This window comes from Chiloscyllium punctatum, chromosome X, assembly GCF_047496795.1.
Source record: "Chiloscyllium punctatum isolate Juve2018m chromosome X, sChiPun1.3, whole genome shotgun sequence".
Lineage (NCBI taxonomy): Eukaryota > Metazoa > Chordata > Chondrichthyes > Orectolobiformes > Hemiscylliidae > Chiloscyllium > Chiloscyllium punctatum.
The window spans coordinates 26,879,191-27,023,369 of NC_092791.1; the positions used below are offsets into that span (position 1 = coordinate 26,879,191).

Below are 144,179 nucleotides of genomic sequence, written 5' to 3' on the forward strand. Positions count from 1 at the left end.
CAATCACGACATCCCCTCCCCCTCCAAGTCCAGGGATGTAGGCCTGTTCTTTGTCTTGTAGCCTCTCCTGATGTGTTTTTACACTGGGTCTGGTTGTTCTGACTCGGCCTTGGATATAGGCAGCATGTACCAGACCAGAGCCCACCTCTTGTGCTCAGAGCATCTCGGAAGGAATTCATCCTCTTCTTCAGGTAGTAAAGGCATCGAGGCTGTGCCATCACTCTTTCTTTGATGCTGGGCAGAGGGGGAGAACCCATGGTTTTCAACAGCTTTCCAGGTGTTCTGAGGGGCCGGGTATGTTTTGCCCCTGTCCTGTTTGCAAATGTGCAGCTTTCAGGCGGTCTATATGCTTGTTCAGGATTGCCTTACTTACTTTGTACGTTACGGGGCCTTACCTCATGTCGGCCATGCCCCTTACCCAGTCAGGCTATTTCCATGGTTTTGCCACCAGAGTTTGTCCCATGAAGTAAACTGTCTCTCTCACTTAGCAGAGTCTTATATCTGGCATTGGTATTCCTGATGCTGTTTCACCCTCACCTCCTTCCCCCTCCCCCCAGCTCCAGGAAGATCAGACTTAACCTGGTGTGGAGTCTTCTCCCCATTAGCAACTCTGCTGGAGGTATCCTTGTAGCTGCATGGGGGATGGTCCAATAATCAAATAGGAACTGGGACAGTTTGGTATCAAGTGAAGCTGTAGGCTGTTTCTTTAAGCCTGCCTTCAAAGTTTGTACTGCTCTTTCCGCCAGACCATTGGACAATAAGAACTAGGAGCAGGAGAAGGCTGCCTGGCCCTTCAAGCCTGCTCTGCCATTCAATAAGAGCATGGCTGATCTGTTTGTGGACTCAGATCCACTTACCCGCGCTCTCACCATATCCATTCATTCCTTTATTGTTCAAAAAAAATCTATCTTAGCTTTAAAAATGTTTACTGAAGTAGCATCAACTACTTCACTGGGCAAGGAATTCCACAGATTCACAACCCTCTGGGTGAAGGAGTTCCTTCTCAATTCAGTCCGAAATCTGCTCCCTCTAATCTTGAGGCAGGGGTTACCCAGCCATTCCTACAAATGTTGGAGATCTGCTGGTGGTAATTCGTGTCCTTGTTGGCACTTTAGGTACTGCCCCACCAAAGCAGCTATGTCTGCATCCAATCCTGGCCACCAGACATCACCTGAGCCATCCAGGAGGGTCCAAACAGAAGATGTTGGCAAGAGATTGGGTTCAGCCAGTATCTGGCAGTGAGCTTTACTCAGGACAATCACTCTTGTTCCCCATAATAATATGCTGTCCTCTATGGTGATTTGGTCTCTCTGGGTCCAGAAAAGCTTCAGTTCTGGTTGTTTTGGCCCTTCTGTTTCCCCCATCAGCACCAGCTGTTTTAGTTTTGCCAGGACTGGATCTTTTTGTGTCCACAGTCTGATATTGTCAGTGGTGACCAGAAGGGTGTCCCGAAAGTTTAAAACCAGAATGGCTCTTACAGTGGCAGTGACACCGGTGGAGTATCTGCCAATGGGAGGCCGCTCAATGCATTCCCATTTGCTACTTGTCCTCCCGGACGGTGTTTTAATGTGTAATTGTATGCACAGAGAATGAGAGCCCACTGCTGAATTCAACCTGAAGCTATGGGCATCACGGCCTTGTCCTTTTTGAGTCACTCTCGCGGGTTTGTGGACTGTTACTGTTACAAATTTATATCTGTAAGGGTATTGGTGGAACTTTCTCACATCAAGGATGAACATCAAACCTTCCTTTTCTATTTGGTTGTATTTGTGTTCTACATCAGCCAAAGTCCAGGAAGCATACAGTATTGGGCGTTCTTCTTCAGTGGGTCATCTGTGAGCCAGCACTATCCTGATACCGTATGGGGAGGCATCGCATGTCATAGTATGCTAACACCTTAAAGAATGACAGCTGCTTTTGCACTTCCCTGAAGGCTACATCTTGGCTACGAGACCATTTCCAAGGCTGAACTGTCTCAATAGCAGATGTAAGGGTTCCAGGGTGGAGGGAATGTTACATATGAACTTTCTGTAATAATTCATCAGCCCAAGGAGACTTAAGCTCTGGTACAGACATGGGAACTGGGGCACCTTTGATAATCTTTACTTTATCTTCCAATGGGTGTAACCTGGTCTTGATGACTCTTGAGCCCAAGAACGTCATTTGGGGTGCCTGGAACACACATTTTCCACTTCTAAGGCAAACATCCGCCTGGGAGAAACGTCTAAGGATTATGTCTAAGTTCTCCAAGTGCTCTTTGTTTTCTGTTATTAGCATGCCATCCAGATAAATTATGACATAGGGTACACCTTGTAAAGTGCTCTCCATCATCTGCTGAAAAATGGCACAGGCTGATGATACCACAAGTGGCAATCTCTTATATTGCTACAAACCCTTACAGGTACTTTGGGAATCTAACTGCAATTGCAGATACGCATAGCTCATTTTCAGCTTTGTGAAGGACAGCCCCCCCCCCCCCCCCCCCCTCGCCAGTTTTACGTAAAGGTCATCTATGCAGTTACCGTTTTTAAAAATTCCCACAAACTGACCCATTAGGCTTCACAATCAGTAGGTCACTTGGTGTGTCCGGAACCTGCAAGTTTCCCTTCTTAGGTGTGCGCCCACCTGGGAGAGACATCTGAAGACTATGTCCAAGTTCTCTAAGTGCTCCTTATTGGTCTTCCCTGTCATTCGCACGTCATCTAGATAAGTGGTAACCTGAGGTAGACCTTGTAAAATGCTCTCCATCGTCTGCTGAAAAATTGCACAGGCTGATGTTACCCTAAATGGCAGTCTCGTATATTGGCACAAGCCCTTATGGGTATTTAGTTGTAGCATACCTCTGGGAATCCTCATCTAACTGCAATTGCAGGTACACATGGCTCATGTCCAGCTCTGTGAAGGACAGCTGCCCCTGCCCCCACTCCACCGGTTTTGTGTACAAACCCTCTATGTGAGGGATTGGTGTTTATCCAGTTGTGATAAGTGGTTTCCTGTTTGTATAAAATCCTCACAAAGGTAAACCAACCCATCGGGCTTCACCATCAGTACGCCCGGTGCTGCCCATTCCAGAACCTGGACTGGTTTGATGATTCCTTCCCTTTCCAGTCTCCCTGATTTCTGCCTCAGTTTTCGCCCATAAGGCAAATGGCACTGGGTGGGCCTTAGAGAATCATGGAACTGTGTCCTGGTCAACATGCAAGGTAGCCTTGGCTCCTTTAACAATCCCGAGACCTTCCTGAAAATCTTCTGGGTATTTAATTAGGAGCTGACTCAGGCAGCCATATTCTAATTGAAAAATGTTGAGCCAATCACTGTGAAACAGTTTCACCCCCTCAAGCTTGGGCCCTGGTGGACTTTCCAGGGTGTGCACTCTCCTGGATTCTGGCCTATGTGTTCTTTTACTCCATTTAGATCTGGTAGGACTCTTTAGTTGTCATGAATCTGCATACCAGCAGTAAATACAATGACTTGCTGGCCAGGATCTTGGAGATAATTTTAACCGTTTGGCCGAGGCTTGGCTTTGTTTTGGGATTTTGCTGTGGGCTGGCCTCGAGTTCCTCTGTTCAGGATCTATCCTCAGTGAGGTTGTGCAATTTCCTTCACTCAAATGGTATTCTCCAAGCTCAGTTGGCCTGGTGTCAGTGTCCACGTCTATCGAAATACCCTATAACTCGTGCTCCATTTGCCACATTTTTAGATTAGTTAGTTACAGTGTGGAAACAGGCCCTTCGGCCCAACAAGTCCACACCGATCCTCTGAAGAGCAACCCACTTAAACCCATTCCCCTACACCTAGCACTACGGGCAATTTTAGCATGGCCAATTCACCTAACCTGCACATCTTTGGACTATGGGAGGAAACCGGAGCACCCAGAGGAAACCCACGCAGACACGGGGAGATTGTATAAACTCCACACAGACGGTTGCCAGAGGTGAGAATTGAACCCAGGTCTCTGGCGCTGTGAGGCAGCAGTGCTAACTGCTGTGCCACTGTGCCGCCCAAATTTTCTAATGACAAAGCCAGTTATAGTGCCTGTTTGAAGTCCAGATGGGCTTCAGCTAGTAGGTGCTTTAGCATGGTTACATCATTAATCCCACATTCCAAATGGGCTCTCAGCATCTCCTTAAGGTTGAAACCAAAGTCACATGTCTCTGCCAGGCATCTTAACCTTATCAAAAATCCAGAGATTCCCCTGTTTTCTTGAACTGCCAAGTAAAATTGATAACGTCTCAAAATTCGAGGCGGCTTGGGATCATAATATTCCTTAACTAAATACGTCAACTTTTGAAAGGTTTTCTCTCTTGTGCCTTAAGAAATGTTAGGCTCCTAATAATTGAAAAGGTTGTGGGTCCACAAGCTGTCAGGAGAATTACTCATGCTTTTCATCTATCCCAGTGTTATTTGTCCAGAAAAAAAAATGCATTCTTTCCAATACTGGGTCCAGTCTTCATCGGCAGGATCAAATGAATCAAGCTTCCTAAATACCAACTTGATGTCAGAAATGCTTAATCCATCTCAAAGACGACTGTTCCGAGCAATTTTCTTCATGAGTGTTTTTTTTCTCCTCTTGCCGCCACTGAAATAACTCCAGAGACTGGTATTCCGTCACTAAGTCACCCTTTACTTGACACTGGTCTGGCTTCCTCAGAGCCAGCTCTCAGAGTAAACAGAATCTTTGAACTCTTGTTTATATCTGTCAGCCAGGGCTCCCTGATTGGACCAGATTGACTGCTCCAATTATGGGACTCAGCAGGTGGTCGAAGGGACACTGGAACCTACGAATCATGGCATCATTCCTCAAACTGGATTTAAAAAATTTTTGAATATAATTTTGGGACTGTGGGCATCACCGGCATTACATTTATTGCCCAACCCCAATTGCCCTTTTGCAAGTGGATAGTGAGTAAACTTCTTGAGTATGACTCCGTGGCTTGCTTGGCCATTGCAGGGGGCAATTAAGAGCCAACCACATTGCTGTGAGCTTGGAATCACGTATTGGCTAGACTGGGTAAGGATAGCAGATTTCCTTCCCTAAAAGACATTCGTGAATCAGGTGTGTTTTACCAAACCCAATTGTTTTGTGTTCACTATTCCTGATACTAGTATTTTTTAAAATTTCCAATTATTCATCTGAATTTATATTCCCAAACTATCACTGTGAGGTTTGATCTTATTTCTCAAGACCTTTAGACTAAGTCTAAATTACTGATCCAGTAGTATAACCACTATGCTACTTTTCCATTTATTTTACTAAATTCTTTATCTTTAATCTTAGTCCAGGTTTAGAATATGCAGCTCAAAACTTTTTAAACTGAATCTTACAGGTTACAGTACAGAGGGAAAGAAAGAATTTGCATTTATATTGTACAGTTTACATGCTCCCCCATGCTTAAAATCTTTACTTTTCAAGTCATGTAGGCAAATGCAGCTAATTTGCGCACAGCAAGCTTCCACACAGAGGAAATTAAATAAATAATCTGACAATTCACTATTAAAATTGTGTTTGAGAGTTCACCTTTGGAACAGTACCATGGGAACATTTAACATCTGCTGTCTTTGGTCTTGGTTTTCCAGTCTCAACCAAAAGGAAACCTGTCTAAGACAGCCAGTATTACCTCAATCCAGGTCCAGGAGTATCATCCTAGAGTTTAGAATCAAATCTTGGTCTTGAACCTACAACCTCCTGAATCAGGAGCAAGAGTGCTGCCCAGTGAGCCACTAATACTGATGCTTAAAAGTGTGCAAAAATAAGATTAAGAGCAACTTTCCCCTTAACCCAAGTTGTGGAAAACCCCCAGATTCCACGCACATCTCAAAGGCTAGTTACAAAGCAGCCTCAGTCTCAAGAGAATTCTCAAAATGGGTAGCCAATGAATATTTGAAAATCCTTTGCAAGACATTTATAGATATTGTTTCTTCTTCAACTTTCTGCCTGGCGTCAGGTCTTTACTGATTATTTGCTGAACTACAGCAAAGTGCTGTGATTTTCCACCATGGGTAGGGCAAGGAAGCAGGCCAGAATCTACTTCAACTTAAAAGTGGAAATCAAACACCATGCTGTTGCTAATCCACATGCCCGGGAGCCTAGCCAACTGAGCTACTGGCTTCCCAGATAGCACTATATGTTTGTCAAAAATTGATACAAATTTGACAAAAGGACAGGAAGCTAAGCTTAGATCACTGGTAACTGACTTTAATACAAGGAAGCTCATAATTCGAGTGGAGGAAGTATGCACAGAGAAAGCTCAAAATGTGCAAGTATATGTATTGTGGTTATGCTTCTACTTATAAGCTTGTGCAGTTCCACCTTATACTAGATTGACAGTATGTTAACACAAAAGAATTCTAATATCAATGAGTTACTGGACAAGATGGAGTGAATGAATTCTCTCAGCAACTCTACTTGCTGTAACTTTAGGTGCTCCTGTGGCTGATATTCTTGCAGCTGGTGGTCTATGTTGAACAGAGACCATTCATTCTGACTGACTTATTCTCTGTTGGAGCCAAAAATCTGCAGCATGAAGGTGAAGATGTAAATGATGTCCAGGTAGATATTCAGTGCCCCGAAGATGTACTCCTCAGGGCTGATTGCGTACCGGCGATTCCCTATTAGCAGCTGTGTGTCAAAGGCCAGGAACTGGAGGAGAATAAGCACAATGCACGTGGTATTTGAATGGGCTTTCTCCATGGAGTTAAAGTTATTACAGGTTTGCATGCAGATTATATTGAAGAAACTGGATGATTTGCGTTCACAACTATAGGCTGTCTCAAAGCACTTTATGGCCAATGATGTAATTTTAGAATGTGTGTAGTCACTGCTCTAATGAAGGAAATGCAGCTGCCAATTTGCGCACAGCAAGATCCCACAAACAGCAATTGATGACAATTGGGTCATCTTGATGCATGAATATTTGCCTGCTCTCATTGGAGGAGTGTCAGGAGATATTTTACTCAGAGGGGCTTTAATGTCATATCCAAAAGACAGCACAGTCAGTACTGCACTGGTAGCATCAGCCTCCATTTTGGGCACCAATCTTTAGAGTAGATGGTGAACCCACAACCTTCCAACTCAGAGGCAAGAATGCTATCCACTGAACCACAGCTGACACTTAACAGGTCAGTCCAGCACTTCCAGTCAGTAGTCTACCTGACCTTAAAACTGATGGTGTACTCTTGGAGAAGATGCCCAGGATAACGTTTTAAAAACTGCAGCCATTCCATGATCATCAGCTGCACTGGAAGCTGAAAACACTAAACTTACCTTGTAGCAGCAGTAAGGGAGACCCACTTTTCTTAAACCCTGGGAAACATGTCAAATTTCCCAATGGAAACAGCACCAAATGGGAATTTTGCAGTGACAGAAGAGTGATAGGACAGTCAGTGAGCGAGAATGGGCTTGCATCCAAAATCTTAATTGCAAACTAAAAATGCTCCGTGAACCACTCACCATTGTAAAAATGATTGCGCCAAGCACTGCATACACAGCATGAAGCCAAGGAACCTGAAACACAAGACAAGGACAGTATCAACCATGACCTCTTGCTTTCTAAAATAGGTGCATTTTGTGGCAGTGACAGCGGCTACTGCCATTTGCCCACATTATCAACAATGGTAACACCTATTGGCCCATATTGTCGATAATAGTTGCACCCATTGGCCAACACTTCAATAATAGTGGCAGCTATTGGTCCATATAGTCAAATCATCCCAATCATTTCCGTGTTGTCAGTATTTTTTTTTGCCATTGGCAAATGAGTGTTGTAGTGGCACCTACAAAGTTGAAAGCTCAGATCTCACGCAATTAATTAATAATACTCATATTTCTGAAACCCTAACCCCTTCCAACAGCAATTCCTAATCTTTACACATTAGCTCAACTCTCAGGTCTGTAATAGAGGACAACTGCGATGTCAGCTCCACTCTGTTTTGAAATATCTCATTTCTGCGAGGCTTAGACAGAGTTGATTGTGGATTACGTCATGGGCCCTCAGTTAAAAGGTGTGTTTGAAAGAATGGATGGAAATGGTGGAGAAGTTTACGTACATACTGAAATGGTAACACAATCGCCAGGACCAAGCCACTGATGCAAAGGACTATCAGCAGCACAAACAGAACCCCATGGCACGAAGTAAAGTCAAACTGAAAAAAAAGAGAAAAGTTGGTCATCAGATCTGTGGTTAGATTCAGAGCAAAGTAAAATTAACTTGAAGAAGCAACATAAAAAAGAACTTAAGTTTATTTCTCTTCCACCCCCACTATGTAATATTTGTCCACCATGCAACATTTCTGGGCAATATCTAAACTCGTCTCAAGCCTCTGCTGTTCACTGAGTTAACACTGAGTGGCACCCTAGAATGGCATGGTGACTCAGTGGTCAGCACTGTTGCCTCACAGCGCCAGCCACCTGGATTCAATTGCAGCCTCGAGTGACTATCTGTGTGCCTCCCACAGTCCAAAGAGGTTAGGTAGATGGGTAATTTAGCATGGCTATAGTGTCCAGGGATGTGCAGGCTGGGTGGATTAGCCATGGAAAATGCAGGGTTACAAGGATAGATTAGGGGGCGTGGGTCTAGATGGGATGTACTTTGGAGGATCGGTTTAATGCCCTGCTTCCTCACTGTAGGGATTCTATTATTCTCTCCAATTTTCATTTCCCCTGTATGGATATGCCTGGCTTCCATAATGACAAAGTTCAGCACCTGAGGAATGAGGTATACAATCCCGTTGTAGCAAAAGTGAAGTATTTTGGGTGATACATTATTTATTATAGGTTTCACTTTTCTAACCTTTACAAGATTAAACAACACTAACTTCCATTTGTAAACGCTTTCATGAAAAACAATCAGTCAATCAGTTTGATGCCAAACTGTCAATCAGTTTGATATCAGGCCAAATGGTCTAACATTTGTCAACAAGAATTGCAGGAATACAGAGACCTTGCACGGTCTTGGAACTGGGGGTCGTCGCAGGGACAGGTAGACACAGGAGCATAAATGGCATTGAAAACAAGGCTGAAAATTTTAACTGCAAGATTCAATTCAAATAATGGCTCAGTCTGGTTGATAGGGAAGAACAGAGATGATAGTGACTGTTGGTATAGTTTTGATATGTAAACATTCATTACTACTTTTGGAGGTTTAGATGAGGTTACACCTGATAATTCATCCAAAAGGTTATGCCCAGGAAGAGACTTTGCTGTTCAGCTTAAACACAAGCAGCTTTTACATTGATTGAGAGACACAGTTCTTATCTCATTTGTTTCAGTCAAAGAATTTTCAAAGTAGATCTCAAGGAATCTCAGGCTTCTTTATCGTTTTTTTTGAAGTTGTCAGGTCAGAGAGAAAAGGAGATCCTTCTAAGGCTTGGCAGTGAACTTCCAGGTGGGGCTACAGGTAGGAAGCACAGTTCAACTCCAGTTCTACACGGACGTTTAGACAGCTCTTTGCTATTTTCTATATTCAAATGAATGATGTTTGTATGTTATTGTAAATATGCTGTCCACCTTTGCTGAAGTTTATTGATCTATTCAGTGTTATCAAACTCTTTGGTAATAAATAGATGAAGTCACTGTCTCCTAAAGCCAAGGAAATCATGTGTGGTCTGTAATATATCCAATGTCAAGAGTTCAGTTTCAAGGAGCAGATCAAAAAAGAGTCAACACAGACAGGAAGGGTCATGCTGTCCTGTGTCGCAAAAAGTCCAAAAACCATAGCTCACACTCTCAACCAGTCTGTAATCCAGCATCTCAAACTCAGATACGATTTGCAACAAGTGTCATTTTATAGCAGGCACATTGTATTATACCCTTCCCCACACAGAAAAGGTGAAACAATGTAAGCTGAGCTTACATTAGCCACAGTACATGTAGTGTCAAGATGCAATTCCATTCCACATTTAGCAATGGTTTATTAATGGTGAGATATGGAAAGATTGGTCTTCAAAAAACCAGAAGAGGTGCAGAAGGCTAGGAGTTGACAGATCTCACCAAATGGACCATCAATGAAAATCTGCCATGTTGCATTCAATGTGGTGGTGGTGGGGTGTGCACATGTGTGTGTGCGCATGTGCATGTGAGATTGCGACTAGATGGGACAGGTAAGTACTTTTGCAGCACTGCTTGTGTCCAGGTGGAACTTTCTGCTGGCTCCCCAAGCAAACCAGTTTCCCATTTTGTATGATTGAATATGTCTCTCCTTACTTTAGGACACCCACAATTGCCAACACCAACTTTGCCTATTTCTCCATCTCACCCCAACACCCCCTGTGATTCAACCCAGTTCTCCAAACCACACTGGTAACAATGCATAATCTTTAAACAGAGCAGAACCATCTTGCTTGTTCCTGTCCTTCGGTCTCTTCTGTAGTATTCCTTGCTTGACAGGGAGTTAAGCAGGGAACCCATTAAAAAAAAACAATAATGTATGCCATGAAGTTAGCACTCAACTAGAACTCTATCCCTCTCCCAGTTTGGAAACTCCAGCTCAGTAAGTATCAGAGCCAATGTCTTGCTAGCTCATTCACATTCAGGATACTGGAGAAACTGACCTACCTGGATTACACCTCTTCCCATCCTGCCTCCTGCAAAAATGCCATCCCGTATTCCCAATTCCACCGCCTCCGCCGTATCTGCTCCCAGGAGGACCAGTCCCACCACAGAACACACCAGATGACCTCCTTCTTTAGAGACCGCAATTTCCCTTCCCACATGGTTAAAGATGCCCTCCAATGCATCTCATCCACATCCCGCACCTCCGCCCTCAGACCCCACCCCTCCAACCGTAACAAGGATAGAACACCCTGGTGCTCACCTTCCACCCTTCCAACCTTCGCATAAACCAAATCACCTGCTGACATTTCTGCCACCTCCAAACGGACCCCACCACCAGGGATATATTTCCCTTCCCACCCCTTTCTGCCTTTCGCAAAGACTGTTCCCTCCATGACTACCTGGTCAGGTCCACGTCCAGTTCCAGCACCACTCTACTCCAGAATCTGGTTTCCAGCATCTGCAGTCATTGTTTTTACCTACCATGGTCCAATGAGCCCAGCTTACCTTGGTTTGAAAGCTGAATATTGTAACTGCCAAACACACAAGTGCCGTAATGGTGAAGCAAAGCAGAACCGATTTCGTATTGTAGAAGCTGGAGATTTGAAGATAAAAAAATAATCAGGACTGGTTTTTTTTATTGTGGCCAATGACTCTCGTTTTACACTTCTTTCAAAAAAACATCCATTTGAAGTGGTAGTTTTGCATTTTGACCATTGCTTGAGCGAATAGCCTTAGAAATAATCTTCATAGCCCTTCCCTACCATTCATTCAGAAACTCAAATTGAAAGATCAAGGAGCCACATATGAAACAGGAAATGAGGAAGCAGAAGTAAGGTGTGGATTTTAAAAGCCTGAGCATTGTTGAAGGGACAAAGGCCAAGGGAGGACAGGATTCCACAGCACATAAGCTGCAGGATGGTGTGAAGGAGGGGGGGCAGGACCCACAGAGGAAGAAAAGAAAACTGGTCAAATAGCAGACAGACAATCTGGAGGGATTGAAGAACAATATGGAACAGAAAGATGCAATTTCCAAAATGGTGATCGTAAAATACAAGATAGTAGAAGTTAGTACTGAGAACAGGATGACCACTGCTGGTACCTTGTGCTATTTGCCATTTTTATCAGTGTGAAGTACTAGGTAAGGACTGTTTGGTGTAGGTCACTGTCACCAATCCTTCTTTGTCTTTCCTTCATCTCAGGCCTATCTAGTGATTAGTGCTACTAAGGTGGACATTTCTAACATCAGACCCAGCTCAGTAGGAAGTGCACTATCCGGCTGAGTTTCCACTATTGTGTGGGCCAGTGTGGGGCAGAATCGGGCCTGCCACCCCAGGAGAAGTTTGGAGGAGGACACAGGATGGCCAAGTGCTGAGGCAAGCTGTTTAAAAGACCCGCATTACTTCTCTGGACATTTGTCCCAGTTGCTTGCTTATATATTAAGTTCTATAGCACTCATTCACACTCCCACCTACTGCCCATGCCACCTCCCTGTCAATTCAAGCAAAATTCTGTCCCCACAAATACTTCATACCTAGTCATATTCCATGCCTGCTCATGGTACTTCCATTGCCATTCATTCATATATACTTTGCACAGAGGGGTCTGTAGCGGTGCAGTGATAGTGATAGTGTCCCTGTACTTGACCTAGGAGATCCAGGATTTAAGGCCCACCTGCTCCAGATGTGTGTAATAACATCCGTGAAGAGGGTTATTAAAAATATCTGGCACTCTGTACTGAACCAATGAATGCAATAGTAATAATGGCATGTACAGAACTGCTTAAAAACACCCAATAATAATTTTCTTTTTAAAAGCTTCACCTGGTACACCCCTAAAAAAGTGTCAATCAATCAGACCTTTAAAGTATCAATAAGAAAAGCTATAAACATCTCTTTAACTTCTATAAAATTGCTTTTTATAACACTATTAACCTGTCAATTGGGCAGAGTTTTCCCTTCTCCTCAAATGTGTCAGAGAGATATTCTTTTTATGGAAGTCTGGGCTCTCAGTCAAGTCTCACTCCGTATATGTTTTGGCAACAATAACTGCATTTCTGAAGGCAGTTTTAACACAAAAGAAAACCTGACCCAAGGTCCTTCACCTTGGAAATAGATTGAATTGGGCCCCAAATCACAGAGACAGAGATTAAAGCTTACTGTAAAAGATGCGCCTTTACTTCTGAAAAATAGAGAAAGGAAAGATTGATGAGATTTAGAGAGAGAGTCCCAGAGCGTGAAGCTCAGACAGCTGAAGATTCTGTCATCAATGATTATGGCAAAGGGTTAAGTGGGAGTAGTGACAAAGGCCTGAGGAGAGAAATGGTATACTGAGAATAGGCGGCTGGGTAGGAGTTCTAGAATTGGAATTGAGCAAAACCTTGGAGCAATTGGTAGACTAGGATCAGGATTTTAAATTCAATGGGGTTACTAGGCAATTAATGTAGATTAAGCATCCTGCATCCCAACAATTAAGTGGCACGGTAGCTCCGTGGTTTGTGTGTGTGTGTGTGTGTGTGTGTGTGTGTGTGTGTGTGTGTAGTTTGCACATTCTCCCCATGTCTGAGTGGGTTTCCTCCAGGTGCTTCGGTTTCCTCCCACAATCCTAAGATGCACAGGTCAGGTGAATTGGTCATGCTAAATTGCCCCATAGTATTAGGCACATTAGTCAGAGGTAAATATGGGGTAGGGAAATGAGTCTGGGTGGGTTACTCTTCGGAGGGTCAGTGTGGACTTGTTGGGCCAAAGGGAATGTTTCCATATTGTAAGGAATCTAATCTAATCTAAAGTCTCCTAATCATTTGCTGTTGATTTTATATCAATCCCCTCTAATTCTCAATTCAAAGATTAGTGGGAATAGCAGATCACCTCTATTTATTCTCACTATGAGGCGTATTCAAAAATGCTTGATCAGAACTGTGTGCTTTGTGCTTTTAGGACTACCTCCTCCTGCATAGAATCAAGTGAATATTCGCTGTATTATCCAAAGCATTATCTGATTTTGAAAACTTGGTCCCTTTAAGAAAGAGCTCTTAATTCTGCTATGAATTGTTCAGCTAGCTTCTATCCAAATTTCTGAGAACTGCCTGCTCTTTACGGAAATGGAAAAAGCACCAGAATTCTCAATGCTGACTGCTATTAATTTTAGATTTCATAGTGAGTTAAGCCAAGGCAGGATGGAAAGTAAAATAGAGTAAAAGATATCCTGATCAATGAGCATTCACTTCAAAGCACAAATCATTTTAAAAAAAACAATACCTTGAAAGAAATCCAAGCATGCATGCAAAACTGCCAGTCTTTGGAAAGGTTAAACACAAACAAAGGAAAGCAGTTAATGACAAGCCACAGAGAGTGGAATGTGTGGCATGGCTAATTATTGCAATACCTTGACATCATTCCTGTCATGTAAGACATGGCCAGAGTCTGCAGAGAGTGATTAGAAACATTATTGGTTAATGCTATACAGGCACCACATGAACTTTCCCAAAGAGGTCTGCTTTGATCAGTCATGACACCACACAAGGTTAGTCCTAAAATATTGACACAAAATAGCAAAGACTGTGACAACTGTAGTGTAGTGGTAACGTTAGTAGACCAAGTAATCTAAACCTGAATGATTGCTGTGGGGATGTGGGTTCAAATCCCCCCAATCTACAGTATCATGTTTGTCTCATTAATAATGCTGGTGAATGTACTGCATTGTTGACATGTTTTTAAGACAGACACCTGGTGCCTTTGAAAGGTCTGACCAGTATGTAACTGTAATCGTGCACCCACTTTAAAGTGGCCAAGCAACCCACTCAGTTGCATCAAACCACAGCAGCAGAATAATTAAGAATTGATTCAAAGAGGCAGCCTAGACCCCCTCTCTCAACAGCACCTTGGGATGGTGCCCTGCAAACCCATTGGAATGGAAGAATTTGAAGAGTGAGTCTCAAGCAAAGGTCAATGAAGGGGTAATAGTTACCCATTTGACCAGCACCTTTGACAAATGTAGGTCTCCAATGCAAGTGGTTTCAATACTTCTCCCTTTTTATATGCTTTCTTGTGGACTATTGATACATTTCATAATACAAAACAAGTTATTAGTAATACAGATGTGATTAACTGTAAAGGAAAGAAAGCACACAAACAAGGTTTCTTCTCTCCTTCTCCTACTTACAAAAATGCCGAGCAGGATCAGATTCCATGGAAAATACCTCCTGCAACACACAATAGCATAAGTTAAGGTTAACCATTACGGAATGTCAGTTGTTTCCTGGGAATTCATAAAGGTCCGCTATAAGTTGGCAAACTTTATTCTACTGTCAAAAAGTGTGGTACCGGAAAAGCACAGCCGGTCAGGCAGCATCTGAGCAGCAGGAGAGTCAACGTTTTGAGCATAAGCTCTGCACCTAGGTGTGTTTAACACTCTTTTTTTATATCTAAGTTTCCTTATGAAGAGCTTATGCTCGAAACTTTGACTCTCCTGCTCCATGGATGCTGTCTGACCAGCTGTGCTTTTCCGGCACCACACTTTTTGACTCTGATCTCCAGCATCTGCCGTCCTCACTTTCTCCTAACTTTATTCCATTGGTCTGCAAATTTGTAAAGCAACAAATCTTCCACTCAGTGTGCATAACATAAAACATAATGGGCTCAGGGTGCTGGTGTGGGTGGGTAACAGGGGCCTTTTAAGTTCATGATCCTGGAACAATCCCCTTTAAGAACAATAGAAGTTTGGCTTGTTAGAATTACTGCCCAGGGACCAGGATATTTTACTAGCGTACTGAAGAACACACTTGTGGCACAGTGGTAGTGTTCGTACCTCTGGGCTAGGTGCTCCAGGTTCAAGTCCTACCTACCCCAGAGCAGAGTAACAGCATTCCTGTTCAGGTTGTTTTGAGAGTATATAAAAAAAGGTTGATCTCATGACATAGTGCTTAGTGTTCCTGCCTCTAAGCAATAGGCTCTCAGCTCAAGTCTGAATATCTGGAACCCTCTCCCTGCAAAGCTATCGAGGCCAAGGGTCAAAGCTTTGAAAACCGAGATCAATTGACTTTTGTTCATCAAGTCTCAAGGGATATATGGAACCAAGGTGGGTAGATGGAGTTAAAATACAGACCATCCATTGGTTTAGTGACCTGACCCAATATTTATCCCTTAACCACCAACTGAAAACAGATTATCTGCTTGTAATCAATTTGCTATTTGTGGGAGCTTCCTGTGCACAAAATTAGCTTCTGTGTTTCCTATAATACAACAATGGTGACACTTCAAAAAACTTTGTTGCTTGTAAACTGACCCCCTAAGGTTCTGATAGGTTCTATATTAACGCAAATCTTTCTTTCATGGAAAATAATTAACTACTGAGGCAAGAGGTAGCATGGGCAATTTTCCTAAATCAGGTCCCAGGCACGTTGGAATACCTGAGCCAAAGGAATATCAGAAAATTGGGGATGTTTCTTTGCTCCGGTGGCTTTACTACTTTCCACACTAAACGTCTGCACACTAAACCTGTCCCACAAAAAAGGAACAAGTTCACCAATCCTCCACTCTCAATGGACAGCAATCTCTTGACTCAAATGGAACAAATAACATGTGCTGGAGGTGGGCGGAATTAATGAAGAAGTCTCTATTTAGGAATCGGCTCTCAACTCCGAAGTCTGCTACACAGGCAAACTTCTCCCAAGCTTCATGATGCTTACAAATTATCTAGTCCTGAAGTGAGATAGAACCTGTAATGTGTAGTTCGGTTGGAGTGGGGCTATACCTACTACACCATAAAGCCACCCATCACTACTTTACCAATTTTAATAGCTAAATAAGTAGAATAAGCCATCAAATAGTGCACAGTTTCACTTATGCCTAAATATAATTACCTTGGTCCAGGGCAGCAGGCCAGGGTCATATAGGTAACAAAGAACACAGCACTGTGAATAGAAAAAGAGATATTAAAGAGACTGCAGTGAGTGCTGGTACTGGTTTCTGTGGTATTTCCAGCACCAAAAAACACACCCTTCAACCCAACTGGTCTACATTGATATTTACACTCCACACAGTTCTCCTTCTATCTTATACTGTCAGTACTATCCATCTATTTCTTTCTCCATGTAAGTTCTAGATCTCTCTTAAACAGAGTTCGGCAATAACACCTATCCCTTTGGCTCATACAAGGATGTGACCATTTAGACTACCTCACACACGGACGGACACACTCTAGCACTTGGGACACTATTAATTCACACTTACTATGAAGCCCAGTACCAGCCAGGACGTGCCTGAATGTAAATCTTGACAGGGTCACTGTACAGAAACAGAGAGGGAAAAAGAACATGATTGAATACAATTTCAGAATGAACAAACTGAAATGAAAACACAGGAGAAAATCACGCTTTGATGACTTGACTCACATTCCAAAAGGAGAGCTGTCCCTCACTGACAGAAGAGTTGAAATGAGAAGGTCTCTTCCACTGATACTACTTATCCAGTCATCAGGCCAGAACATCAATTATCTGTCAGTTCATGACATCATTAAGCCAGAGGCAAACTGGAGGCAGCAAACTACCTGGCATCTAACCCAACAGTGTAGGTGCCACACAGACCTTACCCAGCAAGGGTACTGATGTTCAGTGCAGGGTGGCTTGTTGAGTCTTAATTTTAAGAAGAAATTGTCCATTTATTTATCTCTTTTTACCCAGACATAAATGCCACTTCCATGACTGATCCATTTCCTCCCCTTTCCCCAATTTTTTTTCCCTGTGGCAAAGAGTGAAGAGCGAGAACAGCAGGCCATAGACTTGAATTTTAATGATTATTTGATAAAGGGCACTGGTATCCTCAAATGCCCAAGGGAAGAATTCAAAATCTCGGCACTTAGTGTTCAAATAGGAAGGCAGTGCAAGTGCAGATTAGAACCTTCTCAAGAAGGAAACAGTAAGTGAGACAGGCTGTTTGCATACTGCTGCTGAAACATAGTTGGATGAGCTGTAGGAGCAAATATTTGATAGAAGGCTCCTGCTGAACCACCTGAGACGGCATTTGAATGTACTGTGGGGGCAGGAGTGGAGAATAAAGCACAGAAGTTGAAGACTTTGCCAAAAATAACACAATGAATATATAGAGTCATAGCACAGAAACAGACCCTTTGGTCCAACTCATTCATGCCAACCAGATATCCTAAATTATTCTAGTCCCATTTGCCAGCACTTGGCCCTTTTCTAAACATATACCCATCTAGATGCCTTTTAAATGCCGTAATTGTAACAGCTTCCACCACTTCCTCTGGCAGCTTATTCCATACACTCACCACCCTCTGCGTGAAAAGTTACCCCTCATTCTAAACCTATGCCTTCGCCTACCCCAGGGAAAAGACCTTATCTATTTACCCTATCCATGCCTCTCATGATTTTATAAACCTCTAAAATGTCACCCCTCAGCCTCTGACACTCCAGAGAAAACAGCCCCAACTTTTTCAGCCTCTCCCGATAGCTCAAACCCTCCAACCCTGGCAACATCCTTGTAAATCTTTTCTGAATCCTTTCAGGTTTCACAATATCCTTCTGATAGGAGGGAGACCAGAATTGCACACAGTATTCCAAAAGTGGCCTAACCAATGTTCTGTACAGCAGCAACATAACCTCCCAATTCCTATACCCAATACTCTGAGCAATAAAGGAAAGCATACCAAATGCCTTCTTCACTATCCTATCTAACTGCAACTCCAATTTCAAGGAACTATGAACCTGCACTGCAAGGTCTCTTTGTTCAGCAACACTCCCTAGGACCTTACCATTAAGTGTGTAAGTCCTGCCCTGATTTGCTTTCCAAAATGCAGCACCTCACATTTATTTAAATCAAACTCCATCTGCCACTCCTCAGCCCATTGGCCCATCTGATCAAGATCCTGTTGTAATCTGAGATAACCTTCTTCGCTGTTCACTACACCTTCAATTTTGGTGTCATCTGCAAACTTACTAACTATACCTTTTATGCTCACATCCAAATCATTTATATAAATGACAAAAAGTAGTGGACCCAGCACCGATCCTTGTGGCACTCCACTGATCACAGGCCTCCAGTCTGAAAAACTACCTTCCACCACCACCTTTGAGCCAGTTCTATATCCAAATGGCTAGTTGTCCCTGTATTCAATGAGACCTAAGCTTGCCAACCAGTCTACCATAAGGAACCTTGTTGAACGCCTGACTGAACGCTATACAGATCGCATCCACCACTCTGCCCTCATCAATCCTCTTTGTTACTTCTTCAAAAAACTCAACCAAGTTTGTGAGACATGATTTCCCACGCACAAAGCCATGTTGACTCTCCCTCATCAGTCCTTGCCTTTCCAAATCCTGTCCCTGAGGATTCTCTCCAACAACTTATCCACCACCAATGTCAGGCTCACTGATCTATAGTTCCCTGGCTTGTCCTTACCTCCTTTCTAATATAGTGACACCACGTTTGCCAACCTCCAGTCTTCCAGCACCTCACCTGTGACTATCGATGATACAAATATCTCAGCAAGGGGCCCAGCAATCACTTCCCTAGTTTCCCACAGAGTTCTCAGCAATTCCCAACTAAAGAGTTGGTGAGGGCCACTTAAATCCTGCCCTAAGGGAGGGATGAACTGATCTCATCAAACAGTTGGAAGGCAGTTCACCAAAATGAGACCAGCATGGTGGCTCAGTAGTTAGCACTGTTGCCTCACAGCTCCTCAAGTGACTGTCTATGTGGAGTTTGCACATTCTCCCAGTGTCTGCATGGGCTTCCTCTGGGGTGTCCAGTTTCCTTCTACAGTCCAAAGATGTGCAGGTTAGGTGAATTGGCCGTGCTAAATTACCCACAGTGTTCAGGGGTATGTTGGTTAGGTGAGTTCACCATAGAAAATACAGGGAAAGGATAGAGGATTGGTTTGGGTAGGATGCTCTTTGGAGGGTTGGTGTGGACTTGATGGGTCAAATGGCCTGTTTACGCACTATAGGGATTCTATAGAAAAGCAGTTCAACACTTTCTGTTTCATTTGGAGGCTAGATGAATTCAGAGTTGTAGCCTTTGAAAGCGAAAGCTGCTCAAAAGATAACTGGTCACACGTACAAAAGATGGCAAAGGCCAAAGAATTGTTGGATGGCAAAGTGATACTCTTGTTTGCATGCTGCTGGAGTGCCAGCTGAGAGGATCATGGCAACAGCTCAGGAGCTATTAGCCAGACATGATCATGTCCACAGATGGCATATGTTTAGGAACCAGGCAAGGTGAAGCTATGCAATGATACCATGCACCAAGCAGTCCATCCAAGACTATAAATAACACAAAATGTTGCCTATCACACAGTCTAATGTCTTATGCTGCTCAAAATTAGACAGATCAGTCATTGATTGTGTGACATATTGTGTCACATGAAAATCCATATTTAAATAGAGTTAACATCTCAGCTTCAACCCACAGTTTAAAACCCGTATAAAAGCTCACAATTCCGAAGAGATTCACATTGAAGCACACTGTTCCTTACTGACACCAAGGGTTGGATGCAAGTTGAGAATGAGCTGGCTGCTGGTGATCCCTATTATTTGGGAATTGTGGCAATTATGCAGTGAGAAACTGAAGGAAAGTTCTGCCCATATGGTTCGATGTATTGGTTTTGTCTAGGTGCTGGCAGACTGTCAAGATGTATTGCAGTGTTGATCATTGATAATGCCACAGGAATAATGGTTTGGAAAAGTTGCAGCCCCATCCCAATATTGACAATTGGCTTGTTCCCTTTCTACAGGTGGCAAAGCTCTGCCCTACTGACTCAAAGCAAATTGCCATAATTTGCACTGTTGCCACTTGCCAGATGCACAGACATGGTTCGTAAATAGAATAACTGAACTTCATGAAATGTCTTCATTTATTTCACACCACCTAAATTGTAAAATACTGACCTGATATGCTATAATAACAAGCCTTGCATTTAGAAAGTGCATAAAAATTTCATAAATACAGAAATTGTTAAAAAAACCACTGAAAAAGGTGAGAATTACATTCAGAAACAGAAGTGTCAAATATACAGCCATATTTGTCCCGGCACCTTCCTTATTCCCATTTGAAAGGGATGCACAAGGGGAAGGAAAGGGAAAAATAAACTTTGGATAAGTAAATGCTTTCTACAGTTCCACAGTTTTGCAATAGGGCTGAGGCCTGAGCAAGGTGTGTGCACAAAATGGGAGCACAAAAAGCAAGACAGCAAAATGCAGAGCAGGGCTGAAATGCAAGCCCGACAGTCATTGGCTCAGGTTGTGTTCTCCTGCTCCCATGCTCCCTTGGCACCAGTTTCTCACTTGCTCACTCAGCCCATGGACAGGACGAGTGCTTGATGTCTGAATATTGTTAAGCTAAAAGTGGAAAGAATATTGGCCTGAACATTCTGAGCGAAGCACCGTTCAGTAAGCTAACTATCACAGTAGGGTGGGTGCGGCTGTGTAAGGTTTGGCAGCAGACAGTTGGAGGCCTGGTTTGTGACAGGCTGAGCCAGTTCAGTGAAGTAACTTCTAGCAACCAACTCCAGACCCATTGAGAGAGGATTGGGAGCAAGCCAAGTCTGTGCCATCTTCACAAGGTGTCAAGAAATCCAAAAGAAAGGGACGGGAGAACAAACATGTACAAAAACATGGTCAATAAATGCTTTCCTTTTCAAAGATGCACTTAGAATAGAACCCTTACAGTGCAGAAAGAGGTCTTTTGGCCCATTGAGTCTACACTGACTCTTCAAAGTGCATCCCACCCAGGTGCACCCCTCTACTCTATGCCTGTAACCCTGCATTTCTCATAGTTAATCCTCCTAGCCTGCACATCCCTGACACTGTGGAAAATTTCCCATGGCTAATCCATCTAACCTACACATCCCTGGACACTATTGATGATTTAGTATGGTCAACCCACCTACCCTACACATCTTTGGACTGTGGGAGGAAACTGGAGCACCCGGAGGATACCCACACAGGCACAAGGAGAACATGCAAACTCTACACAGACAGTTGTCTGAGGCTAGAATCAGACTTGGGTCCCTGGCTCTGTGAGGCAGCAATGCTAACCAATGAGTCACCATGCCACCCAGAACTTAAGTATTGCTGAAAGAAAGTCACCTGCTGTTAATTTCTTTTCGTCTTGCACTCATCAGGATAGATGCAAAAATGCCAAATTTCAAAGGAAGCAACATGCACAGAACTTGGAGGTAAAAACAAATGTGTCCAGACAATGTGCTTTTTCCAAATGAAAGAAAAGCCTTGGGGCCAATACCTCCCCTGCGCAATCTCGATGTCAATGCCTTTCCCCCACACCATAAAAATCATTGCCTTCTTTTGAAATTTGGAATTTATTGTTGGTCTTGATGAGTGCAAAACAAAAACCATTGATAGCATCTTATTTTGTAGCAAAAATCTCATTTTCCCTCTGGAGCTTGAGGTTGAATCAGATTGGACAAAGCAAATGAAGTTCCTCTCACTATTTGCCCAATGCCAAGTGAGCATGGGATTATTCCAAGCCCAGTTCCCAGCGGGTTCAGACTCAAAACCCACGTCGCTTCAGATTTTGCACTTGACTCAAGGACTGCCACAAGGACACATTGGCTTAAATTGAGAGGCATTACATGACAGTACTGTTGTGCCACTTTGTTGGAGAGGGCACTGGCACCCTGCTACTTAAAATAGAAAATATTTGCTGGGCCTTAATGGATTGAAGAGCACAAAATTTAAGAAAAAATATTCAATATGGGAGGAAATAATTCTATCATTGAAAAGCTCCAATTCAAACCAGAAGCAATTCACCTTCTGATCCCCTATTGACTCCCAGAAGATCATTCAATATTCAACAGTTACATTGATGGATTCCCCCCCAAGTTAGTGCAATCAGACTGGTTTAACCTGTAAAGTGACATTGTTAAAACAGAACCAATAGTCTCTTACCAGAAGGTGAACAGAGCAATAACACCAGCCGTGAAGGAGAGTTGAATCATCAGGATGATGTAGACCTTCAGAAAAAAAGAACAAGCCATCAACCACTGACACAGGGTACTGAAACAGCAAAGAAACATGGCTTTTAAAATGATTCTCAGCCAACAAATGTGAAATGTAACTGACAAAATAACAAGAGACAACAAGTTACACAGCAAGTTATGATGATTTAGAATCTATTACCTGAAAGGGGAGTGAATTTGATTTGATTGATTTAGTGTCACATGTACAAAGGTACAGTGAAAACCTTTGTTTACGAGCAACAGAGGTAGATCATAGTAAGCAAGAATGTACAGATCAAAAAGACTTAGACAGAGGGATGGAAGCAGAATACATTACAAAAGGGCATTGCATAAATTCTTTAAGGAAAAAGATTTAAAAGCTCTGGGGAAAGAGCAGAGGTGTAGGAGTGCTCTTTAAAAAATACAATACTGTACTTTGTATCATTCCATGTTACCTCAAATGATTCCTTTACTTCATAATATCATAGAATCCCTACAGTATGGAAGCAGGCTATTCAGCCCATCAAGTCCACACCATCCCTCCAAAGAGCATCCCCCAGACCGACCCCCCTACCTTATCCCTGTAAACCTGCATTTCCCATGGCTCACCTACCTAGCCTGCACATTCCTGGATACTATAGCATGGCCAATCCACCCTAACTTGCACATCTTTGGACTGTGGAGGAAACTAGAGCACCTGGAGGAAATCCATGCAGACACGGGGAGAACGTGGAAACTCCACACAGACAGTTACTCGAGGCTGGAATTAAACCCGGGACCCTGGCACTGTGAGGCAGCAGTGCTAACTTCTAAGCCACCGTGCCACCCACTTACTGTGGAATGACAGTTTTAACTAACTTAAACCATCCTTCATGCACACTCATGTTTAATAGCAAATAATCAAGAAAACTTTGTAGTGTTTGATATGCCAGGAAATTGCATTCAAAGGAAACAAAAAAAAGGAAAATACAAAGCCGAGTTTCATAAGGACAGATTTGCTAAAAGTAAACACATAAGAAATTCCAACACAAGATCAGCAAAGCTATCCTCTTGCACCCAGACATTTAGGCACAATTTTCAGAGAGCAATAGCACAGAAAACAGGCTATTCAACCCCTCTAGTCTGTGCGCTACTGAAGCCCCCTCCCAACTGCAAAAATGAACACAAGAAAACAGGAGGGTATTGTAAAAGGGAGAGTAAGAGAGAAACTGAGAATGTTTTAAAAATATGACAATAATGGAAGGGGAATCCCAACAAGCAAAGGCAAGTTCAACATGCGTCACTTAGTAATGAGGGCAACTGTGAAAATTCAGGCTCAACTATTTACCTTCCTAATGAAAACCCGCCGAACATTCTTATCATCCCAGCTGAATGAGGAAAACAGCTCACTCTCACCAGAGAAACTTGCACTTCCATAACTTGGGCTGCGGCCTGAACAAAGTGAGAGATGGAAAACATTTGTCAATCCAGCACCAGGACAAACACCTTTAAAAACAAAACTGAAATCCTGGTGCCCAGTTGTCACTCAGTGAAAGCCACACTTACCTCCGACCCTGGGGTTTGTGGATTTATGTCTCACTCCAAAATCTTTAGTGCAAAATTCTAGGCCTCCACACACCCATCTGATTCAATGTCACTTTGCCACAGGTTGCACTTTGCCCATTGGAGATGTCCTAACAATCTTCACAAGACAGCCCAACTGAACTGGCTAACCATCTGCAGTCTGTTGTCTATTCCCATCCTTAGACAATACAGGCAGTGACTTTGTTTCCATGCTATTGCAAATCAGTGACATTTGAAAGTGAAAAACAAACTGGTATTTCTTTGGCATCATTCAGGACATTACAAAGTGATTTACAGCAAATGAAATACTTACTTTGAAGGATATTGTTATGTCTTATTAGGGTAGCACACTGGAAATCAAGCACTGATATTCCCAGGGTTGTCACAAAACAAAAAGACTTTATAAAAGTACATAAAATTCCCAATTTACATGTCTTTTAGACCCAGGTTGACAGAGACCATGGACCAGATTTCTGTACTTAACAAGAATGACTATTTATTTGTAATAAATAGTCTAGCTGTAACTAAACAAATGAACTGTCAACATATAACTCTACTAGATAAAACTCTAACTTGCTTATAAAACGTCCTCTCCACAAACACTCAACATCCATGACTTTATCTTTTTGAGTGCAAGGAAATACTAGGAAGGCAGTTCAATGGTCACTGTCCACAAGGTTCTCTGTGATGATCCTTTTGTCTCATCAGGACTTGCTGCACCTCAATCTTCCTTTCCCAGGTCCTTTCGCTTGCTTGTAGGTGGCACTGAGTGACTGGTTCCCATTTAAAGTCTTTGACTTATTGATTAAGAGCCACGGCTTACAGCAACTTATGAGGTGAAATGAACTGACTTCTGTCAGGCTTGAGACTTTTTTTTCTCTGTAGAGAAAAGGACCACCAGCTTTTTTAGATGTCCAATTAGCTTCTGATCAAGCAGTCACAGCCACAAGCTATTCATCTACCTGGTAACAAATCATATTGTTGGCAGCCAAATGATCTTTGTCATTGACAACTTGTCACCACCCATGTTTTCTGTTCAGTGGGCACTCGCTCTTCTTTCTTTTGCATCTTCCTGCGACAGTGCATCTGCTATTGAATCGTCCTGTTGGCTGTCTCTGGTGTTATGGACCAGACCAAACCCCTTCAAAATATATTAAGGAGATAGCCGAGATCCTAAATTTTACTTATTTAAAAGACAAGTGGTGCTAGCACCTGAAGAAGAAGCGAGGCTCTGAAAGTTTGTGTTTTCAAATAAACCTTTTCGACTATAACCTAGTGTTGTGTGATTTTTGACTTTGTCCAACCCAGTCCAACATCGGCTCTTCCACATCATTTGAACATGGACTGCTTCAGTATCTGAGGATTGGCTGGGTTGGATTTGTCCTGCTTTTTATGTACAGGACATACCTGGGCAATTTCCTACATTGTTGGATAAATGCCAGTATTGTAACTGATAATGCATTGGTTAGAGTCATAGCCATACAGATGTACAGCATGGAAACAGACCCTTCGGGCCAGCACTTTACTGACTATTCCTAATTGCTATTGAGAAGTGGTAATGAATTGCCTTCTTGAATTCAACTGAGGTTAAGAATGGGCCTGGAGTCACATGTAGGCTGGACCAACTAAAGATAGCAGATTACCTTCCATAACGGGCACGAGTGAAGCAGTGGTTTTTTTTTACAGCAATCTATTTCTTTCATTGTCATAAGTACTGAGATTGGTATTTTTAACTCTAGATTTATTTAACCAGTTAAACTTGAATTTCCCCGCTGCTGTGGGATTTATTTGAACTTAAGTCACCAGTGCACCAGCTTAGAGCATCATTTAGCTGATCACTGTGCTCTCGCTACCCTGTAACCAGTTCATCACCGTTTCGCAGTGTTAACTTCCATAGACACGCGTTATAGAGCCACACTGTGGTGAAACAGATTTACTGCAGCTATCGCAAAGCAATAAAAGACTGGCACACAGCGCCGCTGGTGGCCGATAATCGCTACTTCAACAAGCTGCATTTGTTTCAGAACTGGTTACACGGCCACCTTGTGGCGAACTGTACGTCATGAATGTAATGCACAGTATTTGTAAAGATCTGGGAGCGTATGAGAACTCGATGTGGACTTGTAAAGTGTCTCTTCATATGCCATGATTGGCAATCGATCTGTAGTTGCTTATTCCTCAACAATTTTCGAAAGCCAAATCAAGGTAGGAGTTTCATGGTGAATAATAGGTCCTTAAGGAGTGTAGTGGAACAGAGTTCAGGTGCATTGTTCCCTGAAAGTGGAGCCACAGGTAGAAAGGGCAGCAAAGAAGGCTTTTGGCACACTGGCCTTCATCAGTCAGAGTATGGAAGGTGGGAAATTATGTTGCACTTATACAGCACATTGGTGAGGCTGCGCTTGGAGTATTGTGTTCAGTTTTAGTCACCTTGCTATGGGAAGGATGTAATTAAACTGGAAAGAGTGCAGAAGAAATTTACAAGGATGTTGCCAGCATGCAATGGTTTGAGTTACAGGGAGAGGTTGGACAAGCTAGGACTTTTTTCCATTAGAGCAAAGGAGATTGAGGGGGGACCTTATAGAAGTGTATAAGATCATGAAAGGCATGGATAGGGTGAATGCACTCAGTCTTTTTCCCAGGGTTGGGGAAACGAGGACTAGAGGGCATCAGTTTAAGGTTAGCAGGGAAAGAACAAAAGGGAATCGGAAGGGCAACCTTTTTACACAGAAGGTTTTACGCTTATGGAATGAGCTGCCAGCAGAAGTGGTTGAGGCGGGTACATGAACAACATTTAAAAGGCATTTGGACAAATACATGGATAGGAAAGGAATGGAAGGATATGGGCCAAGTGCAGGGAAATTGAGTTAGCGTGGATGGATATTTTGGTCAGAATGGACCAGTTTGGCCCAAAGGGTCTGTCTCCATGCTATAGGACTCTATAACTCTAATTGCATTTATATAACACTTTTAACATGCCATTGGCACCTCATAGGATTAATATCAAATCAAATTCAAAACTGAGCCAGATAAAGAGAATTTTCGATAGGTGACTAAAAGATTTGTCAAAGAGATAGTTTTTAATATGTCTTTTGGAAGAGGAGAGGGAGGTGATGAGGTCAAGAGATTTAACAAGGAAATCCAGAGCTTGGAACCAAGGCAGCTGAAGGCACTGCTGCAAATAGAAAGGGATTTTCTTTTCCATTTAATTCAGACATGGATGTAGGGAGGGAGCATTTTAAAAATATATTCATTCATAGAATGCAGCCATCACTGACAAAGAGTCCATGTATTTTCCACTGTCAAGGTGAACTGCCTTCTCGAATACATCAGACAGATTTGCTCTGTCATTTCAGAGGACAGCTAAAAGTCAACCACATTGCTGTGAGTCTGGAGTCACATGCAGACTAGACAGGATCAGGATGGCAGATTTCCTTCCCTTAAGGACATTAGTGAGTCAGATGGGTTTATACAACAATCTGGTAGTTTCATAGTTACCATTCTTGATACTAATTTTTGTTTATTCTCGATTTATTTAATTGCTTCAATGTATATTCCCCAGCTGCCAAGAGGGAATTTAAACGCATGTGTCTGGGCCAGTCAATGATAAGAATGAAGCATTTGCAAGGACCTTCAGCCTGAGTGGATGATCTTTCTCGGATTTCTCTAGAGGTTCCCACCATCAGTTCTCAGCCAATTTGATTCACTGCATGTGTCATCAAGAAACGGTTGGAGGCAATGCATATTGCAAAGGCTATGGGTCCTGACAACATTCTGGTAATAGTACTGAAGAATTGTCCTTTAGAGCTTGCCACTCCTCTAGCCAAGCTATTCCAGTACAGTTACAAGACTGTGGAAATTTGCCCAAGTATGTCCTGTACATAAAAGCAAGACAAATCCAACCCGGCTGCATCAGTCTACTCTCGATCATCAGTAAAGTGACAGAAAGTGTCATCCACTGTGCTATCAAGCAGCACCTGCTCAGCAATAACCTGCTCAGTGACGCCCAGTTTGGGTTCCACCAGGGTCACTCAGCTCCTGACCTCATTACAGCCTTGGTTCAAACATGGACAAAAGAGCTGAATTCCAGAGGGGAGGGGAGAGTGACAGCGCTTGACAGCAAGGTTGATACCATACTTGTTTGAATACAAGGAGCCCTTGCAAAACTGGAATCAATGGGTATCAGGGGGCAAACTCTCTGCTGGTTGGAGTCATACCTGACACATAGAAAGATGGTTGTGGTTGTTGGAGGTCAGTCATCTCAGCTCCGGGACATGTCTGCAGGAGTTCCTCAGGATAATGTCCTTGGCCTAACCGTTTTCATCTGCTTCAAAGATCCTCCCTTTATCATCAGGTCAGAAGTGGGGATGTTCACTGATGACTTCACAGCGTTCAACACCATTCACCACTCCGCAGACATCAAGACTATCTGGGTGGCACAGTGGCTCAGTGGTTAGCATAAATGCCTCACAGTGTCAGGGACCTGCGATTGATTCCAGCCTTGGACAACTGTCTGTGTAGAGTGTGCACATTCTCCCATGTCTTTGTGGGTCTCCTCTGGGTGCTCCAGTTTCCTCCCACAGTTCAAAGATGTGCAACTTAGGTGGATTGACATTGGGAAATGCAGGATTGCACAGATAGGGTGTGTCTGGGTGGCATGTTCTTCAGAGTATTGATGTAGACTTGATGGGTCAAATGGTCTCTTTCTGCATTGCAGGGATTCTATTATTCTGTATCCAAAAGCAACAAGATTTGGACAATATCCTGGTTTGGGCTGACAAGTGGCAAGTAACATTCATACTACACAAGTGGCACACAATTACCATTGTGAACAAGAGACAGTCTAATCATTGCTCCTTGACGTTCAATGACATCCCTATTACTGAATCCCCCACTACCAAAATCCTGTTGGTTACCATTGACCAGAAACTAAACTGGACTAGTGAAATAAATACATTGGCTACAAGAGCAGGTGAAAGGCTAGGAATAATGCAGCGAGTAACTCACCTCCTGACTCCCCAAAGCCTGTTCATTATCTATGAAGCACAAGTCAGGAGTGTGATGGAATACTCCCCATTTTCCTGAATGATTGCAGCTCCAACAATACTCAAGAAGCTTGACACCATCCAAGCCCACTTGATTGGCACCAATCCACTCCCACCACCACCGACGCTCAGTAGCAGCAGTGTGTGCTATCTACAAGAGTCACTGCAGAAATTCACCAAAGATCCTTAGACAGCACATTCTAAACCCACAACCATTTCCATCTAGAAGGACAAGGGCAGCAGAAACATGGCAACACCATCACCTTCAAGTTCCCCTCCAAGCTACTCACCATCCTGACTTGGAAATATATTGCTGTTCCTCCACTGTCACTGGGTGAATATCCTGGGAATTCCCTCCCTAACAGCATGTTGGGTGTATCTACAGCATATAGGCCACTGTGGTTCAAGAAGGCAGCTTACCACCTTCTCAAGAGCAGCTAGGGATGGGCAATAATTACTGGCCCAGCCAGTGACAATCACATCCCATGAATGAATTATAAACATATTCTATTTGCCTGGATTCCTAGACAAGTAAGTTGAGCACTATATTGTCAAACCCCACTAGGAGGCTGTGGAGGAGCTTGAAAACAACGATGAGAATAATAAACTTCAGGTATTGTTGGACTGGGAATGGATGCCAATCAGTGTGCACAGCCAATGATGTGTGGATACAAAATTGGCTGAGTGATAGGAAATAGAGAGCAGATCAATCTGTACTTTTCCAGCTAGAGCAAGGTTTGTAGTGGAGATCCCCGGGGGTTGGTATGGGGACCCTTGCTTTTCCTGATTAATATTAATGATCTGGACCTTGGTGTGCAGGGGACAGTTTGCAGAAGACGTGAAATGTGGAAGAATTGTAAACTGCAAGGAGGACAGTGTGGAGCTCCAAAAGGACATTGACAATTTGGTGGAGTAGGTGGAGAGGCTGCAGATGAGGTTCAATGTACTACGATAGTAAAGATCTTGTGAAACTTGAGAGGGTATAAAGATTTACAAAGATGTTGCTGTGGTAGCAGGGTTTGAGCTACGGGGAGAGGCTAAATAGACTGAGGCTGTATTCCCTGGAGTGTCGGAGACTGGGGTATAGAGGTTTATAAAATCATGAAGGGCATGGATAGGATGAATAGCAGGGGAGTCTAGAACTGGAGGGCATAGATTTAAGGTGAGAGGGGAAAGATTTAAAAGGGACCTAAGGGGAAATATTTTCATACAGAGGGTGGTGCGTGTATGGAATGAGCTGCCAGAGGAAGTGATGGAGGCTGATACAATTACAACATTTAAAAGGCATCTGGATGGGGACACGAATAGGAAGGGTTTAGGGTGATAGCTGGCAGGTGGGACTAGATCAGTTTAGGCACGGTGGCTCAGTGGTTAGCACTGCTGCCTCACAGCTCTGGGGACCTGGGTTCAATCCCAGCTTTGGGCAACTGTCTGTGTGGAGTATGTACATTCTTCTGTGTCTGCGGGGGTTTCCTTTGGCTGCTCCAGTTTCTTCCCATAGTCCAAAGGTGTGCAGGTCAGATGGATTGGCCGTGTTAAATTGCCCATAATGTTCAGGGATGTGTAGGTTAGGTACCTTAGTCAGGGATAATAGGGTAGGGGAATGTGTCTGGGTGAGTTACTCTTCAGAGGGTTGGTGTGGACTTGTTAGGCTGAATGGCCTGTTTCCACACTGTAGGGAATCTATTATTCTATGATATCAGGTTGGCGCAGATGAGTTGGACTGAAGGATCTGTTTCCAAGCTGTATGATTCTATGTCTCTCTAAGTATGAGGTAATGCAGTTTGGTAGGAAGAACATTGAAAGGCAATGCAAAAGACAGAATACAATTTGAAGTGGGTGCAGGAGCAGAGGAAGCTGTGTGTATCTGTGTACAGATCATCGAAGGTGGCAGGACAGGTGGAGAGAGCAGTTAATAAAGCACACAGTGTCCTCAGCTTTATTAATAGGGACATAGAGAACAAGAGCTGGGAGGTGATGTTGAACTTGTACAAGACCCTTGTTAGACCTCAGCTGGAGGATTGTGTCCAGTTGTGGGCCCCACACTATAGGAATGATGTGAACACATTGGAGAGAGAGGGCAGAAGGGATTTACCAGAATGGTTCCAGGGATGGGAAACTTCAGTGAGGAGGAGAGATTGAAGACGGGACTGTTCTCCTTGGAGAGAAGGAGGCTGAGAGGGAGATCTGAGGGAGGGTTCCAACATCATGGGGGAGGGGCTAGATAGAGTAGATCGGGAGAAGCTGTTCCCACATGGAAAAGGGACAGGAACGAGAGGGACAGAGATTGAAGGGGATGAAGTGAGGGGGAGGCGAGGAAAACCTTTCTCCCCAGCGAGTAGTTAGGGTCTGGAATGCACTGCCTGGGAATGTGGAGGGGGCAGGTTCCATTGAGGTATTTGATGGATTGAATGATTTTTTGGGGGAAAAATGGTGTGGAAAGGCATGGGACAAGACAGAAAATCAGCTCTAGGTAGTGATACTTGTTTAACAAGCTGATGCAGATCCAATGGGTCGAATGGCCACCTTCTGCACCGTAACAATTCTGTGATTCTGTAATAAGACTTGATGCAATTAGTACATAGGCTGCAAAGTTTTGGATGAGTTCAGGCTTATAGAGCCCATTTTCCAGACACAAGAAAGTCCAGTGACAGAGGCCATGCATCACCTGAGTATAGGGGAGCTGACACTCCTCCAGCTCTACTGACAGCCCATACTCTGATTGGTGAAAGATGGAAAAGTCGGGAAAAGCCAAGAGTGACTGAGGGAGGAGGTGGCAGAAAGAGAGAGAGAGCGCAATACAGAGTTAGAGTTGTTGACACACAGATCTGGAAGAGAGATGGAAAGAGGGAGGGAATAAAAGAGAGAAAGAGGGAAGGAAAGAGAGGGAAGGATGAAGAGAGAAAGAGAGGGGGCGAAATGGAGAGGCATAGAGGAGGAGAGACAGAGAGAAGAGGAAGAGGGATGGAGAGGAGAGGAAGAGAGATGGAGAGGAGGGGAAGAGAGATGGAGAGGAGGAGATCCCAAGTAAGGTTTGAGCCCACAAGCTTCATGGTGAGAGTGTAACCACTGAAACAAGCTGGCACTCAGGCAACATTGTAATATTAATGCTTAACAAATAAGTTATTGATAAATGCTACAACTTTAGTGTTGCTGAGAAAGAAGACACATTTTATCAAAGCTTTTCATCTTGTACTTGTCAGGACAATTTGCAATTTGGGGCAGCACGGTGGCTCAGTGGTTAGCAAGGCTGCCTCACAGCACCAGGGACCTGGGTTTGATTCCAGTCTCGGGTCCATGTGGAGTTTGCACATTCTCCTGGTGTCTGTATGGGTTTCCTCCCACAGTCCAAAGTTGTGCATGTTAGATAAATTGGCCATGCTAAATTGCCCATTGTGTTCAGGGATGTGTAGGCTAGGTGTATTAGTTAGGGGGAATTGTAGAGTCTAGGGTAGGGGAATAGGTCTGGGTGGGATACTCTTTGGAGGGTCGGTGTGAATTTTGTTGGGCCGAATAGCCTGTTCCATATTGTAGGGACTCTGTGAAACCAATATTAATATTGCATGAGAACAGATGGGTTAGCAAGCATTTGTAGGTTCAGCCCCTCCCCAGCTAGCTAGGTTAAAGTCACCATTGGATGTCTGTTACACGCCTGCCATAGTAATGTCAACCAAGTGGCAGAGGGTCTGAGGGACATTTGGGAACAATGTATACATAGTTTCCAAAGCCTATCTCATGGTCATGTACTGAATAAGCAGGGGAACAGGATTATTAATTCACACAGCCATCCTCTGCTATGTTTTGGAGATGCCGGTGTTGGACTGGGGTGGTCAAAGTTAAAAATCCCATAATACCAGGTTATAGTCCAACAGGTTTAATTGGAAGCACTAGCTTTCGGAGCATCACTCCTTCATTAGGCGATTGTGGATGAAGGAGCTGTGCTCCGAAAACTAGAGTGCTTCCAATTAAACCTGTTGGACTATAACCTGGCATTGTGTGATTTTTAACCATCTGCTATGATCACCTTTTAAACCCTGTTTCTCTGCTCCATGTAATGAATTGCCTGTCAGCTGAACAAAACAGATTGCACCGCAGATGATCTTCACATCCAGGTCATTGCCACAGCAACCTCCCCAGGACTGCACTTCTCATTAGCTTAGCAGGAGTTAACAGGTCAGAGTGCTAAAAGACTGTTAAAAAGAGCATGTAAAAATAACAATCTTGCATTTCTAAAGCACCTTTTACAACAACCAAATGCCTCAAAGCACTTTACATACAATATTTGAAGTGTAGTCGCTGTTGGAGGAGGGAAAACAACAGCCAATTTGCACACAGCAAGCTCCCACCAAAAGCAATGTGATAATGACCAGATGGTCTTATCAAGGGCAACTAGGGACGGGCAATAAATGCTGGCCAGCCAGCAATACCCCCATCCTGGATTCGTGGTGCTGGAAGAGCACAGCAGTTCAGGCAGCATCCAAGGAGCAGCAAAATCGACGTTTCGGGCAAAAGCCCTTCATCAGGAATAAAGGCAGTGAGCCTGAAGTGTGGAGAGATAAGCTAGAGGAGGGTGGGGGTGGAGAGAAAGTAGCATAGAGTACAATGGGTGAGTGGGGGAGGGGATAAAGGTGATAGGTCAGGGACGAGAGGGTGGAGTGGATAGGTGGAAAAGGAGATCGGCAGGTAGGACAAGTCCGGACAAGTCATGGGGACACTTACTGAGCTGGAAGTTTGGAACTAGGGTGAGGTGGGGGGAGGGGAAATGAGGAAACTGTTGAAGTCCACATTGATGCCCTGGGGTTGAAGTGTTCCGAGGCGGAAGATGAGGCGTTCTTCCTCCAGGCGTCTGGTGGTGAGGGAGCGGCGGTGAAGGAGGCCCAGGACCTACATGTCCTCGGCAGAGTGGGAGGGGGAGTTGAAATGTTGGGCCACGGGGCGGTATGGTTGATTGGTGCGGGTGTCTCGGAGATGTTCCCTAAAGCGCTCTGCTAGGAGGCGCCCAGTCTCCCCAATGTAGAGGAGACCGCATCGGGAGCAACGGATACAATAAATGATATTAGTGGATGTGCAAGTAAAACTTTGATGGATGTGGAAGGCTCCTTTAGGGCCTTGGATAGAGGTGAGGGAGGAGGTGTGGGCACAGGTTTTACAGTTCCTGCGGTGGCAGGGGAAAGTGCCAGGATGGGAGGGTGGGTTGTAGGGGTGTGTGGACCTAACCAGGTAGTCACAGAGGGAACGGAAGGCGGAAAGGGGTGGGGAGGGAAATATATCCCTGGTTGTGGGGTCTTTTTGGAGGTGGCGGAAATGTCGGCAGATGATTTGGTTTATGCGAAGGTTGGTAGGGTGGAAGGTGAGCACCAGGGGCGTTCTGTCCTTGTTACGGTTGGAGGGGTGGGGTCTGAGGGCGGAGGTGCGGGATGTGGACGAGATGCTTTGGAGGGCATCTTTAACAACGTGGGAAGGGAAGTTGTGGTCTCTAAAGAAGGAGGCCATCTGGTGTGTTCTGTGGTGGAACTGGTCCTCCTGGGAGCAGATACGGCAGAGGCAGAGGAATTGTGATGGCATTTTTGCAAGAGGTAGGGTGGGAAGAGGTGTAATCCAGGTAGCTGTGGGAGTTGGTGGGTTTGAAAAAATACCCCCATCCAACAAATGAATAATAAAAAAGCCTGAATTACTACCCCAGTAACATTGCCCCAAGGCTACCAGCCTCTTACGAGGAATGATAACAGAAATTGGATGATGTGGTTTTGAAAGAAGATAATTAAGAGGGTTCCTTGATACATACATGAATGTTATGGATAAAGTTAACTGGGAGCATTGCTTCAGCATGAGTTATGGCAGTTAATATTTCAGACCTAAAAGTCATCCTCAGTTCATTCAAACCAAAAGCATGACTGAAGAAAGTTGGCCAAATGGTAAGACCATTTTTATTGTACAGTGAATCCTGAGTACATACACAGTACAAGGTAAAAGGAAAGCTCTTTCCCAAGCTCTTAGAGAATCCCAATACTTGTCCTTCTTTAAGTGTCAGTGTAAAAGGTAGATTACAGAAAAATCAGTGCAGCAATGTGCTAGGCTACTGAATAGCACAAGGAGCATTTTATACTTGCAGTGACATCCCCCTGTACAAATGCCATCTTACCTATTTCAATCATGCCCAAAGAAAAGCAAGCAGGGTTTGAGTAGACTCTAGTTGCTGTCCTATATACGAGGTTTAAAAACCGAATCCAAATAGGCAAGTCATGCCAGCTAAGTAATGCAAGTAGGCCTTCTAGCAACAGATTTCAAGAAGAGCAGAGGGTCTGTCAGGAGGCCTCTTACCTGCTGTCACAGCAAGGTTACAGAACTCACCAGTTGGAGATCCAACATTCAAGGCAGTAAAAATGAAGCAAAACACAAGCCTGACAATAAAAGCTACCAATAAAGGTACAATGCAATCTTTCCAGTGATTTTTCAAAAGGTTTGACTTACTTGGATCTACATAGGCCCAGCTGGGGTGCATAGGTGCCGATGGCGACGGACTGTTATTCTTAGCCCCCAAGGTTGCCTCCTCATAAGTGGGAGGAGCAGTTGATGCTGACATGGGTTCTCTTTTCTCAGGCCCTCGCTGTTCACCTTCTGGATTTGAGGTTTTACTTGTGGAAAAAAGCTGCAAAGAAACAAAGATAATATACATTGATCTGGTGGATCTTAGTGACACAAATTGAAAAAAAAATGCCTCCACTTCTTCTTATTTGGGAGTTTTTGATTCATTTTTTCCCATATTTATGGGGGTATCAGTGATTGGGTAGAGTTTACAAAAGGATGGATTGTGCCAATTGGACTCTCTTCGATGTAACAAAAGCATTAGGCCTCCAAAAGAATAGATCAGAGTTTGAAAATCAGAACTAGTTTACCCTCTACACAAATATATCAGCTGCTGATTGTTACAAAATTTCCTTACCTTTTTACTTCTCAGCTAAATTTACCATTGTATATCAAGCTCAAATTATTTTGAATTTGAGCTTCCAAAAGCCAAGAGCCACACAGGGATCCTGAAACTGTAGTCTTACCTTTCCTTCTGAGTTACATACTGAAAAAGTATTAGTGAAGAGGATTAGACCACGTGATGCTGATAATTCCCATCACTAGAGATTACTAACACACTAATACTAATACTCAAGCACTGTTTCTGTCAGCTTCCTTCTCAAGAGATCATTGCATTGGGGAAATGCAATTAATTGAAAGGTATTGAGATAGATTCTGAATGATTTTAAAATCCAGCTATTGGTCTTACATGATTCAGAGATTTAACTTCTTCCCCACATTAAACTCAATGGGGAAATAAATACCAGTAACATACATCTTCAAATAATGCTGATCCTGTTAACGTTGATCTTGCCTCACGTAAATCCTGTGCAGTGTAACCTGTATACCTTATTCTGTCCAAGTTTTTTTTCACTCTATGATCTGTATGTTCTTGATTACTATGATCTGCTTGTAACTGCTCATAAACGAAGCTTTTCACTGTACCGTGTACTTAGATACATATGACAATAAATCAAATCAAATCTACCAATTATCATTCAGGGGATGTGGCTAGGCCAGCATCCCTTATTGGAGAAAGTGGTAGTGAGCTGCTTTCTTGAACCACCTCAGTCCTTTGTATAGGACACCCACAGTGATGTTTGAAAGAAAGTAGCAGGATTTTGACCCAGCAACACTGAAGAAGGAAATGTTTAGTTTAAAAACAAACTGTGAAAAACAAAGTGATGACAGATTGAAGCATCTATCTTTATCCTCAACTATCAGAACAATTCCTGAAGAAGGGCTTATGCCCGAAACGTCGATTCTCCTGCTCCTTGGATGCTGCCTGACCTGCTGCGCTTTTCCAGCTACACATTTTCAGCTCGTATAAGAACAATGAATTGACTGTGTTCAGCACATATCAGGGTGTTCAACTCACTGTCATATAACTGAGAAATCACAGCAAGGTAACCAGTTAAAATGGCACCATTTATCCAATGCTGATGGTATAAACCTGACAAAAAGTTGCCGGCAAACTCTCCCCAGCCTGTATTTATCCTTCAACTAAAATCACTAAGGCAGATGATCTGCTCATGATCACATTGTGGTTTGTGGGATCTTGCTGTGTAAACATTGGCTGCTGTGTTTCCCACGCAACAGTAGTGACTGCACTTTAGGATGTTTTAGGATTTAAGTATTTTAGGATGTTTGAGGTCACGAAAGGTGCATTGGACACGCAAGCTCTTTCTTTCACTGCACAAATGTGAAATTGACAGGGTCACTTGACTTTCTACTTGATTAAGAGCTCTTCATCCTAGTCCTTCCCTTCATCTTGCTGGAGTGGATAAAACAGCAGTATTGCAACTCTGCCCCCAAAATAAAACAGAATAAGGCAAGTAATGGCTGGTTAAGTATGAAGACTGGAGATGGGGCATTCGGAATAATGGAGAATTTGTCCAACCCAAATGGATTGCAGGAGCCAAGAGGGTGATGGAACTAGCTTATGCAAACATAGAATGGGACCATTGGTGCTTCTGAGACCCTGAATCTTTGTGCAATCAGTGAGCTCGATTTGTATACAGGTTGAGATGAAGCAAACGTTTAAAGCCAGTGTGCCACTTGATGCACGTCAAAGAGAAATATTTCCCCCAGTAGAGATTCAAACATAATGGTGGCATAGGAGAAGGGCACAACACACAGCCCATTTGCCCCTCATTTATTGGGATAGCACTTTGCAATGTGTACAAACTCTCTAACCAATGTGTTTTGCTGCATGGAGCAATTTCAAATCCTTTGCTAACCCCTCTCTTATTCCACTGTCAAACTTGTGAAATTGCCTGATACCAAATTATCCAACCAACCTGTTGCCAGCTGATATATTGTCAGTGCACAGCATTGTGACAGCCAGCAGCTCAATCACATGGCCCTGTTGTCAAGCTTCCAGTCAAATCCTACACACAAGTGACTTTTTGTCCCAAATGTCACATCCTGATAAGCAAAAACAAACCTCAGAGCAAATGCAATTAGCACAAACTGGAAATCAATAGAACAGAACTTAAAGCATTTTACAATCAAATGCAATTCTGAGGAAGGGCCAATCAACCCAAAACGTTAACTGATTTCTCTCCACAGATACTTCCAGACCTGCTGAGCTTTTCCAGCAACTTCTATTTGTGTCCCTGATTTCCAGTTTCTGCAGTTCTTTCAAGCTGTAAAAACATCTCTGGTTTGCTTCTGCACGTATCCACCTCTCTACAAGCTCCAACTCCACATCACCAGGGTGAACTGCTATCAGGCTGTTTCTGACAGGTATTAGCTCCATGATTGGCATGGCATTCTTCAGACAAACTATTTGCTGTCAGCAGTCAGAGAGGCAGGCTGCTGATAGAGTCTACACTCTTCACCACTCTGACATCCCATCTTCTGCCTGCCCCTGTAAGAAAGACTAACTTACACCTTTCTTCACTTTAGGATGTCCCAAATTTGCAGTCAGTTAAATTTTTTTGAGGTCATGATTTGGAGATGCCGGTGTTGGACTGGGGTGTACAAAGTTAAAAATCACACAACACCAGGTTATAGTCCAACAGGTTTAATTGGAAGCACTAGCTTTCGGAGCGCTGCTCCTTCATCAGGTGGTTATAAAGCATAAGATCGTAAGGTCCGAAAGCTAGTGCTTCCAATTAAACCTGTTGGACTATAACCTGGTGTTGTGTGATTTTTAATTTTTTGAGGTGTAATCATTTGTTGTAATGTGAAAGTTTTAGCAGCTAATTAGCACACAGCAAGCTCCCACAAACAGTGATGTGATAATAATCAGATAATCTGTTCTTGTGAAGTTGATTGAAGAACAAATATCAACCAGGACACCAGTGCTAACACTTCAGCTCTCCCTTTAAACAGTGTCATGTGACCTTTTACATCCGTTTGAGACTGCAGACAAAGTGTTGCTTTAACATTTATCTGGAATAAGACTCCTCTGACAGTGCACCACTCCTTCAGTACTGCATAGAGAGTGACGTCCTAGGTTTTGTATTTGAGCTTTCGGAGTGGAATCTCTGACTGTGGGGTGAAAGTGTTGTCAGCTGAGACACCTGACTCGGTCCATTGTTCCCACCTCAGTTTTGGCCTTTAAAGGTGACTTGTCCTCTATCATACAGGCTGCAATCTCTGTCCTTTGCAATCCTTTGTTGCAATACACTCTTACCAGAGGCCATTCTTCAATATATTTTTGATTTTCTCCTTGCTAAACAACTCAACACCATCATGGCACTGTAATTTACAAACAAATTCAGCCTCTGCTCGTATGCCTTTGTCAGAGCATGTAAGTCTCAATGCTACTCAGAAGTGATGATTCACAGTATCTTACTTCAGCTCTCCTTTTCACCTCCTACTGTATTTCTGCCCACCTCCAGAATGCTTTCCGTCACAAACAATTCCAGCCAAAGTATTTCATATTCCCCCTGGCTATCCAAGCTCATCCACAATATCACCATCCATGGGCAAAGTTGAAATTGGGAAATATCAAAGGGAATCTACCCCACATCTCTGCCTCACATAGATCTGCAACAAATGAACAATGTGATGTTACAATCTGATAGCTTTTAATGTTACCATCCTGTAATGATGACACAAATGTAGGGATTGCTCGCTGGAGTGCCCAGGACTTTGTGTGGAAAGTGAAGGCTCTCGGTGGATTGAGTATGATAAATGTTAGGAACTTCTTCACAGAAGAACCAAAAAATGGTCGATGATTTACCTTCTGGCCGCTCCTGTGCATTTACAAGGAGCTGGCTCAATGGGGTCCTTACCACCAACTTGGCAGGAGATAATCTCCCTGTCCCCAGCTCAACAAAGATGGAAAGCATTGCACTGGAATTTATTGGGATCTCAACAGGAAGAAAATACTTCTTACACATTAAATAAAAATGGTCTTTCGGATTTTCCTACAGGCTGCTATACTATTCTCTGCCATGCATTCCCTCAAGCCTGACTGTACCATTCTGTTAGATCATGGTTAATCTCTACCTCAAACCCATTCACCAGCTTTTGTCTCCATATCCTGTGATTCCCGAACCCATCTAAAATCTGTCCACTTCAGATTTGAAGGCTCCAACTAACCCCCAGCAAATATTTCTCATACACATAAATCTTACCAAGATACATTAAGGCTCTCAGTTGCTGATGAGAAGCAGAGCATTTTGGTTTTTAACTATGACTTACTACAGAGGGGCAATGGCTTTGGTGAACAAATGCCTCATGGTGAGTGCTGCAGATTTTCCCTCTCAGATCTATGTGGAGTTACACTGGCTTCTATATGTTTAACAGATTTTACTTACAATGTTTTAAAATGTCTACTCCATACTCCTGCTCTGGCTTCCAGGTATTTGCATAGTTTGTGTATTTTCCTCCGAATCCACACTCACAGCTTAACCAAACAAGCACAGTCAGCATCAGTAATAAACAGATTTACATAATCAAACACAAACAATTGAATCATTGAACACTAAGGTGAAGTCTGACATTGAAACAGGTACATCTCCAATGTGGTGACCAGAGGAGTTCTCAATTCCCAAGTGACAGGGAGGGAGAATCAGTGATGAAGTACAACTACTCCAAAGTAGGTAACTTTAGGCAGATATGAAACAATGACTCCAATGTTTTTTGTTTGGGGGAGTGGGGGTTCCTGGCAATGAAGTAGATTGCAGTTTGACATCAAGGATCATAGCTATGAATGTACTGCATATCCCATTGCATTCCTCTCCATGTAACTGCCCTGTATATACTGATGCCTGTGCTACCTGCTGCCAGTGACCTTTTCCAAAACATTTTTCCTTCCCTGCCCAACCCCAACCACCTGCACAGTATAGCCTAGCCTCCAATTCATTGCTGTAAATATGGTGTGCAAGCAATATTATCAAGTAACTGGATGTCACAATTCACTAACTGTCAAAAACTCCAGGAATGAGACTAGTGTGTGTGCAGTATATAACCACAATACACTTGCATACAGACTGCATTAACAACTCCAAGTTACCTTCATTGTGAAACGCCCCACTCACTAACGTACAAGGTGAAGTTATAATCCCAACCTCGTGAGGAGTTGTTTCGTCTTAACTAGAGTTACTTATCAGTTTAGGGAGGGGAAAGGGGAAACCAGTTTTATTTCCACAATAATGCAAAGTGCACGTGTGTTGGATAGGTTGCTCTTTCTGATACATAAGCTTGCTGGTAAGGAAGGATGCTGATAACCAAGGCACCATAGCTCAGGATGAGTCAGAACCTTCAAGACAGGAGAGGGAGGGAAAGTAATTATTCGTGGCTCAGATACACGTTCAGCTTCAGCACAACAGCTGCAAAGGAATCTGACGCGGCACCTTTTGGGGTGATATCCATGGCTGAATGAACAATAGTATGCACACTGCACCACAGCAATGAACAGAGACACAGGTAGCTTGGAGTGCACACCACCCTCAATCACTCAAATGCTCTGAAGCACCGTTATGGAGGGGAAAAAAGGCTAAACCAACAGTTTAAGATTCAACACTTAACACTCGAAAACTCCTTCCCCTACTGGACTAATAGAATGTTACATTCCATCACAGACTGAGCTTCTAACGCTGGTTTAACAATTGATTTCCAAGGATTTCAAAATAAAGCTGGGGGAGGAGTAGGAGTCCTATTTTCCACGAGGATGCCCTATTTTAGCACCAATATTCACACTAATATCTATTTCCTATGAAACTGAAGAATGAAGTTCAGAAAAGAAAGCCTGAGGTTCTCAGGTGGAGACGTATTGTTTAAGTGTATAAAATTAGACAATAAAATGCTTGGGGAGATCCATGACTAGATTGGTCGCACCATAGCAACGCTCTTGGAAATACAACGAATCTGGCATACCATAATTGAAAAGGAACTGAACGATATAGATGTACTTACTTTTCCTTGTGTCATTCTGAGGAGCTCACTTGCACTGCGGATGACAGACAGTGTCGAACACCTGTGCTCCTGCTCGTTAATTTCCAGTGAAACTGACCCAGCCGCCTGTTATGACTGCAGTAAATCTGGGATAATACAGTTTCTAGCAATATCCACGGGCATGCACACAGGCAGGCTGGGAGGTACCAAGCGAGTGTAGCAGCCAGGGGAGGCTCGCATCAGATTACACATCAGAATCTCAGGCACAGCCCTGAACAATTGGCGAGCACCGCTGCGGTGGGCATCTCCGCAGTGCCCGGAAAGTGGCCAAGGTGCCTTTCTCCTTTTCATCGGGAGATCGCAGCGAATGGTGCTGGCGTTTGCTCTAATGGTTGAGTCCTGTCATTCAAGTTGGGTTGGTGGAGGGGGCAGTGGAATTGGGGTGTTGTAGTGTTGCGTTTTACAAAAAGGACCTTGTGTTTTGAGAGTAATGGAAGCATTTCTCTAGCGCCATTCATGACTGTCGCAGACTGCTTTGTAGCCAATGAAGAGAGGCTTGTAAAATCATGAGGAGCATGGATAGGATAAACAGAGAAAGTCTTTTCCCCGGTTTAGGGGAGTCCAGAACCAGAGGGCATAGGTTAAGGGTGAGAGGGGAAAGATATAAAAGGGACCTAAGGGGCAACTTTTTCACACAGAGGGTGGTATGTGTGTGGAATGAACTGCCAGAGGAAGTGGTGGAGCCTGGTACAATTTAAAAGGCATCTGGATGGGTATATGAATAGGAAGGGTTTAGAGGGATATGGGCTAAGTGCTGGCAAATGGGACTCGATTAGGTTGGGCTATCTGGTCGGCATGGACGAGTTGGACCAAAGGATCTGTTTCCGTGCTGTACACCTCTATGACTCTAAGTACTTTTGAAGCATAGACACAGTGTCAGCAAGTTCTCATTTAGTAAGATCCCACAGATTGCAACATGAAAAGGACTAGATAAACCATTTTGAGTGATGTTGATTCAGGGATAAATACTGGTCTGGTCTCCAGGGTGAATCCCAGAACAGAAACAGAAATTGTAGGAGAAACAGGTCTAGCAGCATCTGTGGAGAGAATGCAGAGTTAACATTTCAAGTCCAGTGACCCTTCTTCAGAACTGATGGTAGCTAGGAAAAAAGGTTGACCATGTGCTGAAGATGGGATGGGGGTGATTGTGAGTGATGGAGCCCAGAGAAAGAGAGAACCACAATTAGGCAAAGGCTTGAAGAACAGCATCTCATTTTCCACTTGGGGACCCCCACATCCATTAGGACTTAGTATGGAGTTTGATCATTTTAGAGCCTGAACACTTTCCTCTATGTCCTTTACCCATTCCCCCACACCTCAGGCCTTGTCATGACATGAGCTGCTTTCAGCATATCTCACCCATCGTCATCTACTCATTGTCCCATTATCAGCTTTTCTTTCTCCATTATCCATCCCTGTTTAACTGTCATTCTGTCTTTCAGAGTGACAGCCCTTGACATCAAGCTCGCATTCGACTGCGTGTGACATCAAGGAGCCCTAGAATCATAGAGATGTACAGTAGGGGAACAGAGCCTTCAGTCCAACTCATCCATGCTGACTAGATAACCGACATGAATTAATTCTAAAACCCTTCCAATTGATATTCCCATCCAGATGCCTTTTAAATGTTGTAATTGTACCAGCCTCCACCGCTTCCTCTGGCAGCTCATTCAACACACACACCACCCTCTGCATGAAACATTTCCCCTTCGGTCCCTTTTAAATCTTTCCCCTTTCTCCCTAAACCTATGCCCTCTAGTTTTGGATTCCCCTACCCTGGGGAAAAGACCTTGTCTATTCACCTCATGATTTTATAAACCTCTATAAAGTCACCCCTCAGCCTCCGATGCTCCAGGGAAAACAGCCCCAGCCTATTCAACTTCTCCCTGTAGCTCAAACCCTCTAACCCTGGCAACAGCCTTGTAAATCTTTTCTGAACCCTTTCACATTTAACAACATCTTTTCCATAGCAGGGAGACCAGAATTGAATGCAGTTGTCCAAAAGTGGAAAGTCAAATCAAGATAGGAGTTTCATGGTGAATGGTAGGGCCTTCAGGAGTGTCGTGGAACAGAGGAATCTTGGAGTTCAGGTGCACGGTTCCCTGAATGTGGAGTCACAGATAGGCAGGGCCGTGAAGAAGGCTTTTGGCACACTGGCCTTCATCAGTCAGGGCATCGAGTATAGAAGTTGGGAAGTTACGTTGCACTTATACAGGACATTAGTGAGGCCTCACTTGGAGTATTGTATTCAGTTTTGGTCACCTTGTTATAGGACAGATGTTATTAAAGTGGAAAGAGTGCTGAAGGAATTTACAAGGATTTTGCCTTGACTCAATGATCTGAGTTATAGGGAGAGGTTGGACAAGCTAGGACTTCTGGAGACTGAGGGGAGGGAACCTTATACACGTGTATAAGATCATGAGAGGCATGGATAGGGTGAATGCACTCAGTCTTTTTCCCAGTGTTGGGGAAGTGAGGACTAGAGGGCATCAGTTGAAGGTTAGAGGGGAAAGAATAAAAGGGAACCCAAGGGGCAACATTTTAAATATAGGGTGGTACACATATGGAATGAGCTGCCAGGGGAAGTAGTTGAGGTGGGTACATTAATAACATTTAAAAGGCATTTCGACAAATACATAGATAGGAAAGGATTAGAAAGGATTATGGACCAAGTGCAGGGAAATGGGTATTTTGGTCAGCATAGACCAGTTTGGGCCAAAGGGCCTGTCTCCATGCTGTAGGACTCTATGACTCTAAGTGGCCTAATCAATGTCCTATATAGCTGCAACATGACCTCCCAACTCCTATACTCAATGTTCTATCCAATCCAGCATACTAAGCGTCTTCTTCACCACCCTGTCTACCTGCAAGTCCATTGCATTCCAAGGTCTCTTTGTTCGGCAACATTCCCCAGGACCCTACTATTAAGTGTATACACCCTGTCCTGATTTGCTTTTCCAAAATGCAACATCTCACATTTATTTAATCTGCCACGCCTTGATCCATTGGCCCATCTGATCAAGATCCCATTGTACTCTGAGATAACCTTCTTTGCTGTTCACTACACCTCCAAATTTGATGTCATCTACAAACTTACTTACTATAGCCCTTGCAAAACTGGAGTCAATGGATATCCAGGGGAAAAATCTCCTGGCAATAAGACGGATGGTTATTTGGTGGTCATTCATCTCAACTCCAGGACATCTCTGCAGGAGTTCTTCAGGGATGTGTCCTAGGCTCAACCATCTTCAGCTACTTCATCAGTTACTTCATCAATGACCTCCCTTCCTTCATAAATTCAAAAGTGGGAATGTTTGCCAATGATTGCAAAATGTTCAGCACCACTTGCAGCTCCTCGGATACTGAAACAGTCCATGTCTAACTGCAGTAGAACCTCAACAATAGCCAGGTTCCAACTAATAAGTGGCAAATAACATTCACACCACACAATGACCATTCCAATATGAAACAATCTTGATCTTCAGTGGTGTTACCATCACTGAATTCCCCCATTTATCAACATCCTTATTGACCAGAAACTTAAATGGGCTAGCCACATAAACACAGTGTCTACAAGAGGGTAGGAATACTGTGGCAAGTAACTCACCTCCTGACTCCCCAAAGCCTGTCCACCTTCTACAGAGCATAAATCATGAGTGTTTTGGAATACTCCCCAGTTGCCTGATGAGTGCAACTCCAACAACACTTGAGAAGCTTGACACCATCCAGGACAAAGTAGCTCACTTGATTCGCACTCCTTCGCAAACATCCACCCCTTCCACCACTGATGCACAGTAGCAGTGTGTACTATCTGTAAGATCTACTGTAGAAATTCACCATCCTCTCCCTCCTTCATCCACCCTCCTCGCCAACCTACACTATCACCCCACCATCTCCATTTACCTATTGCATTCCCAGCTATCTTCCCCCCCGCCATTTATTCTCAGGCCCCTTGGGCCAGCCCCTCATTCCTGATTAAGAGCTTATGCTTGAAACGTCGACTCTCCTGCTCCTCAGATGCTGCCTGACCAACTGATAAGAATAGCAAAGATTCTTATTGCGCAAATGCCATTGGAAACCAGAATAAGACAGTACTCAGAAAGACAGAGAAATAAAACATATTTACTGATAAATCTTTAATGAAGGATGTTTTTAAGCCTAAGATAAGATGGGACAAATGAAGGGAGTATAAAAATATTGACGAGATAAAAGCTCACAAATTCATTAACAGCCTGTTAATTTCTGTTAATCAAGTTGTAACATCAGTAAATTGTCTCATTTAAGTTTACTTTCTGTTACAATTGTAACAAACTTTAATGTTTTATATACTTTCTTAAGTTGGAAGTGTATTTTCTGAAGAGAGAAATCTCAGACCCATAAAATAGCTTAGACATTTATAGCAGAGCTAAGGATTATTAAACGTAAGCAGGCTATTTAGAACATGGCAACATTCACAAGTAGTTTCTTATCCAGGGAAAGTTAATCTTACAGTCCCAAAACTTTAAGTATTTATGAAATTGACTAGCTTGAACTCAATAGACAGAAATTACCAGGAATATACTCCTGATTTAAGTTTGCTCTAAAAAAAAGGAGGTAGAAATGAGAAATCACTTTGGGGTAAGGGGTACCTGGGGATTAGCTGGATCAGGTTAGAGGTTGGTCAGGTGGTGTTTGAGACAGGACTTGGGTTCAGTTAGTGATTGGGTGCGGGGTTGTCCATTGTGTATTACCAAGAAATTAGACTTGGTCTAACCTGTCTAACATTTCCTTGGTATTTATCCAGGTAACTACTTTGGAACTGCAGGAGGTTTCTGACTCCAGCTTTAACTGCGATGGAAGTTTGAACCTGGTGGACAATTCCCATGTGGATTAGCATATTGGGACCTATAAAGGATCCCAAAATACATTTTGGGTTGTATTTATCTGGTCTGCAAATTCCAGAAACCGAAACACCCGGACCATAATTTTAACAGCAGTGTTAAACCATGTATTTCAAACTGATTAATACTGTTACGAAGACCTTTAAGAGAGTTAAAAGCTAGCAGAACTACCTGACACAGCACCAAGTGTTCTGAATAAGGTAACGATGTGACACTTAGTCAAAAGCTAGATTAGCTGGTTGTCTGGAAATGACAAAATAGATTCGAATAAGGCCAATCGGTTTAAATTATATTCTGAAAAATATCAAATTCCAATCAGGTTTGAATTTAGTATATTGACAATCTTAAAAGCCAATGACACAATCCGATTTTTTGGGGTATAAGACTGGAAAAATTGAACAGTTGGGAGGAGAACTGTCAAGCCAATGATATCTGCAGGCTGCCCAGAGAATAGCTCTCTTAAAGCTACCTTTATTGATCAGTAACCTGTGAAGCAGAAATCCCTAAGAGGAAGAAAAGAAGATTTGACGATCGGCTGGTTTTTGAAAAATTGAATTTTGGTAAATCTTAATTGGGCGGTTTTATTGGACTAGTAGAAGGGGAAGGTAAAAGATAGGTTAGAGGAAGGAGTTGTGAATAGTTTTAGTTAATTATTCTCTGTTATCCTTTAAGAAATGAAGTTGTTACTTTTAGTTTAACTAGTTCTCGGCCTCTCGAAATTTCACAGGTTACTGCATGGGATAAATCTTTTCTGTGTTGCTGGTTTAAATTAAGCAGGAGGGTTTATCCCGTGTCGTAACAATACTTCACTGCAATAGTGTAGGAGGGTGAAACTAACAAGGTTGCCAATCCTCCCAGATTGTCTTGGAGTTTCCCAGTACCTCTTGACGTGCTGATGCTGCCAAAGACAAACAGCAACAGGGGACCCAGCTGTTATATGTAAGCACAAAAAAAATTTGCAAATTATGGGCCAGTATTTCCTAAACAAATATCCAGTGATCAAACCTCCAGGAATATGTCCAACCAGAGTTGGCAAACAATTAATTGCAAGATATTAGTGTTGCACACTGCAATTTGACCCATTTGTTTTCTACTTCTTTATACCAAGAAATGTGAAGGTTTAGTGAAAGGTCTTTCTTCATATTAGACATTCAGGTCTTTGACATCTACAACTGAGAAGGATAACAGCAACAAAATAATTGAAAATCTACTAGTCCAAGTCACACACCATCCAATCTTGGAAATATATGGGCCGTTGTTTATCATTGTTGGGTCAAACTTCTGGAATTCCCTGCCTGACTGTTGGGTGAGATTTAACTCTCAAAACCTGCTCATGTACAAGGGGTTAAAATCAGTGTGGCTGTCCCACAGGGTGAGTTGCAATGCTCCTTGTTTGAATAACTTTACAGGTGGGACAGTAGGGAGCTTGCAGCATCCATCTAACTGTGAATAGGAGGAGTTGTCATCATGAGGACAACATATGAGAAAGGGGAGAAAATAATGCATGATATAAATATTAGTTCAGTGTGAGGAAATTAGATGGTGGCTGTGGTTTAGTAATAAATACTGTCAGTCTGGCTCAGACAGTAGTAGATTTATATCCCATCCCAAAGACTTAAGAACATTATCCAGACTGATTGGTCATTATCACATTGCTGTTTATGGAACATTGCTGTGTGCAAATGGACTTAAAACTTTCCTACATAACAACAGTAGCTAACTACAAAAGTACATAACTGACTGAAGCCCTCTGAGATGTCATCAAAAATGCAATAAAATTAAAAAAAAATAATGTTCTTTTCTCATCAGCTTCTTAGAACTCCAATCCATTGACTCCCACAAAATATTTGCATGGAGATTGGAATTCAAACGATCTCAGCGCCAGTAAATTGGATTCACAGAAGTAAAACTGAAATGTTGATTAACTTGTTATACAATCCCAAAGACAATGATGGATTTCCCTGTAATTAATCCCTCTTAGCTTTATCTTTTATAATGTATGTAACAACATTATTTTGAAACAATAGCAAGGTTAAACCTGGCCTCCATCTGCTATCTCACCATGTGAGCAAAATGATTGTACCTCTGATGGCACTTCTGATCTGTCTATGCTGTTTCACTCTGTGTTCATCACAATTTCTGCATTCATTAAAATTTCTGTACTCCTAGAGACTGGAACACTCAATTGTGGGGAGATGGTGGTGTAGTGGTAATGCTATCCTTACCCAAACTGGCCTACATGTGACTCTAAATTCAAAGCAAAGTAGTTGACTCCTAACCATTCTCTGAAATGCCAATCAGTTCAAGGGAAATTAGGGATGGGCAGCAAATACTCACCTTACCAGCAATGCCCATATCTTATCAAAAAATATCTTTAATAACCAGGTTGCAGTGTCCCTCTGCAAAGCATGTGTAAAGTCATCAAGAGAATACAGACTGGACATGATGTACAAGAGGCTCCTCAAAACATTGCATGGCTGTAACTTTGGAAATCCTGACCAAACTGTGGAGTGAATGATGACGTTTTGTCCGACCCAAGTTTGAAGGAGACTTCCTAGAGATGCACTTGTTCTCCAGTGGGACATTGGATTGGTGAGGGAAATGTGATGCCAGCTTCTGCTCCAAAAGCCAGATGAAAGAAAAAGAAGAAGATCCAAGAATTTAAAATAAAATTAATCATAGCAAAATACCCCAAGATGCTTAATAAAGGGGGAGGTGAAAGAGAATAAAATTGTGGAAGAAAAAAGCAAGGGAAGGCATGGAAGGTTCACTCCCAAGGAAACCAATAGAGAGTGGAAAAGAAGGAGCATGTGCTTTGGAAGAGGACTCCAAAATGCTGGGGAATGATGACTGAAGGAGGGAATATACAGCAGATTAGAATCAAAGAGTAGAGTTTGTTGCCTGGGATACAGGCTTCAATGCTAAATGATCCAGCAGGGACCCGAAACTGATAGGGACCATGCACATAATGCATTCATTGATAAATTAAATAGATAATTCAGGAGACATTTCTTTACTGAGAGGGTAATTAAAAAGTGGAACTTGCTGCCACAAGGAGTGCCTCAAGTGCTAGCTTAAATGCATTTAAAGGAAAACTAGCTAAGTTAGCACAGGAGGTAGGAGTAGAGGAATATGTTGGTGTGTTTCAATGACGTAGGCTAGGAGGAAGTTCACATGGAGCACACCAGTATGGGCCAACAAAAAAGTGGCTGCTTTGTATTGTAGGCTAGTGGGAGCTGGACAATGGATGCATAAACTGAGTTCACATTTCAGTTGACAATGGGAGCTATTACAGGTGACCATTAATCCAAGTAACTATCTCATCTCAAATAAAAGCAAAATACCACTGATACTGGAAATCTGAAAGAAACACAGAAAATGCTGGAAGAAGCTCAATAGGGCTTTCCAACCCACTAGTCTCCATATTCAAAGGATCATCTTTCATCATTTTTGCCACTCCCAAACACATCTTCCCCTCCCCTCCCCTCCCCTCCATTGTCAGCAATCTGCAGGGATCATTCTCTCCATGTCTCCCTAGTCCATAACTCCATCACTCCTAATGCTTCCTCACTCCCCCATGGCATCTTCCCACACTAGTGTAACACTTGCCCATTCACCTTCTCCTGCCTCACTGCCCAATGCCCCAAACACATCTTCCGGGTGAAGCAGTGTTTCATTTGTACTTCTTTCAAGCTAGTCTACTGCATTCACTGCTCGCAACACAGTCTTCTTTAACACATGCAGACTGGGTGACTGTTTTGTGGAACACTTCCGCTCTGTCCGTAGGCGTGGCCCTGACTCCCAATTATTTGCTATTTCAATAACCACCTTGGAGTCATAATCATAGAGATGTACAGCATGGAAACAGACCCTTCGGTCCAACCTGTCCATGCCGATCAGATATCCCAACCCAATCTAGTCCCACCTGCCAGCACCCATCCCATATCCCTCCAAACCCTTCCTATTCATATACCCATCCAAATGCCTCTTAAATGTTGCAATTGTACCAGCCTCCACCACATCCTCTGGCAGCTCATTCCATACATGTGCTACCTTCTGCGTGAAAAGGTTTCCCCTCTCACCCTAAACCTATGCCCTCTAGTTCTGGACTCCCCTACCCCAGACAAAAGACTTTGCCTATTTATCCTATCCATGCCCCTCATGATTTTATAAACCTCTATAAGGTCACCCCTCAGCCTCCGATGCTCCAGGGAAAACAGCCCCAGCCTGTTCAGCCTCTCCCTATAGTTCAAATCCTCCAACCCTGACAGCATCCTTGTAAATCTTTTCAGAACCCTTTCAGGTTTCACAACATCTTTCCGATAGGAAGGAGACCAGAATTGCACACAAAATTCCAACAGTGGCCTAACTAATGTCCTGTACAGCTGCAACATGACCACCCAACTCTTGTACTCAATACTCTGACCAATAAAGGAAAGCATACCAAATGCCTTCATTATTCTATCCACCTGCGACTCCACTTTCAAGGAGTTATGAACCTACAATCCAAGGTCTCTTAGTTCAGCAACTCTCCCTAGGACCTTACCATTAAGTGTATAAGTCCTGCTAGGATTTGCTTTCCCAAAATGCAGCACCTCACATTTATCTGAATTAAACTCCATCTGCCACTTCTCAGCCCATTGGCCCATCAGGTCAAGATCCTGTTGTAATCTGAGGGAATCCTCTTCGCTGTCCACTAAACCTCCAATTTTGGTGTCATCTGCAAACTTACTAACTGTACCTCTTATGCTTGCATCCAAATCATTTATGTAAATGACAAAAAGTAGAGGGCCCAGCACCGATCCTTGTGGCACTACACTGGTCACAGGCCTCCAGTCTGAAAAACAACCCTCCACCACCACCCTCTGTCTTCTACCTTTGAGCCAGTTCTGTATCCAAATGGCTAGTTCTCCCTGTATTCCATGAGATCTAACCTTGCTAATCAGTCTCCCATGGGGAACCTTGTCGAATGCCTTACTGAAGTCCATATAGATCACATCTACTGCTCTGCCCTCATCCATCTCCTTTGTTACTTCTTCAAAAAACTCAATCAAGTTTGTGAGACATGATTTCCCATGCACAAAGCCATGTTGACTATCCCGAATCAGTCCTTGCCTTTCCAAATACATGTACATCCTGTCCCTCAGGATTCCCTCCAACAACTTGCCCACCACCGAGGTCAGGCTCACTGGTCTATAGTTCCCTGGCTTGTCTTTACCGCCCTTCTTAAACAGTGGCACCACGTTTGCCAACCTCTCGTCTTCCGGCACCTCACCTGTGACTATCGATGATACAAATATCTCAGCAAGAGGCCCAGCAATCACTTCTCGAGCTTCCCACAGAGTTCTTGGGTACACCTGATCAGGTCCTGGGGATTTATCCACTTTTAACCGTTTCAAGACATCCAGCACTTCCTCTGTAATGTGGACATTTTTCAAGATGTCACCATCTATTTCCCTACAGTCTGTATCTTCCATATCCTTTTCCACAGTAAATACTGATGCAAAATACTCATTTAGTATCTCCCCCATTTTCTGTGGCTCCACGTAAAGGCCACCTTGCTGATCTTTGAGGGGCCCTATTCTCTCCCTAGTTACCCTTTTGTCCTTAATATATTTATAAAAACCCTTTGGATTCTCCTTAACTCTATTTGCCAAAGCTATCTCATGTCCCTGTTTTGCCCTCCTGATTTCCCTCTTACGTATACTCCTACTTCCTTTATAGTCTTCTAAGGATTCACTCGATCTATCCTGTCTATACCTGACATATGCTTCCTTCTTTTTCTTAACCAAACCTTCAATTTCTTTAGTCATCCAGCATTCCCTATACCTACCAGCCTTCCCTTTCACCCTGACAGGAATATACTTTCTCTGGATTCTTGTTATCTCATTTCTGAAGGCTTCCCATTTTCCAACCATCCCTTTACCTGCGAACATCTGCCTCCAATCAGCTGTTGAAAGTTCATGCTAACATTTTTATCCTGTGCCTTCTACAGTTTTCCAACTAAACTCAGTGCCAGTTTGAGGAACAACACCTTATTTGCCTTGGACACTTTATAGTCTCTAGGACCTAATATTGAATGCCACAAATATCAGACCCTGAGCCCATTACATTTGTCCTCCATTTTCCATACATTCTCCTCTGTATCTCCCCTCCCTCCACTCCAAGGACTTGTACTATTTGTGTTTCGTTTATTTTTCTCTCAGCTGAGAGGATGCATTTTCACTCTTCTCAACCTTAGTTTACACCCATTTTTGCATCTGTATTTCTCTTTTACCCCAAATGGTAACCCCTTTGTCTTTGGCACCAGGACTCCACACCATCTTTTTCCCTTTCCGTTTCTTTGCCTCTGTCCAAAGTATGAAAATCACCATTTTCCCATTCTTCTCAATTCTGAAGAAGAGTCATACTGGACTCCAAATGTTAACACTTCATTGGGAGTTTTCTACAGACCCCCGAGTAGCAACAAATACACAGAGGAGCAGATTGGGAGGCGATTTTGGAAAGGTCACCCAATACTGAAGGAAAGTATACATTAAGGACATCCCCTACCTCCTCCAACTCCAGGCACAAGTTCCCTCCTGATCAGCCCTACCCTCACTCTGGCCATCCTCTTGTTTCTCACATAAATGTAGAATGCCTTAGGGTCTTCCTTAATCCTATCCACTAAAGCTTCTTCATGTAAGAGGGTTGTTGTCACGGGTGGCTTTAACTTTGCGAATATTGATTGCAACCTCCTTAGTTCAAATAAATTGGATGAAGCAGTTTTTTATCAAGTGTGCCCAGTAAGGATTCCTGACTTAATATGCAGATAAGCCAACTAGAGGGCCAACTAGATTTGGTGCTTGGCAACGATCCATGCCAAGTGTCTGATCTTTCGGTGGGAGAGCATTTTGTGATAGTGATCACACCTCCCTGACCTTTACTATAGTCATGGAGAGGGATAGGAGCAGACGGTATGGGAAAGTATTTAATTGGTGGAGCGGCAATTACGATGTTATTAGGCAGGAACTGGGGCACCTGAATTGGGAACAGATGTTCTCAGGGAAATGTACGACAGAAATGTGGAGATTAATTAGGAAGCACTTGCTAATAGTGCTGGATAGGTTTGTCCCACGGAGGCAAGGAAGGGATGGTAGGGTGAAGGAACCTTGGGTGACAAGGGATGTGGAACATCCAGTCAAGAGGAAGAAGGAAGCTTACTTAAGGTTGAGGAGGCAAGGATCAGATCGGGCTCTAGAAGGTTACAAGATAGCCAGGAAGGAACTGAAGAAGGGACTTAGGACAGCTAGAAGGGGGCATGAAAAGGCTTTAGTGGGTAGGATTAAGGAAAACCTGAAGGCATTCTACACTTATGTGAGGAACAAGTGGATGGCCAGAGTCAGGGTGGGGCTGATTAGGAGGGAACTTGTACCTGGAGTCGGAGGATGTAGGAGATGTCCTTAATGAATACTTTGCTTCAGTATTCACTACTGACAGGGACCTTTGACGTTTGTGAGGACAATGTAAAATAGACTGATAGGCTCAAACAGGTTGATGTTGAGAAGGAGGATGTGCTGGGAACTTTGAAAAACATAAGGATAGATAAGTGTCCTGGGCCAGATGGGATATACCCAAGGTTCCTACAGGAAATGAGGGAAGAGATTGCTGCACCTTTGGTGATGATCTTTGCGTCCTCACTGTCCACTGGTGTAGTGCCAGAAGATTAGAGGGTGGTAAATGTTCAAGAAAGGGATAATCCTGGGAACTACAGACCAGTCAGCCTTATGTCAGTGGTGGGCAAATTATTGGAGATGAATCTGACAGACAGGATTTAGGATTACTTGGAAAACTATAGTTTGATTAGAAATAATCCGCAAGGCTTTGTAAGGGGCAGGTCATGCCTCACAAACCTTATTGAATTCTTTGAGGATGTGACAAAACATGTTGATGAAGGTACAGTAGTGGATGTGGTGTACATGGATTTTAGCAAGTCATTTGATAAGGTATGGTCATTCAGAAAGTAAGGAGGCATGGGATACAGAAAGTTTGGCTGTCTGGATACAGAATTGGTTGGCTTATAAAAGACAGAGGGTGATGTAGATGGAAAGTATTCAGCCTTGAGCTTGGTGACTAGTGGTGTTCTGCAGGGATCCGTTCTGGGCCCTCTGCTCTTTGTGATTTTTATAAATGACTTGGATGAGGAAATGGAAGGGTGGGTTAGTAAGTTTGCCAATGACATGAAGATTGGTGGAGTGGTGAATAGTGTGGAAGGCTGTTGTAGGTTGCAATGGGACATTGACAGGATGCAGAACTGGGCTGATAAGTGGCAGATGGAATTCAACCTGGAAAAGTGTGAAGTGATTCATTTTGGAAGGTTGAATTTGAATACAGAATACAAGATTAAAGGACAGATGTTTGGCAGTGTGGAGAAACAGTGAGATCGTAAGGTCCATGTCCATGGATCCCTCAAATTTGCTACCCAAGTTGATAGGGATGTCAAGAAAACGTATGATGTGTTGGCTTTCATTTGTAGGGGGATTGAGTTTAAGAGCTGTTTGGTTATGCTGCAGCCCTTTAGAGCCCTGCTTAGACCACTCTTGGAATATTGTATTCAGTTCTGGGTGCCTCATTATAGCAAGGATGTGGAAGCTATAGAGAGGGTGCAGAGGAGATTTACCAGGATGCTGCCTGGACTGGGAGGGCAGGTCTTATGAAGAGAGGTTGAGGGAGTTAGGGCTTTTCTTATTGGAGCGAAGAAGGATGAGAGGTGACTTGACAGAGGTGTACAAGATGATGAGAAACTTAGACAGAGTGGATAGCCAGAGACTTTTTTCCTAGGGCAAAAATGTCTATCACGAGGAGGCATAATTTTAAGGTGATTGCAGGAAAGATTGGGGGAGATGTCAGAGGTTGGTTCTTTACACAGAGTGGTGGGTCCGTGGAATGCACCGCCAGCGGCGGTAGTAGAGTCAGATACATTACGGACATTTAAGCAACTCTTGGATAGGCACAATGAAGTGTATGTAGATTAGTTTGATCTTAGAGTCGGATAAAAGGTCAGCACAACATCAAGGGCCGAAGGGCCTGTACTGTGCTGTACGTTTCTATGTTCTATGTAACTGTTTCTTTCTCCATAGATGCTGCTGGATCTGCTGAATTTCTCCAGCATTCTCTGTGTTTGTTAATTATTTATTCTGCAGTGTCAGATCAGGGTTAGGCAGGTTTCTGATTTCTTTTAGTCTTGAAGTTGAAAAGTTTGGGGAAACTGTACAAATTACCAATTTGGCTCGATGTTATTTAAGCATTTGGCACTTCTATACTAATGTCTAGGAGGTAATCATTCCTGGGTTAATTACAAGATAGGAGAAAGTGAGGACTGCAGATTCTGGAGATCAGAGCTGAAAATGTGTTGCTGGAAAAGCGCAGCAGGTCAGGCAGCATCCAAGGAGCAGGAAGATCGACGTTTCGGGCATCAGCCCTTCTTCAGGAATCTTTCCTGAAGAAGGGCTGATGCCCGAAACGTCGATTCTCCTGTTCCTTGGATGCTACCTGACCTGCTGCGCTTTTCCAGCAACACATTTTCAGCTCTTAATTGCAAGATACTCTATATGACCTTACAAACTCTGGTTCCACCAAGCATTTAATTACCTCTGTATGTATGCAGCACAAATACCTTTATTTGATTTGATTTGATTTATTTGTTGGCAGTTTTATTTTGTTACAAAATACAGCGAAAAGTTGTATAGTGTCACCACTCTCCAGTGCCATTTTAAAACACAAAAATAAATTACCTTTCCAAAAATATTTAGCTAGTTCTTCCTTCAAAAAAATTCTATTAAGTAACATTCACTGTGTGTTAGTGTCAGTTGAGGCTCAGTTGATTGCACTTTCTTCTCTGTGACAGAAGGTAGTGAGTTCATAATCCTATCCAGAGAGTTGAGCTGATAATCTGGACTGACACTCCAATCTGGTGCACAGTCAGAGATATGGTATTTCAGACAAGACACTAAATTAAGACCCTATCTGACCTCTTAGGTGGATGTAAAATATTCTATAGCAATTTTTGCACAACAGCCTGGGAGTTCTCTTTCATGCCCTGGCCAATATTTATCCTTCAAGCGATACTGTTAAAAACAGATTACCGGGACACTTATCTCATTGCTGTTTCTTGGAGCTTCTTATAAATTGGCTGCTGTGTTTCCTATCTTACAGCAACAACCACACTTCAAAAATACTTTATTGGCAATAAATCTTGAGGATGAGAAAAATGCTATGTAAATGTAAGCTTATGTACTGATTTGATTTCAGTTTGATTTATTATTGTCACATGTACCTAGGTACAGTGAAAAGTTTTGTTTTCTGTGCAGTACAGGGGCAGATCATACCGTACAAAGTGCATTAGGGTGATAGAACAGGGCAAGGAATACAGTGTTATGGCTGCAGAGAAAATGCACAAAGTTCGAGATCAACATTCAATTTGAAATTTGAGAGGTCCATTCAGAAGTCTAATAACAGCAGGGAAGAAGCTGTTCTTCAATCTGTTGGTCCATGTGTTTCAGTTTTTATATCTTCTCCCTGATGTAAGAGGTTGGAAGAGATTATAAGTGGGGTGGGAGGGGTCTTTGATTATGTTGTCTGGCTTTGCAAGGCAGTGGGAAGTAATGTAATTGGAATATAATAAATGCAATGTAATTTTATGCTGATACAGAGTGATTAAAGGGTTTGATTTCCCAGCATATTTCACTTTCACAAATGCCTTTCGGTTGAAAAGGCCTCCTCGCCTAGAATTCTAAATTGAAAAAAAACTTGAGCAAAAAAACCATCCAAAATAGCATTGATCAAACAATTTTGACTTCTGTGTTTAAATATTTCTTTATGGAAATTCATAAGATTGTGGCTACAACTTTTCAAAAATCCATTCCGTCAATCTTTTGTTAACCCTGATGGTAATACTGTTCAAGTCGGATTCAGGAGTGAAACCTGACTTGATAGACCATAAGTTTTACTTTTTGCAATTTTGTTTCTGTGGTAGTCACTCACTGAACACAATGGCTGTCAATAGACTTTTATCGAACAAACACAAGTTTATTATACAAAAGAGAAAATAAACTAAATGTGTGTGTGACAATTTGGAAAAATCATATATAAACAGCAAAAACAAAGATTCAATCCTTTTACACAGCAATTTCCTTTACAAACACTCAGTCCCAGTGAAGTGTCACTCCTGTCTTCACTTTAAATTTTTTTTAACTTAACTGATGAGGTTGACTTTTTGCACATTCACAAGATATACTTTTCTCCCTGAGACATAAAGACAGGTTACCTCACTGATAGGAAGTGGATGCTGTACCCAATAGAGTCAGCGTCATAGAGCTGTATAGCAAGGAAACAGACCCATCGCTCCAACTCGTCCATGCCAACCAATTATCCTAAATTAATTTCATCCCATTTGCCAGCATTTGGCCCATATCCTTTGTAAATCTTTTCTGCACCCTCTCAAGTTTAACAATACCAGGGAAACCAGAACCACACACAATGTTCCAAAAGTGGCCTAACCAATGTTCTGTACAGCCACAAAATACAGCCCAACGCCTATACTCAATACACTGACCAATGAAGGCAAGTGTATCAAACGCTGCCTTTATATTCTGTCTACCTGCGTCTCCAGCTACAAGGAACTATGAGCCTGCTGCCAAACCTGCTGAGTTTCTCCAGCAGACTCTGTTTTCTGTTATTTTCATGCACAAGCGCTGTATATCCCACTGGGGGTTTGGGGGGGGGGGGGAACAGATAGCTGCAATGCTGTTGAGGTTGCCATCAGTGCCTGCACCTTCCCAGCAGCAATACAACCCACACAGCAAAAATATATTGGACTGACCTTGAGGTTCAACACTGGGGCTGTCTCAAATTCAAGTCGTGCTGTGTTTGTATGACAGCTTTCCTCGACAGGGCCTGCACTTATGTGCTGAGCATGGTGTTTGTCAAGGTGAGGGAGAGAAAGAAAGGCTTTTTAAATCATGTCAGCAGTAAACGTCTCGCAGGTCAGGTAATGACGGAGCCAGCTAGCTGCAACTTCAGACCTCTGCTCCCAAACCTACAGTTCCACTTGCTAATTCAGCACCAGCCACATCCCCCATCCCAATGCCATGTCCCACAATCACCAACTTGAATCACAATCACTGCAGCATAGAAGGGGGCAATTCAGCCCATCATGTCTGTGCTGGCTTGCCAAACAAGCAACAGAAGGGAAGGTGATGGCCTGGTGGTATTATCGCTAAGCTATTAAGACCCAGATAATGTTCTGGAGAACCTGGGTTCAAATCCTGCCATGACGGAATTGGAATTCAACAATAAAAATCTGAAATTAAGAGTCTAATGATGACCATGGAACTGTTGCCAATTGTCAGGGAAAGGAGAAAGTGAGCACTGCAGATGCAAGAGAGTCAGAGTTGAAAAGTGTGGCGCTGTAAAAAGCACAGCAGGTCAGGCAGCATCCAAGGAGCAGGAGAGTCGATGTTTCGGACATAGGCCCTTCATCAGGGATTCTGGTGGGGGGCTTATCTCTGGACGCTGACCAACCCTCCAGCGCCACACCTTTTGACAATTGTCAGGAAAAGCCCATCTGGTTCATGTAGTCTGGCAATTAGATTAGATTCTCTACAGTATGGAAACAGGCCCTTCGGCCCAACAAATCCACATCGGCCCTTTGAAGAGTAACCCATCCAGAGCCATTCCCCTACCCTATGTTTACCCCTGACTAACGCACCTAACACTATGGGCAATTTAGCACGGCCAATTCACCTGGCCCTGCACATCCTCGGATTGTGGGAGGAACCTGGAGCACCCAGAGGAAACCCACACAGCCACAAGGAGAATGTGCAAACTCCACACAGACAGTAACCCAAAGTGGGAATCGAACCCAGGTCCCTGGCGCTGTGAGGGAGCAATGCTAACCAGTGAGCCATTGTGCCTCCCATTAGGGCCAGACCATTTAGATGTTAAAGATTGAGAACCAGAAGGACAGATTTAAAGTAATTGGCAAAAGAAGCAATGGTGGCATTGTAGAAATTTGAATGAGGTCAGCCAGGTGAACCTCACAGAATCGTGAGTTCCCTGATTGGGGCTGTTCACCTGGTCCAATCAGGGAGCCCTGGCTGACAGATAGAAACAGGAGATTCCCTCCAACTCTATTTTGATTTAGTCCCTACCCTCCCCTTCACTGTTTTGATCACACAGCATTGCCCTGTGGTTTGAAGGGCAGTGCTTGTCACTGGCCACTCAGGTGTTTTTCATATCTTCCTGGTGGTGGAAATTGAATAAAGATTTGTGCACTTTGTGTCTTTCACTGTGTCTCACATCTGCACACACACAAAGAAAAAAAAAGAAACAGGAGATTCAGAGGTCTTCTCAGTTTAGGGGACTGACTCTATGCTGGCTGGTACTACAGTCAGTGTGTTACTGTTAGTTTCTGCTTCCCTTTTTTTAGAGGGGGAAACCTGATTCCTGAACTGGCTGAATTGTTTAGCCAGTTTGTTAACTGGCATTTCTTTTAGTGAGGACTGATTGTTAAACTCCTGATGCACATAATGTGTTTCAAGTGTTACTCAGTTCTCATTAGGGGACTGTTGTTTCACTGGCTGATTACAGCGCGTGTGTTACTCTTTTTATTTGAGAAAAGGATAATGTTAATTTTATGGTAGGGCTTAGCCCTTGGACTCTAGTTTTCTTTGCTTTTTGTATGTGTCTTCACTTTTTATTGGTGTTTGCACTGAGTCATTGTGGAAGACATACATTTTACCAGAGGAGCTGTTCCTGTGGGGAGGCCTAGCCCTGGGACTGGGCCTCTGAAGATTGAACACCTGTGTGTGTGCTGGGAGGTGAGCACTTGCTGTATCCTGGAGTTTGGGAGAAGACCTTTTCTTCAGGAGTGGACCAAATCCCTGTGAGTTAACTGCACCTGTACGATGTTACTGTGAGTGGGGCTGGTTTTCCAAGGCTGGGCCAGGACTCTATGGAGACCGAACACCTGTGTGCTGTGGGGTGTGCATTTGCTGCCTTCAGGAGTGGACTCTGCCCTTGGTTGCAGACTGTTTTTAGCAACTGACTCTGCAGTTTGGAGCGGACTCTAATTCTGACATTGCACATTGTATGCTGGAGTGGACTCCTCCTAGAGATGGATTCCATATCTTAAAGACAGTATATAGATTTGGACTGTGTACCAGAAAGAACTGTTTTTTGGCAATTAACTGTATTGTGGTGTTTCCTGGGTCTATCACCCGCACTGTCTTGCATGTCTCTGGGTCTGGTAGGCCTTGCTGTGAGCTGGGAGGCTCATGGGTCATCCTGAAAGCTGTCACCCTGAGAGCCAGAGGGTGGGTAGGCCATCCTGTGAACCTGAAGGTTGGTAGGCTGTCCTGAAAGCCAGAGGGTGGGTACGCCACCCTGATGCCAGTCGCCCTGAGAGCCAGATGGTGGGTAGGCCATTCTGAGCGCTGTTGTCCCGAGAAGGGGTGATCGGGATGGGCTGCCCTAGAGGTGGTTGAAAGGTGTCAGAGCAGCCAAGAGCCAGAAGGCATGTAGGGGCGGGCTGAGATCTAGAAAGCTTGTGGGCTACCCTACACGCTGTCGATCCAGGGAAGGGGACGGGCTGTCCTAGAGGTGGTCGATAGGTGTGTCAGGGTGGACCGAGAACCGGAAGGTGGGTAGGGGCGAGCTGCCTTAGAGTAGTCAGAAGGTGGGAGGGACGGGGGCTTGCTGGGTCTGTATTGTATGCACTGTTTTTATGTAACTGGATTGTCTTATGTACAAATGTCATTGTCACTGTCTTGTCATATGTGAAACTGGGATTTGAGGTTTGTCCTCATCTCTCTGTAAACCGGTTGAACAGTAGGGTTTGGGGCCTGGCTTTGCTGCTCCTCTCCCTTGTAAAATTGCTGTCGTATACAGCCATAAATGTTAACTGTTTTTTTGTAAACTGTTTTGTAATTGTTTAATAAAATAAAAAAAATAAACAGAGTCAGAGGCTCTGTTCACTCTGAAAGAGCTGGATCAGTGTCAGCGACTCTCCAGAGGATGTGGTGGAGGCTGGTACAATTGCAACATTTAAAAGACATCTGGATGGGTATATGATTAGGAAGGGTTTGGAGGGATATGGGCCGGGTGCTGGCAAGTGGGATTAGATTGGGTTGGGATATCTGGTCGGCATGGACGGGTTGGACCGAAGGGTCTGTTTCTGTGCTGTACATCTTTATGACTCTGTGTAAATAAAGGAGGACTTGGTGACGGGATACCAGCCGCTGGGGAGTAATTTCAGTAATGATGAAAACCTTTTTCATCCAGACAGTGTGGTGGAGGCAGGGGCAATGGAGGATTTCAAAAGCAAATCGGATTGTTATCTAAAAAAAGGAAAAACAAACGCAGGACTATAGGGAAAAGACTGGGAAGAGGCACTGTGTGACTTGCTCCATCATCAGAGGACGAGTACAGGCTCGATGGGCCGAATGAGCTCTATCTGTGCTATGAGCATTCTGTATGCTGGCCAAATGTTCAGCTGCCTCCCCTCCAAACCATCAGTGAAACGCTATATTATACACTCTTTTCTTTTCGCTTTTGAATTCGGGTTGCGATGCTAAACTATATTTTACAGAGCTGCATGAATCGGGTTACCTTCCTGCAATTGCAGACAAGAAATTGTAGTATGATTCTGCAGGGAAGACCATAATACTTAACCTCAAAGGGCACTATTTTCTTCCCTGTATCCTAATATACTACAACGCATACAATATCAACCTATTACACCATACAGGAAAAGCACTGCTCTCTTTCCCAGCACACGAAGCGCTGGAGCAGTACTTCCGCTCTGTGAGTGACAGCTGCTTGACACAGCCTGAGCTTTCAGTTTTGTGCTGCTCAACGATGGGTTCAATCCTGGTGAAATGTGCGATGATCGATTTGACCATTCAGTGGGTTCTCTGGGCTGCAGCGAGCATGCTGCAAACCGAGAAGTTTTATGACTTGGCTGGTTAGTGCTTCGTGGAGAGTGTGGAAAGAAATTTACAAACGATAACAATGTGGGGTCGGGGGAAATTGAGTGAAAGTTCAGTTTTCAGTGTTTTTTTTTCCTTGGCCACTTCTTACTGCATCTTTTTCCTTTAATCTTATTTATCTTAAAATGCCTGGCCAACTACATAATGTGAGTGCTCTGAAACATTCTTCCGAGTTGGTCATTGCATAACTTTTGTAACGCAAAACTTTTATAGCCATAGAACACACTAGTTTTCCATTGAGTTATGTTTTTAGAAAATTGATAATTATACTTATCCTTTAACTTATGCAAACAAATCATATTTGAGTGCTTTGTAATAATCTAACGAGCACATTAGACAAAGAAGAGACAGTGGATATAATCTAGTTGGATTTCCAGAAGGCCTTTGACAAGGTGCCGCACAAGAGGTTTCTAAATAAAATAAGAGCCTGTGGTGTTAGGGGAAAGGTACTGGCATGGATAGAGGATTGGCAGACTGGTAGAAGGCTGACAGTAGGGATAAACGGGCCTTTCCAGGATGGCAGCTGGTGACTAGTGCAGTTCCGCAGGGTTCAGTGTTGGCACCACAACTATTATACATTAATAATGTTATACACTAATGATCTGGACAAAGGAACTGAGGGCATTGTTGCTAAGTTTGCAGTTAACACACCAAAGATAGGTAGTGTTGAGGAAGTGGGGCGGCTGCAGAAGGATTTGTCGAGAGTGTGGTCCATGGAACAGGAGAGTCAATGTTTCGGGCAAAATGTCAACTCACCTGCTCCTTGGATGCTACCTGACCTGCTGTGCTTTTCCAGCACCACAGTCTCGACTCTGATCTCCAGCATCTGCAGTCCTCGCTTTCACCTGCAGAAGGACTTGGACAGGTCAGGTCAGGAGAGTGGGCAAAGAAGTGGCAGATGGAGTCCAATGTAGGAAAGCGTGAGATTATGCACTTAGGTAGAAAAAAAGAGAGATATACTCTATTTTCTAAACAGGAAAAGGCTTTGGAAATCTGAAGCACAAAGGGACTTGGGAGTCCTAGCTCAGGATTCTCTTCAGATTAACATACAAGTTCAGTTGGCAGTTTGGAATGCAAATGCAATGTTAGTATTCATTGCGAGAGGGCTAGGTTGCAGGAGCAGAGATGTACTGCTGAGGCTGTTTAAGGCTCTGGTCAGACCGGGTTTGGAATATTTTGAGCAGTTTTGGGTCCTGTATCTAAGGAAGAATGTGCTGACCTTGGAAGGGTAAAAACAATGACTGCAGATGCTGAAAACCAAATACTGGATTAGTGGTGCTGGAAGAGCACAGCAGTTCAGGCAGCATCCAACGAGCAGCGAAATCGACGTTTCGGGCAAAAGCCCTTCATCAGGAATAAAGGCAGTGAGCCTGAAGCATGGAGAGATAAGCTAGAGGAGGGTGGGGGTGGGGAGAGAGTAGCATAGAGTACAATGGGTGAGTGGGGGAGGAGATGAAGGTGATAGGTCAAGGAGGAGAGGGTGGAGTGGATAGGTGGAAAAGAAGATAGGCAGGTCGGACAAGTCAAGGAGACAGTAACTGAGCTGGAAGTTTGAAACTAGGATGAGGTGGGGGAAGGGGAAATGAGGAAGCTGTTGAAGTGCACATTGATGCCCTGGGGCTGAAGTGTTCCGAGGCGGAAGATGAGGCGTTCTTCCTCCAGGCGTCTGGTGGTGAGGGAGCGGCGGTGAAGGAGGCCCAGGGGACCTCCATGTAGGTCCTGGGCCTCCTTCACCGCCGCTCCCTCACCACCAGATGCCTGGAGGAAGAACGCCTCATCTTCTGCCTCGGAACACTTCAACCCCAGGGCATCAATGTGGCCTTGGAAGGGGTCCAGAGGAGGTTTACAAAAATCCTGAGGATGAAGAGCTTGTCATATAGGTCTGTACTCAATGGAGTTTAGAAGAATGAAGGGGAGATCTGATTACAGAATACTGAGGCCTGGATACAGTGGATGTGGAGAAGATAGTTTCACTTGTTAGGAGAGACTAGGAAACAAGGTCGCAGCCTCAGAGTGAAGGAACAATCCTTTAGAACTGAGGTGAGGAGGAATTTCTTCAGCTAGAGGGAGGTGAATCTGTGGAATACTTTGCAGCAGAGGGCTGCAGAGGCCAAGTCATTGACTGTATTTAACACAGAGATTGATTGGTAAGGGGATCAAGGATTATGGGGAGAAGCAGGAGAATGGAGTTTAGAAACATATCAGCCACAATCGAATGGCAGAGCACACTCAATGGGCCGAATGGCCTAATTGTGTTCCTATATCTTATGGTTATATGGGATGATTTAGCTGTTTTCAATTATGTATGGGACTGTGGCTTGGAACCAAGGTGCAAAGGTATAGGATTTTAGGCTGCAGCAAGGAAGAGTTACTAATTGAAGACAAAAATTCTGGTGAAAGAATCAATAACAGAAATTAGATTTCTTTTTCACCCAGGAGGTGGCTTTGATCTGAAACGCACAGTCCAAAAGGGCAGTGGCAGCAGTTTAGATGGTAACTTTTAAAAGGGACTTGGATTACACTTAATGGGGAAAAGAGGGAAGAGCTCTTGGGGGATAAATGCAGGGAAGTGGGACTAAATGGATGGCCACGCTAAGGATGGGGATGACAGGCTGAATCCAGCTGTTCTGTAAGATTGTATATTGATGTTTAAAGGATAGGTTAGATCAGTAGTTGAAGGAAAGAAGATATGAGAAGAGAGCAGGTACATGGTATGAGGATAATGCTGTGTAGAGGATAAACTCAAACAGTATACAACTCAATTCTCAGTTACAATTTTGAAGAAAAATGGACAGACACTAATAAAGAACAAATCTCAATGTTGAAGTGGACTTTTCCATTCTCTTGCTCAAATCACAAAGCATCGGCAGGCTATTCCCTGTGTTTCTCCTTTTTAAATATCTGTTTCACATTTTGCATTACCATTCTGTAACATACAGTTCACCTGTTTACAGGGTCAGGGACATTCATCTTCTTGACTCACCTGAGTTACAGGTGGAATGGCACCAGCTACCACCGACAGAAAATACAGAGCACCTTGGTAACCGTGTGGGGCTTGAGGTGAGAATGCAGAAGAGCAGGATTCAGCAGATAAACTTGAGCTGGTATCTGCATGCTTTGTTTTGACTCCAAAACTATTCCAGGTTGATTAAGAAACTGGATTGATTCATACTTATAAGAACATTTTTCAAAAGCTGGCATTTTGTTTGGCATTAAATTTTCTATCCAAGCTGTTTTCTTGCCTGCACTTTTCCAACTATTGGCACAGGTTAAGTTGGCAGAGGAGTGACCTGCTCCCAACTTGACAGGAAGAGTTTGATTCTGGATTAGTGGTGCTAGAAGAGCACAGCAGTTCAGGCAGCATCTGGTTTCCAGCATCTGCAGTCATTGTTTTTACCAGGAAGAGTTTGATGGTAATCATGTGCGAAATCCATTGAGGTGGGGGTACAGAGGGATAAAACTAAGACCCTTGCTGAGTACAGAATGTTCAGCATCAGAGAGCGGGAGGTCAGAAGGGATAGTGCAAGCACAACAAGTGGTGAGATCAGGAGAAAGGATGGAGTCAGAGGGAAGGGGAAAGGAGGGATGTTCAAGAGGGGTGTGGGTATCTGAGTTGTTCCAGCTTACATTGCTGAAGCTGAAGTTAGGGTAGGTGGGGGGCACAGTGGGAGAGCTGAGCAAATAGTTGGAGATGGAACCCAGAGAGAGAGAGACAGAGGTGAAAGGGGTAAGTAAATGATGAGATTATGGATAGCAGACCCAGACAGATGAAAAGCCTCAACATCTCTGTTTCCCTTTCTGGGGATAGGTTGGTCATCACATATCCACTATAAACCCATCAACTCTCACGGTTACCTCGACTATACATCCTCACACCCTGCTTCCTGGAAGGACTCCATCCCATTCTCCCAGTTCCTCCATCTCCACCGCACCTGTTGTGATGATGCCACCTTCCACAGGGGAGGCCTCAGAAAGGTCCACCTTTTTCCTAAACCGAGGATTCCCTGCTACTGTGGTGGACAGGGCCCTCAGCCGGGTCCGACCCATCTTCCACACATCTGCCCTCATCCCTTCCCTTCCCTGCCGCAACAATGATAGGGTCCCCTGGTCCTCACCACCCCACCAGCTTCCATATCCAAAGGACTAAGCTGCCATTTCCAACACCTCCAATGGGATGCCACCACCAGACACTTATTTCCCTCCCCTCTCCCATCAGCATTCCGTATGGATTGCTCCCTCCAGGACACTCTGGTCCATTCCTCCTCCATTTCTAACACCTCCTCAAATCCCAATGGCACCTTCCCATTCCACCGCAGAAGGTGGAACACCTGCCTGTTTACTTCCTCCCTACTCACCACCCAGGGACCCCGAAACACCTTCCAGGTGAAACAGCAGTTCACCTGTACTTAACTCCATCTAGTCAACTGTATTCGCAGTTTACAGTGTGGTCTCCTCTACACTGGGGAGAGGAAACGTAAACTGGATGCAATATTTGCAGAACACTTTTACGAAAGTGACCCTGAGCTTTCAGTTGCCTGCCACCATGTTCCCACACCAACATTCCCCATCAAAAGCCTGCTGCAGTGTTCCCACACCAACATTCCCCATCGCAGGCCTGCTGCAGTGTTCCCACACCAACATTCCCCATCGCAGGCCTGCTGCAGTGTTCCCACACCAACATTCCCCATCGCAGGCCTGCTGCAGTGTTCCCACACCAACATTCCCGTCCTAGGCCTGCTGCAGTGTTCCCACACCAACATTCCCGTCCTAGGCCTGCTGCAGTGTTCCCACACCAACATTCCCCATCGCAGGCCTGCTGCAGTGTTCCCACACCAACATTCCCCATCGCAGGCCTGCTGCAGTGTTCCCACACCAACATTCCCCATCCCAGGCCTGCTGCAGTGTTCCCACACCAACATTCCCATCACAGGCCTGCTGCAGTGTTCCCACACCAACATTCCCCATCGCAGGCCTGCTGCAGTGTTCCCACACCAACATTCCCGTCCTAGGCCTGCTGCAGTGTTCCCACACCAACATTCCCATCACAGGCCTGCTGCAGTGTTCCCACACCAACATTCCCGTCCTAGGCCTGCTGCAGTGTTCCCACACCAACATTCCCATCACAGGCCTGCTGCAGTGTTCCCACACCAACATTCCCGTCCTAGGCCTGCTGCAGTGTTCCCACACCAACATTCCCATCACAGGCCTGCTGCAGTGTTCCCACACCAACATTCCCCATCGCAGGCCTGCTGCAGTGTTCCCACACCAACATTCCCCATCACAGGCCTGCTGCAGTGTTCCCACACCAACATTCCCCATCCCAGGCCTGCTGCAGTGTTCCCACACCAACATTCCCCATCGCAGGCCTGCTGCAGTGTTCCCACACCAACATTCCCCATCGCAGGCCTGCTGCAATGTTCCCACACCAACATTCCCGTCCTAGGCCTGCTGCAGTGTTCCATCGAGCCTCAGCATGAGCTGGAAGAACAACATCTCATTTTCCACTTGGGGATCCTGCACCCTCTAGGATTCAATATTCAGTTCAGTAACGTTACAGCGTGATTCCATCCTTTCATATTACTTACTCACCCCCACACCCGGTCCATCAGGTTGCTTTTAGCACTGTCAGCCATTCTCACCTACTCCTGGGCCCATTCGATGGGTCACATTCAGTCCAGCTCACCCATTCTCTCCTATCCTGAGCTCTTATTGTCACTTATTCAGCTTTTTTTCTGTCCTTAATCTCCTTGTTTCCCTCCCCCTTTCATATCTCATTGTGGGCTCCATCTCCACCTGTCCACTTGCCTCACCCTCTCCAACTTTCTCTTCAGAATAAATACCATGTTTTCCGACTGCTAACAGTTCTGATGAAGAGTCACCAGATTGGAAACATTAGCTCTGCTTTCTCCTCAAAGATGCTGCCAGACCTACTGAGTTGTGACAGCAATTTCTGTTTCTGTTTCTTCATGGGAGTTTTGCTGTACCTCACTCTGGATCTGGTTGGTCCCAGACTTTCTCTTCAGATTTTATTAAAACTTTTTATAGGTGGTGTCAGGGCAAACATTTTCCTCTCACTATCGATGCTAGAATTCTAGTCAAGAGTGCCTCCCCCTTAGGACCAATAACAAAATGTACCAAATGCTTTAAACAGTTATGCAACAACTTAATAGAGAGGAATGAATTGTAAAGACAAAACTGGTGACATGTCTAAGACATAATAGAGAGTCTTTTCTCAATTCCAGGCTAGGCTTGTTTCTGTTCTTAAGAGTGTTAAAGGAAGGTCGTGATAGACGGTTTAATGAAGTTCGCACCAGCCCAAAGCTGTTCTTTGTTTATTGGACACTTCAAGGTAAGCTTCCTTGAAAATTCTGGACTTCCTTTCTTTTTGCAAAGTATCAGTTTATTCACTGTATGTTTTCTCCATTCATCTGTGTTTGAATGGCCTTCCATTGCTAACTGGGTGGGTAGCAGGGTCTTGCAGCCAGTCACTAGAATGAACCAAGGATTGGCCCTTTTCCCCCACAGGTACTTCGGAAAGGGAGCAGCCGGAGTCTCTGTACAGTCGAACGCTGGTCACGGACTCAGCAGAAATTGAAGTTTGCCTCTTTAAGAGTGGGGCTTCTGTTCAATAAAAGAAAATCACTCCTGGAGAAATGGAACAAGTTTGATTTTTAGAAACATTGTTTCTTACATTGGAGATGCATCATATAGTCAATGTTCCATTCTGCCAGGACTGGCTAACACCAACAACCTGCATTTGTGTAGCATCTCTAATATAGCATATTCTTAGGCTGAAAGTACCTAACTGGTTCTTCAAGTTCTGATCAAAATGAATAAGAGAAGAAACGTGTGCTTTAATATTAAGCAAATTTATTGGGGATCATTCGGGAGGCTAAGGGGGTAATTGAGAGGAGTTACTGGGAGTTGGTCACTCCTAAGGCTCAGGACAAGGATAGATGAGTTACAGTTAGGGGGAGGAAAGGGGACAGACAGACAGTGCAGAGATCCCCTGTGGACATTCCCGTCAGCAATAAGTATACCGTTTTGGATACTGATGGGGGGGATGACCTACCAGAGAAAAGCCATAGCAGTCAGTTCCCTGGCACTGAGCCTGACACTGTGGCAAAGAAGGGAAGGGGCAGAATAGAAAAGTACTCTTGGTAGGCGACTTGATGGTTAGGGGAATCGATAGGAGATTTTGTGGTCAGAATCGGGATTCCCGGAAGGTATGTTGCCTCCCTGGTGCCAGGGTCCAGGACGTCTCTGATCAGGCGTATAAGGTTCTAAAAGGGGAGGACAAACAGCCAGAAATCGTGTTACATATTGGCACTAATGATATAGCCAGGAAAAGGATCGAGGATATAAAAAGTGATTTTAGGGACTTAGGATGGAAGCTGCAAAGCAGGACGAACAGAGTAGTGTTCTCTAGTTTACTACCAGTGCCACGAGATAGCGAGGTGAGGAACAGGGAGCGGGCGCAGCTTAACACGTGGCTGCGCAGCTGGTATAGGAGGGAGGGCTTCAGATATGTAGATAATTGGGATGCCTTCTGGGGAAGGTGGGACCTGTACAAGAAGATCGGGTTGCATCTGAACTGGAAGGGGACCAATGTCCTGGGTGGAAGGTTTGCTCGAGTAGTTCAAGAGGGTTTAAACTAGTATGGCAGGGGGGTGGGAACCTGAGCTGTATACCAGAGGCGAGAGTTGATGCAGATGAGGCAATAGCAAGAGGTAGACCAGCTGGTGGGAAGGCTTTTCCTGGGAAGGATCCAAGGGATCAGTTAAAGTGTGTTTGCTTTCACGCAAGGAGTATCAGGAATAAAAGTGATGAACTTAGAGCATGGATCAGTACCTGGTGCTATGATGTTGTGGCCATAACAGACATGGGTTTCTCAGGGGCAGGATGGTTGCTGGATGTTCCAGGGTTTAGAGCATTTAAAAAGAATAGGGAGGGGGGAAAAAAGAGGAGGGGGTGTAGCACTACTAATCAGAGAGGGTATCACAGCTATAGAAGCTTCCATTGTCGAGGAAGAGCTGCCTACCGAGTCAGTATGGGTGGAAATTAGGAACAGCAAGGGAGCAGTCACCTCTTTAGGGGTTTACTACAGGCCCCCCAATAGCAGCAGGGAGATGGAAGAAAGCATAGCTCGGCAGATTTTGGAAAAGTGTGGACGTAGTGGGGTTGTTGTAATGGGTGACTTTAACTTTCCCAATATTGATTGGAACCTCCTTCGAGCATAAGATTTGAATGGAGCTGTTTTTGTAAGGTGTGTTCAGGAGGGTTTCCTAACTCAGTACGTTGACAGGCCGACGAGGGGAGAGGCCATTCTAGACTTAGTGCTCGGAAATGAGCCAGGGCAGGTATCAGATCTTGTGGTGGGAGAGCATTTTGGTGATAGTGACCACAACTGCCTCACATTCTACATAGCTATGGAGAAGGAGAGGATTAGGCAAAATGGGATGATATTTAATTGGGGAAGAGGAAACTATGATGCGATTAGACATGAGTTAGGAAGCATGGACTGGGAGCAATTGTTCCATGGTAAAGGCACTATAGACATGTGGAGACTGTTTAAGGAACAGTTGTTGCAAGTGGTGAATAAAAATATCCCTCTGAGACAGGCAAGAAGGGGTAAGACAAAGGAACCTTGGGTGATGAGAGCAGTGGAGCTTCTCATCAAAAGGAAGAAGGTAGCTTACATAAGGTGGAGGAAGCTAGGGTCAAGCTCAGCTCTAGAGGATTACAGGCAGGCGAGGAAGGAGCTCAAAAATGGTCTGAGGAGAGCCAGGAGGGGGCACGAGAAAGGCTTGGCAGAACGGATTAGGGAGAACACAAAGGCATTTTACACTTATGTGAGGAATAAGAGAATGGTCAAAGAAAGAGTAGGGCCGATCAGGGATAGCATAGGGAACTTGTCTGTGGAGTCTGAGGAGGTAGGGGAAGCCCTAAATGAGTTTTTTACTTCTGTTTTTATGAAAGAAACGAACTTTGTAGTGAATGAAACCTTTTGAAGAGCAGGTGTGCATGCTGGAATGGATAGAGATAGAGGAAGCTGATGTGCTGAAAATTTTGTCAAACATTAAGATTGACAAGTTGCCAGGCCCGGACCAGATTTGTCCTTGGCTGCTTTGGGAAACGAGAAATGCAATTGCTTCGCCACTTGCGAAGATCTTTGCATCCTCGCTCTCCACTGGAGTCGTACCTGAGGACTGGAGAGAGGCAAATGTAATTCCTCTCTTCAAGAAAGGAAATAGGGAAATCCCCGGCAATTACAGACCAGTAAGTCTCACGTCTGTCGTCTGCAAGGTGTTAGAAAGGATTCTGAGGGATAGGATTTATGACCATCTGGAAGAGCATGGCTTGATTAAATGCAGTCAACAAGGTTTTGTGAGGGGCAGGTCATGCCTCACAAACCTTATCAAGTTCTTTGAGGATGTGACTAGAAAAGTTGATGAGGGTCGAGCTGTGGATGTGGTGTATATGGACTTCAGCAAGGCATTTGATAAGGTTCCCCATGGTAGGCTCATTCAGAAGGTCAAGAGGAATGGGATACAGGGGAACTTAGCTGTCTGGATACAGAATTGGCTGGCCAACAGAAGACAGCGAGTGGTAGTAGAAGGAAAATATTCTGCCTGGAAGTCTGTGGTGAGTGGTGTTCCACAGAGCTCTGTCCTTGGGCCTCTACTGTTTGTAATTTTTATTAATGACTTGGATGAGGGGATTGAAGGATGGGTCAGCAGGTTTGTAGACGACACAAAGGTCGGAGGTGTCGTTGACAGTATAGAGGGCTGTTGTAGGCTGCAGCGGGACATTGACAGGATGCAGAGATGGGCTGAGAGGTGGCAGATGAAGTTCAACCTGGATAAATGCGAGGTGATGCATTTTGGAAGGTCGAAAATGAAAACTGAGTACAGGATTAAGGATAGGATTCTTGGCAGTGTGGAGGAACGGAGGGATCTTGGTGTGCAGGTACATAGATCCCTTAAAATGGCCACCCAAGTGGACAAGGTTGTTAAGAAAGCATATGGTGTTTTGGCTTTCATTAACAGGGGGATTGAGTTTAAGAGTCGTGAGATCTTGTTCCAGCTCTATAAAACTTTGGTTAGACCGCACTTGGAATACTGCGTCCAGTTCTGGTCACCCTATTGTAGGAAAGATGTGGATGCTTTGGAGAGGGTTCAGAGGAGGTTTACCAGGATGCTGCCTGGACTGGAGGGCTTATCTTATGAAGAGAGGTTGACTGAGCTCGGACTTTTTTCATTGGAGAAAAGGAGGAGGCGAGGGGACCTAATTGAGGTATACAAGATAATGAGAGGCATAGATAGAGTCGATAGCCAGAGACTATTTCCCAGGGCAGGAATGACTAACACGAGGGGTCATAGTTTTAAGCTGGTTGGAGGAAAGTTTAGAGGGGATGTCAGAGGCGGGTTCTTTACACAGAGTTGTGAGAGCATGGAATGCGTTGCCAGCAGCAGTTGTGGAAGCAAGGTCATTGGGGACATTTAAGAGACTCCTGGACATGCATATGGTCACAGAAGTTTGAGGGTGCATACATGAGGATCAGTGGTTGGCACAACATCGTGGGCTGAAGGGCCTGTTCTGAGCTGTACTGTTCTATGTTCTATGAGCTTCATCTACTGGGCATGGACTAGTTGGACTGAAGGGTCTATTTCCATGCTGTATGACTCTTAGCTCAAATGTTAGATTCACTTGTTAGTTTGCATGTTATCTATCAGTTAAACTCCAGGACATACATATCTATACAAGCAAGTGTGTCTCACATTACCTTCTATCCATTGGAGACTTTGGTGATGATATCACTCAGAGCTCTGTCTCAGATTTCATGGCACTGATATTGAAAACTCCAACCTGATGATGAGTGGGGCAAAGTCCTTGATATTAATACTATTCGGAGTCTAAGAATACGTGCTGAATCCCCATTTTGTAATGACTGTAGTACTTTTCCAAGTTTCAAAACAAGCTGGGAAACAAATCCAGGTGGCCCTATGTTACTACACAACAAGACACTTCTCATAGACAATTCGGTGTTACCTGCTGACGAAGGGCTTTTGCCTGAAACATCAATTTTCCTGCTCCTTGGATGCGGCCTGACCTGCTGTGCTTTTCCAGCACCATTCTAATCTTGACTCTAATCTCCAGCATCTGCAGTCCTCACTTTCGCCCAATTTGATGTTACCTCCCAGTCAAAACCGGCTATTGTTGCATTAGGCCTGTTTTGTTGTACTTTCCTTCAATTGCTCATTGCCATGACAATTAACCCTTAATAGTCAGGTTTGAAGATATCACTTTTAAGCCTACCACTATGCGTATTAAAACATGCCAAGGTACCTCACAAAAATATTTATGAAGAAATTTGACACTGAGTCACTAAAGGAGATAATGAGACAGGTGACCAAAAGCTTGACCAAAGAGATTGGTTTTAAGAAGGGTCTTAAAAGGAGGGGATTGAGAGTTGGAGACATTTCAGGAAGCAATTTCAGAGCTCAGTCGTGAGGCAGCTGAAGGTCCGACTACCAATGGTCAAGCGATTAAAATTGGGGATGTGCAAGCGACTAAAATTGAACAAGTGCCGAGATATCTGAGAGCTGTGACAACTGGAAGAATTTAGACAAACGGAGCAAGGTCATGAAAGAATTTGAATATGAGGATGAGAATTTTCAAATACAGCATTGCTAGACTAGGAACTGCTGTAGATCCGCAAGGACAGGGTGATGGATGAGCAAGACATGATTAGAGTTAGGATATGATTAGCATCTCTGGGTTAACTTACCTCACAACTCCTATTTTAACAAAAATCAGACTTTCCCTGGACTTCAAAACTGTATAAGTTGATTCTTTAAGCAAGGTTGTCAACTACAAGTATCCATAGAATTTCTTCCTTCCAACTGGTAATCATTGCAAATCCCCTGGCATTGTTTCAGCAAGAGTAGAGACTTCTGATCTCCAAGCCAATTGCCAATTGAAATCCAATTTATCGCTTGGTCATGCTAGTAAGTATGATGTGGAGATGCTGGTGTTGGACTGGGGTGGACAAAGTTAAAAATCACACAACACCAGGCTATAGTCCAACAGGTTTATTTGGAAGTACTAGCTTTTGGAGCGCTGCTCCTTCATCAGGTAGTATGGAAGTTACTACGGCAGTAATGTAGTTAACTTAGTGTTGCAATGTATGCTCAGGATCATGTGACAGGGCTCCAGTAACAGGTAATGGTAGTGCATTGTGATAGGTTAGTTAAATCACTGGGAGATGAGCTAATGCTGAAGATGATAGGTTAAGTGTGATGGAGGGAACCAGCGTAGCAGACGATGATTAGTTTAGAAAGACAAAACAAGCCAGCATGAGGGTTATGCTAATGTTATCTGAAAAGCGTGGGAAGAACAACTGTATAAGTAGCACAAGAACAAGTTGTTTTGAGGAACCAGGGAAGACATTTTGCTGGCTCCCACAGCTTCAATTTTGCAAGATTAAAGTTTAATTTCATGGACAATTTTCTGTGTCTCCTGGTAATTATTATATAGAACATTGAGTAATTCTTCCACAACAATAGCTGTGGAGCAGGATCATAAGACACAGAATTTATAGCAAAAGATCACAGTGTCATGCATGCAATTGATACGATATATTGAACAAACTGATTGCTGTTAAGTTTGTTCTAGGTTTGTTAGTACTTCCATATAAACCTGTTGGACTATAACCTGGTGTTGTGTGATTTTTATGCTGGTAAGTAGCAGGGCAGAAATATTGTTGAGTCCAAAAAGGAAAATTTAATAGTTTTCCCATCTGGAGGTGCATTATTTGTATGATAGTAATCGTATGCAGAACACATGAGTTAATGTACATAGAACATTACAGCGTGGTACAGGCTCTTCGGCCCTCGATGTTGCGCTGACCTGTGGAACCAATCTGAATCCCATTTAACCAACACTATTCCATTTTCATCCATATGTTTATCCAATGACCGTTTAAATGCCCTTAAAGTTGGCGAGTCTACTACTGTTGCAGGCAGGGCATTCCACGCCCCTATTACTCTCTAAGTTAAGAAACTACCTCTGACATCTGTCCTATGGGCTCAGTGGTTAGCACTGCTGCCTAACAGCATCAGGAACCCAGGTTCGATTCCACCCTCGAGCGACTGTGTAGAGTTTGCACATTCTCCCCGTGTCTGTGTGGGTTTCCTCTGGGTGCTCCGGTTTCCTCCCACAGTCCAAAGATGTGCAGGTTAGGCGAATTGGCCAAGCTAAATTGTCCATAGTCTTCACGGATGTGTAGGTTATGTGCATTAGCTAGGGGTAAATGTAGAGTCATAAGGAATGGGTTTGGGTGGGATTCTCTTCAGAGGGTCAGCGTGGACTTGCTGGGCCGAAGGCCCTGTTTCCGCACTGTAGGGATTCTGTGATATCTGTCACCCCTCAATTTAAAGCTATGTCCCCTTGTGCCAGCCATCACCATCCGAGGAAAAAGACTCTCACCCTATCTAACCCTCTGATTATCTTATGTTTCAATTAAGTCACCTCTCAACCTTCCCTCTAACAAAAAACATCCTCAAGTCCCTCAGCCTTTCCTCATAAGACCTTCCCTCCATAAGAGGCAACATCCTAGTAAATCTCCTCTGTACTCTTTCAAAGCTTCCACATCCTTCCTATAATGCAGTGACCAGAACTGTAAGCAACACTCCAAGTGCGGCCGTACCAGTTTTGTAAAGCTGCAGCATGATGATAGCACAGAAGCCATATCTCTGCACTACTGTAGTTGTGATCATACCAGTTCCTACTGATTTTCTTGGATTCACCTTTAAATGTCCATAGGCAGACAAATTGATCCATTTCCCCATCCCACAACGTCAGCATTGTAAAAAAAAATTGTAATCTGGGCTATAGTGTACGACAAAAAATGCTGTACAGTGAAACAACATTAGATGGCGCTAAAATGCTATAACTAAGACTTTTGAATGGTTATTTCAGTTGTGCCAGCTCAACAGAAGTTTTCTTCCTGTTTTTTAGGTATTTGGATCTTTATAACACTTCTTCCTACACTAATTCTAAACACTCGGGGAGAGGACAGGCCTTTGTGTGTCCGAGATTATACTGGATGGATAATCTGGGTTTTGGGCTTTGTTACAGAAACAATTGCAGACCAGCAGAAGTGGAATTTCAAAAGTCATCCTGATAATGTTGTAAGTGAATTATACTATACTTTTAATGACCCTGCCTCGCTCATTTATTCCCATGGTGCTAGGAGCAAGGGATCACAGTGACATAATTTACAGTGCAATCCCCAGGATATTTGGATTATTATTTTCTTAACTTTTTTTTCATGGGATGTGTTACAATTTATCAATTAGTTGACGATGTCAACATTTATTGCCCATCCCTAACTGCCCTTGAAGTTGCCTTCTTGAACCCCATCAGCCCATGCGGTGCTGGTGCCGAAACAGTGCTGTTAGAAAGGGACATAGAACATAGAACATAGAACAGTACAGCACAGAACAGGCCCTTCGGCCCACGATGTTGTGCAGAACATTTGTCCTAGCTTAAGCACCCATCATGTACCTATCCAATTGCCGCTTAAAGGTCGCCAATGATTCTGACTCTGCCACTCCCACAGGCAGCGCATTCCATGCCCCCACCACTCTCTGGGTAAAGAACCTACCCCTGACATCTCCCCTATACCTTCCACCCTTCACCTTAAATTTATGTCCCCTTGTAACATTCTGTTGTACCTGGGGAAAAAGTGTCTGACTGTCTACTCTATCTATTCCCCTGATCATCTTATAAACCTCTATCAACCCCTCATCCTTCGCCGTTCCAATGAGAAAAGGCCTAGCACTCTCAACCTATCCTCGTACGACCTATTCTCCATTCCAGGCAACATCCTGGTAAATCTTCTCTGCACCCTCTCCAAAGCTTCCACATCTTTCCTAAAGTGAGGTGACCAGAACTGCACACAGTACTCCAAATGTGGCCTAACCGAAGTCCTGTACAGCTGCAACATCACCTCACGACTCTTGAATTCAATCCCTCTGCTAATGAACACTAATACATCCTAGGCCGCCTTACAAGCTCTATCCACCTGAGTGGCAACTTTCAAAGATCTATGAACATAGACCCCAAGATCCCTCTGCTCCTCCACCTTACTAAGAACCCTACCATTAACCCTGTATTCCGCATTCTTATTTGTCCTTCCAAAATGAACAACCTCACACTTGACAGGGTTGAACTCCATCTGCCACTCCTCAGCCCAGCTCTGCATCATATCTAAGTCCCTTTGCAGCCGACAACAGCCCTCCTCACTATCCACTACTCCACCAATCTTCGTATCGTCTGCAAATTTACTGACCCACCCTTCGACTCCCTCTTCCAAGTCATTAATAAAAATTACAAACAGCAGAGGACCCAGAACTGATCCCTGCGGAACTCCACTTGTAACTGGGCTCCAGGCTGAATATTTACCATCTACCACCACTCTCTGACTTCGACCGGTTAGCCAGTTCTCTAACCAACTGGCCAAATTTCCCACGATCCCATGCCTCCTGACTTTCCGCATAAACCTACCCTGGGGAACCTTATCAAATGCCTTACTAAAATCCATGTACACTACATCCACTGCTCTACCCTCATCCACATGCTTGGTCACCTCCTCAAAGAATTCAATAAGACTTGTAAGGCAAGACCTACCCTTCACAAATCCGTGCTGGCTGTCCCTAATCAAGCAGTGTCTTTCCAGATACTCATAAATCCTATCCCTCAGTCCCCTTTCCATTACTTTGCCTACCACCGAAGTAAGACTAACTGGCCTGTAATTCCCAGGGTTATCCCTATTCCCTTTTTTGAACAGGGGCACAACATTCGCCACTCTCCAGTCCCCTGGTACCACCCCAGTTGACAGTGAAGACGAAAAGATCATTGCTAACGATTCTGCAATTTCCTCTCTTGCTTCCCACATAATCCTAGGATATATCCCGTCAGGCCCGGGGGACTTGTCTATCCTCAAGTTGTTCAAAATGTCCAACACATCTTTCTTCCTAACAAGTATCTCTTCCAGCTTACCAGTCCGTTTCATACTCTCCTCTTCAACAATACGGTCCCTCTTGTTTGTAAATACTGAAGAAAAGTATTCATTCAAGACCTCTCCTATCTCTTCCGACTCAATACATAGTCTCCCACTACTGTCCTTAATCGGACCTACTCTCGTTCTCATCATTCTCATGTTTCTCACATACACATAAAACGCCTTGGGGTTGTCCTTGATCCTATCCGCCAAAGATTTTTCATGCCCTCTCCGAGCTCTCCTAATCCCTTTCTTCACATCCCTTCTGGCTATCCTGTATCCCTCCAATGCTCTGTCTGAGCCTTGTTTCCTCAACCTTATGGAAGCCGCCTCCTTCCTCTTTACAAGACATTCAACCTCCTTCGTCAACCAAGGTTCCCTCACACGACCATCTCTTTCCTGCCTGACCGGTACATACATATCAAGGCCACGTTGTATCTGTTCCTTGAAAAAATTCCATATTTCCACGACATCCTTCCCTGACAGCCTATGCTCCCAACTTATGCTCCTCAGATCCTGTCTTACAGCATTGTATTTATCCTTCCCCCAATTGTAAAACCTATCCTGTTGCACACACCTATCTCTCTCCGTAACCAAGGTGAAAGTCAAAGAATTGTGGTCACCATCACCAAAATGCTCACCCACTAACAAGCCCTTCACTTGTCCTGGTTTGTTACCAAGTACCAAATCCAATATGGCCTCCCCTCTGGTCGGACAATCTACATACTGAGTTAGAAAAGCTTCCTGGACACACTGCACAAACACCACCCCGTCCAATCTACATGATCTAATGAGCTTCCGATCAATATTTGGGAAGTTGAAATCGCCCATGACTACTACCCTGTGGCTTCTGCACCTTTCCAAAATCTGTTTCCCAATTTGTTTCTCCACATCTCTGCTGCTATTGGGGGCCTATAGTAAACACCCAACAAGGTGACTGCTCCTTCCCTATTTCTGACTTCAGCCCATACTACCTCCAACAAAGGCAGATCCCCCTCGAACTGCCTTTCTGCAGCCATTATACCATTTCTAATTAGCGACGCCACCTCCCCTCCTTTTTTACCACCCTCCCTAATCTTACTGAAACATCTGTAACCAGGAACCTCCAACAACCATTCCTGTCCCTCTTCTATCCACGTTTCCGTGATGGCCACAACATCGTAGTCCCAGGTACCGATCCATGCCTTAAGTTCACCCACCTTATTTCTGATACTCCTTGCGTTAAAGTATACACACTTGAACCCATCTGTGTCTGCAAGTATTCCCTGTCAGTGCTACCTTCTCCACAACCTCCCTACATTCTTGGTAGGGACTTGATGTTTGAGGCAGTAACAGTGAAGGAACAGTGATATTAGCTCCAAGTCATGATGGTGTGTGGCTTAGAGGGGAACTTGTAGGTGGTGGTGTTCCTGTGCATTTGTTGTCCTTGTCTTTCCAGTTGGTAGAGGTCGTGGGTTTGGAAGGCGCTGTCAAAGAAGGGGGCTGGGTGAGGTGCTGTAGTGAACCTTGTAGAAGGTACTCACTGCTGCCACTGTGCATCAGTGGTGATGGGAGTGAATGTTAAAGGTGGATAAGGCATCAGTTAAATGGGTTGCTTTGTCCTGGATGGTGTTGAGCTTCTTAAGTGTTGTTGGAACTGCTCTCATCCAGGCGTGTGTGGAAAATTCCCTCACACACCTGACTTGTGCCTTGTCGATGGTGGACAGCCTTTGGGGGGGCTGGGTGGGGTCAGTAGGTGAGTTACTTACCATGATTCTTTCCAAGAACACACCTTTCAATGGCTACGGAATCCTCATGATTGTGATGTTATACAAATAATACAGTATTACCTGGTAATGAACTAGAAATATCAGCAAAACTGCCACAATCACTGTCCATCTTTATGTTAGTCATGTCGGAGCATTAAACACAGGCAGATGGTTACAATGCTGACAGCCGGTTTGAGTTTTAGGAAAAATACGGCTCAATCATCGAATTAGGTTTCTGACAAAGGGACCAATTGTCACCTGGTTAAATTACTTCCAAGTAGCTATTGCAATAGGGCTCCATGATATAAGATTTACTAACAGAGTACTTGGAAAATAGTGACAGCATGGGTTTACGACAGAAAAATCATGCTTGATGAATCTACTGGAATTTTTACAGGATGTAACTAGTACAACTGACATACTTTTGAAATCTGCTCGGTTGCAAATGGTTTAAAAATTGTAGCAAAGATTTTTAGTTTCATTAACCTGTATTAATTTTCTCATCATAAGCTGTCTCTCAGGTCAGGACACAGTAGCATTAAGGTCTTTGCAAATAAAAATAGCTGTCACTAACTTGCATTTTGTTCAGTGTGGCAGGGTTAATGGGGAAGACAAACAAAAAGACATGTTCTTCAGGAGTTCACAATGTTGTTTTTCCCCCCCAATCAGGGCAAATTCATTCAGACTGGACTCTGGGCTTACAGTCGCCATCCAAACTACTTGGGAGAAATACTTCAATGGATTGGCCTGTTCATCTCTGCTTCTTCAGTAATGAAGGGAGTGGACTATGTCAGTGTGCTGTCCCCAATATTTCTGTGGTACTTGCTTACCCATGTCAGTGGAATTCCAATACTAGAAAAGCAAGCAATGTCAAGGTGGGGACGTGATCCCACTTACCTTCAGTATGTCAGGAACACACCAGCTCTGTGGCCATTTACATTTTAATACAAGTTTCCCTCTTTTCCACATTCAATGAGAAATGACTAGATTTTCAGGTAGAACTGGAGGCCTTTTACAATCTTCAGCTGTCATTTAAAATTAAATTCATTTCAAGTATTCCTGTCAATTAGTTGGTGATCCAAGTATTTTACTCAAAACTTGTATTATGGTTATGTATAATTTTGTAACCTGGTGTGAGAAACAACATGATAGTTAATGCGATTATGGGAGGTGAGGTGTTGTAACTACAGGAAGATTTTCTTTTGCTTGATTTCAAATCTCTTTGGGGGAACAGAATTAATTGACTGAGTAATTTTAAGTTAGTTATTTGCAATTTCAGCTACGCAAACAAATATAGACGCAAATGCCATGTGCAATCTGATTTGTGAGCCACTAGTTTGTAATTATAACAAACCCTTTTGCATTCCCTGGAGTGATGATAGCAGAGGTGACAAAGAGAAATGAAATGAAGACAAGTAATAGAATAAAGACCACATGGAGAACGAAGAAGTGAATTTAATGACTCTGATCTGCAATGAGGAATTCATACAAGCTGGCTCCATGAATCATTCTGTACCTCAGCTACTTTTAGGCTATTGTTCTCTTTTGTAATTGAGAAACTTCTGCAAATAATGACGTAGCCCCATCCAGTTAGTTGTGCTCAATGCAAAATGTCAGCAAATGTTTCCATTTATGGGGCGAGGCCGAGGGCGGTTCAGAACGAGAGATGATAAATATAAGAGAGACGCTAATAAATCTAATTGAGAATTCAGAAAAAATTTCTTTACACAGAGTGGTTTAATTGTCAGTGATGGCTCAGAGTAGCACATGCATCTCCAGGTCAGAACATCATGGATTTCAGACCCATTCCAGAGACTGCAGGGCAAAAATCAAGGCTGAAGCTCCAAACTGTCAGAGGTGCCATCTTTCAGGTGAACATGTTCAGCCAAGGCCCTGGCTGCCCTCTCGGGTAGACGTTCATTTTATGTACCCATTAAAACTTCTTAAAAATTCATTTGTGGGATGAGGTCGTCGTGGCTGAGTCCAGCATTTATTGCCCTTTCCCAGTTGCCCCTTGAGAAGGTGGGGGGTGAGCTGCCTTTTAGAATCACTGCAGTCCACATGCTGTGGGTTGACCCACAATGCCCTGAGGGAGGGAATTCCACGATTTTGACTGAGCGACACTGAAGGGACAGTGATAGATTTGCAAGTCAGGCTGGTGAGTGGCTTGGAGGGGAACTTGCAGATGATGGTGTTGGCATGTAGCTGCTGCCTCTGTCCTTCTAAGTGGAAGTGGTTGTGGGTTTGGAAGGTGCTGTCTGAGGATCTGGTGAATTTCTGCAGTGAGTCTTGTAGTTAGTACACACTGCTGCTACTGAGCATCAGTGATGGAGGGAGTGGATGTTTGTGGATGTGGGGCCAATCACACGAGCTACTTTGTCCTGGATGGGGTTGAGCTTCTTGAGTATTGTTGGAGCTGCCCCCTTCCAGGCAAGTGGGGAGTATTCCATCAAACTCTTGACTTGTGCCTTGTAGATGGTGGACAGGCTTTGGGGAATCAAATGGGAATGCATTGAGTGGACTCCCATTGGCAGATACTCCACCAGTGTCACTGCCACTGTAAGAGCCATTCTGGTTTTAAACTTTCGGGACACCCTTCTGGTCACCACTGACAATATCAGACTATGGACACAAAAAGATCCAGTCCTGGCAAAACTAAAACAGCTGGTGCTGATGGGGGAAACAGAAGGGCCAAAACAACCAGAACTGAAGCTTTTCTGGACCCAGAGAGACCAAATCACCATAGAGGACAGCATATTATTATGGGGAACAAGAGTGATTGTCCTGAGTAAAGCTCACTGCCAGATACTGGCTGAACCCAATTTCTTGCCAACATCTTCTGTTTGGACCCTCCTGGATGGCTCAGGTGATGTCTGGTGGCCAGGATTGGATGCAGACATAGCTGCTTTGGTGGGGCAGTACCTAAAGTGCCAACAAGGACACAAATTACCACCAGCAGATCCCCAACATTTGTAGGAATGGCTGGGTAACCCCTGCCTCAAGATTAGAGGGAGCAGATTTCGGACTGAATTGAGAAGGAACTCCTTCACCCAGAGGGTTGTGAATCTGTGGAATTCCTTGCCCAGTGAAGTAGTTGATGCTACTTCAGTAAACATTTTTAAAGCTAAGATAGATTTTTTTTGAACAATAAAGGAATGAATGGATATGGTGAGAGCGCGGGTAAGTGGATCTGAGTCCACAAACAGATCAGCCATGCTCTTATTGAATGGCAGAGCAGGCTTGAAGGGCCAGGCAGCCTTCTCCTGCTCCTAGTTCTTATTGTCCAATGGTCTGGCCGAAAGAGCAGTACAAACTTTGAAGGCAGGCTTAAAGAAACAGCCTACAGCTTCACTTGATACCAAACTGTCCCAGTTCCTATTTGATTATTGGACCATCCCCCATGCAGCTACAAGGATACCTCCAGCAGAGTTGCTAATGGGGAGAAGACTCCACACCAGGTTAAGTCTGATCTTCCTGGAGCTGGGGGGAGGGGGAAGGAGGTGAGGGTGAAACAGCATCAGGAATACCAATGCCAGATATAAGACTCTGCTAAGTGAGAGAGACAGTTTACTTCATGGGACAAACTCTGGTGGCAAAACCATGGAAATAGCCTGACTGGGTAAGAGGCATGGCCGACATGAGGTAAGGCCCCGTAACGTACAAAGTAAGTAAGGCAATCCTGAACAAGCATATAGACCGCCTGAAAGCTGCACATTTGCAAACAGGACAGGGGCAAAACATACCCGGCCCCTCAGAACACCTGGAAAGCTGTTGAAAACCATGGGTTCTCCCCCTCTGCCCAGCATCAAAGAAAGAGTGATGGCACAGCCTCGATGCCTTTACTACCTGAAGAAGAGGATGAATTCCTTCCGAGATGCTCTGAGCACAAGAGGTGGGCTCTGGTCTGGTACATGCTGCCTATATCCAAGGCCGAGTCAGAACAACCAGACCCAGTGTAAAAACACATCAGGAGAGGCTACAAGACAAAGAACAGGCCTACATCCCTGGACTTGGAGGGGGAGGGGATGTCGTGATTGTAACGAGGTCAGCCTGGTGGACCTCCTAGAATGAGTTCCGTGATTGGACCAGACCATCAGCCTCAAGCAGGGTGCCCTGGCTGACAGATATAAACAGGAGGGTTAGAGCTTCGGTTCACTCTGAGAACTGGCTCTGAGGGAGCTGGATCACAATTCAAGCCAAACTTATCTTAACCAATGAAGGTTCTCTGACACAGTACAAACCTACATTTATTAACTGCTGATCTTTCAGATCAGTGATTAGAATGCCCACTGTACCAAATATAAAAATTCAATATTTTAAACCAATGTTGGAGTTCAGTTTTGGAAAAAGCTCCACTTCATTTAAGAGCTGTTTAAGCTAGGTTTGGAAACAAATCCTGTCAGAATGTAATTAGCTACATATAATAGAAAACAGAGATTATTTAACTGGCACATAGATGAGATCAACCAGGCACCAGAAATCCTCAAATAGAGCTCATGAAACTCTGGGTAACCACTTTGATATGCTTTGGATTTATTTATCCTCTTGGCTGGAAGCATCATTTCATACTGGGATATTATTCCCCACTTAGTATGCATCCACCAGCACCTCATCCAAGTTACTTTATTTCCACCTTGGTCTCAACGAGAGTACACACAGGATAACCTTGGAAACAAGAGGCTGCATCAGAGAGACGTCATTTCCATTTCCTTACAGTAAACCTGGCTGGGTTTTTAAAAAAAATTCCACTCTCTGTGAGGGATACAATTGTTAATAGTAGCAATGGTTAGACTGAGCAGAGACAATGAACCCAACTTAGAATCTTCCAGCTTTGTATGGTTCAGGACTACACAATGGTGCATTTACAGAGTCATTATAATTTTAATGTCATGTATATATTACAGTACTACAAGAGTGAATAGTTTGTTGCCATGAAACAGCACCGTTTTGAATAATTTAAGATATAGCTTGCAGAGAGTCCATCAACCCTGAGCCAGCTCATCACAACCAACATCACCTGCATCACCATCACTATCTACACTGGACACAACCAATATTTATGTTGCCGATCCTCAGGCACCATCTTTGCCACTGCCTTGCTGCCGCCTGCACCAGACCCAACAGGAGTCTCATCTCTTGGCACTGGGCCCACCTCATTGATGTTGTCATGAAGCCCTTCCACTACCACTCCACTGTCAGCACCAGACCTAACCAATGAAGTTGCCAATCCTCAGGTGCCATCTTTTGCCACTGGGCCTACTTCACCAACATCACCTCTGCCAATGGAGCAGCTGCACAAGTCCAGTGCTTGCTCACTTGCCTCTGTGCTCAGCCCACTTGAGGTCCATTGTAGTCCCACACCTGGGCCTGGCTTAGGATGTGTGCTGTGGGCCCAGCTTAAGGTCTGTGGTAGGCTCACCAGAGGTTTGTATCCTAGGCCCATCTTGAGATCATTCAACATGCTGGGTTTTCGCTGCTGCCGTCCAATCTCAGGACAAGTAAGGAGGAGGGGAAAAAAAAAGGCAAGGAAGGAAAAAAAAGGAATAGCAAAACAGTCGGAGTGGACAAGCTCCAAAGCAGGAACCCTACCTCACTGTCATGTTGGACTGAAACTGTTAAGTAGTTCACCGGAAAAAACCTTTAATAGAAATCACTTTAAGATGTCTATTGCTGCTAAAGAGGTGTACATTGAGCACACGTAACATTATACAAGAGTTTATAATATCTATGATTACATTTCAAAGAGGTGTTATCGCATAGAAGATTCCTCAGCTCGTTAAATGAGCATTATTCTTAATCTCCTTTCCCCCCATTCTCTTGGGCATTACTTTGATCCAAGTAACCATATAATGCCCCACTTGAAATGCCTTGATTGAACTTGGATATATCCAGCCAGTGCATTCTGTACCCCAACTACTCACTGGGTGAAAAAGATTTTCCTTATTTCCCACTTGCTTTGTGCATTTTTCTATAATGGTGGTCTTACTTTAAACATCATGGGTTTAGTTACCATGTTCTGAAATGTTTGCTGGATTTAAGGCTGGGTCACATTTTTGTAACTGAGCAAGTTACTGGAAAGGCACATCTGAGAACACAAGCCAGTATTTGGTTCACTGCACCCCTTCCCCCTTCAAGAAAAATGTGAGAAAAGGATCATAATAACATTACCCCAGCCTTACAGGACTATCCTCCAAGGGTGCTATCACCTGAATTAATACCAAACCACAAACTGCTCAAGTTGCAATCTTACATATCTACTTTTACCTACTTCTTTTGTTAAGTGTTGTTGTGGTTCTGCTCACCGAGCTGGGAATTTGTGTTGCAGACGTTTCGTCCCCTGTCTAGGTGACATCCTCAGTGCTTGGGAGCCTCCTGTGAAGTGCTTCTGTGATCTTTCCTCCAGCATTTATAGTGGTTTGTATCTGCCGCTTCCGGTTGTCAGTTCCAGCTGTCCGCTGCAGTGGCCGGTATATTGGGTCCAGATCGATGTGCTTACTGATTGAATCAGTGGATGAGTGCCATGCCTCTAGGAATTCCCTGGCTGTTCTCGGTTTGGCTTGTCCTATAATAGTCGTGTTGTCCCAGTCGAATTCATGTTGCTTGTCATCTGCGTGCATGGCTACTAAGGATAACTGGTTGTGTCGTTTCGTGGCTAGTTGGTGTTCATGGATACGGATTGTTAGCTGTCTTCACAGGAGGCTCCCAAGCACTGAGGATGTCACCTAGACAGGGGACGAAACGTCTGCAACACAAATTCCCAGCTCGGCGAACAGAACCACAACAACGAGCACCCGAGCTACAAATCTTCTCAATCTTTTGTTAAGTTTATCCATAAAGAACAACTATTACAAAGCAGTTGCATTTCAATATGGATAAGTGGTTTTATCGTGATTAATAAGAAAACATACTCCTTGGGGACTAAGTGCCCAAATAGGGGAGCAAGGGAATTTAAGGAGAGATTCACAAATCATCAAATGTAGCAATAAAAGTAAACAAAACATTTGGGTTGATTTCAGGACAAAGAGAGGCACTTGGTAAAGGTGCAAAAACTTTCACTTGGACACCAGAATGGAGAGCCTGTGTCCATCAAGCTTGGCTGAACAGCTTGATACTTTTCTGATATACGGGGTGACCTAATGGAATGGGTTTGACAAGGTAGATACTTTCATTTACTGGGGATGGAACATGGGGAAGGAGTGCAATATGAGAGGACACAATAATAAGTCTCTATCCTGAATTCCTCATTGGATTTATTTAGCTTCTTTACGGCGGTGTTCAAAGTCTGACAACCTTATACAGTGCAAATAGAACGGATGCATTGAAAGGAAAGCCAAGGCTGTGAAGAGGTTCAATGACATGAGTGTGGGGGGGGTGGGGGTCTTGTGGAACATAATTGTCCGTTTTGATCTCCTGGGCAGAATAGCCCTTTGCTGTATCTAAAGACCTTGCCTTTCCTAATAAATAATTTCAGCGCAAGGACAACATAATTTAAAAAAAATAAAACCAGAAATTTGAAGTTTGGACAAACATTTTGTACATCTTGATCCACTGCGTGAGTGGGCTATCTGGGCTGCTATTGTATACATACCTTACAATATTAGTTCAAATATTATTCATCCTTTGATTTTAGACTGCAAGGGAGTTAAGGGTTACAGCTGACAGAAAAGTATACTTAAAGTCACAATCAGATCAGCCACGATTGCACTGAGTGGTAAAGCAGGCACAAGTGGCTGAATGACCTAACCCTACTCAGATTTTGTTTTTATGGTTGGAAATACTGTAGAATTTTCTGGCGCTGCAAGATTGAGGCATCTACAACTCCCTGTAAGCATTTAAATTCTGTATGCATTGTGTGGGGCTTTTAAAGCTAATTAGGAAAACTGTATGTTAAGGGTGAAGTAGTTAGGATCAGTGAAGAATTGTGAATAGCCACATGTAAACATTCAATACGTACCAACATCAGAGATACGTCAGTGCATTTGCTTAAGGCGAGGAGAAACAATGTCATTTTACATAAAGGAAACCATGACAGTTCACTGATGAGAGGTCATTTCTCCCCTCCACCTATTCAAGGGATGTGGGTATTGCTGGTTTGCATTTATTGTCCATCCCTGATTGTCCTAGAGAAAGTGCGAGTGAGTTACCTTCTTGGACGATTGCAGTCCACCTGATGTAGATATACCCACAGTACTCTTTGGAAAGGAATTCAAAGATTTCGTCCTCATGATGACAAAGCAACAGAGATAGAGTTCCAAGTCAGCATGGTACATGAACCCATAGGGATTCACACAAACAGTTTATAAAAAAACACAAAAACACCAGAGAGTTGATCACTGCACTTATTTAACTGAAGCTACTGAAACAAAGGAGCATGCATTACACAACAATACAGTGAAAACAACTTACAATATATTGTGCAATATGCATCAATAAAGCTGCAGCAATTTGGTAACTGACATATCTTTAAACAGTTGCAAGCACTTCAAAAAGACTACAGTTCAAACAAACATTCTGGTATTCGGGGTTTCAATTTTGAGAAATACAAAAACAAAAATAAAGCTGCATATTGACAGCTTGCATCAGTTTTCACTTCGATTTAGTGCCTAATACACAGGTTTCACTGCAGTTGTGTAGCAGACAGCTGAAGCAAGGATTTTATAGCTGAAGTCAAATTTGAGAGAGGCAGACAAGTCTTTGGTACAGATATTTTACAATAGTTACCACTTAAATGCATAAAAAGGGATATTAAAAAAGCTGACAGGAATAGATGCGTTGACATGTTCTGTAAAAGCTACATTTAGATAACACCATAATCTATAATTTAAAATCTAGTTTGCATGACATATAATTTATTAGTTGGAGACATGCTTCTACTTTCGGTCACAATTTTCTATTTTATTATTGGTGCCAAATACATTCAATAACTCCACAAAAGTATATTGATGCATATCGCAAGCCATAACCAAGGTCAGCACTTCGTCTGTGTCCAATTTAATTTTGCACTTCAAGATGGATCACAAGTTAATGTTTACACACATACGCAGACACAAGCCAAATTAAACATGTATTTTTAAAAATTCAAGTTTTTTGTAAAAATAGAAACTTCTGGTTGTCAAATGGCTGAGAAAACAAATTTTTATCCAGTTTGTCTGAATGCTATGTTCGAACAAAAATAAAAAACAGCATATAAATTATAATCTACAAAGATTTGACAATGGAACCTCTATTAAATCACTGAAAGGACCATGCTAATCCCACATTTGAAGAGTTCTATGCCCAGTCCTTTGCCAAGAGCAGGGTACACAAAGTAGTGAACTCAATTTGAAATGCGTTTTATAAAACCAATTTCTTTGACAATTCTCTATAATGTCCAGATTGTGAGCAATTCACACTAAAAATACCACGAGTGATTCATTTAACTTGATAGCTACTGGTGTCAAAGCATAGCTTTTGTAGTAAAGACAAGTTGGTTGAAAACCTGTTTTGTTCTGTAACTGGATTAAATATTTGTCAACACAATCAATTGGGTTAAAAACTGGCAGAAGTCAGGCTGTGCTTGCAATAGAAATCGCTAGACAGAAAATTCATTTTAGGCTTGTGGTGGATTCCCACTGAAGTGTGAGCCACTGAATACAAGTCTATTGCTAACAATACAAAACTGCCATATACATATTGATTACCACTGAAAAACTAACCTCCAAAGTCGCAAGACATTTAAGCAAAAAAAACCCAGATGATCTTTTGTACAGGTTTAATAGCTCCACAAAAGGCAGAAAATTATAGAATATAAAATTCAGCCAGACACAATTGTTCAGTCAGCTGGATATAATTATTGGATTACAGCATTCAGTTATCCTGCATACTTTTCTCATTCTGCAAGAACAGATCTCACAATCTTTGACTGTAAAATAATCTTTCACTCTGAACTTTTAGTGTTTCTGAGACACATACCAATGCTTTTTCAAATCAGTTGCTGGTCTACAGGTTACAGAATTCAACCTTCAGTTCCCATCATACAAGTAATACAAACTGGAATATAGAAGTTATCTACTTAAAAATAGGCTCATAACATTTAAAAAAGAACTACCATCTCGAATAACAAGTGTCAACTACATTATATTTAAAGGATTAGACTGGTGATTACACATTATTAAAATTGCTGTTTTAGGATTGCTGTATGATGCATATTATAATACTAAAATTCTGCAGGTAGCACTTGTTGGTTTAATGCAAAGCTCCAGGGAACTTTTTGATTTTTGAGACTATTATTTGGTTAATGTGCAATTATTTCAATAATGGGGAGGCAAAGAAGTTTCCAGTTCGATTGAAATTGACTGATGACTTGCCTTTGCTTCCAAACCTGTAAAACATTTAACAAAATGAAATTGAAGGAAAAGGTTTCATGGTAATTGTTTGCAGTTTTGCTTGTCAGATTGCAAGGTTTTGGATTTGATCAGAGCAGGCTGAAAATAACTTTAATGCCCTCAAAAGTAGAAGCAGCAAGACAGTTATAGAGCTGAACAAATACAAGTCACTTCAAATTAATCAAGCAATTTGGATACAGGTAGAGCTTGCAATCAGACCCGAACAGTGTAAATGTTGCATAGCAATTGAGACCATTCATTCTGAAACTGATTTGTTTACAAAATATGAACAGAAATATCAAGGATCCTCAGGAAAAGGAAGTTCGTAGCTTTTAACTTTGAACGATGGAATTATTGTGACAATCCCAAACTTATTATGTTGAAAGGAAAAAGATCAACATTTGGTGTTATCAACCAATACTGTCTGGGGAAGATGATGTCAGAGGGTGAAGGAGTGCCTGCCCACAAAAGGGGAGGGAAATCGGGAGGAGGAAGTGTGTGCACAAGGGAGGAGATGGGAAGACGGTTAGGGTGGATGTGAGCGAGAGGCGTGAGTGAGTGACTGAAGGGAAGGGGGGAAAAGAGAAGCGGGGTGGGGAAGGAGGAGCAGGGGGAAGGAGTAGGGGGGAAGAGAGCAAGCGTGCGAGAGAGAGAGAGAGAGAGAGAGAGAGATGAGCATGCATGAGAGCAAGCGCGCGTGTGCATCAGAGAGAGATGTGGTGGTGTGGTGATGATGGTGACAGAGATTGGGGTGGGGTGGGGTCGTGTGCGTGTGAGCTTCAACTAAAATCTCAAGATCCTTTTCTCCTTTGTTCACCGGATGTGGCTGTTGCTGGCTCGGAGAACTTCACTGCCCATCCAATTGCCCTCAAGAAAATGGTGGCATCCTGCCTTCTTGAATTACTCCAGTCCATGTGGTTACACCCATAGAGAATCCCAGCAGTCCCACCCAGTGACATTGAAAGGCCATTGATATCAGATAAGGAAAGGGTAACTGGGGGAGCAACCCAAACAAACTGGCCCCAGTAACATGGTAATTAAACAGCATTTCATACATCAGATTCGAGACTGCAGGAGGGATGCACTTACTTGGGAGTGGTCTTGGTCAGACTGGATTTGACACGTGCAGATAAGGAACTGGACGAAGGGGTCTTGCCAATTATTTGATGTTCTGGAGTGGTCAGTGGCCCAAGCATACTCACTGCAAAGAAACCAATGAATTAGATTTCAAAGAAAATGAAACCCAAAATGTAATTTATCTCCAGATACTTTCAAGAGTTTACATTTAGATTTTCATGGAAGATCCATTATGTTGAGACTGCACTAACATGGAGTTACACATAGAATCCCTACAGTGTGGAAACAAGCCAATCAGCCCTACAAGTCCACACCGACCCTCCGAAGAGTAACCCACCCAGAACCATTCCCCTGTTACTCTACATTTACCCCTAACCTACACATCCCTGAATACTATGGACAATCTTAGCTTGGCCAATTCACCTAACCCGCTCATATTTGGATTGTGGGAGGAACCTGGAGCAGCTCCATTTGCAGATAGATCTACAATTTGGACCCGATTTTACTAGTGAGATCTGTAGTGCCTGACATAATCCTGACTTGGGTGCTCCTGGTTTAGGAGGACCCAGGCTGGTGCAAGTACAGTATCTGCATGCAGAGTAATAGCACTTCTCCAGGATAAGTGGCTTATGCTCTCATGTGCATCAATGGAGCAGTCCTGGATGCTGTGGAAGGTCTGGAAAGCTGAATTTTCATAGACGAATGGAAATTCCTAACTACTGCACAAAGTTGAAGAGATATCAAAATGAAATGAGAACTTCTCTCAATAAAGTATTACGCCAGCCTTTTCAAGCAATGAAAGGAGACAGGTGTAAAATGGGGTTTTTAATTACAATTACTTTGGAGAGTTATGACACTGACTTACCACCTACACTTTTAATAGTCTAACAAATGTACATACAAGTGCATTAATACTGGACATTTTTCACAGCAGCAAATTAAAATACTCGTCAACTTGTTGCAGTGATTCTATTAGTTCACTTCTTGTTAGCACTTTTTAAAGCAAGCTATAGTTCAAAGTTCAATTCTTAATTTCAACTCTCAGGTCCAAACCAAAAAATGAGAGAAAAAAAAAAGAAAGAGCTATGGTCTCAACAGTCACAGCCGGTCACATTTCACAAACATCCCAAAGTGACTTACGTGAATTATATTGGCAGTGTCAGTGAATTTATTAAACAGAGCATCCATTTTGCACATAGCAAGATCCTACAATAATGGTGAATGAACTGCTGTTTGAGGAACGAATGCTGGCAAAGTTATGAGGAGAATCCGTTCCCTGGTTTTGAATACTGTAACAGGATCTACAGAGTACGGTCACAGCTTAGTTTAATTTTCACAACTGAAAGATGGAGTCAGCATCATGTTATGGGATCATGCTAAGGTTAAGTCACAAGCTGAGTCTTTGACTTAGACCACTTAGCTAGGTACTGGTGTCAGTGGACTAAGAGTCATAGTTATACAGCACAGAAACAGACCAGTCAGTCCAACTCATCCGCACTGACAGATATGTAAACCAATCTAGTTCCGTTTGCCAGCACTTAGCCCATATCCCTCAGAACCCTTCTTATTCATCCACCTATACAGATACCTTTTAAATGTTGTAACTGTACCCATCTCCACCACCCTCTCTGGCAGCTCATTCTGTACATGCACCAACCTCCGTGTGAAAAGGGGGCCGTTCATGCCCTTTTTAAATCGTTCCCCCTCACCTTAAACCTATGCCCTCAAGTTTCGGACTCCCCTACCCTGGGAAAGAGACCTTGACTATTTACCCAATCCATGTCCCTCGTGATTTTATAAACCTCTATAAGGTCACCCCTCAGCATTCGACACTCCAGGGAGAAAAAGCCCCAGCCTATTCAGCCTCTCCCTATAGCCCAAATCCTCCAACCCTGGCAACATCCTTGAAAGCGTTCAGAAAAGATTTGCAAGTTTAATAACATCTTTCCAATAGCAGACTTGAAAAATCAATCTTAAGAATAATTTTGAACTATTGGAGGATACCCTCAAGTGCAAAGCTTGAAACAAGTCAGAATGGTATTTCACCAGTTTAGATAACTGTGAGTATTACCTTTCATATCAGGAGTGCTGTAAGCGTTAGAATTTTCAATGATATGATTAGGTTGGATATTCTCCTGTTCCACCATTGTAAACTGGCTCCAGTATTCCACTGGCAAAGATAGGAAACGTTCAACCACCTACCACAAAAGCAGCAGCATTTAAATTGTCAGTTTCAAAACAGACACACAAACAAAAAAGACTGCTTGCTACCATTTTACCTGAAAACCTTGTAAAGTCACAGATAACTAGATCATAAGAGTACTTATTTGCACCATTAAGTCCAAGGCTAGAGATTATGGTTTGTGCAATTAGTGGTTAACCCAAGATAAAACAATAATATTCACAATAAAAGCTTGCTACTGTGACTGTCTTTGTGACATGATGAACATAGCACCAACATCAGGCAAACTTCCAACTGCAAGCACCAGAAATTCTAACAGTCTTGTGCCTTTTGAGATAATGACCCAAGTTCACCCTTTTCACCTCTGCACAATGCAGCAATTACAGTACAGATGTCAGAATGTTTGCAGCGTACACCAGACGTTTTGATCACCAGTAGCTCTGCATGTCACTTCGGAACATGAAAGGAAGGGTTAACTTTAAAAGCCCAAACTGGATTCCACCACCTGGGGCACACGATAACAGTTTGGTTACGTACCTTTGGTTGCTGCTTGGTTTCCTGTAGCATTGACATGGGAGATGGATCAGGTGTGGAATAACCCACTATTGTAGGGCCAAAGACCTTGGCAAGGTTAGCTATGTCCATCTTGCATTTTGGGCTGTTAGCCACTCTAGGAGGGAAAAAAATAACTCAAGTTCAGAGTTTTGCATCAAATCAAGCAAACGTTCTGGTTTACTTGAGCAGACCAATGAAACAAGCAAAATATCATTCAAGATTTTATAGCAATAGAACACAGTAGAACCATACGGCCAGCTAACTGGTGCACAAGCCACATTAAATTTCCATGATGCAATGAAATTTCGCGAACGCCTATTAATAAAAAATGTTTCCATCAAATAAATGGAGATACAGGACAAAAATCTTAAAATTCAGTCCAATAATCATGAACAAAATGACAGATTTTGTTTTTGCAAACTTGAATTGAAACATTGAATTGAGCGAAACACGACTGGGAGAATAAACAGCTCAAGATTGGCTTCAAGGTTGCTGTTGTTTCTGAATTTTGCATAGAGCTGGACTTTTAAGGTCAGACAACACTCGTTGAATTGTCTCCACATGAGTTTGCAAAGTCTGGATCTCATCTTGAAGGCTTTGTTTTGTAGCTTCTAACATGTCCGGTCTCATTCTGGAAATGGCTATAAAAACCTCTCCAATTGGTAAGGTATCTTCTCGGTTCTGGAACAGTTTCTTTTTCTGTTCTGTTTCTTCTTAGGCTCAGTTAAAAATAAATCCAGAGATCAAGTTATAGCTTGAATATGTAGATAAAAAGGAAATGTTTCTACTTCATGAGAAGTCATAAGCTTAACAAAAGATTGAAACCTAACTCCACGAAAGAAATGAAGTAGAACCTGTCAAACTACACTCCTTTCCAAGCAAAGGGCAACCAGTGCACAGAGTGCTTCTGCTTCCACTCATGCAAGATTCAAAGTTGCATTCACTCCATGTTTTTGTTTACAAAGCAATTGAAAAGATGAAGAATGGGGTAGGAAAGGAGAGAAGGAAAATGGCAACGCGAGACCACATTTGGTGTACTGTGTATAATTTTGGTCTCCTTATTTAAGATATAATTGCATGAAAAGCAGTTAGGAGAAAGTTCAGTTGATTGTGACCTGGGACGAAGGGGTTTTCTTTGGAAAGGTTGCACAATACTCATTCAGATTTAGAAGAATGAGATATGATATTATTAATAACATACAAAATCCTGAGAGGATTTGATGCGGTGGATACTATTTTCCCTTTTTGGAGAGGCAAGAACAAGTGGTCTCCCACTGAAGACAAAGTTGGGGAGGAATTGTTTTTGCCAGGGGATCATGTGTCAGTGTAACTCACTCCTCTGTAGGTGGTGGAGGCAGGGTCGTTGACACATTTTTAAGGCAGAAATAGACTGACTCTATTAGTTAGTGAAGAATCTAAGGTTATCAGGGGATAGATAGGAATTTGGAGTGGAGGCCAGAGCCTAGATCACACTGAATGGTGGGAGCAGAAGCAAAAAGAATCAAGTGGCCTGCTTCTGCTCCCAATTCATACGCTCATAAAATGAGAAATGGCTGCTTTTAATTGAGATTTTTAATCAATAATGTATTATGATGCATCAGCCACTCACCAGCCACAACAAATGCTGCCAAGGATTGGACACCCCTGATGTAGTGAATGTCTTAAACTGCACAAGTTTCCAAACATACCTCTGCAGATGAATCATCAGAAATGCCAAAGTATCTCGGTTAGGTTGGGGCAGCTCACTGATAGCCTGATACATTGCTGCAACACTGTTATCATCGTCAGGGATTTCTATAGAATGAAACAAAACATTGGTGAGACAAGCTGTGCAACATCTCTGCCCCAAGGGAAAGATCAGTTAGGAACGCTGAACTCTGTCGAATGCATGAAATGAATTAATTTACATTTCCCACAGGAAAACAAGTCCAGTTTTAATACACATTGCAAAATCTTATCCCCTTTGAATAGACTGAAGCACAATGATATAGCACAAAAAAAATCAATCATAGAATACCATTCCCTTTTAGGTTAATATCCAACAATTTTACACAGGACCAATAATCTAAACTCCACTCAGTGTCTTAACCAGCAAACTTGCCAGATATAAAAAAAAGCAAAAACATATGCTCCAATGCAAGGAAAAGCAAATAGCTCCAGAAGAGTTTAAAAACAACAAACACTTGCTGCTCCTTTCTATTGAGCACATCTGAACCCTCAGGTGGATTGACTACTTTGCAAAGTGCCTTCATACCCAATGTTAAATTAGCAAGGTTGTTAAAGTTCACTAGTTCAACTAACAATCTAGTAACCCAATTTGTTTCCCCTTTCTCTCCTGAACCATAGTTTTGGGATTCATTTTTCCCCCCAATCAGACTTTTCCTTCTGCTCCAGACAGTATTGGATGCTGTCTGTTGGTACTTCACCCAAATGGTATTGTGTCTGCACACCTTTACAGGAAGTACCAGCAGGCAACCTGATCACAGGAAGCATCACAGCCAGCTCCTACTGATGACGATTTTGCTAATATCCCCACACGAGCAGAGTATGGGAGGGGCGGATGACACAATAATGATCAAGAGCAGAAATCTGCAAGGTTCTCTCATGACAATGAGGAAGGCATTGAGTTTAATTTCATTGAATTTAGTCATCATTGGCGAGATGGTACAACAATGACTGGGCTTCAAACCTGGGATCTTCCTGGCAACAGCTGTTTCATTTCTTCTAATGTACAGATTACTTGACATCAAAATTAAAAGAACAGCGAATATTTAAAGAATGATTAGTATTTTAAGTCTCAAAATTGGAGCCTTTAGAAACAGGAACAACAGTTAATAAAGGCAATATTGACTGGACACCTATATACCCTCAAAACAGACTTTGTAGTTGAATTAAAAACAAAACACCTGATGAAACTCAGTGGGTCTAGCAGCATCAGTCAAGAGAGAAACAGGGTTAAAGTGTTTCAAGTCTAATCTTCAGTCCTGAAGTTAACTCAATTTTGCTCTTCACAGATGCTGCAGGCCCTGCCGAGTTTCTCCATTTTCTGTTTTTATTCAAGATTTCTAGATCTGCAGTAATTTGCTCTTATTTCATTGCCATTGGGTTGTCCATGCTGAGTCATATCTGCAGTTATTCAACAAACAAGTCCCTCTTTTCAAAGCTCATCACTAGAATCAAAATTTACAAACCTGCTGCACTTACAAACGCTGAATACAGTTTGAAAGTCACAATGGGTTCCTTCAAATTCCTCAGAAAATCTTTCAGAAGTCCACAGATTGCATGAATGTCATCCACTTTACTGAGCAATGGCATGTTCTTCCCTCTCAGGAACTTCTCTTTTAGCTCTTTCACAGTGCGGTCACACCCAGAGATACGGTACAGTCCGGTCTAATAGAGACACCAGTTACTAGCATTGTACAATTAAACCTGACAAGCTATTTCTGTGAACCTTGAACACACTTTTCCAACCTTATTTTTTTGATAAATGGTCCACTTATACACAAGCTCATTAATTCACCTAGCATTAAAACAGGATGTCAATATTTTGAAAGGAACCCACTGTTATGCACCCAACACCCCTGCCTGTGACAATCAGCATTTTGAGGTTCGATGAGCTTGTGCCATTTTGTGTTGGAATGGGGCAAGTGCATGCTCAATTTATTGCTGTAGCTAGTAAAAGGGCAGGAGTATTTCTATAGGGCAAAGAGTGTTCCTTCAAGCTTCACAAAAATAATCGGAATTGTTTGTACCCTGCTTAACAATAATTACAATTCATCAGTGCATTGCCTACACAGAGCTTGAACTCCAGGACTGAATAGCGTGAGAAGAAAAATATAAACAGCTTGAAAACTTAACGTCTAGACATGGAAATGGTTTGATGGACTCCAGTTTATTTTGTATTAAGGCTCCAAATTGGCAAATTAGTAATGAAAGGTTTTAGTCCTACCTCAGATAATCCTCTTTGCTCAATCTCATTGATGCAATGCACCACAATGGATGGGATCATGGGTGACTTAGAAGATGTGAAGTCCGCCAAAACCCCCTGGAAGCAACACAAACAAAATGATGACTATTTCAGAAGAAATACCATAGTCATTCAGAATGATAAGATGAGGGTGATTTACTGAGACATTTCATTTATAAATTAATTGCATACACCCAAATCGATAAATGATCTGCATAGTTTAACAAATTATGACAGAAAACACTTGATGGAATATAAAAAGTACAATATTGTACCTCAATGCCACAGCTGATTTCACTATAAATAGCTATTTGTCATTTCATGTTTGAGAGTGATTTGTTAACACTTAGCTGGTCTAAACTGTTGAAAAACTTAAACAAGTTTATCTAGTTTTACTTTACAATTGCAAAGGGCTTAATTAATCAATTCTGCTGCCTGATAACAATACCAGATTTCCAGACTAAGGGTGAAGCTTACTTCTCCAATTTTCACAGGGGTTCCTGCCAAAGTTGGGATACAGGGGAGTGCACAGCGATCTCGGCATTCAGGGTGAGACACAACTCTGCAGTCTCGGCACTTCAAGGCCAGCTTTCCAAATTTGATCCTTTTGCCACAAGGAACACATGATTCTGGCTTTATAACCTATAAAAATATAAAAAAGGACAAACGTATTGTCATTTGGAACACTGCAGCACTGTTCCAGGGTTGTGGAAGTCAGTACCACATACGTGCGCCTCCAACCTCACCTTATACACCTTTAAGCAGTTTCTTCAGAGAAGCACAGGCAGACGCCTGAGATAATAAATCACCCATTACATCATACTAGGCTCCATGCTTGGGACAATCCTAGGTTTGCACATGACACCCAGGCTTACTTATAGATCGCAAAAACGTGAAAAGAAGCCTCGCTCTTAACTAAAACATTATTCAATCATTTCAAAATATCACGTAAACTCGACAAACTCCAGAAAACAATCTGGGACAAAGTTTGCAGTCAAAAGTTTACATGGAAAATAGTTAAACAAAACCAAAAATTGCGGCAACAGAAAAATTTAACAGAAGATGGCACGGAGGAAGAGAGAGAGAGAGAGAGAAAAACCAGACATACCGTTTTAGAGACAAACTCGTGAGCCCTCATCCCTCCATTACTCTGAGGTGTGCTGCAAGTATCAGATCTACTGGCTGCTGATGGGGTGCTTGAGGGAGTTTCCGAAATGGCATCAAGATCTGGTCCTTTCAGATTTGCTTCAAAAATAAAATGCTGTAATGTAAATGGTGTAAAGCCATAGACAATTCAGCTGGACAGGGAGAACAAACAATATACAAAAAGGAACAGTCACCAACAATTATGGTGATTAGAACTTAAAAAGCAAATAATTTACTGGTGATCAAGACAGCCATCTGGTAACTCAACTTTCACTCATCATTGCACTCAAAAACATAAAACAGCCAGACAATAAGAAGAAAAGCATAACCAATTTGGACCAACAGTTTTTTGCCTTGATTATTAATTAACCTGATTTTATTTACTACAAAAAAGTCTGCAAATTCTCAATGCAAATGAGCAAGAACAAATCTGAATCCCAATTATTATACAGTTCCTATTATTATAATAGTAAATGGTTGCACAGAGGATTATCACCAGCCTGGCAAATCTCCAACACTTGCTCTCTGCAAGCTGCATGGCAAGAAGAGATAAACAGGGCGAACAAGAGAAAATTACCTCATTTAGATATAAATCCATACTGATACACAGCAGAACAACTAATCTGAATAAATATTGACCTCTGTTCAGGAAAGGCATACTATATTTGTTTTAACATTGTTCAGTGTGTAGATATCTCTGGTTAGGCCAACATTTAATCCCCATCTTCAAATATCCTGGCAGGTGATGTTGAGCTGCCTTCTTGAACTTCTGCAATCCTGGAGGGGTAGATAGACCCACAGTACTGTGAAGGATATTAACCCAGCAACAGTGAAGAAGCAGTGATATACTTCCAAGTCAAGATGGCGTGTAGTTTGGGTGGGAACTTACCAAGTGGTGGTGTTTCCATACAACTGCTGCCCTGATCTTCAAGCTGGTAATGATTGTTGATTTGGAAGCTGCTGCCAGGTTTTGAAAAGAGTATTGATGAAAATCAAGTGGGTTGCTTTGGCCTGGATAGTGTTAAGCTTCAAGTGTTGTTGGAGTTGTACTCACCTTGGAAAGTGAAGAGCATTCCTTCACACTCCTGAAGTAAGTCTTTTCATGGTGGACAGACTTTGGAAGATAGGAGGCAAGTTACTCACTGCAGAACTCCTAGCCTTGTGACCTGCTGTTACAGCCACAGTATTTATATGGATAGTCCAGTTGTGCTTCTAACCCCCAGGAAATCGGAGGATTCAGTGCCGTTGAACATCAAGGGATGATGTCGTGTGTGGTGCTGGAAAAGCACAGGTCAGGCAGCATCGGAGGAACAGGAAAATCAACATTGCGGGCAAAAGCCTTTCGTCAGGAATCAGCCCTGATGAAGGGCTTTTGCTCGAAACATTGATTTTCCTGTTCCTCGGATGCTTCCCGACCTGCTGTGCTTTTCCAGCACCACACTCTTGACTCTAATCTCCAGCATCTCATCTCCAGTGAGTGCAGTCCTCACTTTCGCCATCAAGGGATGATGGCTAGTTTGTCTCTTGTTGAAGACTACCATTGCCTGGCACCTGTGTGACACAAAGGTTATTTGCTCTTTATTAGCCCAAGCTTGGATGCTGTCTAAGTCTTGCTAGAAATGGACACAGACTATTCAGCATCTAGGGTTTCATGAATGGTGCTGAACATTGTGAAATCATCTGTGAATGTTACCAATCTGACCTTATAATCAAAGAAAAGTCATTGTTGAAGCAACGGAAGATGGTTGGGCTTAGGACACTATCCTGAGGAGCTCCTGCAGACGCCCTGTGACCAGATGATGCCTTCCAACAATCTTAACCAAACTTCCTTTGTACTAGGTATGACTTCCATCAGCCATTTATTGATATTATGTGGGGCAAATCAAATTGGTTAAAGACTGGCATCTGGGATGCTGGGGACCTCAGGAGGAAGTGAAGTTGGATCATTCACTTGGCACTTCTGGCTGAAGTTGGATGCATCTCTTTCAGCCAATATGCTGAGCTTCTCTACCATTAAGGAAGGGGATATTTATGGAATTTTTCTCTATTTGATTTTTAAACATTTTTAAAAAAGCATTCAGTTCAACTATCAAAAAGGAGTGCCTAGATTCCTCCCACAATTCAGTTGCTCAAAATCCTGAGTAGCTGAGTCAGACAAAGCAGACGTATTTAAGTTTAATGTCGGGTCTTTGCTAAGTAAGTCAACTTCATTTGGACAAACACAATGGCTGTAAATGGCTTTTACCATAAGTCCCAACTGCAATGTGAAAGATGGAAAGCTTGCAGAATTCCAATTCTGGATAAATGCAGTGAGAATCCAATTTAGTAGTATTATAAAGCATAAATCCTTGAGTTTACTACAAACTAAAACTAAATTCTTAAAATACCCTGCAACAAATAACATATGAAAGAAACCATATTCCTTAGTTTCTAGAGGAAACTTTCCAAAATGCAACATTTCTGTCAGCATCCATCTTGTTCACCAAATGTTAACTCAGAAGAGAAGACTTCAACATTTTGTCAATAGAGCTTACCTGTTCGTCTCCTGCTTCTTGTCCAGTATGGTACTGTCTCAATTGTAGAAACTGCCTCGATTGGCCCGCCATTATTTGGCAAGGTCAGAGTGGTTTTAGCCACAATGGAATCATTTGCCTGAAAAGGTAACCAAACCTGTCACCCGAAAGCATATCTTTAAAATCTCTCACACAAGCTGATAACACTAAATCTCAATCCCACATCGTGTCCCTCGGCTAAAATGGTCAACTTGCTTAACTTGGTATCTCTCACTGGTTGAGCAGAATCTTGCCCAACTCAAGAGAAGACTTAAGCCATGGTCTTTGGTCCATACACCAAACTCTGTTTTCAAGCTACTGTATCCATCTCTCTCACTGGTACTAGTCTGAGATTAAACAATTCTATTCACAATGTTGGTGCCACACTTGGTTCTGAGATGATCTTGTGATGTCAGATTTATGTAAAGATTGCTCAGCCCAACTTCATCCCCATCTCAACTCAATTGCTGCTGAAACTCTCAATCATGTTTTTGTTACCACAAACTCAACTGTTTTAATGAATTACAGACTGGTCTCACAAACACTACCAACTACTACATATTACATTTGTCTCTCATACTCACCTTTTCAATTGATCGTGAACGCTTAGCTGGTGCTGGCTGGACATCAACCAAGACTCTTGAAGAACGCTAGAAGGAAGCAGGTACAAACTTTTTAATACAATTAGCCATAACTGGTTGCACATCCATTATCAATCAGGAATGAATCTAGTGCATGAACACAATTTTCTTATCAACATTATATATTAAAAAGTAATTTCAAATAAAGTACAATGCTGTACCAGCCATGAGTGAATTTGTAACTTTCTATTTCTGCAAATGCACTACCCATGACCTTTCCAGGAAAATCACCTCCTTTCACACAAGTGTACCAGAAACTTCTTGCTGAATGCAAAGCCAGTTGATAAAGGCAGATTTAATAATGGCCATGCAATTAGTAAGGAATCTAGTACACTAATTTATAACGTTAATTGGAAAATTGTATTGAAGTGCTTCAAGGTAAGGTACAATGGCACACTATAGCTGTGAAGAGAATTATATTACTCATGGCCTTAAATCCAGGTATAAATAGATTTAGACAGGTGTACTAGAAGGGAAAAATTTGCTTTTGTAGACTGCTTTCACATCAATCAGAACAGAAAACACTTTTTCAAAGGACAGCATGGCTTGAAGGAAGACATTTTTCATTTTAACCATGTGACAGGTTAAGGGGGAGAAACCTGGATCTGAAATTAGTTTCTGAAATAAAAACAGTTACAAAACTATGACAATACAGATAGTGAAAGTAGATTGGGAAAATAGGCTAAAAGTTAAGACAGCAGAGAAGCAGTACAGATATTTAAGGAGATGTTTCATAACTCAAAAAGTATGTTGCATTGAGAAAGATAGACTTAGAGAAGGGTGCCATACCATGGCTAGCAAGGGAAGTTAAGGATGGCAATAAACTGAAAGAATAGGTGTAAAATGTCACAAAGATGTGTGGTAGGCCAGAACATTGGCAAAATATTTAAAAGCAGAAAAAGGTGATTAAAAACAAGAGAGAAATTGGAATACCATAGCAAATTAGCATGGAAATAGAAAAAGAGACAGTAAGAGCTTCTGCAAGTATACAAAAAGTGAGAGAATAGCCAAAACAAGCACTGCTGTTTTAGATTGTGGGACGAATGGATTAGTAACAGGAAATAAGGAAATGGCAGAGACTTTAAGTAATAGATAGAGGATTGGCTAATAAAAAAAAGTTGGAATAAAGAGATCACTTTCAAGTTTGCAAACTAATGAGTTGAGTACCACAGGAATTAGTGCTGAAACCTCAATTACTTGCAATCTATATTCATGACATGGACAAAGAGACAGAGTACATTGTAGACACGTTTGCTGAGAATACAAGGATAGGTGGGAAAATAAGTTATGAGAATGATATAGAAAATTTGCAAAGGGGTCTAGATAGTTTTACTGAGTGAGCAAAAATTTGATAATATAGTTTTGGAAAAAAAAAGTAAGATTATTACTTTAGTAGGAAGAACAGAATATTATTTAAAGAAAGAAAACAAAATGCCATGCAGATGGATCTTGTTACCATCGCATTTCGAAGATTCAGCTGGCACGATTACAACACTATCTTCAATGGAAATACCTTGCAATGAAATAATTGTATGGTTTACAAGGGAAGTCTTCAACTTGTGAAGGAAGCAAATTAATACAGAGGGAACATATAGCTGGATGGTTTCATTCTTGCAACAAATACCATGCAAATATGCACATCCTAAGCGGAGTTATAATAGCTTAACATTTTTGCCAATGTATCAATTGAATTTGGGACCATTCTTGGCGACTTTACCAATTATGTTCAAACTGAACTATAAATAACTTTAAAGTGTGAAACCTACCCGTTTTTCTCTTTTCTTTAATTTCACAGTCCTCACAATGGAGGAATCCCAGTCCTGCATCAAGAAAGAGACAACTGTTTAAACAACGAATGTTTTATTTTGTCAATCGTGAATAATTTTTGGGAAATATTGCCTGGTTATGGTTTTCAATCTAATCCACACAAAGTTACTACATTAGATAAACTGCAGATGAAATAGTCAGCCTTTTGAGCACAATCAGATCACTATGAGTGTTTACATAATAATTGAAATGCAATAAATTTCTTTGAACTTAGGGGACATTTGGGCACCCAGATATTTTAAGATGTTTAGCTTATTTTTGCATTCTCTATGCTAATGAGTGCCTTACTCTGCTTGTCAAAGTGTTTCAGAGAAACCAGTATCGACAGTTATGGTTTCCCACTACTCTCTCACAAGCATCTGCTTGCCACTAGTCTACATTAGTATGCCTGAAAGTCTGTGTTATGGTGGTAAATTCCACGTTCAATCTGTCTATAACAGCAGACATTGAAAGAAGGTGTTTTGTCAAGTTGCCTTACCATACCCCAGAAGAAGTTTGATATCAACTAGTGACTGCCTACACAGGAGCCTATAATTTCTGCAATTTAATTCTGGACAGATTAATGTACTTCAAAGCCATTAACATGTCTCCAATTCCAACAAATCAAAAATGCAAAATAGTTACCAACGAGTCATCGGTCTTGTCATAGCTAATATCAGAATGAGAGACAAACGATCCAGACTCATCTATTGTTGATAATCTTAAAACAAACAAAAAAGAAAGAATACTCAGTGATCATCAACACACCAAGAACATTCATTTGACTTAATTACCCTATCACCTCACCAGTCATTAATAGCATGTATGCTACACATTTGTTTCCAAATAAAAAGCAGCAGATTATAGGTGTCACTCAAGGATGAAGATAAATGGCAAACCCCCACGATTACAGAAGATCCTTTTTATTTCTCTCCATTTTCATTGGGAGCAAGAAAACTTTCAAACTGGATAAACTGACCATAAGTGGGCACAATACCTTACAGTCAAGCCAAGGTGATGCCAAGTAATAGATAGCGCTTTTCACATTTGCAAGACACTTTAAAGCTCACTTTTGAAATGCAGTTACTGTTGCTTTGCAGGCTAAAGCAGCAGCCAGTTTGCGCACAGCAAGGTCCCACAAACAGCAAATTAGATGAATAACCAGTTAATCTGATTCAGTGATGCTAATTGAGGAAATTTCATTTTTGAGAAGGCAAAACAGTGTGATCTTTAATATCCAGCTCAACAGGCATCGGGTCTAAAGTTTGGAGATGGCACCCCCAGGGAACAGAGCATTTCTTGAGTACTGTACTAAAATGTCAGCTTAGATTATACACGAGCTCTGGAGTTGGACTGAAATGCACAGACTTACTCAGAAGAGAGAGTATATTCAGTAAGCGGAGTTGGCACATCAAACCTCCAATTGCCTGCAGCACTGATCAACTTCACTTATTGATTTTTTAAAAAATTCTGGATTATAAATTTCACACCTAGAATTCCATGGTGAATAATTAATGAGCAAAACACATAATACAATCAAATGTTTGTACAAGCCAAGTTTAATCGTTTAGTATTTTGAAGCAATCTCTCATTTCACTTTTAAGTCGAGAGTAGTTGACTAAAACATTAAACGGTCTTGATCAGCACATTAGAGTGCTCCATGGCTAACCATTAAAGAGAAAGGGAAATGGAGGGGGAGAAAAGGCAAAAAAAAGTTGCGCAAAGTACGCTCGTTTAAAAGAAAATAATTTACTTGAATCATTTGCCGTTCTTTGCTGGCTTTAAGAGCTGGGAATGGATTCTCTTTTCCAATGCTGACAGTGCAGTGACACCAGGCATGGGCAGGGTCTTAAAACATCCTGGAAGGATTCCAATTTAAAACTGCTGGAACAGGAGAAATCAGAACCCCCAGAGTACTGCTCTGGAGATCTGATCTGAAAACCACACTACAGGATCAAGCATTTCCACTCTTGTCCTCTTTGATGGTTTTGCAGGGATAGGCAGCACCAAAAGCAGCCTCTGGATGTTTAGGCCAAGCCCCGAGCTGTTTGCACTAGGGCACTTCATGGATCTTTTATGTAACTATAACTATTGGAGCACCCAGGCAAAGAGGTAGTGTTGATTGGACAATCTCCAATGCCGAAGGAAAATCTGTGCTTCCACCACTGCCAGGAAAAAAAAAAAGTTGAGCATAATTATTGTGTGGAAAAGTACTTTGTATAAAAAAAACTGCCCCTTCATTTGATATCCTCCAAGTGTCGAATGAAATTCTCACTGCACTCTTCCTGATTTAACAAGATGCAAAAACCACATGCAACAATTTCCTCTCTGCAATTATGAAGCTTTACCCCAAAACTAACAGCACAAAAAATTGTGGGCAACTGAGCAGTACTACCGTTTGTTGGATGCATATCCATTAGAATTTGAGCATTTAGGGTTGAGGAAAGCAAGAGCAGACTTCTGTTCTTCATTTAACTGAATGCTGGTCGAGCCTTCTGTTATGAGGAGCTCTCGGATAAGCTGAATCTGACGTTCCTTAAATGAAAGAAAGTAATTACTATAACAGAAGAGTATCACTCGCTCAAGTTAAACCTTATCTTAATGTGGTCACAGTGCCTGTTTTTGATCATTCTCCAGGCATCCCTATACATATTGATAGCAGGCGAGGGTAATATTTGGGTTGGGCTGCAATGGTTAAATTGTCTGCTATTGTCACTGTTTAAGTTCATGTAAAAAGAATGAAAACAGGGCCGGATTACCAATTTATTCCTAAGGCTGTACTCCAAGCACCAGTCACTGCCATCAAGAGGGAGAAAGTGGGACTAATCTGATCAAGAAGTTCCACTACACGGCCATCAGGTCTTGTACAATATTCACGTTTAGTGTCTTTCTCCCCATGCTCTTTTCCAAAGGCTACAGACTTCATTAGATTGGCCCATGTTTATAGGCTGTAGTGGTTCGTCATTGTCCTCCGCAGGATAGCTGACCAGGAAACTCTCCCATTCTTACAGCTGGTCATCAGCCATATTAAAATAATTTACAGACTGCTAATTAACATGTTTAGACACATTACAAATGCACTTTCCATGGCTAGAAAGTCCTGGTGTGGGAGTCAAACTCAGTTTTTTGCTCAGACGCAGGAATGTTACCACTGCACCACAAGACCTATGTGCATACATAGGACTGAAATATTTTTCAACACCATCTTGAGTGTGGAGTGGTATGACTATTGAAGATTAATAGGGAACAAATGTTTACAGAAAGTGCAATGGTTGATAGGTTAGCTGAATATGTCCATGTACTCCAATAAAAATATTTTGGGCTATGACCATAACGTTAGAACCTCAAGTTTTCACAACTGTGAGATAAATGAGGTACTGCAGGCAACAGACCTTCATCCAATTTCATAGATGGATCAGGCCAAGTTATGTGTAGCTATATCATAAGCAGCATTCTTAGGGCCTTGCTTATGGTAGTGTCACTAACTCAGAGCCAGGAGGCCTGTGTTCAAGTCCCACCTGCTCCAGAAGTGCATACTAATATCTCTGAGCATGTTGAGAAATCATCTAAAAGAAGCATTCTACTCCTGAATTTCATTTTTCTTTTCAAGGCTCCACCCTGGGTGCAAACTTCACCTTTAAAATTCAAAAACCTCTCCTGCTGGAGTGGAGCCCTTGAAAGGCCGGTTTTAATGGAGACGTTTGAGCTCCACTTCTCTAATCGGCAATATCGTGCTCGCTGTATTTCATGGTCTTACAAAGTGATCCTTTGAGACTTTAATATTTACCCCCACTTCCCCATACTTCATTCATAAAGTTTAATTACTGTGGGTCACCTTCTGCAGTCAGCAGGCAATATATGCATGCACAGGGGAAGAAGTGCTAACTACTGCACTTCAAGAGTCAATGACTATATTATGGTTTGTGTAGATGGGACAGTTTTCATTGAATGACAGTTTCAGAGTGCATGTAGGTACCAACATTTCCTATTTCTTCCATGGTCCTTGCTCTCTATTGATGCTTAGGTGACTCCAAAGCACAAACCTGAATACCAGCAACTACCATTCATGAAGCGTTTAGGATTCTGCCATTTTGCAGCATCCTACAGAAATCAGCTTCATGTAACAGAGTGAATGGATGCACTCATTCATAACCAGTTTACCCTCTACTATTAGGGTTGTTGCACAGCTCTCAGAGTGCCATCTTATCTGAGGCATCTCAATTACAGTTTGCTATCTCCTGCATTAAAAGTGTTTTGCGCCTTAAGTACAATTCTGAGCAGCCAAAGTGCAATATAGTGTAGCATAGTGCACCAATTAGTAACTCTTAAAGGACATAGGAGATCCCAACTTAAATTGTTCCATTTTAGAAACAAGATCAAATCGATCATTTTACTTCTCATGTCTGGGCTGCAAACAAGGCATTTGATGTAAAGTGATCTTCCTACCGCAGATCACGGTGGTTCACAGACTCCCAACCCAACTGCTTGTTCTGTGATGCTGTGGAGCCTGTGGACCATGTATATATGGGGAATGGGAGTTTGCACTCCCTTTTTAGTTTTCTAGATTACCTTCTCGGCTTTTGGCTTCACTTCCAACCCCACGATCCTGATCCCGGGTGTCTCGGGAGAAGGAGCACGCGGTGTCTACCAACTCCCTTGAGCTGTTCAGCGGGAGGTAGGCACCACAGGGAGTGGAGGGCTTCATTTCCCCCTCCAATCTATTTTGATTTAATCCCTGCCCTCCCCTTCACATTTTTGATCATGCATCATTGCCCTCGGAGAAGGGCATTGCTTGTCACTGGCCACTCGGGTGTTTCCTTTCTTCCTGGTGGTGGAAATGGAATAAAGATTTGTCTTTCATTCTGTCTCACACATCATGGGTGCTGGGGAAGATACAAGCACTACTGCTGTTAGGCGGTAGTGTGGGGATAAAACATAAACAGGAGACTGACTCTGCTGGCTGGTGCCACAATCAGTGTTGGTTCCTGGATTTAAAAAAAAATTATATTCCTCACTAGAATTGGAACCTCTAACCCTTTACAGGAAGACGGCATTTAATTCAATGGAGGGCACTCTTCCTTAATGTCCTCCTTCAGCAAGAGTTGCAACTCTCCAAAAGTAGCAGTGTCCTCCATCCCATTGCCAACAAGCAAGCAATTTGATGGCAGCCTTGGGCTTTCTTTAAAAAAAAAGACCTTTGCAGCATCATTAGATTTCACAATCTCTAAACCAGGTATGCAGCAGGTCAACCTCGAAGCACCTTCTTTCCTTTTGCCTGCAGCTTCATAAAATAGAGGAAACAGGAGAGAATTTGGGATTGTAATAATGGTCCCGAGTGCTCAAACTTAGGGCTGAGGTACTGCACATGTAGATACAATACTTCATGAAGCTCATTAAAATACCTTAAATATTAGCTTAAGTTTCATAAATTGGGGTTAATATCATGAGTACAGCTGGATAGAACTGAATGAGTGATGACTTGAGCCAGTGATTTTCTGGTAGAGTGGTAGCGTTCCTGCCCCAAGCCAGACTGCCTGGGTTTAAGGCTCACCTGCCCCAGAGGTGTCATATATCACAACAGGTTAGTTTAAAAAAAAACAAGGAAACAAAAAGTACCTGGTGCAATAAATTCACAAGGTGCACATACTTTGTTTCACTGAATTGAACTAAGTAAAAGATTGACTTCTGATCAACTACTTCACTAACTGGTGGTCACAAGTTTAATCACAAACTGTAATCCAATCAAAATAAATTTAGCAACAATGCAACATGCCATACTTTAGATTCTTCCAGACAAATAGACACCTGTGGTACAAGAAGCACATTTCAATTAGAGCTTTACCAGCATTTTATTTCATTATTTTTCCCTCTTCTCTTTGATAATGCATAGAATTTACAGCACTGAAATGCCCAACTGATCTATGGCACTCCTGCTTTCATGGGATGTGAACATCATAGGCCAGGCCAACATTGAGTGCCTGTCTGTAATAGCCACCGAGAAGGTGGTGATAAACTGCCTTCTTGAAGTACTACAATCCCTGAAGTGGAGCTGCACCCACAATGCCACCAGGGAGTGTGCCAGATTTTAACCTAGCAAGACTAAAGAAGCAACGGTACAGTTTGCAGTAAGGATGGTGTGGGGCTTGGAGATGAATTTTAGCCTCCACATCTCCTTTATTCAATTCAACCCCATCTATTCTTCGCTTCCTCACTTTAAAGATTAATCGACATTATTCACATCGGCTACTCAAGAGCAAGGTTCTCCAGTTTCATAATTGCTTTGGTTTAAAAAGGAACTTCCGTGGCATCCCCTGACTTTTTTAATACACAACTCAGATGGTCTCTCCTGTAAATGGAAATATCAAAAGGACATCCCTCAATTTTCTCCAAGAGAAAAATCCCAGGCCTGCCCAAACCAAGCCCTCCATTCTGGTATCACCACAGGACATCATTACTTCTCCAATGCCTCTCACATTTTCATCATATGAATCCGAAAAACTACTCCGAACTCTGTATGACCCATAATATTTTACACAGGTTTTACTCAATGTCCTTCCCTCTAGAAATGAAGCCCCGCATTTTATTTGCAATTTTATGGCCTTATTAACCTTGCACACTTTCAGATATTTACAGAAGCATATCCCGAGATCTCTCAGCTCTTCTCCCTCAATGGGAGTGGCCTCACTATTTGCTACCAAAACATAGCATTATATGAGGGGGAAGGGTTGTTTCTCTGTATGTTATCTCCTTATATGTATCCAAATCTAGATGCAATAAAAATTCCATTTCAGTTTTGATTGCTTGTTAAGCATTTTCAATATGTAACAAATAATTCTTTGTAGAAAGCAATGGTGAGAACGAAGCAGACAGTGAGAGATACCTTATATAAATACTACTAGATCCAAACTTTATTTCTAGTATTTTTCTTTTTAAACACAGTTACTCAGGTATTATTAATGAAGGTCCCACTGTATGTCAATACCACTTGCGCTGCAACTTACTTTCAGAGATTGTTAAAGTAAAACTGTAGTAAATGTGATCAAAGCAGGAGGAGACAGGATGAGATGATAGCATTATTGCGTGATGGCCAGATGCACCTGGCTCTTTCTCCTATTACTAAATCATTAGAAAAATTAGAAAGAACTTGCATGTAGTCAAGTACCTCATCAGAGTCACTCAAACTGGATCATATCTAAATGTTATTTGTGAAGTGCAATCACTTGTTACTTAGGTAAAATGTAGTAGCTACTTTAGGAGCAAAAACCATGTTATTGATTGCATTTGCTGCATGCAAAGTGTTGAATCCTTCTGGTCTTTTCAGTGACAGCAGAGAAGATAAACAGAAGATCTAGGCAGACAGATCGCTTAGATGTTCCAACTACCTACATTTGACAAGGTAAAAAACTCTTCATACTGCACTGTAAGGCTAGTATCAACCCACAATCTGGACACAACAGTGTGTTACCAACGACCTTGAGAAAAAGGAATCAAAACAGGCAAAGAAAACCATACATTCTAGTTATGGATAGCACAGGATTTAAAAAAAAAAAATCTTCATCCAATATTTACTTCAAAAGAAATGAGTTTAAATATGAAAAGTATAGGTTGAGTATCCATTGGCTGTAGCTCTGAAAACCAAAAAACCTAAAAGCCAAAAAAGGTCTTTTCAGAAACAAGATCCAAAAATGGATGTGGACATACCAAGTTTGGGCACTTGAGGGGAAAAAATAACTTTGCTTTTAGGTCCATTTATGCCAAACAAAGTTATTTCTTCCAAAGGGCCAAATTCAACACCTCTACAGAACTGTTTGGGACTTGGGTTGGGGGGTGGGGGTGGAGGCGGAGGCAAAAGTTTTAGGTATTCTCATGGTCAGAAAAAAAAAGTAAAATTGTTTTCCCCAAACAGCCTAAACAATAGCAAACCCAAAATCTGAAAGTATCCTTTATCCAAAAACCAGCTGGTCCCAACACTTGCTGATATACAGGTTGGGAATTGCTTAAAATCCACAAATTATGGATGAGTTGGAACTTGCACTATCCATGTGCAAGTCATCCCAAAAAAGGTTTAATCAGACAATAATGCACCCAAAGAATTTGTCAATGGACTTGCTGCAAAAGCAAATTAAACCTTAGTGGAATCATTCTTCTTTCAGATGGTGCTATTTGTATTAGTACATTGCCAAGTCTATGCGTCTATGCATCAGTTCACCTGCAAGTAAGTGTGGGTCAAATAATATTCAGCCTGTTGAGAAGATTTGTAGTTCAGGTTGAGGTTCTGAATGTAAATTTGCTCACTGAGCTGGAAGGTTCATTTTCCTTTGTTTTGTCACCAACAGTGTAGTGCTGGAAAAGCACAGGTCAGGCAGCATGAGGAGCAGGAGAATTGACCATTCGGGAAAAAGCCCTTCATCAGGAATGAGGCTTGTGGGTCAGGGCTGAGATATAAGTGGGGGCGGGGTAGCTGAGAAAGCAACAGGTGGATGAAGGTGAGGGGGAATGTGATATTTCGGGGACGGGGAGTCTCTGGGGCACCCACACCCAACCCCACCACCCCGTGGGTGAACACTTCAACTCCCCCCCCCCACTCTGTCAAGGTCATACAGGTCCTGGGCCTCCTCCACCAAACAGTTACTACCCGACAGCTGGAGGAGGAATGCCTCATATTCCACCTTGGGACCCTGCAATCACACGGGATCAATGTGGATTTCAATAGTTTCCTCATTTCCCCATCCCCCACATTGTCCCAAGCCTCCAACTTGGCAACGTTCTCCGGATCTGTCCGGACTGCAGATGCTGGAAACCAGAGTTTAGATTAGAGTGGTGCTGGAAAAGCACAGCAGGTCGGGCAGCATCCAAGGAGCAGGAAAATTGACGTTTCGGGCAAAAGCCCTTCATCAGGAATAGATGCAGGGAGCCTCCAGGGTGGAGAGATAGATGGGGGGGGGGGGGGGGGGGGGCGCTGGAGAGAAGGTAGCAAAGAGTACAATAGATGAATGGGGTGGGGATGAAGGTGATAGGTCAGAGAGGAGGGTGGAGCGGATAGGTGGGAAGGGAGATTGACAGGTGGGACAGGTCATAAGGATGGTGCTGAGCTGGAAGGTTGGAACTGGAGTAAGGTGGTGGGGGGGGGAAATGAGGAAACTAGTGAAGTCCACATTGATGCCCTGGGGTCAAAGTGTTCAGAGTAAAGTGAACAGAGTGGCAGGAGTCTAAGTGGTTTTGTCTTTGGTGCAGTGCCTTGGCTAATCTGTACATTGGCGTTCCAGGTAGCTAGACTATGGGTCTGAGAGGGGGTGGGGGGCTCTTGATTGGAGAATTTTGGGTATTCCGTAGAAATGTGGAATGGTGGGTCCACCTGGTTTAAACTTTTTAGAAGTCAGTCTTGTTTAATTCTCCAAAATTCTCAAGTTTGAGTAGGGCTGTGATTTGATTCTCTCGTTGTGGGGTTGGGTCTATTGCCACCTGTTGGTAAGCATCAGTATCTGCAAACAGGGCATTCGCTTTCTCAATGTAGCCTGTCCAGTTTAAAATGACCGTCAAGCATCCTTTATCTGCAGGTAGGATAACAATGTTTTTATCTTGGAGTCCTTCTAGTGCTTCCCTTTCTTGCATAGAGTGTTTCCGTCCTTTTTCCTGCTTAATTTTGGTGAGACTGTCTGTCTGATGGTTTGCCGGATTTCTTCTGTGAGTTTGTCGTCTTGCTTCTAGGTTGTCTGTGTTGTTATTTTGAGAGTTTGCAGAGTTTTCCTGCAGGTCTAGTTTTCATTGTGTTTGTTGCTGCCAAATGTCTATGGCTCATTGTACATTCAAAGTCTGTCACATTTGTGAGTAAAATTTTTTGGCATGAAATTTCCCAGTTGTATTTATGGAGTCAGATGTAGACTTTGCTAATCGTTTCTTTAAGCATTCTGCAGCTGTTTTGCTCTGCTATTCCTTTGGCTAGCAGAGTGTTAAGGGGAGGTTTTTATTTAAGACATCGAGGTAGTTCCTGCTTCCTTAGGCATTATTGCCAGAAGTACAGTTGTTCGCGGGTGATGCTCCGTTGGATCGTGTTGGTTTCCCATCTTTGGGCAAGTTTTAGCATATTGCGCTCATAGGTGGGAGTGAGTTTTGAGAAGGCCGGAGGCTCATTGACGTTACCTAGTATGGTGACGAAATATCGAAAAACAAACATTCCAGCTCAGCGAGCAAACTTACATCCAATATTCAGTTTGCACTCATTCATCTCACAACACTATTTGCAACTTCATGAGGCACTTGGAGAATGTAGCAAAAATTCCATCTATTTCCCTGCTCGTGGTTCATCTCAAATTTGGCCATAAATGCCATCCAGAAAGCAAAAAAAAAAGAGATGTTTTTGGTCTCTAAAAGATTAGCCTGTATCCAAAAACAGTCGTCACACTACAGCAGGGGGAGGGAATGTGGGAAAGACAAATAGAAATCAAATTGCAACATCTGCTCGATTCAATGGAAAGGTCCTTTAATAGTATGGAGGCGGTCCCTTAAATCTACTGGTTAAGTTTGAATATAGAGAATAAGGCAGTCTGCTTCTATCACTGGTTTAAAATGAAAGTGAAATTTTAAGATCAACCAGACATACCAGCCTTTCACACTCGGTTTCTGCTTTCTGCCGCCGTTTCATTTCTACATCAACTTGGTTACGAGCATGCTTTAATTTGACATCAAGAGCACTTCGCTCAGTCTCAGCTTTCGTTAGGCACTCTGTAGCACGGGAAAGCTCCAGTTCGGTCTTTTGCCATTTTTTCCTACATTCGTCAAAGTTCTTGGCTAACTGAATAAATTCTGCAAGGAAAGAAAAAAAGGCAATGATAAACATTTTTTAAAAATGCTTACTGAAAACAAAAGCTCCATAAGATACAATCAATACTAGATTTTCAAAGTTTGGGAGAAGATTTGTAGCTCGGGTGCTCGTTGTTGTGGTTCTGTTCGCCGAGCTGGGAATTTGTGTTGCAAACGTTTCGTCCCCTGTCTAGGTGACATCCTCAGTGCTTGGGAGCCTCCTGTGAAGCGCTTCTGTGCTGTTTCCTCTGGCATTTATAGTGGCCTGTCTCTGCCACTTCTGGTTGTCAGTTCGAGCTGTCCGCTGTAGTGGCCGGTATATTGGGTCCAGGTCGATTTGTTTGTTGATAGAGTCTGTGGATGAGTGCCATGCCTCTAGGAATTCCCTGGCTGTTCTCTGTTTGGCTTGCCCTATAATGGTAGTGTTATAGTATAATACTGGATTGGTTGATGTGAAACAGCTATGTTGATGTAGGAATATGGTATCAATTTTGTTTTAAAGATTGTCATTTTTCTTCCCAAAGGATCACTTGGGCAAAACAAAGACAAAAAGACTCTTAGATCTTAAGGCTCTTCTGAATCTGGAAGATGAGAAAGTGAGGACTGCAGATGCTGGAGAGTCAGAGTCAAAAACAGCATGGTGCTGGAAAAGCACAGGTCAGGCAGCATCCAAGGAACAAAGTGCTGCCTGACCTGCTGTGCTTTTCCAGCACCATACTTTGAATCTGGAGAATGCAAATCATTGTCCAGACTGCGTGCAGAGAGTGATTAATTTCCAAATAGATATTTTTCAAATTCTGCAGCTCTCTCCTGCAGAAAACTTCCCAAGTCCAGCCACTTTGAAAGGACTATTCAAGGTCAGACTTGTTCACTGATTAAACACACTGAAGTAGGACAGTGAACAAATCTGCTCACACCAGTAGGACACGAGATTTAAGTGGGAGAAACTTGAGCAGTATGGATTTTAAGCAACTGATACTGGGATAAACCAGAATGAGATTGAGAAACCAATACACTGAAAATGAGAGATTAGCCTGGGGCAGAACATAAGCATGTGGAAGGTGGGGGTGGAGAGAGGGTATAGTTTCAATAAGCTTAGCAACAAGTGAAAATACACAGACTAACTACTGAATCAATGTAAAGTGGAACCACAGGCAGAGAAATTAATATTTAATACAATTTAATACAAAGTCACTGTTATTCTTTTGACACCATTAAGTAAAGTCAAAATGAATTAGCATAAAGTACCAGCAGAAATACAAACAATTGAAATCCTGTGCTGGAAACGAATGAATTGCTTCAGTAGTCCAAATATTTCAGTTGGTCTACAAAGCTTCATGATACACAGTTTTACTGCTCACCAAGCCAGTTTTGGAGTCCTCTCCCCCGGTTTTATACAAATACAGAAGAACCTTGATTGTCCGAACGAGATAGGCGGGCAATATTTCGTTCAGATAATTGATTATTCAGTAAATCGATTCATTGCCTTCCCTCTGGGGCTCACAGTTTTCTGTAAAATCTGCTCCCTGTTCAGGAGGTAAGGCGGCATCACTGTTCGCAAGCCCCCCCAGCTCCCTCCCCCCAACACAACCCCTCCCCTACCCCCCCAACACCACCCCTCCCCTCCTCCCGGCAGCCGGACTGGACACCAACAAGACTGCTGCTACTGTCTTTTGGGGGTGAGTCTCCAAATAGCGCTTGCGCGCACACACATACACACACACCTTTTTACTGCAACTTTTTGACAGGTTCCAGTTAGGGTACAGGGCTGTGTAAAGATTCCTCTGTATACTGACTAAAACTCAAAGTCTCACAAAGCTAGATAAATAACTTCACCGATCATGGCCACATCCCAATATTAGCAAAACTAAAATGTGCTTACGAGGTTCAATTCCTTCATTCAGTACTTCCATTTGTCTGAGCAACTGCTCAAACATGTTGCGTAGAGTGACCATAGCAGATTCCATTTTCCTACAAAACAGATTAAAGTATTATAAAAGTAAGGCAACTACAACAGCAACATAGCTTCCACACATCTCTCAACTTAAAAACAAATTTTCTTGGTGCAAAGTTGCTCCTATAATATTCATACAGTGTACACATGGGAGAAAAACCAAGAGTCAAATTCCTTCAAAATGTAATTTTAGTCCCACAGGTACTTTAAGTGAAGGTCAACCTTTTGCCTACATCTCTACCCGCAGGAAACAAACAGTTGGCAAAGTCACAAAGGTATCACGCACTATTTGCAGGAATAAACATTCTGATGTTACTTCGAAAAAGAATCATAAAATGCCAGTCCAAAGTTAGAGATCAGGCTGGTCACCAGCTTTATAGCTGGGATCCAAGAATCCCAGTTTAGTATTGTTGCACATCAAAAGTTAAGACCTGAAGGGCCTTTAAGATTCAGTAGCACAAAGCAAACAATCACTCAACAGTGGAAATTGAGCAGGTCATGATTTCAGCCAGTAATAAAGACAGTTTGATGTGATAGGGACAAAGTAATAATTCTTTAATCGTATCCAGTTACAACTGATAACATTTTAAGGACTAAATTTCCATGGAATTCAGTTGAAGCAACTAAGGAGTCCCAGTGACACATCTCAGACAAAAGGCCTCCAGCAATATAAAACAGTGCAACAGCAGTTCCTTAAGTCAATCCGCAAAGATATTTGACAATGTTTATTCCAAAAATAACTGGATTTGCAAAATTTGATTACGTGCAGTCGCATTAAGTGCAGTGTTTTAAAGTCCAAGTATTAACAATGTGCTACAAGTTATATCATTAAGAGATAGGAAAACTATTCACTTCAAAGTACAACAATTTCTGTTTTTTGAATGTCATCCCACTCCAATTCACATAGAACAAAAGCTTTATAAAAGTATTTGCTTAAACACACAAGCATTGAAGTGCTGTGTACAGCAAAAGACATAAAAGCTCCATAAATGCTGATAACTAGCCACATCCCACTTGTGCCCACATGTGCACAATGTATTCTGTGTAAGACTAGGAATGTACAGCCCCAGGATTGCAATGGGGGTTGATGTTATGAATTGGAATTACTTAACTGAAGCTTCACAAGTTCCATTTTACAAAGTTAGCTGTTACATTTTTGCTGGGTGGGAAGGAAGGTCTTTCCATTTCCCACCTCAGCTAACACCCCTTGCTTGCTGATCTGTCAATACACAGGTCGGCAGCTATATTACCACAATTTAGAGAATTGGAAGCCCTCTTGACTGCAAGTCCAAAGGGAAGTGGTTCAATTCCCACACCAGAGAACTGAAAGTAAAGTTTAGGCTGGTGCTCCCAATGCAACCCTGAGGCAGTGCTGCACTGTCAGAAGTGGACAAGACATTAAACAGAGACCCCTTCTGGTGCCGATGCAAGTGATCGTGGGGCATTATGTGAAAGTTAAAAATCACAATACCAGGTTATAGTCCAACTGCATTATTTGGAAGCACTAGCTTTCAGGGTGCTACTTCTTCAGATAGAATGGAACAGGACCATAGGACAATTCATAGCAAAAGATTAGACATGTAACTGAAATGATATATTGAACAAACCTAGATTGCTGTTAACTCTTTCATCTATAAAATGGGTTGCAGATTTTAGTTCATTAATATGGAAATCCCAGAACTACTTTTATCTTGAGAATGCAACTTAAGATTTTAATAGAAAAAAAAACCCCACACAACTTCTCACAGGCACATACTCTATCACACTATCAAGCATACACACTCTCTCCCTCACAGTCATAGAGACATACAGCACAGAAACAGACCCTTCGGTCTAACTTGTCCATGCTGACCAGATATCCAAACCCAATCTAGTCTGATCTGCCAGCACCCAGCCCATATCTCTCTAAACCCTTCCTATTCATATACCCATCCAGATGCCTTTTATAATGTTGTAATGATACTAGCCCCCACCACTACCTCTGGCAGCTCATTCCATACACCTACCACCCTCTGCGTGAAAAAGTTGCTCCTTAGGTCTCATATCTTTCCCCTCTCACCCTAAACTTATGCCCTCTAGTTCTGGACTCCCTCGCCCCAGGGAAAAGACTTTGTCTATTTATCCTATCCATGCCCCTCATGATTTTATAGAGCTCTATAAAGGTCACCCCTCAGCTGCCAATGCTCCAGGGAAAACAGTCCCAGCTTATTCAATCCCTCCCTATAGCTCAAATCCTCCAACCGTGGCAACATCCTGGTAAATCTTTTCTGAACCCTTTCAAGCTTCACAACATCCTTCTGATAGGAAGACCAGAACTGCATGCACACTCATGTTTATGGGGTGAATTTGCAGTCACATTCTATTTCGCTCAAGCGCACAATCTGCAGGCAGTCAATCTATGTAATATTTTATAAGTTCCTACTTTGGAAATAGAACCAGTCTGACTCAAGATTGGGATACAGATCAGACTCTAACCTCATACCTTTAAAGCATTGTCTGAGCTGAGATATTACTTTTCATAAAAAATATAAAACCTTAAGTTATTTTGGGAATGTGACTTGAAAGAAGTTCTAGGACTTGCATATTAATGAATTGAAAGGTGAAGGACTTAACAGCAATCTAGGTTTGTTCAATATATCATTTCAGTTGCATGACACTAATCTTTTGCTATAAATTATGTCTCTTATGGTCCTGCTCCACAGCTACCTGATGAAGGAGCAGCGCTTCCAAATAAACCTGTTGCTTGTGATATAACCTGGTGTGTGTGATTTTTAAACTTTGTCCACCCCAGTCCAACACCGGCTCCTCCACATCATGGCTATTTGAAAGAACAGGGAAGTCCTCTGGTGTCCTGGCAAATATTTGTACCTCAAATAAACATAACAAAGACAGTTATCTGGGTCATTATCACATTTCTGTTTGTGGGAGATTTCCGTGTGCAAATTAGTTGCAATGCTGCCTATATTAAAGCAATCATTATAGTTGAAAAACGATCATCATTGACGGTGAAGCACTTTGGGACATTTTACGGGTGGGGAACGGAAAAGGTATACATTCTTTTATAAGTAGCCAATAACCTGGTGCTTTCTAAACATTTTAAAATATATTAGAGGGTCCAACACACATTTCGATCATCACAAAGGGTTCGTCTTTTCTGATTGGGGAGACCTCGGAAGGAAGGAGAAACAAACGACTGTTCCCGCTCTTCCACAGGGGGCTAGGAGACCTACTCCCATCTCCATCGTCTCGTCCCCGTTTACAATCAGCACCACCCCGCTGGCGGGTGAGCAACGCTAATCTTAGGGAGGGAATAATGGAAACGATTTCTAGATCGCCGACTCGGTTCCTTTACCCCCCCCGGGAGCCCTTACCACTCAGTCCGCCGCCCGGCGCCTGCTCCGTTACTCTGGACGCTTTCGCGGTCTGATTTCAAATTTCCCCCAACCGCCAATCAGGACATGGCTTTTCCACGGCCTCCTGACGAAGGCACGGACGTCGCGTAATCGAACGCCCCAAATGACGCAATCACGTCTTGACATGGACGTTCCCATCTCCCTGCAAAGAAGTAGAACTTCCTGTTTGGCTGATCGGAAATCTTTCTGGTAAAAACAATGACTGCAGATGCTGGAAACCAGATTCCGGATTAGTGGTGCTGGAAGAGCACAGCAGTTCAGGCAGCATCTTTATTCCTGATGAAGGGCTTTTGCCCGAAACGTCGATTTCGAAGCTCCTTGGATGCTGCCTGAACTGCTGTGCTCTTCCAGTATCACTAATCCGGAAATCTTTCAGTCAGGCGATCCTGCTGCCTTGACTTGTCTCACCCACAAACGAAAAGGTACACAAATCAAAGAATTTAACCAGACATTAAAGAAAAGTTTGACAAATTGTTACTGTTGTATTATCCCCGTTTATTTTTCTATGCAATTTGCATCTAAATTGTATATCCATAATTGGCCTTCCGTAATTGACTGTAACATGAGGCTGAAGCAGGTACAAAGTTGGCCATCTGCTGCTGAAAGCCTCATCCGTGCCTTCATTACCCCCTAGACTTGACTACATTCTTGCTGGTCTATAATGTTAGGCTTGTTCTCCTGTCATAAGCTTCCTGCCATTGGCGAGGAGCTTCCATAAAAGTGCATGAGCCTTGTTGCGAGTAAAGGCTAGTTTGCTTTCTCATGTATGCTTTATTATAGCAAAAAAACCACGAATAAACAACTCAAACCCCCGTGCCCACTTGTGGCTGATCATCTACCACAATAGCAGAGGCCTCTATTACACTCATATCATTAGTAACGAGAAATCGTCTCACTCCTGAACAGTTTGCCTTATATTGGAGGCAGTCCCCTCTGGTTTTAAACCCTACAGCTTTTCCACATCTAATCCCTTTTAAGCTTGAAAGGGTTCAGAAAAGATTTACAAGGATGTTGCCAGGGTTGGAGGGTTTGACCTATAGGGAGAGGCTGAATAGGCTGGAGCTTTTTTCCTTGGAGTGTCGGAGGGCTGAGGGGTGACCTTATGATTTTATAAACCTCTATGAGGGACATGGATAAGGTAGATAGACAAGGTCGTTTCCCCAGGGTGAGGGAGTCCAGAACTAGAGGGCATAGTTTTAGGGTGAGAGGGGAAAGATATAAATAAAGACTAAGGGTCAACTCTTTCACACAGAGGGTGGTGTCTGGAATGACCTGCAGAGGAAGTGGTGGAGGCTGGTACAATTGCAGCACTTAAAAGGCATCTGGATGGGGACATGAATAGGAAGAGTTTAAGAGGGATATGGGCCAACTGCTGGCAAGTGGGACTAGATTAGGTTGGGAGAGAGAAGACAAAATCGGATGTAATGGTTTTACAGTTAAATAAAGGTAATTATAGGGGCATGAGAGAGGAACTTACAAAAACCGACTGGAAGCAGAGCCTCGTGGGAAAGACAGGAGAGAAACAACGGCAGGAGTTTCTGGGTGTAATTGAGGACACAGTACAGAGGTTCATCCCAAAGAAAAGAAAAATTACCTGGGGGGAGGCAGAATTAGACAGCCATGACTGACAAAGGAAGTCAAAAAATGTATTAAATAGAAAGAGAGAGCCCATAAAGTGGCCAAGAGCACTTTGAAATCAGACGATTGGGAAGACTACAAAAACAAACAGAGGATTACAAGAGAGATATAAGGAAGGAGAGGATCAAATCTGAAGGTAAGCTAGCCAGTAATGTTAGAAATGATAGTACAAGTTTCTTTCAATACATAAGAAACAAACGAGAGGCAAAAGTAGAAATTGGGCCACTCAAATTGATGCAGGAAGGCTAGTGATAGGAAATAAAGAAATAGCTGAAGAACTTAATAAGTACTTTGCATCAGTCTTCACAATGGGAGACATGAGTAATATCCCAACAATTAAGGAGAGTTGGGAGCAGAGTTGAGTATGGTAAACATTACAAAAGAGAAAGTGCTAGAAAAGCTAAAAGATCTAAAAATTGATAAATCTCCTGGCCCCAGTGGGCTACATCCTAGAGTTCTGAGGGAGATGGCTGTGGAAATAGCAGAGGCATTGGTTGTGATCTTTCAAAAGCCACCGGAGTCAGGGAAAGTCCCAGTTGATTGGAAAATCGCTGTTGTAACTCCCTTGTTCAGAAAGGATCAAGACAAAAGTTGGAAAATTGTATGCTGATTAGCTTAACCTCAGTTGTAGGTAAAATTCTAGAATCCATCGTTAAGGATGAGATTTCTAAATTCATGGAAGTGCAAAGTCGGATTAAAACAAGTCAGCATGGATTTAGTAAGGGGAGGTCATGTCTGACAAACCTGTTAGAATTCTTTGAAGATGTAACAAGCAGGTTAGAGCAGGGAAACCTAGTGGATGTTATCTATCTTCACTTCCAAAAGGCCTTTGATAAGATACTTCATGGGAGGCTGCTGAGTAAGGTGAGGGCCCATGGTGTTCGAGGTGAGCAACTGGCATGGATTGAGGATTGGCTGTCTGACAGAAGGCAGAGAGTTTGGATAAAAGGCTCTTTTTCGGAATGGCAATTAGTGACAAGTGGTGTTCCGCAGGGTTCAGTGTTGGGACCGCAGCTGTTCACTTTATATACTAATGATCTGGATGAAGGGACAAGGGGCATTCTGGCGAAGTTCATCGATGATATGAAGTTAGGCAGACAGGCAGGTAGTACTGAGGAGGTGTGGAGGCTGCAGAAAGATTTAGACAGTTTAAGAGAGTGGTCCAGGAAATGGCTGATGAAATTCAATGTGAGCAAATGAGAGATCTTGCACTTTGGAAAAAAAAGAATACAGGAATGGACTATTTTCTGAATAGTGAGAAAATTCTTAGACAATAGACAATAGGTGCAGGAGTAGGCCATTCAGCCCTTTGAGCCTGCACCACCATTCAATATGATCATGGCTGATCATTCCTAATCAGTATCCTCTTCCTGCCTTACCTCCATAACCCTTGATTCCATGATCTTTGAGAGCTCTATCCAACTCATTCTTAAATGAATCCAGAGACTGGGCCTCCACTGCCCTCTGGGGCAGAGCATTCCACACAGCCACCACTCTCTGGGTGAAGAAGTTTCTCCTCATCTCTGTCCTAAATGGTCTACCCTGTATTTTTAAGCTGTGTCCTCTGGTTCGGCACTCCCCCATCAGTGGAAACATGTTTCCTGCTGCCAGAGTGTCCAATCCTTTCATAATCTTATATGTCTCAATCAGATCCCCTCTCAGTCTTCTAAACTCAAGGATATACAAGCCCAGTCGCTTCAGTCTTTCAGTGTAAGGTAATCCCGCCATTCCAGGAATTGACCTCGTGAACCTACGCTGCACTCCCTCAATAGCCAGAATGTCTTTCCTCAAATTTGGAGACCAGAACTGCACACAGTATTCCAGGTGTGGTCTCACCAGGGCCCTGTACAGCTGCAGAAGCACATCTTTGCTTCTATACTCAATCCCTCTTGTTATGAAGGCCAGCATACTATTAGCCTTCTTCACTACCTGCTGTACCTGCATGCTTACCTTCATTGACTGGTGTACAAGAACACCCAGATCTCTCTGTACTGCCCCTTTACCTAAATTGATTCCATTGAGGTAGTGATCTGCCTTCCTGTTCTTGCCACCAAAGTGGATAACCATACATTTATCCACATTAAACTGCATCTGCCATGTATCTGCCCACTCACCTAACTTGTCCAGGTCACCCTGTAATCTCCTAACATCCTCATCACATTTCACCCTGCCACCCAGCTTTGTATCATCAGCAAATTTGCTAATGTTATTGCTGATACCATCTTCTATATCATTAACATATATTGTAAAAAGCTGCGGTCCCAGCACGGATCCCTGCGGTATCCCACTGGTCACTGCCTGCCATTCCGAAATGGAGCCGTTTATCACTACCCTTTCTTTCCTATCAGCCAACCAATTTTCAATCCAATCTAGTACTTTGCCCTCAATACCATGCACCCTATTTTTACTCACTAACCTCCTGTCTGGGACTTTATCAAAAGCTTTCTGAAAGTCCAGGTACACTACATCTACTGGATCTCCCTCGTCCATCTTCAGAGTTACATCCTCAAAAAATTCCAGAAGATTAGTCAAGCATGATTTCCCCTTCATAAATCCATGCTGACTCTGTCCTATCCTGTTACTACTATCCAGATGTGTTGTAATTTCATCCTTTATAATAGACTCCAGCAACTTTCCCACCACTGAGGTCAGACTAACTGGTCTATAATTTCCTGCTTTCTCTCTCCCACCTTTCTTAAACAGTGGTATAACATTAGCCACCCTCCAATCCTCAGGAACCGACTCTGAATCTATCGAACTCTGGAAAATAATCACCAATGCATCCACGATTTCTCGAGCCACCTCCTTCAGCACCCTGGGATGTAGACCATCAGGCCCCGGAGACTTATCAACCTTCAGACCTAACAGTCTCTCCAACACCAATTCCTGGCAAATATAAATTCCCTTAAGTTCAGGTCCTTCAGCCACTGTTACCTCAGGGAGATTGCTTGTGTCTTTCACAGTGAACACAGATCTGAAGTACCCATTTAATTCTTCTGCCATTTCTTTGTTCCCGTAATATATTCCCCTGTTTCTGTCTTCCAGGGCCCTGGGATTTTTTTGCCTTGCACATAGCTAAAAAAGCTTTTACTATCCTCCTTTATATTATTGGTCAGTTTACCTTTGTACCTCATTTTTCCTCTGCGTATTTCCTTCTTAGTAATCCTCTGTTGCTCTTTAAAAGCTTCCCAGTCCTCAGTTTTCCCCCTTATCTTTGCTATGTTATACTTTTTCTCTTTTAATTTTATATGTTTCTTAACTTCCCTCATCAGCCACAGCCACCCATGCCTCCTCCTGGGGTCTTTCTTCCTTTTAGGAATGAACTGATCCTGCAACTTCTGCATTATACACAGAAATATCCGCCATTGTTCCTCCATGGTCATCCCTGCTAAGGTATTGCACCATTGAACTTTGGCCAGCTCCTCCCTCACAGCTCCATAGTTCCCTTTATTCAACAGAAGTACTGTCACTTCCGACTGTACCCTCTCCTTCTCAAATTGCAGATTGAAGCTTAATGTATTCTTAAAGCCAAAGTACAAAGGGATCTGGGAGTGCGAGTCCAGGATTCTCGAAAGGTTGACTTGCAGGTTGAGTCCGTGGTTAAGAAAGCAAATGTAATGTCATTTATCTCAAGAGGGTTGGAATATAAAAGCAGCAGTGTGCTACTGAGACTTTATTATGCTCCAGTTAAGGCCCATTTAGAATACTGTGACCAATTTTGGGCCCCACACCTCAAGAAGGATATATTGGCACTGGAGCACGTCCAGCAGAGATTCACACGGATGATCCCTGGAAACGAGGAGATATTTCTTCAGACAGAGAGTGGTGGGCCTGTGGAATTCATTGCCACAGAGCACAGTGGAGGCTGAGACGTTAAATGTCTTCAAGGCAGAGATTGATAAATTCTTGATCTTGCAAGGAATTAAGGGCTACGGGGAGAGTGCAGGTTAGTGAAGTTCAAATGCCCATCAGCCATGATTGAATGGCGGAGTGGACTCGATGGGCCGAATGGCCTTACTTCCACTCCTATGTCTTATGGATATCTGGTCAGCATGGACAAGTTGGACCAAAGGGTCTGTTTCCATGCTGTATATTTCTATGGCTCTAAGAATTTTGTGCATTTCTATGGAGATTGCTTCTCATTCTTTTAAACTCCAGAGAACACAGGTTCAGTCTCCTCAATTTCTTCTCACAGGCAAATCCCACTCTCCCAGGAATCAATCAATCTTGTGAACCTTTTCTAGACTCCCACAATAGCAAGCATATCCTTCTTTAGGCAAGGGGACCAGAACTGCAGTCAAAATTCCAGGAGCAGTCTTACCAGCATTATATGCAATTGAAGCAAGCCTTCTTTGATCCTGCACCCAAATGACCTTAGAATAAAGACAACAAACTGCTTGCTGCACTTGACTTATGAACAAGGACACTTCAATCCCTTTGGACATAAATATTTTTCTAATCTCTCACCATTTAAGAAATATTCTGCACCTTTGTTCTTCCAACCAAAGTGAATAATCTCACACTTACCGGAATCATATTCCATCTGCCATATTCTTACCCACTTGCAGCCTGTCTAAATTCTCTTGAAGCTGGGGAGAAATAAAAATAAAAAAAATCCATTTATTCTTACTCTCTTTCTTTCAGTTAACAATTCTTTAATCCATGCTTGTTTGTTCAGTAACCTGTGCAGGACTTTATCCAAAGCCTTCTGAAAATCCAAAAACAACAAATCCCTGATTTTCTCTCTTATTGACTCTGCTAGTAGTATTCTCAAAAGCTCCATCAGGCTTGTCAAACATTATTTTACATAAAACTGGATTGATTCTGCCCATATCAAATAATTATTTTCTAAATTATTTATTCATTCATGGCATGAGGGCATCAAAGGCTAGGCAGTAATTATTGCCCATTCCTAATTGCTCAGAGGGCAGTTGAAAATCAACCACGTTGCTGTGGGTCTGGAGTCACACGTAGGCCAGACCAGGTAAGGATAGCAGTTTCCTTCCCTCAATGACATTGGTGAACCAGATGGGGTTTTCCAACTACCAACAATGAATTAATGGTCAATTTTAGACTCTTAATTCCGGATTTCATTTTTACTGAATTCAAATTCTACCGTCTGCCGTGGTGGGATTCGAACCTGGGTCATCAAAACATGACCTGGGTCTCTGGTTTAATAGTCCAGCAATAATAACACTAAGATATCACCATTTACTCTCCATAAATTCCTGATTCCCGATTTTTTTCCAGAGAATTTAGTCTTCTGCATCTGCTTTGCTTTTCATGGCAGGCAGCTGATGATGTCTTGCTTGAGGTAGACCCAGTGGTAGCTTACAAGTTGGCTGAAGTTGTTGGTTGGTTGAAAGCCATCTTCTGATGCTTTCAGCATACCTGACTTTTGCTGCATGGCTACTGATGGAAACTGGTTGTAGGTGATGATTGGCTGTATATGATGACTGCTTGGATTTGTATCTTGCTTGTAGCTAATCCTTATGAACAGAAGGAAACAGAAAGAATTAATTTTCTTGGCAGCTCACTTCATCCTCAGTATCCAGACACAATTCTGATGTTTAGCCTGGCTTGAAGCATCATTCTTCCAGTCAAGAATATTTGCTTCTTTCTTCAAAATGGCACCTTGTGCTACCAAGCAAAACGCTTGTGTTATTCCATAGTGAGAATGCTGAAAAAGACAATGGAAATATTTACGTTAACGGTTAAGTATAACATGCCACCTGCAATATCGCTGGTGGCCCTTAGGTGGCAGATATGTCACAGTAAATTCATTGAATGTATCTTGAGATAAGCTGGTACAATTCTGCATAGTTTTTGAAGTTTCTCTGCAGTTCACTAAATTGGTATCCTCAGCATTTTATGGACAGCAATTAGAAAAACAAAAGTTTATAAACTGGCACATTGACTTAATTGGCATCATAGTGCTTTGGTATGGCCAACAGTTGTGGAAGTGCTGTAGAAACGAAAACATTTTCTTTCTTTTGTCAATCTTAATAAAAACTAAGTGTGGTATTCAGCTATACGGGTTGGTTGCATTCGATTCCAGCATCCCTCAACTAGGGAAAAATTGGGATGGAGGAATATAGTGAAAATGAGTTAGGGCTCTTACTCCTGATAAAAGCAAATTACTGCAGATGCTGAAGAAACTCAGCAGGTCTGGCAGCGTCTGTGGAGACAGAAATAGAGTTTGCATTCTTTGGAACCTTGAAACTTTGGATCTTGATCAGTGTCTCGTGATCATTGTTAAAAACTCACCTCCCGACTCCCTGTCCACCTTCTACAAGGCACAAATCAGGAATGTGATGGAATACTCCCCACTTGCCTGGATGGGCGCAGCTCCAACAGCACTTTTGAAGCTTGACACCATTCAGGACCAAGCAGCCTACTTGATTGGCATGTCATTCCCTACCATAACCATTCACTCCCTCCATCACCAGGTGATTTGTGGTAGCAGTGTGTACAACCCACCAAGGCACCCTTGACATAACCTTCTAAACACATGACCACTACCATCTAGAAATGTAGAAGATACGTAGGAACACCACCATGTGCAAGTTCCCCTCCAAGCCACACACCACCCTGACATGGAACTATATCGCCATTTCTTCAGTGTCACTGGTTCAAAATCCTGGAACTCCCTCCCTAAGAGCAGTATGTACCTATACTGTATGGACAACAGCAGTTCAGCTTGTCACCACCTCCTCAAGGGCAATTAGGAAAGGGCAACAGATGCTGGCCTTGCCAACAAGGCCCACAATCCACTAACAAATAATTTTTTTAAAATCCTGGGAGTTTTCGGCGCTTCCTATGATTTGCTGAGTATCATAGTTTTGCGTGATCTGTCCCTGTGGCAATGAGATTCCTCAGAGGCATCTGTGAAAATCATTCGTGCAAACTCACAATTTGCAGAAATGAATTTAAATGACAGGGAAAACTTCACCTGATTTTACAGTTGACATATCACATTCACTTCTTCTGCAATATTCAAAACCATTAATTGATTTCAAGGTTGCTATTCAAGTCTGGATCCAGATAACAATTAGAATCCACATAAACTTTGCCCCAATATAGACCTATTAGTTTGAAAACATAAGACAAATAGGAGTCAGGTGCAGCTTATAGTTTGAGTTCTATATTTGCTTTATGGAAGATGCAAATCTTACATCTGCATGCATGCCCTATCTGTAAAAGCCCAGCTTCTGTTGCTGCTTTTGTCCTCATCACATTTTTTACATGATAAATTCCTGTTTATGATGACAACTATCATGACCTTATAGAAGTTTCTAAAATCGTGAGGGGCATGGACAGGGTAAAAAGACAAAGTCTTTTCCCTGGGGTGGGGGAGTCCCGAATTAGAGGGCATAGGCTTAGGGTGAGAGGGGAAAGTTATAAAAGAGACCTAAGGGGCAATTTCTTTCACACAGGGAGTGGTGTGTGTGGAATGAGCTGCAAGAGGAAGTGGTGGAGGCTGGTACAATTCCAACATTTAAAAGGCATCTGGATGGGTACATGAATAGGAAAGGGTTTGGAGGGATATGGGCCAGGTGCTGGTAGGTGGAACTCGATTAAGGTGGGATATCTGATCAGCATGGACGGGTTGGACCGAAGGGTTTGTTTCTGTGCTGTGTGACTCTATAAATTAAGCTGTTTTGAGGGAAAAGAATAGGAGTGGAGGGTTGGAAGGTGTAGGGAATAGGTTAAAATGAGTGGAGGGGAGCTGTGAACCATTCCTTCATGGGGAGGGTAGTTAGGAGTGGCTGCAAGGTTGAAGGTAAGGGAGGAATAGCAGAGGGAGGGAAGAGGAAGGTACAAGAATGAATGGGTAGTTCAGAAGGAAAAAGGTAAGATAATAATATTATTGGAGAGAGGTGTGGTAGGAAGAGAAAAAGGCTGTGAAATGATAAAAAGATAGGGAACATGATGAAAGTGACAGGTCGGGAAAGCATGTGCAAAGTAGGAGGTGAAGGGAAGGAAATTCCTGATGACCCTCACCAAAAATGCAGTTGGCAGCTCCACAACAGGTAAGATAGAGTATATTCTGAAACCAAATGTGTGCAGAAGAGTAACCTTGTTCAGTAAAATCTCTACATAAAGTCTGGAAGAAATGAAAGGTTTAAAAAACAATACTTGAGATGATGCTTTTACCGAGACATTTTTCAGAAACCCACTACTCAAAAACTGGATGTGAGAAACCTCTCTTCATAAACCATCATATGCTATTTCATAACCTTTCAAAGTTGCAAGTTTGTAAACACTCCCAGGAAAGCATTCTTCTCAATGTAAACCACCTGAACCACTTACTGGATTACTGTCTATAAGTTTCTCCAGAACGAAATCCAGGAGGGAAACAGAATCAATGAGAGCATGACTGACCACAAACCAGTTTAAACACAAGAAACAGTGCTTATTGAGGCAAAATTGATGAGTCACATCCCAACTGACAAACTTGGCAGGCAGCTCTCTTGCATGTGTTTACACAATAGAAGAAAATATTCAAATGCCAGTATGAATGTAAAAGTGAAGCTCGTTTTTCTATTTGACACCACAGTCCTAGTATTATCAAACATATTGTCATATTTAGCACAAGTATGCCATTATTACGAACTTACATGTTTATACTTTTAAAATTGAACACACACACACACACACACACACACACACACACACACACACACACACACACACACACACACACACACAGATTAGCAAATCACAGCAAATCACATGACGTTTGGCATTTGGACTACTGACAGCATTAAATCTCCAGTGGATTCCTGGACATAAATGAGGGTACCTTGTTGCTATTTGAGGAATTCACACATCTCATTATTTAAGTATAGGTCGATAACTTAAGATTATGGAGTTTCCAGACTCTGTTTCAATTGGACAGGGAAGATCAAAACCCAATGGATCAAAATTATCAACTTCTCATTTCATCACAACTGAAATGAACAGAAACTAAATTAACTGTAATCTTTAATATCTTTATCTGTGTCCAATTTGTCTGTGTGCAGGTGTGTGTGAGGCCAAGTGTGAGGCATTGCATTAATTTGGGGTAAATTTGAGAGATTAAATATTCTTTATTTTAAACTCATGGAAACTTGCTGCTGATCTAATGAATTAGAATATACTCCAAAGGCAAGAAAAGGCTTACTTCTTCACATACAAAACATACTGATTACAGGCGGTGAGAGCATATGTTGTCCATGACAATATTAACAGTCTTTCCTATAGTAGACACTATTTATAAGCACTGGATTAGTGGTGCTGGAAGAGCACAGCAGTTCAGGCAGCATCCAACGAGCAGCGAAATCGACGTTTCGGGCAAAAGCCCTTCATCAGGAATAAAGTTATAAGCAGAATGTCTCACTTGATCTTTCATACTGGGGTAATTAATCTCCCTCAAGGTGAGATGGTACATAAGGCTGTGTTAACTTAATGGCTTCTACTCTTTACAATAGAACAAAGTCGGTAAAGCACAAGAACCACTGTGCCCAAGTATTGGTTGTGACTCAGTTGGGAGCACTTTCATCTCTGAGGCAAAAGGTTATGGATTCAAGTCCTACTCCAAAAGGTACAGTGCAAATATCTAGCCTGATTATGCAGTACTGGGGGAGTGCTACACTGCCAGAGTCTTTTGAATGAAATTTTAAACATAGGCTTTGTCCCTCCTCTAAGATAGATGGGAAAGATTCCCTGGCATTACTGAGAAAGTGCAGGGGAGCAGAGGAGTTCTCTCTGAAGTCTCTGCAAATACTCACACCTTAATCAACATCACAAAACAGATGTCATTATTATGTTACTGTTAGTGGGAGCTCACTGTGTGTAAATTGATCAAATCATACAGTCTGCACCAACAAGCGAAGTTGACAGCCATGTTTCCTAACTTCAGCAGTGACTCCATTTTAAAAGCACTTCATTGAGTGTAAGTGCTTTGGGACATCCTGAGGTTGTGAAAAGTTCTATATAAATGCAGGTCTTTCTTTACAGATGGCTGCTTCCTTGATAAGATGCTTAACAAGGTAACAGCAGATCAGGAGACGCCCAGTGAAAGTTATACCTTGTTAGAATTGAGGCAGTTGTTTTGAGGGTCGTGGGTTTGATAAAGTAACAGCGTCACAGCGAAGTAAAATGCCACACTATTGATTTGGAGATGTGACTCAGTAGAGAGCACTCCAGTCTGAAGGTCATGATTCCCACTCCAGGGACTTGACACACAATCCAGGCCAATACTCCCAGCTTGTGCTGAGACATGAAGTACTGAGGGAGTATTGTACTACCAGAGGTTTAGACTTTTGGATGAGACATTAAATCAGCTGCCCTGTCATGTGGATGGAACAAATGCCAGCATATTATTTCAGATAAGAAATTCTGGTGACTTTGGTGTCCTGGTCAATATTTATATCTCAGCAACATGATCTGGTAACTATCACATTGCTATTTGTGGGAGCTACAATTGGCGACAGTAACCTGCTCTTAAAAAGCACAGTACCCCTTTCCACATTCCTTGGATTTTAAAGCAGTCCTTTTCCCATTTTAATCCATGATCAAAGATTCAGAAAAATGAAGAAATACAGTCTTTACATTATCAGCCCCTGAAGGTCTCAGGAATATGAATACACACAAGTTGGCTTCACAAATTATCCTGAATTAAGTATAATATAAAACATAATAGTCTGTTTATAGTTGTGTCATATGCAAATTAGATTACTTACAGTGTGGAAACAGGCCCTTCGGCCTAACAAGTCCACACTGCCCCGCAGACGTGCAACCCACCCATACCCCTACATCTACCCCTTACCTAACACTACGGGCAATTTAGCATGGCCAATTCACCTGACCTGCACATCTTTGTGGCTGTGGGAGGAAACCGGAGCACCCGGAGGAAACCCACGCAGACACGGGGAGAATGTGCAAACTCCGCACAGTCAGTCGCCTGAGGCGGGAATTGAACCCAGGTCTCTGAGCACTGTGAGGCAGCAGTGCTAACCACTGTGCCACCATGCCACCCACGGTTCTTGTTGTGCAGTGGATAGCATTCAGACCTCTGACCTAGAAGCTCTGGATTCATGTCCCATTCCAAGATCTGATGGCCACAGTAAATGTGGTGTGGCCAAATGGACATTAAAACCTTCTGATGCATCTGTGGTCGGTGATGAGAGTCAGAGGGTTTCCTTGTCAGTTAGAACCATGTGATAGCTGTAGCACAACAGCCTCTCCATGTTAAAAGACCCCACATGCAGGTTCTTGCCACAGGCTTCACTCTGTGACAAGCAATCTCCTTGCTTCAGGTGCTAACAGAGAGCATTGTGCCATTTGGATTTCCAATGAGGGGCTTCTTTGTCTTGCATTGTCTGTACTGGGAAATGTTCTACTTTTGATAAAAGCAAGTCAAATATAACATAGAAAGTCAATGTTCTGGAAGGATAAATGGTCCTTCTTAACATCTCTTTTTTCACTTCCCTCATCTTCTGAAGTTGTTCAGAGGTCACAGTTTTAAGAATGGAGTTCATACAGAAATTTAGACAGTGAGTACCAGATGTCCATTCTTTCCTGAAGATCATCACACCTCGTGCAATCCTATGTTCACCTCGTGCCACACAGGTATACTTAGGGGCTCACAGAATACAGGAGTCAAGTCAACCCTTTGCACAATAGAGGGTGTTCACTAAACCATTGGTCTATAACAATTGTTAAAATATCTTTTCAAACCCATGGCCTCACCTCTCCCTGCCTCTATCATTTCCTCCAACCCTACAACTCTGAAAACTCTGTGGTCCTCTAATTCTGATCTCTTCGATATCTCTCAATTTAATTGCTCTACCACTAGTCATCTTTTCATTACATTAAAGACATTTGAGTTGTTCTTGTTGCTAATCCTCACTCTCTTCACACTTTGGTGATTGAACTGTCTCCTCCTGTTGGAAAGCACTGGAGACTTTGAGTTATGAAGGGAGGTTGGATAGGCTGGGACATTTTTCACTGGAGTGCAGGAGGTGGGGGGCTGACCTCAGAGATGGTTATAAAATCATGAGGGGCATAGATAGGATGAATAGGTGACATCTTTTCCCCAGGGTAGGGGAGTCCAAAACTAGATGGCAGAGGTTTAAGGTGAGAGGGGAAAGACTTAAAAGCAACCTGAGGGGCAACATTTTCATGCAGAGGGTGGTGTGTGTGTATGGAATGAGCTGCCAGAATAAATGGTAGAAGGGGGTACAATTACAACATTTAAAGGACATTTGGACAGGTACATGAATAGGAAATGCTTAGAGGAATATGGACCACATGCAGGCAAATGGGACTAGTTCAGTTAAGGAAACCTGGTTGGCATGGATGAGTTGGACCGAAGGGTCTGTTTCCATGCTGTACCACTCTATGATGCTCAGCAGCTCCCTCATGTTAATGTTGATCTGGAACATACAGGGGAATACAAGTTCCTTCAAGCTGCACTTGTGCAGTTTCAAGGTGTTGCACCCTGGTAGAAAGAAAATGTCTGGTCGATCACTGGGATGAACCATAATACAACGGGAATGATCAAGTATCCTGCAGGTACTTCCCAATATTAAATCAACTTTGCTGCCATGTGCAGTTAAAGGCTTCCCTTGCATTTGGAGAATTATCCTTTTTTTAAAAAAAAGTTGTAAAAAAATCTACCTTTATTAAGGTGTGAGCTGTTGTTGTGGTTGAAATGCAATGCGTTTTCTATTTTTAGCACTCAGTATTCTTAGCTACACTGCTCCAAGAATTAGGGTGACCTGATGTTCTGCTTTCCATTAAATATCCTGTCAACTTCAACATAGAGTCATAGAACTGTACAGCACGGAAACAGACCCTTCGGTCCAACCCGTCCATGCCGACCAGATATCCCAACCCAATCTAGTCCCAAATGCCAGCGCCCGGCCCATATCCCTCCAAACCATAAACCCATCCAAATGCCTCTTAAATGTTGCAATTGTATCAGCCTCCATCACTTCCTCTGGCAGCTCATTCCATACACGTACCACCCTCTGTGTGAAAAAGTTGCCCCTTAGTCTTTACTTATATCTTTCCCCTCTCACCCTAAACCTATGTCCTCTAGTTCTGGACTCCCTGACCCCAGGGAAAAGACTTTGTCTATTTATCCTATCCATGCCCCTCATAATTTTGTAAACCTCTATAAGGTCACCCCTCAACCTCCGACGCTCCAGGGAAAACAGCCCCAGTCTGTTCAGCCTCTCCCTGTAGCTCAAATCCTCCAACCCTGGCAACATCCTACAAAATTCAGATTTCCTGGTTTTCACCTTTCTGTCTAATATAGACTGGATTTTTTTGGGGGGGGGGGGGGGTGGAGGGTGGTGTTTGCTTTGTGATATGTCCTTCTTCCTGTAAACATCACATCTTATTGCATCACTAGTATCTCTTCCCCTCACCACCACCTTGACCTATCCAAGGGAATCTTCACTATCTTTGGCACCAACAGCTCCATCGCCAATGACAGAATCAGCTTGCTAACTGTGGCCAGACATACTCGATGAATTGTCATCATGACCTCCCACATTCAGTGCCCCGCTGCAGAATTCCTGCCATTGGATGCTCCACACAGTGATAGTGTTAACAGATTGGTAATCCAGAGGCCCAGGTTAATGCTCTCGGACTTGGGTTTAAATACCACCTCAGGAGCTGGTGGAATCTCAATTCAATGACTAAATCTGGAAATATAAAGCTAGCCTGAGTAATGGTGATCATGATATTATCAAAAATTGTTGGAAAATCCCATTAGGGAAACAGTAGAAAGCAAGATAGAGGAAGTACACAGGTAAAAATGACCTGGTTTTGCTTAAGATAGGATGGTGCCTGGTTGGTGCATTAATAATGGTGAGCATCTATCAGCCAGCAACTTGTAGTGAGACATCCTGCAGACTCTAACAATACTGGCCAGTTTGTGCCATTTTGCCATGCAAGAACAGCCTCCCTGAGAGCACAATTAAGTTACTGGATTTGTACATCAACTCCCCATTAAACTCGCCACAGACTGTTAGATCCAGTAATTATCGTTGCAAAGTACCCTTTCTAACAATGCCATAATTGTTCATGAGCACCAATTCACTTAGAGTCATAGAAATGTACAGCACGGAAACAGATCCTTTAGTCCAACCCGTCGTCCATGCCGACCAGGTATCCCAACCCAATCTAGTCCCACCTCCCAGCACCCGGCCCATATCCCTCCAAACCCTTCCTATTCATATACCCATCCAGATGCCTTTTAAATGTTGCAATTGTACCAGCCTCCACCACTTCCTCTGCCAGCTCATTCCATACACGTATCATCCTCTGCGTGAAAAAGTTGCCCCTTAGGTCTCTTTTATATCTTTCCCCTCACCCTAAACCTTGGCCCTCTAGTTCTGGACTCCCCGACTTTGTCTATTTATCCTATCCATGCTCCTCAATAAGGTCACCCCTCAGCCTCCGACGCTCCAGGGAAAACAGCCCCAGCCTATTCAACCTCTCCCTATCGCTCAAATCTTCCAACCCTGGCAACATCCTTATAAATCTTTTCTGAACCCTTTCAACTTTCACAACATCCTTCCGATAGGAAGGAGACCAGAATTGCACACAATATTCCAAAAGTAGCTGAATCAATGTCCTGTACAGCCACAACATGACCTCCCAACTCCTGTACTCAATACTCTGACCAATAAAGGAAAGCATACCAAACGCCTTCTTCACTCTCCTATCTACCTGCGACTCCACTTTCAAGGAGCTATGAACCTGCACTCCAAGGTCTCTTTGTTCAGCAACACTCCCTAGGACCTTACCATTAAGTGTGTAAGTCCTGCTAAGATTTCCTTTCCCAAAATGCAGCACCTCGCATTTATCTAAATTAAACTCAATCTGCCACTTCTCAGCCCATTGGCCCAGCTGGTCAAGATCCTGTTGTAATCTGAGGTAACCTTCTTCGCTGTCCACTACACCTTCAATTTTGGTGTCATCTGCAAACTTACTAACTGTACCTCTTATGCTCGCATCCAAATCATTTATGTAAATGACAAAAAGTAGAGGGCCCAGCACTAATCCCAGCACTCCACTGGTCACAGGCCTCCAGTCTGAAAAACAACCCTCCACCACCCTCTGTGTTCTACCTTTGAGCCAGTTCTGTATCCAAATGGCTAGTTCTCCCTGTATTCCATGAGATCTAACCTTGCTAATCAGTCTCCCATGGGGAACCTTGTCGAACGCCTTACTGAAGTCCATATGGATCACATCTCCGATCTGCCCTCATCAATCGTCTCTGTTACTTCTTCAAAAAACTCAAACAAGTTTGAGAGACATGATTTCCCACACACAAAGCCGTGTTGGCTATCCCTAATCAGTCCTTGCCTTTCCAAATACATGTACATCCTGTCCCTCAGGATTCCCTCCAACAACTTGCCCATCACCGACTTCAGGCTCACTGGTCTATAGTTCCCTGGCTTGTCCTTACCACCCTTCTTAAACAGTGGCACCACATTAGCCAACCTCCAGTCTTCCTGCACCTCACCTGTGACTATAAGTGATGCAAATATCTCAGCAAGAGGCCCAGCAATCACTTCCCTAGCTTCCCACCGAGTTCTCGGGTACACCTGATCAGGTCCTGGGGATTTATCCACTTTTAGCATTTCAAGACATCCAGCACTTCCTCCTCTGTAATATGGACATTTTTCAAGATGTCACCATCTATTTCCCTACATTCTATATCTTCCATGTCCTTTTCCACAGTAAACACTGATGCAAAATACTCATTTAGTATCTCCCCCATTTTCTGTGGCTCCACACAAAGGCCTCCATGCTGATCTTTGAGGGGCCCTATTCTCTCCCTAGTTACCCTTTTGTCCTTAATGTATTTGTAAAAACTCTTTGGATTCTCCTTAACTCTATTTGCCAAAGCTGGCTCATGTCCCTGTTTTGCTCTCCTGATTTCCCTCTTAAGTATACTCCTACTGTCTTTATACTCGAAGGATTCACTCGATCTATCCTGTCTATACCTTACATATGCTTCCTTCTCTTTTTTAACCAAACCCTCAATTTCTTTAGTCATCCAGCATTCCCTATATCTACCAGCCTTCCCTTTCACCCTGACGAGAATATACTTTCTCTGGATTCTTGTTATCTCATTTCTGAAGACTTCCCATTTTCCAGCCATCCCTTTACCTGCAAACATCTGCCTCCAATCAACTTTTGAAAGTTCTTTCCTAATACCATCAAAACTGGCCTTTCTCCAATTTAGAAATTCAACTTTTAGATCTGGTCTATCCTTTTCCATCACTATTTTAAAACTAATAGAACTATGGTCGCTGGCCCCAAAGTGCTCCCCCACTGACACCTCAGTCACCTGCCCTGCCTTATTTCCCAAGAGTAGATTTCTACCCAGAAAATAAACAATTTCGAATGGAGAGTTTCATTCCTTCAGAAAGCAAATTGTGTTCAGAGATTTTGTAAAAATGTAACATCTCAACATTCTTTTCTCTCTCTCTCTCAGTCCAGTTTTTCCAGCTTTCTTTTGATTTCTCTTTCTGTACCTGAGTTGAGATTGAACTTGCCTACTCTCATTCACCCTCTTTCTCAGTCCTTCCTCTGTTTCTGTCCCAGTTATTAATTCTCCCTGGTTATAGAGACATACTGTTTGGCCTATTGTTTGCAAAAATCCCAGATGCTCAATGGCACAATGAAAACAGTGGGCATCAAGACATCAATCTTCGCAGCCTGTGAGAGAGTGGGTACAGTGTCACAACATAAAATCACAGTTCAGAAGAATTCCATTAAAAGTATTAAAAATCACGTGAGAAGTGGACAGGTCAGATAGGGATAGACTGTTACCATTGTAGGAAGGGTCAAGAACCAGAGAACACGTATTTAAGGTGAATGGCAAAAGAAGCAATCGTGATATGAGCAAAACCTTTATTTTTAAATCGAGCAAGTGGTTGGGATCTGGAAAGGAGTGCCCAAGAGTGTGGGAGAGGGAGTTTCAACCATGGCTTTGAAAAAGAAATTAAATAATTCTGAGAAGAAAAACACTTCGCAGGGCTGGGGTAGAATGAGCAAAAGTGAGGACTGCAGATGCTCGAGATCAGATGAAGGGCTTTTGCCCAAAATGTTGATTTGCCTGCTCCTTGGATGCTGCCTGACCGGCCGTGCTTTTCCAGCACCACTCTAATCTAAACTTTGACAGAGAACCAGCATGGGCATCATGGGTTGAGTGGCCTCCTCTTGCACTGTAACCATTCTGTGCCATCTTTTAGAAACAATCAATAATCCCTTTGCTTGGAGAATGCATTTTTACCACAATTACTTATCCATGCACTAATATAGGTCATGAAAAACTTTAAATCAGAAAAAGTTTAAGTCAGAAAAAAAAGTCACTTCATAAATCCAGGGTCATACTTAAATCTTAATAAAGAAATGTAATTACATTTTCATTTTATGGCTGGGATTTATGAATTTTTAAATAGAGCTGCTAATACTTCATTTATTATAATGGATTTTTCTTTTATTATTGGCATGTGAGCCACATTAGAAATTAATAAGGTGCAAAGTCTGTTCTGAGATTTCCTCAGCCCTTACCTGTCAGCTTTCTCAGACTGTGTGTGTGTGCGCGCGCGCGTGTGTGTGCATTTTGACAATCGCAATTCTCAAGATGTTTGTCAGGATTGGGACTGAAAATATTGAGATTATCTGAAACTCTCCTGTCTTGTCATAACTCACACTAACTCATATCACCCCTGTGCTCACTGACCTATATTGGCACCCAGTCAAGCAACATTTTGATTTTAAAAGACTGAGGTTGAATATTATGCTTCCTCTGCAGAATTTTCCCAGCACTTTGTTTTTATTTCAGATTTCCAGCAACTCTGCATTTTGCATTCCTCTTCCTTGCTTTCCTCTTTTAAGGCATTTCTTAAAAATTACAAAGTTAAAAATCACACAACACCAGGTTATAGTCCAACAGGTTTAATTGGAAGCACTAGCTATCGGAGCGTCGCTCCTTCATCAGGTGAAGGAGTGACACTCCGAAAGCTAGTGCTTCCAATTAAACCTGTTGGACTATAACCTGGTGTTGTGTGAATTTTAACTTCGTACACCCCAGTCCAACACCGGCATCTCCAAATCTTAAAAAAATTACTTCATTGACCAAGCTTTCTGTTACCTGATCTAACATCTTTGTATGTGGTTCAGTGTCATATTTTGTTTACCTATTTTTAACTTCCCCATGGTCACTTGCAACAAACCTTTTTTTAAATTTTTTCAGCACGTAGCTATCCTATTTCATTAAACTTAGTTAACCAAATCAAAATCCAGCAAATTCCAAAGTTTTTTTTTAAGTGAGAGTCAAGTTTTATTACATGTTAAACCTGAGAAAAATTAGAAAATAACATGAAACACATACACACTAACACAGATAATACATTTTTAAAAATGGGGGGGGGCAGGGGAGAAGGTTGTTTATGCAGACAGGAAGGTACAGACAGTTGCATTTAAAGTTTTTAAAAAGTCTTTAGGTTGTGAGAGTAAAACCTGAGCCACAATGGTTAGTGGTTGTCCCGTTTCTTCAGGAGTTATGCATCTTGCAGATAACCTCAATTTCCCGGTGAATAGTGGTTTACCAAATTGCTTTCCACTGACATTGGTTTCTGTAATTGAAACAAGAGCTTTTCAGATCCTTGCTGTTATCAGTTCATGTTGCTTTCTGTCTCCTTTTGCTCAAAGGCTAGTGTTGAGACTACTGTTCCTTTATGGATTCTGGACTCTAAACTTGATAGTTCTAGCCAATCTTTCATCTCTCAATACGTGAATTTGTCATACAAGTGAGAATCAAACTAGAGATGAGAATTTCTTGACACCTCTTTGAATTTCAGTGCCTCATGATTAAATTAGTAATTCCAATGCAGCCAGTTTTGTATATTTCGTGCAGATTACGATCACAGCAGCCATTTTAGGTCAGTTGTGTCCTTCTAAATCCATTTTTTAATCCATAAAAGTCTTCAGTATTAAATACAATTGATAAAAGTTGAATATTGATAGTGTATATTTATCATTATCATAACAATTTTCACATTCAGAAAGGTCACCAATATTAAGTGAAAATTGGCCAGCAAATTCAGGGTTTAGGAGATATGCCATGTCATTGGAAAATTCCAGAACATAGCTTCCTAACATTACCAGATATAAAACTCATCTTTCTCTCAACCTTTCTGTTACCTTCAAGAACTTGCTAGATTTGCACATTAAACTTGTAATAAATTCATGAAAGATAGTTAGATCTAGCAAATAGGGGCACCAATAATGAAGTTATACGAGTTATGACTGCCAAATGGCCGTTGACACCTATAAGTACTATTTCTTTTGGTTTTCAATTTTTCAGGAAAGTTTTAAATATGTCAAATTTTAAAATAAGTTTTTTTTTCTTATTTTTCCTCTCTGTCTCTTTTGCTGCTCATCCAGTCTTTCTTCCCTTTCTGTACCTAACTGCACTCCAATTCACCTTCTTCCATCGTTTCTGTTCCTTTCTCAAACTTCAAACAGTTTTGCTTGCAAGGCCCATCATTCATCCTGGTCCGAACAACCCATTGCCCTGTTACTAGCTCACCCTAGTGGTGGGACTGGGAAATTGTATGCGGCTGAAATTTAAACGGTTGCAGATAAATAAAGGGAAGTCGCTGAACACGAGGAAAAAGATTCTCCACGCCACTTGAGGGTTATATGGTATTGGTAACTTGTTCCAATCTGAAGGAATTGTCTCTTTCGAGGGTCATTTAAGATATACTGCCCCATGGAATAATTGTGGGGGGAGAGGGTTGCTGAGGTAAAAACAATAACTGCAGATGCTGGAAAGCAAATACTGGATTAGTGGTGCTGGAAGAGCACAGCAGTTCAGGCAGCATCCAACGAGAGGGTTGCTGCCCTAGTTTACCACATGGTAAGCTCTTTATAATATCTAAAACAGTCCAGGCAGTTACTGAGTGAGCCTGCAAACTATGCTACAGGAAAAGATAAATCAAACGCAACTTTGTTTGTCCAATTAAAATAGGGTCCTCTAACTTAGAATCATTGAACAGTATCATTGCAGATGGAGTCTATTCAGTCCTTGATATTCTGCAAGGGCAACTCAGCAAGTTCTACTCTAGTGCCTCCTCCCTGGACCCCTGGAATTCTTTTCCCATCAACGTAAAAAAACAAAAGAACGTGCATTTGATTAATAGTCAGTGGCAAATTGACAAATAAAAATGTCAGTAAATTACACATATCTGTTAGAATAATAGTGTTGCAATGGTAGGGGATTTTAACTTTCCAAACATAGACAGGGACTGCCGTAGTGTTAAGGAGTTAGATGGGGAAGAATTTGTTAAGTGTGTACAAGAAAATTCTCTTATTCAATATGTGGATGGACCGACTAGAGAAGGAGTAAAACTTGACCTTCTCTTGGAAAATAAGGCAGGGAAAGGGACTGAGGTGTCAGTGGGGGAGCACTTTGGGGCAAGTGATCTTAATTCTATCAGTTTTAAAATAGTTATGAAGAAGGGTAGAACTGATTGAAAAGTTAAAGTTCTAAATTAGAGTCAGGCCAATTTTGACAGTATTAGGCAGGAACTTTCAAAAGTCAATGGGAAGGGGTTGTTATTCACAGGTTAAGTAGGAGGCCTTTAAAAATGAGATTCCAAGAGCTCAGAGATAAAATGTTCCAGTTAGTGTGAAGGGGAAGACTAGTAGGTGTAGGGAATGCTGGGTAACTATAGAAATTGAGGCTGTGGTCAAGAAAAAGAAGGAAACATATATTGGGTTTGGACAGCTGGGATCGAATGAATCCTTAGAGGAGTATAAGGGCAAATAGGAGTCTATTTGAGAGGGAAATCAGGAGGGCAAAAAGGGCACATGAGATAGCTTTGGCAAATAGAGTTAAGGAGAATCCAAAGAGATTCTATAAGTACGTTAAGGGCAAAAGAGTAACTAGGGAGAGAATAGGGCCCTTTAAAGATCAACATTGCCATCTGTGACCCTAACCACCCAACGCCTGGAGGAAGAACGCCTGATCTTCCACCTCGGGACCCTCCAACCCCACGGCATCAATGTGGATTTCACCCGTTTCCTCATTTCCCCTCCCCCCACCTTATCCCAGACCGAACCTTCCAACTCGGCACTGCCCTCATGACCTGTCCTACCTGTCCATCTTCCTTCCCACCTATCTGCTCCACCCCCCTCTCTGACCTATCACCCTCACCCCCACCTCC

At 42.8% G+C, this 144,179-nt stretch overlaps 3 protein-coding genes across 5 annotated transcripts; 1 reads left to right on the forward strand and 2 right to left on the reverse strand.

The window, feature by feature from the left end:
- Positions 1–6,175: 6,175 nt before the first annotated feature.
- faim2b (Fas apoptotic inhibitory molecule 2b) lies at positions 6,176–42,329 on the reverse strand. 3 transcript variants are annotated; one of them, XM_072567362.1, is made up of 12 exons: positions 42,070–42,329; positions 35,599–35,776; positions 23,850–23,953; positions 22,473–22,537; positions 16,780–16,833; positions 16,410–16,460; positions 14,711–14,750; positions 13,934–13,971; positions 11,057–11,144; positions 8,047–8,142; positions 7,451–7,504; positions 6,176–6,640 (listed from the first exon to the last, which is right to left on the reverse strand). In XM_072567362.1, the coding sequence occupies exons 1-12, from the start codon at positions 42,082–42,084 to the stop codon at positions 6,491–6,493; spliced, it is 933 nt and encodes a 310-aa protein (XP_072423463.1). In that variant the 5' UTR covers positions 42,085–42,329; the 3' UTR covers positions 6,176–6,490. The 3 variants fall into 3 exon arrangements, with proteins under 3 accessions (XP_072423463.1, XP_072423462.1, XP_072423464.1); XM_072567361.1 differs by lacking the exon at positions 13,934–13,971 and adding an exon at positions 13,807–13,844 and having other exon boundaries at positions 42,070–42,328; XM_072567363.1 differs by lacking the exons at positions 13,934–13,971; positions 42,070–42,329 and adding exons at positions 13,807–13,844; positions 36,071–36,186.
- A 20,516-nt stretch (positions 42,330–62,845) lies between these two features.
- LOC140471258 (uncharacterized) lies at positions 62,846–87,544 on the forward strand. Its single transcript, XM_072567221.1, has 5 exons — positions 62,846–62,991; positions 65,971–66,076; positions 69,259–69,365; positions 77,039–77,211; positions 81,503–87,544. Exons 1-5 carry the CDS (start codon positions 62,886–62,888, stop codon positions 81,776–81,778), a joined length of 768 nt encoding a protein of 255 aa, XP_072423322.1. The 5' UTR covers positions 62,846–62,885; the 3' UTR covers positions 81,779–87,544.
- A 1,614-nt stretch (positions 87,545–89,158) lies between these two features.
- On the reverse strand, positions 89,159–121,368 carry racgap1 (Rac GTPase activating protein 1). The gene is made up of 17 exons (XM_072566981.1): positions 121,249–121,368; positions 117,806–117,894; positions 115,724–115,926; positions 107,519–107,658; positions 105,769–105,844; positions 105,084–105,137; positions 103,261–103,326; positions 102,659–102,776; positions 100,087–100,223; positions 99,456–99,620; positions 98,961–99,056; positions 98,203–98,401; positions 96,700–96,805; positions 94,994–95,126; positions 94,346–94,472; positions 92,287–92,398; positions 89,159–91,193 (listed from the first exon to the last, which is right to left on the reverse strand). Exons 2-17 carry the CDS (start codon positions 117,888–117,890, stop codon positions 91,118–91,120), a joined length of 1,893 nt encoding a protein of 630 aa, XP_072423082.1. The 5' UTR covers positions 117,891–117,894; positions 121,249–121,368; the 3' UTR covers positions 89,159–91,117.
- Positions 121,369–144,179: the final 22,811 nt, after the last annotated feature.

Bases quoted from the DNA above. Each gene is read 5' to 3' on its own strand.
- faim2b (XM_072567362.1), bottom strand. The intron at 8,143-11,056 runs GTAAGCTGGGCT...CTTTTTTTTCAG, and splicing joins TATTCAGCTTTCAAACCAAG to TTTGACTTTACTTCGTGCCA. The intron at 6,641-7,450 runs GTGAGTGGTTCA...ATTCTCCTCCAG, and splicing joins GCGCAATCATTTTTACAATG to TTCCTGGCCTTTGACACACA.
- LOC140471258 (XM_072567221.1), top strand. From the start codon at position 62,886: ATGGGTTCAATCCTGGTGAAATGTGCGATGATCGATTTGACCATTCAG. The intron at 66,077-69,258 runs GTGAGAATGCAG...TCTCAATTCCAG, and splicing joins GTAACCGTGTGGGGCTTGAG to GCTAGGCTTGTTTCTGTTCT. The intron at 77,212-81,502 runs GTAAGTGAATTA...CCCCCCAATCAG, and splicing joins AAAGTCATCCTGATAATGTT to GGCAAATTCATTCAGACTGG.
- racgap1 (XM_072566981.1), bottom strand. From the start codon at position 117,890: ATGGAATCTGCTATGGTCACTCTACGCAACATGTTTGAGCAGTTGCTC. The intron at 115,927-117,805 runs GTAAGCACATTT...CTTTCCTTGCAG, and splicing joins GAATGAAGGAATTGAACCTC to AATTTATTCAGTTAGCCAAG. The intron at 105,845-107,518 runs GTAGTACTGCTC...GTTTGTTTTAAG, and splicing joins GGATATGCATCCAACAAACG to ATTATCAACAATAGATGAGT.